The sequence below is a fragment of the Nesoenas mayeri genome (assembly GCF_963082525.1).
Source record: "Nesoenas mayeri genome assembly, chromosome: 16".
NCBI classification, from domain to species: domain Eukaryota; kingdom Metazoa; phylum Chordata; class Aves; order Columbiformes; family Columbidae; genus Nesoenas; species Nesoenas mayeri.
The window spans coordinates 5,839,570-5,959,636 of NC_137562.1; the positions used below are offsets into that span (position 1 = coordinate 5,839,570).

The 120,067-nt window shown below is 42.7% G+C and overlaps 1 protein-coding gene across 1 annotated transcript; it reads right to left on the reverse strand.

Moving 5' to 3' along the window:
- Window positions 1-53,366: 53,366 nt before the first annotated feature.
- BMP7 (bone morphogenetic protein 7) lies at window positions 53,367-94,546 on the reverse strand (the record flags this gene model as incomplete). Its single annotated transcript, XM_080354485.1, has 7 exons — window positions 53,367-53,516; window positions 54,755-54,865; window positions 55,452-55,528; window positions 56,009-56,206; window positions 59,982-60,130; window positions 70,302-70,494; window positions 94,033-94,546. The coding sequence occupies 7 exons, from the start codon at window positions 94,544-94,546 to the stop codon at window positions 53,367-53,369; spliced, it is 1,392 nt and encodes a 463-aa protein (XP_080210611.1).
- Between the last annotated feature and the right edge of the window lie 25,521 nt (window positions 94,547-120,067).

A 120,067-nucleotide genomic window follows, 5' to 3' on the forward strand; every position in this document is an offset into this window, starting at 1 on the left:
TTTCCAGTTCTAACTCCAGTGCTCTAGAAATTACCCTGGCACAATTAGAGCTTTTCTCTTTGGACTTTTCAGAGCCAAAGGCTGGGAAAAGTTGTCTCAGCTGTTGTGGGGAAGCCATAAATGACTGTAACAGTAGAATCAGATTAGATTCTCCACAGTGGATCTTTTTGCAACATCTATTCCTGAGTAAATGCTGGCTGTGATATGTCCAGACTTACTGTTTTCAACTCAGTGGATGTTTTGGCACCAATTTCAGTCAGCAGAGTTTCACTTCTATGCAATTACTTTTAATATATCTCATAGTTAGTAGATTAGATTTTATTCTGGTGGTATACTCTATAAATAGTCCTGTTAACTACCCTGCAAGTATACACAGCATACAGCTAGTCCTAGAATTCACCAGAAAATGGGTTAATTGTATCTTGAGAACTTTTAATATTTCAAGTCTTTTTCCCATGTCACATCAGAAAACCACTCATCTTTTTATTTATGTTTGGATTTTTTTTTTTTGTGTGTGTGATAAGTCAACTTATATTTGAAAATGAAAAGCTGCTTCAAATAAAGAACAATTTTTTTCAGATCTGTAAATTCCAGAGAAAGCTTCTTTGACCATTTCAAACCCATTGTTTTTAGAAGAATGATTGAAATGAAAAAAATCTACTGAAACCATCCCACCCCTCCTAACTATATCTGTTTGGGCAAAGCAGCATATTCCAGCAATAAAAAGAAACCACATTAAAAAGTATTGACCAAGTCTACTTAATATTTATTGCTCTTTGATAACTGCAGAGAATAGGAAAATCTTCCCAGCAAGGCACCATGAGAAGGATTTTCTTGGAGCACAGTTTTACTGACAAAATCATGGCTCCGTTATGACTTTCTCAGCTGAGGACCTGGCCTTATGGTCTCTCAGTAAATGAATCTCAAGGATTTTCTTGCGCTTCCTTGAAGTTCATGGTAGGGTGAGTTTATTAGTCAAGGATGTAGATAGGACACCAAACTGAAAGTTTTTTCCCCAAAATGTTTGGATTGCAGTAGGGTGCTGAGAGGGTGGCATATGTGTTTCTTGCAGTGGCATGTTGGAGCCTTCCAGTGACAGATGTTGGTAAACTGATTTATTATCAACATAAAGGATGTTCAATAACAATAAAACAATGATGGATCCTCGCTTTCTGCTGAAAGGCAGCAGCTCATGGCCTGTGGCAGGCAGATGGCTAAACTTGTAAGATGAATTCTGCAGAGTTCAGCTCAAAGAAAGTCAAAATGTTTGTCCTTTAAAAATAATAAGAGCCATCTTTAGCATGCTTCCAGTCCTCCAGAATAAAACACTCCAGAACTAATTCTATTTTCACAACAGCTCGTAGCACTGTCCTGATGACTGATAACTGGTTTATCAGCTGTGGTGCGTTTGTGAAGTATCTTTAACTGGTTGCAATAAGGGAGTCAGGACTCAGCTCTGTCCTTAGATCTCTTGTTGTCTTGCAGAAGAGTCAGGTGAGTTGGATGAACAATAGTGACCTCATTAAGGTGCTGTGAGCAGCACCTGACTAATGAATGGGGCACTGAGCTCTTTCTGCAAGGTAGCAAGTTCCCTTGAGCCAAGAAGTTTATGAAATTATACCCGTGAGCATTTGACCTATCAGACAAACCCTGTGCTGAACCAATGATAGTGTTTGGCCAACACATCATTAAGATTTTCTCATGGCTAGGAAGGAATTATATGGAATTAAATTATTTTCCTGCAGGGTGAAAGGCTCTTGGGAATGTTATTTGATTATGGAGCTTGCTGCCTCTCACTTATGGGTTCAAATCCAGCCTTATTAACTCTTACTTGAAAAGTTACCTCTCCGCGTTATACCTTGTCCCTACTGAAGGGGCTCTGCTCCAAATGTGATGTCCATAACATGACTTAAAGTCACCTTTGTTGTAAGGAGTATGGGTTGCTGCCATAGAGAACCAAGAATGAATATGAATATGCCACAGGCATCACCTAGAAGTGGAATATTTCAGAGTAAGGATGGAGTTAAACTTCAATCTCCATGTTATAATTACTGAGTGAAACAGGCTGTTTGTAATTATGATGATATTAAAACTGATAAAATTTTTGGTCTAGATTCTCTCTTTATTTACACTGGTATGAATCAGGAGGCTGTGAGAGGAGATCTTGGCCAAAGAGAGTTCTTAAGATAAACCCGAGGCTAAACAAGATTGAAATCTTCCACACCCATGATACCCCTTCAAACATCTCTTTTGTTCTTCTGTTAAAGGCCACATATATTTATGTTGAAAACCATACTAAGATTATGCCTATTAATTATGTTCTGAAGTTCTTAATCTCATCCTCCTCAGGAGCACTAAAATAATTCACATACCAAAACAATAGTGTTGAAAAAGTTTCCATCTGTTTTCCATCTTTTCCAAGAAATTTTTAGACACTGGCCTTTTTCCCAGGAGACCTTGTCCCCGAGGAAGTGTATCCTGACCAACATGCCTTTCAAACTACACTAATTGAGGTGTTTCTGTGTGAGTCATGGGGACTTTCCTCTTCTTTCTGTAAAATATGAGCGATGCTCTTTGGGGAAAAAAAAGAAAATCTGAAGAGTGTTATTAATGGGCAGGAAGCATGATAGCATATAAATTCACCTGATTTTAGCTGATACAGACAGAAACATATAAGGGCTAGCCTGTCAGATAATGTAAATAGTTTAACTCCACTGAATTGCTGATGAGCTGTCCTTATACATTCAACGTATAAAGCAAATATATGACCTTGGTAAATCTGGTACAGCAGTGTGGTTTTGGATGTAAACCATTTCAAACACTGAACAGGTTCAAAAGCAAAATGAAAAGCTATTTATGAAAAAAAAAATAGCAGAAAAAAAATCTAAATTTAAAAAAACCCACATTTATTTCCAATGCATAATTTGAGCAGTTTTATTTATAACAAAACCTCACTTCTTTTAAAGGCAAAAGCTGTTATACAATATGTTATCTCAGTGACTATCTAGCAATCATTCTTGATTTTATTTACTTAAACACTTGCAATTTTTCTCAGCACATACGAAGGGTTGAGAAAATCTTGATTGCTAAGTGTGATTTCTCTAAATTGCTGCTGTCATAACAGGAGTTCTAAAGGAAAAATGAAACTAGGAAGCTCTCCTACAGCAGGCCTCTACATTCCTAAACCTTCCTTTCAACTAAAAATAAATAATAATAATAAATTCCCACTTTTGCACATTCTGTAGACTTTGTACATGACCAGCAACATTGCAAAAATTAATAATGAAATTAGTGGTGTTAAATTCATAACAAAGGCAAAATGATGAAAAAAATGGTTTGTGCCAAAGAGAATTAAGTTTCTAAAAGTTCTTAGTTAGAAAGAAATGGAAAGAAGCTCTTTATGAAGAAGAGGGTGTACAATTTTGTGAAGAAGGCAACAGAAGTTGACATCATAGCAAGAGACAGCAGAACTGCTACATGAACTCCAACCTCCTGTGGTTTTCCAAGTTCAGAACTTGTCCATAGAGCTGTGGTGCAGGTCAAAACTGGAAAGGAACTGTCTCCAAAGCCGAACTTTGTGCCTGAGGGCCCAGAAATATCACAGGGGAAGCTGATATTGCAAAACTTTTATTATTTAGGACTACAGAAACACCCAAAAGCAGCTCATGGGACTTTGCCATTCCAACTGCAAACTCCACTGGTGGCATTTGGATGCAGCCTCCAGGTGGAAAGTCCTCGCTGTCTCATAGATACAGGCAGCAACTGTTTAGTCATTAAAATGTTTTTCTAATAAATGCTTCACCTATCATCCAGCTCCCCCAAAAAGCATCTTACTGCTTCTTATCCCTAGAGACTGTTGTTTTGAATCATTTTCTTGTCTCCCAGGCTCGGCTAAGAAGATTATTTGAATCGTGCTGTTGAGTTGGTGCATCAGGCTGATGCACCAAGGCAGTCTGGCAGACATTTCAGAAGTCCCATTTGGACCCAAGTACGAGTTCACACCAGGCATAGACCTCATGGGGAAGAGAAACAGTGTTGGGAGTGATGTGTCCCACGTGTGGGATGCTGTGTCCCATGCCCAGACCAGAGCTCCACGTGCTTCCACTCCAGCCTGGCAGGACAGAGTCATCCTCAGGCAGGTTTGTCCCTGGCAATGTGCAGTTCAGGCTTTTCAGCGCTGTCACCACAAACCGCTATCTAATTATTGGCAATTAGGAAGCAACTGCAGCTTGGGAAGCAGCACTACAGGCAGGAATAGCAGAAACAGGAGGGTCCTGTGTGTGCTTCTGATTTCAGCCAAAACAGAACTGGGTGCGACAAGGCAGGAACTGGTTCTGCTAAGCATGAGAATGGTTCGATTTTTGTCTATTCTAGTGCTGTCCAGATTTACCTCCAGTCTGTGCTAGACCAGGGCATGGTCTGAACTGCTGCTCAGGGTTAAAGAGGCAACGCATGAGCAAAGCAGCAGCCAAACCTGCAGCCAAACCCCCTGGTTCTCCTGCCACATCCCTGTCCTGGAGCCAGGAGGGCAGGTTGAAAAGCAACACTTGCCCCAAGGGGAGCCCTTGGCCAGCAACAAAATCACAGGGATGCCCCGGGAAATGGCTATTTCTCCTTCCTCCACCTGAGGAGTGACGTGACCCAGACACGGCTGAGGGCAGCGGTGGGAGGGAAAGGCCTTTGTTCCCCATCTCCCTTTGAACTGGCAATTCGTATCGTCCTTCTATTTTCACACAAAAGAGTATTTGGTAATTTTGTATTCTATAACAATGAGTCTGGTATTTCCGTAGTGATGCATATTGTTATAATCTCTCTCCGCTTTGTTTCCTCGACATATTTTTTTATTAAAAAGTCTTCCCAGCCTTAAATAAGTACAGAATAAGTGTGGTCATTCTGGGAACATGAGAGGCCTGATTATCTGACCATCAAAGCCTATGCTGTAAACAGGATACTAGTAAACAGGAACTGAACCTCATATGGAGAGTTTGTGGTTTTCTTCAGCCTCTGTTTGTTATGTCTTACATCCTGTTAATTACAGAAAAAGAGCTGGAAAGTTGGAAATAATCTTTTCTCCAGATTATTTCCAGCTTCCCCCAGATAGAAGAAAATGCGGTATAGTACTGTCTTACCTTGCTTCCTTCAGATGTAAAGCATTAAGACAATTCATTCCAAGGGGATCACTTTTCAAGAAGATTAGAAGCAATTTTTTTTTTAATTACAAAGTGAAAATTAAGATCTTACCGTCTTATTCAGGGAATACTTTCAATTCTAGCACAGCTTTTCAGTGTATTTGGAGTTTGTTTGAGAACTCTTGATAGCTTTTTAAGACCATTTGTTTGACTGCTGTAATTCACAACTGAGTAGGTGAGTTCTTAGGTTGAAGATTTTGTTGCACAAAAACAAACGATGGAATTTCTTTAAAGTCGTAGTTTTCAAGTTATCTATGTTGTTAGGAGGTCTTGCTAATAGTGTATCTTTCCTAGTAGACTGGCATTGTTTTCTTAGCTGCAGCAGATTGTCCATGCATCCAGAGAGGTTTCTCCGGAGCTGGCTTGTTCTTTACCTTGAATTTATATGAATGGTTGCCCATCTTTCCAGTGTGGTTCAGCCCAAGCTTCCAATGTTAACAAACGGATTCAGGAGCAAAATCCTGGAAAGTTTTATCTCTGAAGTTTTGCATGTTGTGGTATGTTCCTCCATTTTTGGAGTTTTGGTGCCTGATGGAGCCGCATCAGAGGAATGGTGTAAGGAGGTCATGCTTTCTTTAGATCTGCTCTTATCTGATCAGGCTTTGGCTTTGCAAAGCCGTAAGCCAAAATCTGTTTGATTCAAGGTTCCATGTTATCTGTGATGAACTCAAAGTACCAACCACTGCTTATGTTTCTTAGCCAGCCCTGAATCAGAGACCACAAATAAAACTCCTGTTATGTTATTTTTCAGCTCTCTACTCTCAACACTGTTTCTTTAAACAGCTCTCTGATGCTAACCATCTGCTCCAAATTGCTGCTTTACTCTTGAGCTCTGTAAGGCCAAGTCTCATGTGTTTTACCCCCCAGCTCCGCATCCAGGCTCAAGCCAAGTCCTCGTCCACGATGCGGAGCCTCAACTGCTGTCGGGTCCCATCCCGGCGGGGAGGAGGATGGAATACTCTTCTGCCCCATAGCCCCTGGCTCAAGGTCTTGCAGCACCTCTAGTCCTGGGGCTGCCACAAGGACAGGAAAATAATGTCAGGATTATGGGATCACCAGAAAGAATTAAAGAAATGTCAAAAGAATTGACTGCTTATGAACAGTAAGTTTTTGTTACTATAAAACTGCTCAGTTCTGGCATAACTCTGCTCCCTTTAAATTCAAGGAATAAAATTTCTAGCAACTTTAACAGCAGCAGAGTGTGGCTAGTGCTGAGAGCTTTTGAAAATCCCACTATATAGCTGCACTCACTTTATGTTTCCATTTTAATGACATGATTAATAAAATACCAATGGAGCTCCAAGCACTTCTGTGTTCGTTTTCCAAAGCAGTTTGACTCATCCATAATCATAACCAGACTTCCAATTACACTGGATTTTAATTGTTCTCCTTTAAGCATAATTACTAGTACTCTGAAAAAAATTACTATGAGTAGCTGGTGATGAGTCGGAATAGGCATCCTCGCTTCTCTCAGTCTGTTCTGTCATTTGAGTTACGAGGAATGTAATCGGATATGTGACACTCAGACAGAGAGTGGTTTCCAGGATCTGAGAGTGCTCTGTTTCAGTTAATGTGTTAATTTGGGTTCCATCTTCTCATTTGTTCTGCTTTGATCTATCATTTCATAAAGCCAAAGCACCAGATTATTAAGTGTGTGTGCTTGATTTATGTGCAAGACTGCATTTGCATACACATTAATATTTTCAAAGTTTTGGTCCAAATTTCTGCAAGCCATAGTATGGAGTAATACAAGCTGTAATTTCACACTGTGTGGCAACAACTGGTGGGAATAAAATTGTCCTGCAATTTGGCCATATTCACATACCAGAAGCTATTTTCCATTTGGAAATTTTGAATATTACCAGTTGAAAAATATCTGTAAGCAAGCTGTAAAGTGAGGCATTACATGAGCTGAAAGGCTGAATCTCATGCTCAACATATCTAGGTTTTCAAGAATTTAACATTAAAATCTCAGCAAGTGAGACTCATTTTTTTGCCTGAGAATGATCAACCAGGGACTTTTATCTCCTGACTGGGAGAACAGTTAGGACTGAATTTTCTGAAATGCTGCCTGAGAGGTTAGATTTGCAATTGTTCACAGCAGAGGGCTGGTTTTTGGCATAATTGTGTTTATACTCACCAAGTTAAAATGCCAGTGCCAGAATTTCGCTGCCATTTATTGGTGAGCATCGATTATACAAGTATAAGGAGGGTGACGTTCTGACAGACCGGGTCTTTAAAATTTTAGGTCTCTGGAAACTTAAAGATACTTCTTCTCTTCTCCGACACCAAGCCCAAAGGGGTTAGCAGAGCTGCTAAGATCCAGAAATGATTGCACTTCTGTAGTACTTTCTTTTTATAATCCTTGTAGGATCCTTTGAGACATAAAGCAATACATTAATTTAAGCACAATCATATAATCCTTTAAGTTTTATTATAATAATTATTTATATTAGATGACTATTGTTTTCATAACACTTTTTTCTTCAAAGAACTCCACAAACTCCATATTATAATTAGTTTTATCTTTAAAGGTTTCCAGTGGGAAATGCTGATCCTTAGAAATGTCCAGTTTTGCTTGTAAAATAGCTGTTTCAGTGATCCTTTCACCCACCATGGTGAAATTCATGGAAATTTCAGATAGAAAGGTCGGGACACCAACCCAAAACTCTGCCAAACAGATCTCCGTCGATATAGCTGAGGATGGAGGTCTCTGGTTCAACCTCTGCACTGCGGCCTCCAGCCGAGGAACTGGGACTTGGCACGCTCTTAAATAAATCGCCCCCCTCTACCATCAGATAAACTGGATCTCCCCTTCTCTGGTTCAAAATGTCTGACTTTATTCTTTGCTAGAATTAAAAGCTCTGCTCGAGTTAGTTTGATTTCTGGTTGACTGGTTGGCTTCGGAGATGCTGGTTTGTGTTTTCTATGAAGTATATCTGTCCCATCGCTGCTGTGGCTTTTTGTGTTACAGTGGAGAAATTAGTGGAGTTTGAAGATTATTGTGTTTCCTAGAAGTGGTCAGTGACTGGATTTGTCTTCCAATGTCTAAGATTTTATTCAGTGGAAAGGTCATCTTAAATACGAACGTCATGTCCCCTGCCCTTTGACGGTTAATGATTTGAATCTCCTGCAGATACGGTTGTCCTGTTGCTTCATTGCTCAGAGCTACCAAGCCATTATCAGATCTCCATTTCTGTCCAGAAATAGGTGGTTTTAAAGCTACCCTCTCAGCTTGGAGACTCTTTTCCCTCCATTTCGTTTCTGCTTCGTAAATGTGTAGCAAAATTTTGCGTCCTTTTAGCTTGTCAGAATAATCTAATCCAGACATTTCTGATTTAAATTATAGCTTTTTCCAACTAACAAACTTTCAGAACTGGCTTTCCTTTTAATCCCTTTTTTTATTTATTTATTTTTATACGTCTGGTTTTGACAAATTATGTTGCTTCATGTCATCTTAAACGATGTGGTGTAAAATTAAAAGAAAAGCCACTTTGTATCAAAATGTTATTTAAAAAGACACCAAAATGTTTGTCATTTATTTTGCTCACAAGTAATCCCAAGCGGCAGTGCACTGTGAGGTTTTCTGTGAATGCATTTACAATAGGAGCCAACCACACATTTCACTGAATCAACAGGCTTGTCTCGAGATATTTATGACATGAATGCTGAGACTTCTGTTCAGCCATCCATCCCCAGGGAAGACAGCGTTTTTGATAGCGCCTAAAGAAATTAGGCACATGTTGTAAAAAAGGATGCTTGAAACTCTTGAAAAATCACTGAAAACACAATTTTGATAGCTAAATCATTTAGGGTCTTACAAATACTGTGCTGATTACCTAATTTCCACTGCAAAGAGAAATGCAACAACCACCCAGCAGCTGGAACCAGCGGCAGCACAGCTGTATTCCCCATCACCAGCAACAATACTGTTTTGTCGCAGGAACCGAGAAAATACCATTAGCTCTGGATGTGCCACCTATAAAAACATCATTGTCTGTCTGCATAGCTTCATGGCCGCCTGTCTGTCCCTCCCGGGGATGACCTGCCCCTCCGTTCTCCCAGAAGGGGCTGGTCACCTCTGAACTGGGACTCTGGCTCACTGCTGGGGCACTATGGGCTGCTTAACGAGTTTCTCGTTACTCCGTGTAATGTCTGCAGTCCGAATTAACTCCAGAACAAATTGTATTTTTTTTGAGGCTCCATCCACAAGATCCCTGAGAAGCATTAGCAGCAGATCCCGTCCCCCAGGGGTGACGGGCTCATTCTGCAGCGGCTGCCGGGGGTGTGAGGGCAGAGCAGCCCCTCTGCCAGGCTGGTGCCACCCCTGGTCCCATGTCCCCAGCCACCTCCTCCCACCACAGCCCCTTTGAGTGTCATCTGAACTATTTTTCCAGCTAGAGCCAGACTACTTCATCATGTCCTCAGTATGAAAAAACTTGCAAAGGGGACAATGTTTGATCCCTAAAAGCTTTCAGAAGTGTTAATTCCATGTCTGGAATATTGTCACGAAGCGGCTGAATTCCAGCGCGTAGACGAGCACAGGCGGCACCCGGGGGGCGAATGCAGCCTGCTCAAAGCTGGGCCATGTGGAGAAGGGCATTTCTTGCTAGGCTTTGTGTTCAGGCTTTTATGATTCTTTTAATATGAGAGACTCTTATCATGGTTCATTTACTTCTATGCTTGTGGTTTTGCCACTTGGGAGCAATTACAGGATCTTCTGATTCATGCTAAAGGAAGAGTGGACATTCAGATGGTGAATTATGTGGCTATTTTTTGGTGGACTTTTGTTGCCGTTGAGCTACAAGATGTTAATGTACTTTGATCCAATTAAACTGATGATTATCTTGTGCATGGCCACACAACTTATTTTGTTAGCTGCACTCCTTGGCTGTTTGAAAAGGAAATTTTGATAGAAGTTTGAACACAAGCTGTCAATGATTTGCCTTTGCTATAATAAAAGCAGGCTCTTAATTAAGATCCATTATGTTTTTTTCCAGTGCATTATTTATTTATTATTTGCTCTGATTTTCCAGAATGTCTAACCATTGCGTTTTGTTCCTTTTTTTTTTGTCCCACCAGTACTGATGTCACTTGGAGATCTGATCATAAACATCATAAAAACAGTGCTAGGAAAAGACACAAAATATTGCATAAAGTCCAGAAAGACCGAAAGTTGAAGGATTTCTTTCAGGAGACACTTTTTTTCACTGCTGAGTAGGTGGAGCTATTTTATTTCTCCTGATTACAGTCTAGAACAACAAGAAGTTGCTGCAATTGGTATTTGGGTGTCATTTATCATCTTGCTGAAACAATTTGACAGCAGCAGTGTTTTTCCCCAGTGCTCTTGTTGTAAATTATATATGTTTCATGCTCCACGATTAATTAAAAACAGTTTTCTTCCATTTAAACAATGTAATTTCTTGAGGTGGGAAGATTATTTCTTTGACTGATGATCATTCATTAAATTGGGAGTAGACATGGTTTGCCTCTTCTGAAGTTGAATGTAAATCTGGCAAAACATTTATTGCAAAGTCTGAAATTGGGCAAAATTCTGTGGAGCCCTGAGGCTCAGAAGAAGTCTGGAGTGGTGGTCAGAAGAGCCCTAAAATAAAGCAAAGGCAGGAATTTTAAGGAGGAAAAAAACCCCATATGTGAATGTTTGTTCTTCTCTCAAACATTTGAGGGGATTAAAAATCGCACCCGAAGTGGAATGTTAAATTCAACCTCAACTATGGAGACTTTGGGCCAGAATTTGTAATCCCTTTGTAGTATCTGAGCGGTGGCAAGAGCACGGAGAAGCGCTGCAGAGCCAGCCCTCGCAGCAGCGCGGAGCAGCAAAGCTGAGGTGGTGTCCTGGCTGCAACCAGCTCTGGAGATCAGACAGTAAGAGTTGCTTTCTCTGTGCTCCCTCCTCTTTCTCAGCAATTTTTCCCGATCAAACACTGATCAGATGTAGAACAGCTTCAAAACGAGTTTTCTTTCTTCTGTCAATTATCTTTCTATGAAAAATAGACTACAGACAGCCAGTCTACTCCTCTCCAATGTAGTTACTGGTTTTGGACAAGTAGCACTCCCAGAATCATTAGTTCAATTAATTGAAAACAATATTTTCATCTGATGTATTCAGGTTTCTTAATGGAGCTCTTTGGGTTTTCAACCTTCTGCCGTCTTAACCTCTTAAAGACACAAGAGAGCTGGACAGGGAGAAATCCGTGCTCTAAAAGGTGGATAAATGACCTGCTGGACATAAGGTGACGAACAATTACATAGGCAACAGCATCCCTCTGTCACACAGTGATGGGTTTTGGACAGGACAGATTAACTCAAAATAAATTGTCCATTCTGAATGGTGTACTTATCATGACCTTACACGCTGTGTCTTACTTTGATAATATTCTTCCCCAAAATTTAGGGGAGACAGGAAAAGGAAGGATGCTTCCCATTTGGTTTTGGGTTCTCCAGAGCTGAAAAGGAGTTTGTCTCTTTTCCAAGAAATTCAGTCTTACCTTTATACCTACTCTAACTGTATACCACATTGGTTTAAATGCTGCTCCTTGAAATAGCTCTGAAGTCTTATAAATTGCAGGGAAATATATTTTTTTGCTTGCATTTTTTTAATTAGTAGAGGAGAAGACTGTTTCCAAAGCTCCGCCAGAATCGATGGGCATGGATAACTAGTTCAAGACTGAGATGGGAGAGGAGCAGAAGGCAGTGTAGTGGATGATCACGGCCATCTTAATACTACACAACTGCTAAAGGACAAAGCAGAGTCAGCCTTTGCTGCCTGACATCCTACCAGCAAAGCAGGGACATGTGATTTCCACCAAAGGAGCTCAGAATTATTAAGAGGATTTCAGTCACTGTTGGCAGGTGAGAAGCTGGACTCATACTCTGGTGTCTGGGGCAGGAAAAGGGAGGTTGGGCTCCTGGAGGGACAACATCAGGGGGACCCTCAGCTCCTCCAGGCTCTCCCACCCTTACCAGCCTCGGCTTAGTCTTTCACTGAGTTAGCTTCATCCACATATTTATGTCAGACAAGATTTAAAAGAGCAAAGCAGAAAGTCTGTTGTTTCCATTTAATACCAAACTGTTTTACCAGGTGCCATCTTTGTGCTTATCCTAAAACTGTATAAAACATCTTGTCAGTTACAGAATATATACAAATAACGTACCCTCATGGGGTTTAAAAGGATGAAATCCAGATGGAAGGTTGTTTTCTCAACAAAAAATATGGGCCAAACCCTAATGTGCTGCAGACTGGCACGGCTGCCTGAGGACAATGCCAGTTTGCTGTAGCAGAACCCAGACACATTTTCCTACACATTTTCCTATGCAGACTTGGCTGGCTGAGCTGCATCCACAGTGCACATAGCAAACATCTCCTTTACAAGTACCAGCCATGGCTGCAGCAAACTCCTGGAGACTGACTTTCGTTCACCTGAATGTGATTCTGGGAATGTGAGTTGGGGCAGCAGCATGAACATAACTTGTGTTTATCCCCTGGGCTGTGAGGCCAGCAGCTGTTCCTATTAGGATGATTTGCATATGGCCTTGGCAGAATTTTAAGTGAATCAACTGTTCTTGATGGGTGGGGACAGAAAATCTGTCTCCTTTGGACTTGCAGTCATTGCTGTAACATTAAACCTGCATTTGGGGTGCAAGAAAAAGATTTATTAAAGAAATAATGCTATTTAAAAATTAGAGTTCTTAAGGTAATTAAAACAAGAAAATAAGTGGTGTGAGAAGATGAGCAAAGAGTACCTGTGTATATTCACAGCCATTTAAACATAAACCTCTTTTATTTTTGAACGCTGATCTCTGCCTCTCCCCATCCTTCCATGTCCTCAGCCAACTGGGCAGTACAAGTCTGGAGAAGCAACACATCTGACAGTTCATTTCAATCTCATTAATTCATGTCACACAACCTGAACAGTTTATTGCTTTGCCATAAATATCTTATTTCTGTGCAGGTGTGTGTTGGTTGAGCTGGGACCAGTGCATTGCAGCATTGTGGGTGTTGGATGGCAGAGCCTTTTGAGTCAGTTCCACAAAGTTTTTGAGGTTCTTCAGTTCGGTTTCAGTGGCAGTTTGGCATCTGCACAGCAATCAGGTGTTGAAACACCGCCGTGTGTCTGGTATTTCTGTTTCAAGAAGAAAATATGGAAAAAAGATAGATATATCCAAAGCCTGGGTGGCACAGAGAAGGTGGTGAGGGGATGTCTTTTCCAAGAAAGCAGCAAGTGGGTATCAAAATGAAAGGAGTGGATGCCAGATTCAGAGTAAGGAAAAGGATATTCTCCTTAACATGCTCTACATTTAACCCATAAAATCTCTGCTAGGAGACACAGTGAACACTGAAAGTTTAGGTAGGTTCAAAATTCAGCAAGCAAAAATATATCCAGACCTATTAATAATAGTACCTGTGAGTGCCCTTGCAGCACACGTCAGGGTTGCTGAGCATCCTCGGGGGAAGCATTATCCCTGTGATCCCACCAGGTAGGGCGGCTGGGGCTCCTCTGGCCAGAGCTTCGGTCGGGATCGCTGCAGCCACCCCTAATGCTCTTCAGGAGCCTAAAAAGGTATTTCACAAGGCAGCTTTGAAACTTGATTAATGTGGACAAATCACTTTGAAATATTTGGATGAAAGGGGCTGCATAACTGCTAAGTCTAGCCCAAAAGTTGCTACGCGCGATGTGAAAACGATAACTGAATTGACAAAACTCATTAAATGCAGCACCTTTATCATAGGGTATAATCTGTAAAATGTTGCAAGACAAAATGTTGGCAAGTTACCAGCACATCATCATCCTATTTCAGTTACAGAACACTGACCCGGTGATAAGCTCCTACTTGTTCAGCATCAAGCACTCACTCCTTGGATGATGTATTGGGAAATTCCCCATCGGGTACCTCAGGTTTTACTTTTGCCTGGATAGGAGAGATGAGGAGCTGCCCCCACCAGTGACTCTGTCAGTTCATGGGGCAAAAGCTCTAACAAACAGCAACAGACGTGGGCAGCAGTTACTGAAAGCTGCTTTGAAAAACGCTGTACAGATTTCACAATTAGGACACATGTCAGTCTTTTGAGGATTAAGATGAGCCTGGCCCTTCTCATGCAGCTGATCTCCACTTGAAGGACATAAAGGTTGTTTTTCTGGTTTTGTTACAAGCGGAGATAATTAAGGTTTGGATTGTGAACATTGTATTGTTGGGGGCAAAGAAATTGAAGAGGCTTTTGGCATGGCAATAGGATTTTGGAGACACTTTGTGAGAGTCCAGATTTCTTGCTGCCGTCTGGAATAGAGAAAAACTAGCTGGGTATAATGGGGGTGTTTTCCTATATTTTCTTATAGTAAAATAAATTTTAAGTAAAATAAGTCCAGTGTTTTAGCAAAATGGTCTGCATAGTCTATTGTTGAGTTCATCGGGAAATGTAACATACAGTGTTTTGAAGTGGTTTTGTATTCCAGTGAGAATATTTCACAAGCTTGTTCTTAGCACTTATGGAACCCTTTATATTTTCAGAGCTCCTGAAGACAACGAGCTTGCTAAAAAAAATAAAATACAAGCACTATTCTTAGCACTGTAATGTCTAAAATAATAGCACATGGACAGGAACTTCACCAATTTCAACAGGATGCCACAGCGCTTGGCGGTTTACGATCCTTCTCCAGCTCCCAACTGGCTCAGCTCAGACAGACGAGCCCGGCTGACTGGGACGGAGCCTGGGTGGGCACATTATTTTGGGGGCTGCCCAACCCCTGACACCGAGCTGAAGCAATATCTTTACCCATCGCTGAAATTTAACCACCTCTGTGATAAAACCTGGCCTGTCTTGAACACCACCAGAATGTCTGCAGCTCCAGCTTCCTAGTGTGAAGCCTGAACTTGGGAGAAGTGGGGTTTCAAATGACTTCTCCCTTTTTACTGATTTTTGTCCTTCTGCTTGGTTTCCCAGTGACATCTCTCAGCCTTGATTTCTCCCATTCCTGAATCGCCTTTCCAGCATTTTACAGTAGGTAGCAAAGGCTCTTTCCAAGCACTGAGCACCACCCTTAGCACAAAGACATCTGCACCAGGAGCACTGATGTGCCATTCCCATTCTGGGGCTCTTGGAGCCAACCTCCGAGCTGCCCCTGAGCAGCGTATCCATTCTCACTGTAACCCTGTTCTTTCTCCCAAAATGTAATATGAGTCCAGGAGCAGCTTTGTTGAACTATAATCTGGGTCAACAGTGTCTGGTAGGTTGAAAGGTCACACTGAAACTCCATCTGTTTTAGCTCTCCATTGGAACCATGAAAGTACTTTAAACTTGAGATGTTCTGTAGCATTCCTAAATTATCAGTAATGTGTAGTGACACCAAGAACTGTGGTCTAGAAATGCCACATTTCTCTTTTTATTTTTTTGATCTAACTGGGTGAAGCATCAGATTTAGGAAGTAAATTCAAATCAGCTGGACATAGGTCAGTGGCTGTATGTAGAAAGGGATGGTATGGTAGGTGCCTCAGGCCCATAAAAAGACTGTCCTACTGAGATCTGGCTCCAGGGCTTATTAAATACCAGCCATTTTTGACTAGTAAAAGACCAAACAAAATGTGTTTTTTCTCCTTTGATGATTAAATTCGGCCTTGAAATGAAGGGTATCATTTGTATAAACACTTTGCTTTTATGTATGTGCTGTCCTAACAGATTAGCACATCTGTATGATTACTTTTAGGAGGTTTGTTTTGGGTTTTTTTTTTGCTTTCAGGTGATAGCATATGTAATCTATAGACTGAGGGAAGTGCCAGGGTGTCAGGAAGGGCAGGGCACATCTGCCTTTCTTCTGTTGCTTGTCATCCTGCCAGGTCTCTTCAGAATCTGCCCTGGAAGAGCTAAGCACCACTGGTTCCTGCTGCTCCTCAGCCCAGGTCCAGCGCCCTCCTGAATCATTTCCAATGCCACTAATTTCTGTGTGCACCAGGGTCACCTTTTTGGGTGCAGTTAATCCTGGAAATTAAAGGAACAAATTCACATGGGAGGAAGGTCAGGAGACACTTTTATTTCACTCTAGGGGCAAATTCGATTAGGTTTAAGTATCTCTGATCAGCTGATTGGTTTTATCCAGTGCTGAGTGATGCAGGGCTGTGCTTGGTCAGTCTGTGCTGTGAAATATTAACAGTGGAGGGGCTGAGACTGCAGCTGCAGGAATCTGCAGGAATGTTAAGATGGGGGAATTAACAAGCTTCAATTTCAGCATCATTTCATAGTTTCCTTAATGTCTCTGTTGGGCTGCATGAGGCACAACTGAACTGAGAGCAATGGTGAAACACCCCATGAGATTGACTCTGGCCGTGCTTGAGGGAGAAGAGCATGCCCCTGGCAGAGAGCACATCCTTCTAAGGATGCTGTGAGTGACCCAACCATGCCACCCAAAATCAGCCAGGTTACCTTGGAAATAAGTCTTTGCAAACTCAGCTGCGCAGGGAAGGGGTGATGTGTGGCTGGGGCAGTTACCTCCTGACGCTGGGCTTTAAAGCAAAGACCACACTGGTTTCTATTATTTATGGCTTACACAGAAACAGTGACATCCTTGGCGACCTCCTCCTGCCACCTTTAACCTTTTGGCTCTGTCTGCTGCCTCCCCGTCCTCAAGCGACACAAAGATGAGAACCAAACTCCTTGCTCTGGACTCCAGTGTGATAATTGAGCGGAGTCACGCTAACTACACAGAGACAAATCTGCAACTGATTATGAGGTTTTCTTCTCAATTAATTGTCAGAAGCAAAGGGATGTTTGATGTTTAATGTCTTTTTCTTCTTGTTAAATGCCTTCTCTTTGCCACTCATTCTCAGACACTGGGAATGGACGGAATTGTACAATGCAAAGGCTGCAGAGTTGTCAGTGTGTTCACACACGATCCACCCCATGTGTTTGTCTGCTGGTTTGATGCTACACACAGGTTTGTAGGGGACCTCAATTTTAGATCTGTTGACAGTGGCATCGACATCCTACTTGGAGGCACTGAACAAATTCTAAACCCGAGTTCAGGGAGTGAGATTTAGATGCTATGCACTATCTCTGGAGCAGAAGAGGAAGGATGCGGCTCTTCTGCGCTCCATGGGTCCAGGATCTGATTGTGAATGTTACAGTGTGCCTGGGCTGGCCTCACAGATCTGCCTTTGCATGGGGGAAGATAATTCCCTGTCTTTGAAAATCTTCTTTGGAGCTGATGCTTCTTCATGTGGTCTGAACCCAGGAACAGCCCTTTGGCTGTCAGGAGTATTTCCAAGGAATAAAAATAGGGAAACAGCAATGGAAGGAAATTAGTGAGAGTTTTAAAAGGGAGAGGAACCATGGTGTGCCCTTTGTGACTGGACAGCAGAGACTTCATTTAAAGTGAAAATCCGAGACCAAAAGACAATTAGTCTGTGAAACCTTCTGCTTTTGTGCTTAAAATAATTTATTTCTTAAAAATGGTGAATGCATCAACAGTTTGTAGACATTTTACATCTTAGGAAATGGTGAACTCCTCCAGTATTTTATGAATTAAGAGGCTTTACAAAGGTGCAGGGGGCTAGCACTTCATTTTTGCAGCACAAAGATGAAGCTCAGCATCCCGGGGAATGCCAGTGTTGCTGAAGCCATTGCAGGAGCTGGCAGAGAGCAGCACTTTTGTTTACAAAGTGAAACACCTCCAAACTAGACCTGTGTGTAAATCCTGAGCCCAGTCAGGTCAGTAGCAAAATCTGTGCTTATTCCTCTGGGGCTCAGTTGCAGTCCCAGTGTCTTCCATAAGATTGCTGGGGCTCAAAATTAAGCACGACTTGAAAGATTTGAACTAAATGCAATTCGGGGAATTACTGGCAGAGCTCTGATTAAGACTTTAAGAATTCCTGGCTCCCAGTCCCATGCTGTGACCACAGGCAGGACTGAACTGATTACAGGAAATCTTTGGGAGGCTCATTATTTTAGATCTAATATTTTGGACTTTCAGGAAGATCCAGTGTAGATGAGAAAGTAATGGATATCTCTAAAAAAACAAATGCAAAATAGCAACCAGGCTTTTGTAACTTGGAAATTGCCAGAGAAAACAAGTAAATCAATCTGCATTAGACTGTGTTTTAAGTAACCAATTGCACCAATTACTTAAGATAAATCTCTTAATTTGTTCTATTTTAGAAACACCAGAGATGCCTTATTTCACTCAAACGAAATAATAAACACCATATTTGAGGTATTATACATCCCTTTTCAGATTTTTATAGTGAATCTCATGTTATAGTAACGATGTTTTTCATTCTGCTTAACTACTTTATTACAGCTAGAGGCAAGGTTTATATACGTGTATGTTCATAAGTATATATGTGCATAAAATGAATAATTGGCAAAGTTTGGCAGTTTTTGATGTGCTGAATGAACTGATGTGCTGAATGAACTGATGTGCTGAACGGGATGGGGAACAGGACAGATTCAGAGGAAAACTCAGCCCTGCGTATGAATCTGCCTCACTGACTTTTCTAGTGTGGTTAATAATTTCCCTTGAAAGTGCTGCAGAAGCCGAGTCAACAATTATTTGTTCAGCGCAGATGCACAAGCCAGTTGTGTGCCATGCACAGGCCAGCTGGCATTTCTCCTGACTGGTCTGTGCTTTTCAGGCATAGAAGTGCAGACATCCCCGACTATTAGAGGTGAAGGTTTAACTATCACATAGCTAAACTTCAGTACCATCTGCTTTGGTGGGAGTGTTTGATTCTCCCTCATGCCTACAGAAAATATTACAACAACGTCGACTTCTGTTTTGCCTGGTTTTTTTTCCTTATAAATTAACTATATGTTTAAATGTGCTGTCAGATTTGATCTTAGTTGCAATGAAAGTTCAAGTCACTTCTTGTCTCATCCAAAACAGCGCATCCTGTCTTTACCTTACACACACACAGCCTCAGATGTGTCAGACTGAGCACCCAAACTCATAAGCAACTTCTGAAAACACTGGGCAACATGAACTCCCTGTGCCTCGTTCAGGTAATGTCTCTCTGCTGTGCTGAAATCTCTCCCTGCTTTTCAAGCTAAGAAGATGCCAGACAGCAGTAGCAAAAAGCATAGAAGCATTTCACATGAAAAGAATGGCACTTCAAGAAGTATGTAGACTTATTCCCCCCCAAATGGATGAAATTATCTGTTCTTTCAGGTTTATCAAGCAGACCTTCACTTTGCTGGATCCCAAGGGATATAAGGACAAGTCCAACTTGGGTCGCCCTTCTCAGTTTCCTTAACTGATGTGTAACTTACAGTTGGATGCATCATGTAAGTAGACACAACAACTTCATATAAAGTCCTTCCTATGAGTTCTTGTGGGCATTATAACATATATGGGAATATTGCCTCGTGTTTGCATGGCAGCCCTGGCTGCAGCAGGTGCTCCGTCCTCCTACAACATGGATCTCGCTTCTGAATACGCTACAAAAATCGGTGTGCTTGAGGCAAAGGTGACTGCAGGCATGGACAGAGGCAGTACATTGCATAAAGCACACAGAAAGGTTGTTTCTGTGATGCATCAGCTAGGCTTTGTAACTCATTATAATCAGGTTTTGAGCAGCAATGAAAAACTGTGGGGGAAGGGGAGAGTAAAAAGAGCTTTTCAGATAAAACTAGAGTCAATAGGTTTATTTTCTCACTGAAACCAGAAAGCTAGTATTTCTGTTCTTGTTGAAATTTGTTGGTTGTTTGAGGCAAGATTTTTCATGCAGAATCTTCTACAAGAAAAAAAATAACAAAAATTTAGGTCTGGTATGGGGAACCACCAACCTGCAGGTGGAGGTGCCAACATGTTCTTGTCTTCTAAGTTCAAGATAAGAGAGATGCAGGAAAGCTGCATTCAGTTCTCATCTTTGCTGTTCTGTTTTGAAACCAAATGAACCAACAAACAAAATCCCTGCACCTTAGAAATCACATCTCTCATAAGAGTATCTGTGCCTTTTCCAGGAGTCCCAACAGCTCCTGTTGGAAAACTTGCACTAAATCACATCTTTAAATGGTCACTAAATCTGATGATAGAAGGTTGGTCTGAACAACCCGTGGTGTGAAGTCTGTAGGTGATGAGGGTGGTACATGTTTTAACCACCTTCTCTGCTGCCAGGACGTGGTTCTGGGTTGGGTTTTTTATGTTTGCCCTTCGTGCTGGTCAGGTGCTGGCTGGGGACATACACAGTCCAGCTGTTCTCGCACGCACACACCGTCATTTTGACTCATGCGGGTGTAAAGGAGGCTGATGTGTGGTTTGTTGGGATAGCTGCGTTATCTCTCAGGCTGTGCAGGAAGGACTGTAGGCTAGATGCCGAGGGTCTTCCAAAGCTAAGCCTCAAATCAAACACACTAAATTAAGCTACGGCATATGCAACACATCATTTCAGTATTTATGTTTGCAGCCTCCAGCTCCGGTATCAAAAACCCTTGGAGAGGAGTGCAATAAATAGCCAGTTCACAGAGGAGTTGGCAAGATCTATTATGTTTACGATTCTGCACAAATAATGTTGACAGATTTCTTTTGATACAGAGATAGCTTCTGCACTCAAATCAGTGAGGAGAGCTACACTTGGGAGGATTTGTCCCCAGCTGACATCTATATCATTAGGTGCCTATAATTCCTTGCATGCTGTGTTTTAAACACTCCCATGTAAAGGGACTTTATACAGACAGTGATTTTATGCTGTCCTTCTGAGATGATAATCCTAGTGTTATCTCTTTGGCTGGTTTTATATCATTGCAATTAAGTGATAATCATTTTTGGCTGTCCAATAGAGTCCCTAATGTGAGTGATGTGTTGCGGTAATCGAGACATGCGGAAAACATCCCATTAAATTTACAGTCTGAGGCTTTGGTACAAGTGCCATGGAATCAATGGGAAGTTTTTCCTTGATTTCAGTAGGAGCTGGATGTTGCCCAAATAGTGCGAAGCAGCCTCCCACGCTCCAGAACAAATTCAGAGAGGCATATGGTTACTGTCAAGGGAACAGGTGGATATTCATATGGTTTGTAAAGGAGCTGGAGACAGCTTGTTGCATTTTGATAAGAAGGTTATTCCAGGCAACTGGAATAGTGCAAAAACAGAGAGAAATACAGCATGGGCAGCAGAGGCGGCAGAAGCAGGCATGGGTGAGACTGGGATATAAGGGTAAGGAGAAGCCTGACACGAAGTTATGCAGGGTTTTGGAAAAGGGGAGAAAAAGAAGTAGAGAGGAAACTCAGCATGTTTGAGAGCAAAGGGTTTTGTGATGTTTCTTGCTGGGGCTGGAGGTATTTGTGGGGGATGGAGAGAAGAGGATGGTCCACGGGTGGGTGCAGTGGGGACAGGGCAGTGAGCTCAGTGCAGAAGGCTGCACCGCAGCTGCTGCTGAGATCTGCCCCCTTTTTCTCCCCTGCCAGACGTGTGGTTACAGGGAAAAGCAGCCAGGATGGCCCCCTCACCCTGGGCACGGTGCTGAGCGGTGGCAGGGGTGGTTGGGGTTGTTACAGCCCACGGCAGCAGCCTGACACGGCCCGGGCTTCATGTCGCTGGCACCTCTGGAGAGCAATAAATTAGCGGATCAGGGGAACTGCCTTGCTCAGGCTGGGTTCGAAAACAAGATCCACTTTCAGCCCCTGCCATTCAGCACAGCAGGAAACCAAAAGCTTCTGAGAGGAGAGATGAGATATGGCTTCAGCAGGGCAGAGCTGAGCACAGAGACTTGTCCCTGTGCACTTGTCCCCACCACAAAGCTGGCATTGCCATCCTGCGAGCACAGAGCACGGTTCATACGGCTCATATGGGGCATATCCAGCTCCTTCCTCTGCCCTGGGCTTGGAATAATCTTTGTGTGTGCTGGGACGGGGTGGAGTGGGTTAGGATCAGCTCAGGCTGGGAAACGGAGATAATCTCAAGAAATGAGCAAGCGAAGACAGTTTTGTGCAGCAAACCTTGAATATGGGTTCACCCGATGTGTTGTGGTGAGATATTGCAAATGCTTAAAACAGAGCAAGGATTTATAAAGTGTTGTCACACAGCAGATCAGAGATCTGCTGGAGACTACATGAAAACTATCACAAAATGTTCCATGTAGTGAACTGCAGTGCATAACTTTATAATGGAAGCCATTGTATTTTTGCCATTTGCAAAATGAAGGCAATAAAAAGTAATTAAAAAAAATGAAGAATCCTGTGTGTATGAGAGAATTTTGTAACTGGAACTCCTTGTTTATACTTGCTCAGCAATTAAGCTCCTGTGATGCTAAAATAGGAATGTTAATAATTTGGAAATGCTAGATCAGCACCCTAGCAGTTATTCTTCTAATGGATGTGTTGGAAAGGTATTGAAAAAGATAACTGATCCTTGTTGCTATTATTTTATTATCTCGGGAGTAGTTTGTAAGAGTCCTCTTGAGCATTTATCTGATGTATCTGTCAACCCTAAGAAACTATTTTAGAGTGAACAAGGCCGTGTTTGTCCCAGAGAAAGTAGTAACTTAACCACCCTTGTTAAAATAGGTGAAGAGAAAACCAAGCAAAGAATTGTCTCATACTCGTGCTGTGGTGGCATGGAGACATGCCCATGTGGAGATATTTCTCTGTGCTCAAGGAAAGGTTTAAGCCGCTTGTCTTTGAAACTGAATTTTCGTTTTGTTTTGAAATGTGAAGGAAAGAAGAAAATATAAACACAGATCATCCCGTGGACTTTCAGCTTTCACCTTGCCGATCTGTGTGAGAACGACGGTTGTAGCAAAGCGAGATGCTGAGTCCTGTGGCCAGGAGCCCACCTGTGCAGGGTCCCTGTCACCGGGCACTGCTTGTGCCCAGTTTCTGTGGGCACACCAGAAGGGGCCCCAGGCTCCCTGAGGCCAGTCGCTCTCCCCAAAATAACAGGAATTAACAATATGGCGCATGACATGGCCTGGCACATACCTGCGGGTCTGGCATACACCCGCGTTAGGCGGATCTTTGTTTGCCCGTTGTATTTGCTCAGGCTTTTGTAGTTCCTGCGAGTCGCTGGCCAGTGCTACCCAATGGATTGCATTACTTTTATTGCAAAAACACGCGATCTGCCGGGAAGCGAGCGGCTGGGGCGCCAACAGTGCAGCGTGAGCTCCCCCTGCACGCAGCCACCCGCAAGTCCTGCCTGTCCCCAGCCCTCCCGCCCCCTCCCCCGTGTCACAAATTGTGTGCCGTTTATTTAAGCCATCAACATTTTTTTTAAAACCAAATAAACACAAAATATCACACAGAGGAGCAAGTAGGTGGATGAGCGCTGCCCTGGCAAAGTGCTCCAGCAGCAGGTTTGTCACATCCCTGGGCCACCCTGGTCTCCCCCCAGGCTCTGTACAACGGTGGGTGCTGCAGCCCCGCGGTGCAGCTGCCAAGTGCCAAAGCAAGTGCTCCCTGCCCTCCTGCTCTCTCCCTTACCAGCAACAATGCAATCAGAAAGTAAAATTGGCATCCAGAGGCTCTTGCGCAATAAGCATAGAAAAATATTTACCCAGGTACTGCTTTTCAATGAGGTGAAAGGTTTGTGGGTTCCCATTTGGAGATGAATGATGCCAGAGAGGGCAAAGCCACAGACCAGGAGTGGCTCGGGGATCTTCTCTGCTGGGAGGAGAGAAGAGGCCTGGTAGCACACTCTCAACAGAAAAATCATGTAGATATATAAACGAAAACATAAGGCAGCTGGAGTGACAAGCAGCCTAAAGGAGAGGACCTGTGGACCAGATTGGTGCCCTGAATGATGTGAGATAGTATGTGAGTTCGATGGCAAAGGTTAGGAGAAGGAATAGTGCATCCATATAAAATGTGATTAGTTAAATATATTTTTAAAAATTAAAGCAGGACCGTTTATGGTGTGGCTAGCTAAGCTGTTGGTTCCATAGCTGGTTCTGACTATCATCTATTGATGCAGGAGACCTGCTATATGCCAAATTCAATGAAGCGTTTCTGTGTGATATAACTGGCATGTTCTCAGTGTCTGCACCTTGTATCATCACAGAGTTTTGCTTTCTAAGAGCAGTGCTGATCCTGGATGGCTTGTTCATGATCTGCCACGCAGAGCTGGAATCAGCACCCACCTGTTCCTGGTCTCTTGTGAGCAGCCTCACTCGGCACCAGGCAGCGCGTGGCTTGGGGCAGCTTTCTGCTTTTAGGATGACTTACAGAAACCTGCTAGTGTGAGCAGACCCAGCTCTGATGCCAGCTAAGCAGCTGAGTGAGCACTTTCCACAGCAACCCAGCCATATTTGTTTTGTACAAAGCACTGCAGAGAGTGTGTGCGGGCGGTCAGAGCAGCCGGGAGGACAGAAGTGTCAGGCAGTGCAACAGGAGGGGTTGGTGAGGCAGGGGAACCAAGAGCTGCCTCAGTTTCTTTTTCGCACTCCTCCTGCCAAGACCTTTTCTTGCTGCCTCTTACTTTCTCCTGGTTTTCCCTGAGAGCTCTGGCTTTCCACCTGCTCCCTCAAAGCAAGAACATGGAGCCCAAGCAAAACCCTCTCGGTCCTGGTGTCTTTCTGAGCCGTGTCCCGCTTACCACGACACTCTATCTCAGTTATAGGGCGTGTTTTCGGCGGTGATGCTGTGCTGCTGCAGTTGCTTTCCCAGCCGGAGCCCTCGCTGCCGGCAGAGGTCAGCAGCCCCATCTCCATCGCTGAAGAGCCGGCTCCTTCTCCCCAGCAACCCCGGCTGGATGGAGCCGACCTGGGGAACAACCGGCTGTCCTGAGACACTGGGTTTGCTCTGTAAAGAAAAAGGAAAAGAAAGGAGAAAAAGAAAAAGGCAAAACCCACCAAACTTAAAAAAAAAAAAAAAAAGACGTTCAAAATAAATCTGAGGAAGAACTTAGGTAAATAAATCAGTGAGTCAGGAGCATTGGTAAGGATGGGGGTTTGAGGTTTTCTGCTCTTCTCAGGGAAGGAGGAGGATGCCAGGGCTTTCCTTCTGGGCTTGGGAACACTTGCTCCAGCAGAGGAGCTGATTTACCCACAGTCTTTGCACAGATGCCTGGAGATATTTGTGACAAGTGACAAAAGCTGATCAGAGGGACTGTGTGTGGGGTGGCACAGGGACAGGCCAGAGCATCCCCTAGGACCAGGCTCACTGAATTCAGAGAGCCCTAAGTGAGTGTTTCTATTGCAGCTATGCTTTTGATGGCAGCAAGCAAAATAACCAATATTCTTGCAAAACCTCACTTTGTGAATGGGGTGAAACTATTCCATTGCAGTAATATCTCCAGAAAGTAAGAACTGTTTGGTTCAATTCATTAAGGCAGTAAAAAAATAAGAGTAATAGTAAAAAAATACTTAAGCGTAATGAAATTATTTTACCTAAGCAAAACAATATCCACTGATATTACTGATAGTGAGATGGTACCTGTGTGTTGCAGAAATGACAACTTTTTGCTTCTTTCATCCACAACTATTCCTTAGTGAAGAGTAAAGTGTTCGTTCTTATGTCCCAAACATGCCATCTCTAATATTTAGTTCTAGCTCTGGCAATCAGAAGAAGCAATTTTGGTTTTGAAAAGTTGGAGGGGGCTAAAGACTTGCATCATGGGGAAGATATTTAGATCATAACAACAGGAGATCTAAACATTTATTCCTGCTTGACTTTCTAAAATAAAAGGAAGGAGGAAGACCAGTGGGAACTACATGAAGCAGTGTGATCCTCCCCTTCTTACTCAGCCCTCTGGGACACTGCTTACAAGTTATTCTGTTGGTAATAACAAATAACAGCATTACTTAATTCTCCTCCAAGAATTCTGAAGTGATTGCAGTGGGACTACACATTGTCCCTGGGTTACAAACATCCCCACATAAAAACAGGATTATGTGGTCCTCTCAGTTTAAACCATTGGGAAGGACCAGCCTGTAAGATGAAAGAGACTTTCATTCCTGGAAATCAGGATTTCCTGAGGCCAGAGCTTAGCAGCCTCTTCCACGGGGGCTGGTGTAAGCTGTTCCCACCCGGCAACCCCGGCATGGGACTCGCCATGTGGCACACGGGCTCTGCGGGGCCATCACCATGTGTACGGGGCCACCAGGGCACCCACAGCTGGTAGTCCCCATTCCCAGCCATAGGGGATGTCCACACGAGTCCTTATTCCCTCACATGCAGCACCAGGGCTTTGCACCAGCCTGCTAAACTGGATAAAGCTTGGAAAAACCCACAAAAAGCAGGGCTAGGCAAGGTATTTGCTCCCCCTGCTTCTGGTGTTGTTGGGTCTCTGGCCAGGGCTCTGCTTCACTTCTAAACACCATGAAAACCCTCCTCAGCATCAGACACACTCCTCTTTTTTTCTCCCATGAAAAGGCATCTGACACCGACTACTCATTTGAGAAGGAGGAAACTTTCCAGAGATACCCACAATTATCACTAAGCCCTGCTGTCCCCACAGTCACCCTGATTTGATTCCTGTCATACATGTGGGCCACCAGCAGCCAGAGGGGACCCTCATGCCCACCAAGGTGCTTCAGCATTTGCCACTTGGGACCATCTCAATCATCAGCCCCCTTTGCTGCTGTGTTAACCCACAGCAGCTGCAGTCTCCACAGCTGACGTCAGGGCTTTATTCAGGTTTAATTAGCTGTGATCTAGTCCTGGTCAAAGACAGCCTATGCTGTGAGCTGCTCAGAGCCATGAAAAGCCATCCCATGGTGTTAGAGATCATCTGTGGCCTTCACAGGTCATACATGGACAAGGATGTGTATGAGGTGCATAAACTTGTGTATGCTGGTGCTTGTATGGAGGTAAGGCTGATCTCTTCAGAGAAGTTAGAGCCACACTTAAAGATTAATGATTTTTTCTCTTCTCAAGTCATATGTGGTATTGCATATCTCCTGGCCCTGGGACATCAGGGAAAAATCACACTGAGGAAACACAGTGTGATAGATAAATCACAAAAGCAGAATTTAGTATCTTTTCCTGTGCCATATAACATTTACCAAGTGTTTTAATTGATGCCCATTCTCAGGGGATATAAATGAGCACTGCCCAGCTGGGCCCTGGGTAAGGTATTTGTTTCCTGGGGATCTGGTCCTGTGTCTCAGCTCCTTGGCTTCAGCATAGGGTTGCTAATCTTTTGTTGTTGTTGTTGTTGAAGGGTGTTGAAATGTGCTATTGTTATTATTGATTTAATATTGTACAATTTGCAGATTCTGCCTCAGAGGTTTTAATCTCAGGTTTGCCTATTACTTTGATGCATTTAGATAAATATTGTAACAAAGCATTCATTCTCTCATCACTTCTTCAGTTGGGAGTGCTTTTATATAATGACTGTAGAGAGATCTATGTTGTATATGAATATTTTAACTCTTCTGTGCTGAAAGAGTTGATTACAACTAAAAGCAGGGAATGTATTTCTCATCTGCAATTTGGATTGTTTTCATTGCAAGCTATCAATAAGCCACAGGATACCAAAAATAGCATGGACAAAACCAGATTGGCTACTTAAAAGACGTCATGACAGATTAGCAAAGCATACATAGACATAAACCATATGCAGACAAGAAAGAAACAAGACAAATCAAAACAGTTTTAGCAGGTAGGCACCCAGGCAGCAGCATGTGTCATATATCAAAGAGGCACAGGCTATATAACAGCATCCTGCAGTTTGCAGCAAGTAGAAAAGCTCCCAATAATAGCTTGATAGTCCTTCTTGTTTGGTTTCACAACCCATCCTGGATCATGATTGCAAAACTGAGTTGTCAGCATCAAAAGATGACTGGAGTTGTCCTAGATCATGTCTATGAGTTTCTCTGGGATCCAGGTGGCTGAGAGTTTGGCAAATGTAGGATTCCTGCTCTCTTGGAAAATCTCTCTTCACTGTGGATTCATGTGTAGACCTCATATGTACACTGTGAGAGAAAACAAGATACCACAAGGGCAATTCTGCTTTCCTCTCCACATCTGTAATATAGATGACATTCCTAATTCCCACTAAAAAATACTAAATAATATTGAAAAGTATGTTGATTGCTAACCAAATAAAATGTGAGGGGCAACACTATAAAACCTATTTTTGTGTATGTACACATGCTGTAGTAGTATAATAGGAGAGAAAAGTGCTATTATTTTTATATCTATCTTCCTTTGGTTTTGACTTGCTTTCAGGGTCTTTCACACTTTAATTTCCTGGAGTAGGTGGGCAGTAATGCTGGGAGGCAATTCCATAGAGCCAGGAGCAATATGCTGTGCACTCTTTTATGGAGATAGTCCTTGTTTGACAGGTTTCCCAAACTGAAATGGAGGCCACTGACTTCATGTGTGCAGGATGATTGCTGTTTAGGGAGTGCATGGCTTTTGTTACTATGCAAAATGTAGAGGTGCTTACAGAGGTGCTTAACCTTTTTTTCAAGGTTAAAATTTCTCTTCTGCCTCCTGTCCCCAGTACCTAGTGCCTGAAGGCAGCGTTTCTCTGTTTAGCAAAGTGGGGGAATACAGCAGGTGTCCTTCAAGGCTCCCCAGTACTCGGAGTCACTCAGCTGACCTGGGTGGAAAGACATCATGTACCTCAGGGTACATCAGTCTGAGGGGTTGGATCAGAGCCTGTATAAATTAAGATCAGTGCAGCTGGAAGTTCTGCAAAATGCTGAGTAGCTTGAGCTTACATTGCTGCCGCTCCAAGACATCCCTTAGAATCATAGAAAAATTTGGCTTGGAAGGGGCCTTCAAAGCTCACCTCGTCCAACCCCCTGCCATGAGCAGGGACATCTTCACCAGCTCAGGTTGCTCAGAGCCCCGTCCAGCCTGGCCTGGGATGTCTCCAGGGATGGGGCATCCACCACCTCTCTGGCCAACCTGGGCCAGTGTTTCACCACCATCAGTGTAAAACATTTCTTCCTTACATCTAGTCTGAATCTACCGTCTTTTACTTTAAAACCATTACCCTTTGTTCTATCACTACAGGCCCTGCTAAAATGTCTGTTCCCATTTTTCCTTGGCAAGAACAGGACCCCAAAGTACGGGCACATCTGGGCCAGCTGGGACCGCTTGGCTTGCCAAGGCAGATCCCAACCCAGCACCTCCCCGGCTGCAACAAGAACTCTTTAAATACAATTAGGACTTGGGTTACAGGCTTGTTTTGCTGTGTAATTATCAGCATTACTGCAACATTATCAGACCTGGATTTCACCGCTGATCTGGTGGATAATCCTTACAAGTGTGAAAGGAGAGGAGAGGCGGCCGCTCCGCCCCGACCTCAGCTGCCCGCTCCCACACCTGCAGCGGGCGAAGCGCAGGACTTTCCACCCCAGCTTGTGATTGCAATATCTATTGTTTGCTGAATTACCTGCTTTGGTGAATACACCATGTGAGAATGGGCCAGGGCAAAGGAGAGGCCTTTTAGTTCAGCTTTTAACCAGGGCTGAAGAATACTAGCAAAAGTTAGCCAAAAATATTTGTGTTTCCTGCCAATCCCTCTCAGTGATTTCTTTCTTCTTCCTTCTTTTTTTTCCCCTCTAAGTTTCACACAAAGCTCCCTCTTTAGGATTAGCTATCTACAGGCAACTCTTTGTATTCAGCTGAATTTAAGATTATGGCTGAGCCATAAAACAGGAGAAAGGTGACACTGGAGAGTTTCTGCAGCCGTAAATCCTGAAATATTCAGGCACATGACATCTTTTCTAGCTGGCAAATGCTGAGCAAGGCATATCTGGTCAACACTGAGGCCCAAACCTGGTTAGATTTCACAGAACATGTTGTGAGTTCTAGATTTGGGTGGCATCATATACATTTAAAGAGATCTTTCCTATCAGATACTGAAATGCTGGTTTTGTCTGCTGCCGCTTGAGGTAAAAATGCAGTTTGATGAAAATGCTCCTGTTGTTAAACCTTACAGCCTGGAGAGCTGCCAAACAGCATAGGAAACGTGGGTGGAAGCATCATGCCGACAAGGGCCAGAGGGACAAACATTGAGCTGTCGTGACATCGGTACCTGCTTATCACGCACTCGTAGGCTTCTTTTAATTCACTGTGAGGGAGTGGGAAGTGGATGTTCACACCTGTTCTCCACCCTGGGCTGGAGAAAGGTAAGAGATAGCCCTCTCTTACCCCCACTGAGGATGGGGAAGTATTTGCTTAAGTCATCTGATGCTCTGCTGTGCATCCGTGGCTCAATGCAAGGGACTTGTGTTGCGCAGGAATAAACTGATGCATCTTTCTGCTCTGGTCTGCCCCATGGACTCTTCTCTGCTGGGAGGTGAGGTATAAATGCAGCTTTCTTCTGGTGCAAAACCCACTCTTCAGTGTCTGGATGTAACTGTCAGCGTACGTGTGCAATGACGTGTTTAATTTAGGTTAACAGCACTCTCTTTAAGCATGCGAGGACCACTACTAGTATTTAGAGAAGGAGCAGAAATGTTAAGCTACATAGTGTGCAGCGTGTAGTGGTTCTCAAGGCAAACTGGCTGCAGTTGTGTGGAAGGTGATGGTTCTCCCAGAGCTGTACAACTGAAGTGGGCAGGAAAGGTCCTTTTAGGGGAGCAGGTCTGTTACCCAGAAGCAGGGCTGGAGTGAAACGTGCCTCTTCCTGGCAGTTTCTGAACTTTCGCTTCTAGGGCTTCAATGTCAAGGCCTTTCTGTGGAGACTCCTACCCACAGGGCTGCCTGAAGGGATGACTAACTTGTAGGAAAATGAACCTCTAAGATGTTTTATACTGGTCTCCAAACAGTCCTGAGCTGGTGATATGGAGCACTGGGATGTGCTTCAACTGTACATTGGTTAACTCTATCTGGAAAGGTTAATGGCTTGAAGCTCTGCAAACTCAAACAGCCTTATTCCATTTCCAATTCATCACTGGAACAGTATTAAATCAACCCCTAGCTACAGACACATGTCTTAATCACTGAGTTTGAATTCACAGACCTTGAAACAAATAGGATCTTGGGGATTATTAACCTAATGTGCTTACCACAGGCTTCCCCGCTGGAGCTCTTGTGCTAGAAATCATACTTACGCAAGTAAGACTCATACAGGCAATGAATTTTAACTCCAAATTTCATGTCTTTGGTGTTCAGAGACAGGAAGGCAGATTGAGACTTGACTTCTCTCCATATCTAATGAGTGTTATTGTAAAGAAATTTTCTACTTGATCATATGTGTTCAATGATCCTTTCAAAGGCTTTGGATGTGTTTAATAGGGTACCAGAGCTCACCACAAATGGGAAGAGGAAAAAATTTATCAAGTCTGACACCTTGTCACCATGATGACATCTATTTGAGTTTGGAAGTTGCGTTACTTTGAGCTCACAAATTTTTCTTTTCCTGTCATTAAAGTCACACCTCTTATCCTCTCAGTTAGCACCTCCTCTTCCTACCCCATTTAAAAACTAAATTTCCTTTCAGGGAAAAAATACACAAGATAAATTACCTCCATCCATTACTGTCTCCAGCAAGCTGCAGCTGGTGCAGTCCATATCTAAGTGGACCTTAAGTATAAATGCAAAGAGAAGAAAAATATTCTCTCTTCTGCTGTGCCAAGCAACTTAAACAACTATGATCAGATATGTCCAAGTGTGAGAGGTCTTTATCCATCCTTTATTAATCACAGAGCTGACCACATTCACCCCCCTTAATGACTCCACTGCATTAGGTGGAGTTCACAGCAGAGATGAAATTGACGTAGTAAGTACATCAGCGGTATTTTGGGTTTTCTTTACATAGCACGCAAAGAAGCTCTTCAAAGGTTTGTGGTACAACTTAACCTTGACTTCAACTCTAGTTTTAATGGCTACTTGGAAGATGACAAAGACCACGCTCTTTGTGAGACTGCTGTAGGGTGAGAAGCCTCAAAACCACATGGCCAAATCTAAGCCCAAGTGAAGTCTGTGCAGCCCACACAACTGCAGTGGCAGCTGTCAGACGTCTGCCAGAGAAAGCCATGCTCCTGGCTGACAACTGGAGGGCAGGGAGTCTGAAGCACCACTCAAAGGAAAGCTTTTCCTTTGATGGGTATCTAAAATTGGTGACTGCTTCCTTTCAGGATGAGCATGCTGTGCATAGGGAGATGCTGATCATCTCTCGAACAACATTGCAATCGGCATGGATTGATGGAGTAACAGGCACCATGATCCATAAGTAATGGCACTTAAAGCACTTGCTTTCGATGAATTTGGGTGTTTGTTTAACTTTGTCAGAGAGAGAAGCCAAGCTGTGGTTGATGTGTAGAGCCAGAAGTAGATTTATCCATTTGCTAATGGGTTTCTAGCTACTGAGAAGCTTATTCTTAAACAGGAGAAATTCTGTCCTAGCACCTGATTTTAGAAGGAATCTTCTCCCTTGCACTGACCAGCATCACACATCATCCCTCCACACTTCAGTCTGTGCTCACAATCAAGTTCACTCTCAGTGGCACGCCTTTTATTAAATTTGGCTCTGAGAATGTCTCCAATTATGAAGGGAAAAGCAAGAGTAAAGGTTAGAGGGGAAAGGTGAAGGTTAAATTCAGACATTCATGAGTTTATGGGGCAGTTTGTCCTCAAATCAAAGCCAGGCATTCATGTCAAGCCATGTAAACAGGAATAAAAGCTCATGTGAAACTTCCTTAAGGAGCAAAAACTCATAAGAATGTTTGCAACCAAATATGTGCTTTCTTCACCCTTTCTCTTCTCTCGGCCCCAAGGAAGGAGATTGCTCAGAGCATGTTACTATTCTGGACAATGTGATACCTCTAAAAATAAAGATAAAAACAATCCGTGCCAATAGACACACACTGATGCTCGGAAGGCTGCTGTGTGTAGGATCCCAGAGCAGAGATGTGTGTCCTGTCCTGGGCTTAGGAGGACACATCCTGGCCCTTCTTGAGGTGCCCAGTAATGTCTTTCCTCAGTATCATGCTCTGTAAAAGGTTTAATTCAAGTTAAAGTTTTGGGAAAGAATAAGAAAACTGGTGAGAAAAGTTTTTAAAAAGCAAATTAAGCTCAGATTGTCAGCTACCTTTTATTTACCAAACAGAAGTTTCCCTGTGTGATATGTTTCTTAAATTATAGGTTTCCCATTTCCTGGCATCCTAATAAAGTCTAGATGAATGATGAGAGAGTCTGCTTGGGGAATGAGTAAACATCTCCTACTGTCTGGAATGTAAGACGACTACTGTCTTATCCTTTGTTACAGGTTGTTAAGATAAAATTACCCTATATATCAACAGCACTGTCAATGAAATTAGAAAGGGCATTCTACCTCCAAGCTGCCTGGAGGGTTTGAGGAGGGAGGAGGGAAGGTAGTTGCTGCTTTGTTTATTTTGGTTTTCCATTTGCTATGAAAGAAAGAAAAGGGTTTAGTTTTGGGCTTTTTTGGCTTTGATTTGTCTTTCAATGCAAATGAAAAAGAGGAGAAAAGCCAAGGAGGATATGCAAAGCTGGTTCTGGATATTTCATCAGCAGTGGTGGTGAGTGAAAGAAATTTTGGCTTGGTGAAAATCCTGGGAAAGCCTGAACTGCAGTGGCAGCAAAGCCTGGGTGCAGAGAGAGCCTGCAGCTGCGGATGTTGCCCCCAGGTAGGGCAGAGGCTGCAAGTCCCTGAGCTAAGGGCGCTTCACCTCTCCTGAGCTTGTGTCCCCCAGCAAGTGTGTGCTCTGAGCAATCCCTGCCTGGTCCAATGTCCCCAGGGCGCTCCCCTACTGGGGATGCTGGTGGCCAGCAAGCAAGGAGCATCCTGGGCTGTTTCACCAATGGCACCTCTCTCGTTCAGATCTTAAAAATCGCTACTATCTAATGTGGTTAAACATAACCAGTGGGTCGAAAAGTTAAGAGATCTTGGGAAGACAGAGCCGTATGTGCAAGACGTATTCCCCAGAGCCTCATTCACGTAGGAAGCGAAGCTGACAAGGAACACTTTCCAGACAAGTGTCTTCTTTTCAATTATTTTCAATTCTTTTTAAATAGCAAAGGCTCCTGGGATAATGTGTGCAGGCTCTGCTCCTTCTAATGAGTATTATCTTGCACAGTAGGTCCTGCTGGTGGTGAGCCAGGGGCATGCAGGTCTGTCCTTCCCGTTGTCTGTGTGTGACTGATGGGGATGGCAAAGCAAATCATGGCATCCCTGGCCATACAACAGCCATCCTGGCTCTAGTAATGATCCCCTGGTCCCAGGGACCTTGACTAGAGAGTATGGAAGGGTGCGGATCAGCACTGAACTGAAACGATGGGAGGTGAGGGTTGGCATCCTGAGAAAAAAATTACAGTTTTAAGAAGACTTAATCTAATCTGATTGCTAATTCAACTCCGGGAAGAGCCTACACATTTGTTGTTTTCTCTAGATTTCCTCAAGACACTTCTCAACCTCAGGTTTTCTGCCGTGGTTTGCCCCATTTCTGTTTCCACTGCTCTTTATCTGCTGCTGCAGTTTTGTCAGCTACATTTGTAGGAGCACCCCCTTGCACATCCCTGTAATACACTAATGTGCGTCTGGTGTCATTTTTATCAAATCTTGATGGCAGTTTTACCGCTCTCGGAGAGAAACCACTGAAGAAGATCTACTTCTCCCAGAAAGTATTTTCTGGAAATGTGAGTATCATGAACATGCACTTGATTGTCAAAATACTAGAAAACAGTCTATGTCATCTACCTGTGCTCAGGAGAAATCCAGCGTTGACCTGTTTTCTTTTTAATTAGGCTGTATTGCCAAAGTAATTACCTGGTTTAGGCTTGTTATATTAATCATGTCCTCAGCTGTCACTGCTCTTGAATCCTACAGCCATGAGAGTGGGATCCAAAACCTAAATCCCATTCCCTCTATTCCACATCAAATTAATTCTCTACCTTCCAAACACCTCCCCCAGATGATTCCTGTGTTCCAGGAGGTGATGGGCTGTGGTGGAGCTCAAGGGTCTCTTGTGGAGGGATGGAGCTCTCACGCAAACCAAAAATACCCTCATCACTTCCATGTGCTCCCTTGTATCCGTGTCAGCTTCTGTTATAACCTCACTCCTCTGCCTTTTCTTCCTCTGCTTTAACCAAGCACTTGGTTTTGCTTCTAAAAAACAAAACAAAAAAAAAGTTTTTCCATTTTTGAAACTCAGACATTTCACACTTAGAATGTTTTTGGTTTGAAATCAGTAAAAAATGTAACTGAAAATAATACCGGAGAAAAGCTGGAAATAAAAAGCTGATCTTGGGTGAGAAATGGTCTTGGAATCACAAGGCATTCCTCAGCTTCTGCCATCTCATCTTGTAGTATGTTAGAAACTTTACATGTCACTCTCTTATTCACTTGTGTGTGCACATACATATACATATGAGAATTTTCTCTGACAAGATGTAGGACTTTGCTACAGATTTTCCACCCCTAACCATGTCAAGAAGAAAATATCTTAATGCTCTATTCACAAAATACTTCTGGCCTGTTTCCATTTGAATGTTATGCTTGTTTGCATAGGAAATTCATAGGGGAGTTCATAAAACCTCTTTTTGCCTGAATTTGTGAATGCCTGCCTACTGCATGGGCTTCAAATGAAATTACATTGGAAGGGGGACCGTTTGGGGATGCATACATTTTGCAAATATCCTTTAAATAACTCCGGTATGTTTTCAAAGGAGGGTGTTTTTCCTATGGACTGAAGGACACATTTGTACCACCTACTAGTTTCTTCAGCTCCAAAATGGCACTAAGTAAATAGTTGAGGTTTTTGTCAACTCAGTGTTTCCAGCACTTATATCTTCCCACTTAGAGAGATCCCTCGTTAAAGGACAACCTCTTGGTTTAATTCTTGCTGCTTAGCTCCAGCAGGAAACCCTTCTCCTACCTCCGCTCCCAGCTTAATACTGTTATAATGGGGACAAAACTGCTTTTTGCAGCCCTGCTGCCCAGCCACAGTGCCAATAGCAGCCAGCACCAAGCGGATGTTTTTATTAATCATAGACGCACAATCTGCAACCCGAACTGTGTACAGAAATGAATGGAAAAAGTGCAACCTGACCGCAAAAGTATTATTTTATAAATAAGGTCCTTTAGTAGTAGTTAATTGGATACACATTTTGCTAGATTCATGGAACATTAAAAACTATCATATCTGAATTGACTGACTGAGTTCATGTTACATCTCCAAATTACCAATGACCATTTTGCCTTGCAACATCAGACCTTGGGTTCAGAAATCTAGCTCGAGGGCCTTTTCTAAGTACATGGCACTTTTTTTTTTCCTAATAGAGATTGATTTAGTGTATGTTTAATGGCCCCATAAATCACTCAACATGCCCAACTCACATACAAATTCTGCCAAAAAAAAAGTTTTTAAGGAAGCGGATGCCTTGTTCTTGGAACCAATTTGCCTCGCTCTCTGCATGTGCATGAACCCACCGTTTCAAGATCCTCCTTATAAAAATGTTGTGCTCTCCCAGGTCTGAACATTGGTCATTTTCTCTGGGACCGCTTTTTTACTGTGCCAAGTTAAACTTGGGCGATTCCCCTGCTGTGCCAGTTCTGTTCTAGTGCCTTTTAGATCAGCAATAAATAAATTCATTGTGTGTCTCAACAAGAAGAAAAAGAAAAAGTCGGAGTCGCATTGTGCTTGCTCTTGTGAAGATCTATTGTGTGCAAAGTAGTGTGCTATCAAATGGCGTAGGTCATTTTTCATTACCCCACTGAGGATGCAGCTCAAAGCAGAGGATTATACAAACTCATTTCCTTTGGTTAAGGGAAAAAAAAAAAAAAGAGTTAACATTCAATAAACTCAAGGGCTATGACGCAATGTGGCCCTCAGAACCTTCCGAGCGGAGCTGTTAATAGCTTCCTTTCCCAGGACGCAGGTTTGCCCCATTCACTTATCGACTTTGATGCATTAGTAAAAGAAAATATCAGCCCCTCATAACTCTCAGAAATGATACAATACATCACTTGAAAGTAAGCTAGGATCAACACATTGTTAACTGTTTGATCTCTCTAGTCAAAATTAATGATAGGTGTTTTGCACACAAAAAAATGAATGTTAAAAGGCTATTTAAGCTAACTAAAGACATCCATACAACATCAGGGTTGAATTGGAGGTGATTTCCTGCAATGCAGCTGTTATAAGTTTATCAGTCTGCGGGTGGCAGTAACCAGTAATCATAACCAGATTGCAGAAGGGTGGGATGGAACTTATCTTTAAATAGAAGATCTAACTAGCTAACTAACTAAAGAAAGCTGGTTGAGAGCTAAGTTCAGGGTATGATTCACTAGAACACCCAAGAGTCTGGGAGAAGCTGGTTTTCTGTGTATTTTAAAGAAGCTGTTGATGAACATTTAGCTCTTTCTCTTGTGACATGGAAAGGAAAGATCTGAAATGTAGTGTGTATTTCAAGCAGAAGACCAATTGAAAAGATTCCAAGAAATCTCTCTGAAGAGCCAAAGAGAAGTGTTGCACTGCGAGACAATGCCTCTGGACAATTACAGCCTGTTAGTTTTAATGCATCTTGAATTGCTTCCGTCTGCAGCTAATCTGACCACTGGAAACAGTCACTTTTGCAATGCCCTTTAATTTTTCTGATTTGCGTGTGGGCAGTATCTGTTGGTATTAATATGACTGCTTTCCGGATTGAATTAGGGAAAACAAGGCAAGCTTTCAAAGTCACATCAACTCTCTTTGAGAAATGTGAACTCAGGAGCATGTACAAGGCAGTGGCAAACCATGTGGATGATTTAGGTCTGTCCCAGGTCACTGTCGCGGAGTGACAGAGAAGCCCCACTGGATCCTCAGATCTCCCCAGCACCACTACACAGTCTCTTTGTTCTTAATTTTGCCGAATATTCGGCCCTTTCTGGGCGCTGCTTCAGGCAGCTCCATCCCTCAGAGCAGCTGGTGGGGACACCACTCCTTCCTAACCTGCTGACCCACGCGGACCCGCTGTTTTCTATGAGTGAATGAAGGAATGGATCCCTTAAACAGTTAAGGAGTGAGTCAAAATCTTCTTCCATCCCAAAGTCAGCCGAACACACACTTTGTTTTTAAACTGACATGAGTTTAAAATAGCTGCTGTGTCCACCTTGCCCATCAACAGATCCAGCTCCTGCCATTTCCTGGCACTGGTAGGAATTGTTTTATGCCTATGCTTAAACCTGGTTTCTGGAAACCAGGAAAAGATTCTTCACACAGCTTTTCTTCAAATTTTGATGAAAGTTTATGCCTAAAATAATTCTTCCCCATGTCTGTATGTCATGTATACATTTTTATTTTTTTTTCATTTCAGAGGTGGTTTTCAGTGGATAAAAAGAAAATTATTGATAAAACTGAAAATTTGAAATATATTTCAATAAGGACACTCAGCCATTTCCAGTTTTTGTGTTTCCTGAATATTACTCAACAAAACCTCTTAATTTTTTCTCCATAACCATGGGATCAGCTCACTTCCTTCTTCTCTCTAATGGACAGATCTGCCTGCATGCCAGGCTGTGAGATGTGACACATGACAAATATCTAGAGAGGGTAAATTTTCCATTCAACAAGGTAGCAGAGAGAAAGCAATTTTGTTGCCTATGTGAGGACAGGTGGATGGTGGCTGAACACTTTCTAATTTTTGACTTGCTATGTGTTTTCCCAGTTGTTATTGCTTTGGAAGTGACCCATCCCAGGCATTCTGGTTACTGGTCTGGGACAGCTGTGCTGGGCAGAGCTTGTGGCCACTGGGTGTGACTTCTCCTCGCCAGGCTCCTTGGCACCAGCTGTGCCCTCCTGCATGCAGTGCCAGGGCTTCGCATGCCTTATAGCCCCTCTCGTCATATCGGTCCCATTAAAAATCCTGCCACATCTGCAAAATAAAAATTGTACAGACAGGGAAACTGAGGCACTGATGGCTGATGCCTCCTGCCTAACTTTATGCGGAAGATAGTGAGAAATAAAAATCACAACTCCAACTCTTTCCATATCATACCGAGTTACATCTTGTTTAAAGTTCAGAAGTGTAGCAATTATCAAAGTTCAATATAGGAGCTTCTTCTGTAGTAGGCTCTGAAAAAGTCTGTTGTGTTAATAATTTAAGATGCAGTAAAGGCTGTGTTAAGACGCTGTGTGGTTTAACACAATCCTTAGACTCACACATTCACTGTTAAAACACAGCCTTGTGAGCGTGTGGGAAGTGTTGCCTATCGATTTCAACCGGAGGAAAATCTATATGCAGAAAACAGGGGAACTGGTAAATAATCAGTTAAGTGGTCCAGCCTGCTGTCACTCTATCCCCACTGCATTGCAAAGTGCTGAACTCCTAAATGTGGAACCCAGATGCAAAAATAACAAAGACCACATTAAAGTGATGCTAATCGTACAAGCTGTGGCTCTAGAGGAAGATGCGGAAGTGCTTGGGAGGCTGAGGCAGGACCAGCGATAAGATAGCACAGCCTAAAATTGCTTTTCAGATAACGCGTGAGGGGACAAAGGTTTCTGTGCCTCTACTAAACCTCCTTGTGTGCAGCTTTGGGCACTCGAGACTGTGCACATACACCCACACGCGCGGACAGGGCTCCAGCCCTCTGCAGATGTGGGGCTGCCAACCTTCTAGACAAGCTTGGGAGAAGTCTGTCTCGGGAGCAACCCTTGTTACAAACCAGACATGGGATGTCAAAAATCTATTGGTTTTACACCAGGCTTTCCAAGGAAACAGTGATTTCACTAGAAACACCCCAGACTGCTCGACTGGCCACGTGAAGGCATCCAAGCCCCCACCTACAGGCCTGGGTCTCCTGCTTGGTTGCAAGAAACCCCAGGGAGAAGAGAGCAGGATAGAGGCAGGTTCTTCTTGGTTCCTACAATGATGTAGGGCAAAAAGTCCCTTCACAGTGGGGCCAGGCATGCAGGTGGCTTCTTGGGGCCAGCAAAGGAGTCTGTGAAGGGCTGTGTAACAACACAATACAATTAGGTGCAGGTGAACACCAGTATGCAGTTAGTAAATAGATGATTGCTTCGTTAGTGAGCTCCTTGGGGCTGGAGCCTCTGAGTAGGGCAGGTATAGGCTCCTCCATACTGAAGTTATACCACCTGGGGGAGAGGAAATGATGCCTTGTGATTGAGAAAACCTGATGGGTAAATTATCACCGAATGAGGTGAAAATCAGAAGCTCCCAGAAAGGACTGAGTTACATGACTTTGAACTAGTTGCTGAGAAGTTCAGCTGAGAGCATGGTGCTGCAGGCCTGGTTAGAGAGGGATTGTCCTGAGGACGTGGAAAGTCTTCTGGCCTCTAGTGCTTTGGTGGCTTCAGGAAGGTGTGAACTCTCCCTGAAGGACTAAGTGCTGGTGCTACCTCAGTGTTGCAGCCTGCTTCTCTTGAGAAGATTCTGTCTGGCAGAAACGAAAAAGGTGACTTCTGGTAGTGGAGAGGTAAGCTTCATCTTTTGTGGTCCTGAATAAAATGATATCGTAGATTGAATGACTGAGAAATATGGCAGTGTGGTTGTTGGAGTGGCCAGAGGCAGGGTCTGGAGGAGCCTAGTCTTGGGCAGACCTGCCACCCTGTGTGGGACGCAGCAGGTGAACAGCTTCTACCTGTACCTGTTGGCCTGCAACCAGCCTGGTTATGAGTCTGGAAGCAGAGGTGTTGATATGCTGGGTTTGATCAATGAACAGAATTAAAATGATCTGAATCCTGTGAGAGGAGTTTCTGTGCGGTGTTTTTAGAGTAATGTTATATCAATTATTATTCAAGTGTTTGATTTGCTTTGGTTTCACCTTCATTTTGGTCATGACCAGGTCTGGGGCTGGTTATGTGTGGAGGCGAGAGAGGCAGTTGCCTTGCTTGCTGTGGTTGGCAAAATCTGTCTGCTGCCTGTGTGTTTTGTGCCTTGTTCCCCTGCTGCCCTCTCTGCTTTACTTGTCTCCAGGGCCGGGTACAACACAGAGTAGAGAAGGTTCCTGCAAGCTCTTCCCACCCTGCAGATGAAATAACCCTGAACTTCTGGATTTTACCACTGTGTCCATGAGCTTGTCCTCTAAGGAAGAGTGGGTGTTTCTTTATCCATGTAGGGGACCAAAAGCATGGCTTGGGACAAGGAGTGCAGCAACAAGAGCAGGAACTGATGCTTTGCCTTTGGGAGCTGGCTTACTCTTGTCCTTGGGCCAGCAGAGCTCAGCCTGCAGTTCTGGTTGGAGCGATACTGCTGGTCTGCACTCTAGCCTTGGGCGGGACATGCTGAGCTTTATCCCGGAGCGAGTTGATTCCAGCTTTCTGAGTAATGCTGGCTTGTTGGAATAAGCCTTCCTTTGATCTTGTAGACAGAAGTCCACAACAGCTGCTCTGCAGTAGATAAGGACAGGCACTCTCCAGGCTGATCGTGTTTGGAGATTAGTCCTCAGGACGTTGTGCAATGAAGAAGCGCAGCCCGCAAAGGCAAGATGGTCCTGTTGGTGTGTGCGCCTGCCGCGAGGGCAGCAGAACTGGGGAAAGAAGCTTTCTGTGTGTTTATTGGGGCTGTAGCACACTGGGTGTGATGTAAATGGGTGAACTTCTGCTTTGTCTCGCTCTGCTGCATGTCCATAACTTTTTCCTCTTATGGAGAATGAGGTGAAATGCTATTCTCACCAGTTAAACCTGAGACATGTACACTGAATCTGGAAGTTGCCGTGATTTCTGCCCCCCCTTCCCCGGCTTTTTTATTGGAAATTACTTGATTAGAAACTCTTCTCTTAAAGTTTTTAGTAAGAAGTTATTAAAATATTATTCCACATAGGTTCACCAAAATGCCTTTGTGCATTACTTGACTTCAATGTTTCTTTGGTCTTGCAAAAGAGAATGACAACGTTCACTCAAGATGGCTGCTTTGGGCGATGTTGGTTTGGGGCTTTCTCCAGAGACCACAAAAACCTGTCAGGTGTATGTATTTTTAGCAGGAAAATAGTTTCATGTTCTTCTGAAAGCTTTTGGAGGGGATAAAAATATAGTCTGTGTGGGTGATCTCTGAGTGTGGGTCACCACGTGTCAAGCATTGGTCCTTACCAGGAATCCACTACACCTCTGGGTAAGCTGTCGAACAGAACGAAAGGCACCCTACTTAATGCCTGGAACAGGGTTGATGTGGCTCGTGTTGCCCCTTGGCCTTCACGTGTCACATCTTTCTTGGCACTTGGGGATATTTTGAGCTGAGATTCCCCTAATGGGGATGCCAGCTCTCCCTGCGAGGCCCAGGACTTGGATTTGGAGGCTGCCAGAAGTGTGGGTGAGACTGTGGAAATAACCTTAGCCTGCAGTTGAAGGTAGTCAGGAGCAGTGGTGGACATGACTTCACTGTGCCCACTGCTCAGCATGAGTAACCAGTTCCATGCATTTCCATGCCAACCATTAATTTCCAGATGCGATGACTAGCACGGTATTTTCCATTTCCAGATCTTGTTTGTACTGGCATGATTTAAAATACTTTGTAATTACAGTGGTTCCCATAGTCAAACTGCTAGAGTGATGCATGGTGCTTGGAAGTTTCTTTAGCTAGCAATTTCAGTAATGACAGTAATTCAGATAATCTATCTTCATGGCCTTGTGGCTTTCAGAAGTATAGGGCTTTTTTTGTAACTCTATCTCTATATATAGCTCAGTGGATATCTAGTATTCTACATGTGTTAAAATAAACCTGACTGAGGAATTCCAGTCCCATCACCACAAACTTTCTGATGTTGTTCTTCATGTTAATGCAATCAAGTAAATGGGGGAAGAAAATGGAGGGGGCAGAGGGATGAGCTTGGCAGGCTGCTGGGGACACCGGCTGGTTGCATTGCCAGGCTTTGGGGGTCTGGGTGTGCGCCAGCAGTGTCTCCTCCTTAAACTGTTGCGTGGTTGTGAACGTGCTGGGCTTTTCCCCTGAGCTAAGCAAATGGCATAGAGGTCAAAGAGGCCAGGGCACAGTGGGAACCCCAGGGTGTTGTCACCAAGATGTGCAGCCCTGGGTGCATGGGGTGGGCTGTCCCCAGAGGGATGTGCTGGGGATGCCTGACCTGGCTCTGCACTGCTCGTGTCTGTGAGTTCACAGTGGAAATACGGGGCATGGCACTTGGCTCCCAAAGATGAAGTGGCCTCAATGAGTACAACTTTGGCGGCTGAGCTTCAATTTGACCAACAGCTTACAGAACAATAAACAATTTTTGTAGCCACGTGTGACAATGTCCTATTGAACAGAGAAAAATCCTTCAGTTTGGGGAAGATGGCTGAATCTCAAAGCTGCTCTCATTTTCTGGTTAAATCTACTACCAACAGAGACTCTCCTAAATTACTACTGGGAGAAACTGGTCAGGCGGATCAGAGGCAGACATCTCCCTCAGTGTGCAATTACACATGCTGCTTGCTTTGAGAAGAGGCCAAAGCAAACGGGAAGCGGCGATTAAGGTAGACACCAGCAACGAAGGCCTCCAGCGAGGGCACGGCGTTTGTCGGTTGTCACTGTACAGGAAAGGTCTGTCCTTAGCTCAACTGAAGAGGGAAGAGCTGTAGCTCAATATTTGTGTGTTGATTGAGTAAACTGTTATTTTTCCCAGAAGGTTCTCATATGTAGAGGAGGGGGGGAGAGGCAGATGTTGATTAAATGTAAACTTTTCTGCAAATGTGTGTGTGACCTCTGGCAAGTTGCTTGTTCTTACCCTTCCTTCAGAGGCAGGGAAGGGAGGTGGAAAGGTTTGTCGTGCCTCTGTCTGATTAATCTGGGTATTTTCAGCTAAAGACTGACAAAACTGGGTGATCCTGAGCCTAGAAAAAGCCCTTGAGGTCACGACTGCCATACTGACAATAAATCAACCAAAATGACTTTTTTGAAGTCTTAAGCAGTAGGAGCAGTAAATACAGCCTCTCTGATGTTCTGTGACCACATAGCAGGTTGAGGGTTGCAGGAAAGAGCTGTGGAACACGTGTCATGTCCAGTGTGTGCTTGTGTCCATAGTGTGTATGGGAAGTCATGTTTTCTGTAAATCAGTAAAACCTCGTTGAAGTCTAGCTGAATTCAGAATGTGTATGTAAATAGAGATTTGGGTATCAACAGTTTTCTCTGTGGTAACCTATGCATAGGGTTGTTTCTGCTGCTTTCCAGAGACATGAAAGCTGAAGGTAAATCAAATGAAATAGTGTTGTCACCTGGCTGTAGAACCAGGGAGCCTGAACAGGCACATCAAAGCCCAGGTGGCAGCAGAACCAGTGAGGGCCAAACTGTTTCTGTTTGGGGTACCTTCACAGGTATGCAAGGAAGTGCTGTGGAAGGTGTTTTAGAGACATAACAAAAGACATGTGGGTATGTTCTACCTTTCCCCATAAGTGTGCAACTTGAGGTTACACCCATCAGCAGAAATACTCGGTTTGATCCACAGAAATCTGTTGTCTGGCAAAAGGACAATGTGCTTATTCCTCTTTATTTTTTTTTCCTCCTCTTCCCCCTTTCTCTGCTATTTTCTAGGCTTTACATGAAGCTATTATAGGATTTGAAGCCCTGTTCCAAACCTAGATGGGGGTTCAAATCCCCAGTTCTCGGGGCAGTAGTCAAGTTACCTCACTTTTCTCAATTGTATGTACACACATGTATGTATTAGAAACACGTAAACACATAAACAACTGCAAGGGTATCCAAAGCACAGCAGTGACGAGGACTTGCCAAAGCAGGCTAAGAGCTGGAAAAAATCAGGCAGTTCAGGAAGATGGCTTGAAATTAGTGCTGGAAAATAAACATCAGAAGGGTCAGAGCTAGCTCATTTGTAAGTGCTGAAAGAACTGTCTGTGCCGGCCTCTCTGGTGGCTGCTCCTCTCTGCAACCAGCCAGTACAATCAACGTCTCCCCATCAACCTGCCTGGGGTGTTTCCTTCACTGCTGGTGCCCAGTGGTGCCCGTGACACCTGAAATCCTTTCTCTTCTAAACAACATTGAAAAACTTGTTCTCTAGCAGTGTCATCCTTGATGCCATCACAGTTTAACTAAGAGCCTTAGAGTCTGGTAGCCTGTGATCAAATTTACTGCTTTCCCCACCAATGGGAGAACTATACCCAGCTGCCATCAAGAAGGGGTAGGAACAGCAAAGCTCATTAATGTTTGTTTCATTAATGAGAAATAGGAAGTATTCAGCTTCAGAGCCCTACTCGAAAAACAGTTGTCCTTGTAATAAAGGGAGGCCACTCTGTCACCAGATGCAGGGTGCTGTGCTCATGTCTTTGTCTAGTAAGTGCTCCTGCTGTAGGGACATTGGCATCCCAGCTCTCTTCTTGATAGCCTGTAGCTTACACTGTTCTTTGGTAGTTTGCACTAAAGATTTTTAATTAATCTAAGCGGACACATAGAAGACAGATGTTGTGTTTTGCTTGCAAGCGTAGTAAGAGGCTGCAGAATGTCTGTGCCATGTTCTTACCAACCAAATGTTGATCCTGTGTTTGATCAGCCAAGGACTGACCTAGATGATGACATTCTTTATGATCTGTTCCAGTTCTCCATTTGCTGAGCACCTTTCAAGAGGAGGTAGGTGAATCATGGACTTGATACTTCCTTGGTCTTCCACCTCTTTTCATAAAGGGAAGGAGGACACATCTAAGGAGACATCAGAGTATGTCTGACACATGGTCTGGAAATGAAGCAAAAGCAATGCCAGTTGTTGGCGGATATGTTTTTCTTTTCATTTTCTGAGAGGTGCTGCAGCAGAAAACCAGATCTGCTTCCTCAAAGACTGTCACTCCCATCTGGATAACATAATATTTGACCTGCAGGCTTAATTTGCTGTCAGTCTCCCACATCTCTCAGGAAGGAGTCTCCATCTATTTTAACTTGAGGCTGTTACCTCTTGCCCAAACAACAGGTTTCCCAAGCCTTGTTCTTGAGCCAGATGAGAAACATGAAATAAATGAATGCAAAATACAATCTTCTTCCTCTTTAATACCAACAAAAATGCTTTGAAGAGAGACTGCTTGGCAAGTGCTAATTAATGGCGTTGTCATTGCGATGCCATGTTGCTGCTGCAAAGTGCACTGTGTCACCACAGATGTTTGTCTTTCTCTGGTTGTGATCTTTTTTTTAATTGAGCATGTTGTTCTCAGCTGCTACTAGAAGCAGGAAATCTCTCAAAGCTGGGAAGAGCTGGTACAGTTTTGTGCCTTGAATTGATTATGTTTTTCCACCTACTCCTGTGAAGCTGGAGCTGCTGCTTCCCAGCAGAAGTGCCTCCAGCAGCTCTCGGAAGGAGCTGCTGCCGCTCCTCACCAAGCACTGAAATGGTTGTGAGATCACAGCTGAGCAACTGAGGTGGTTGGGGTGGGGGACATCTCAACCTAGAGCCTGTGCCTCATCACCACGCACATCAACCTCATGGAAGTTCTTCGCTACCTTGTCTCATCTTCCCTGGACCCAGCGTACTGTTTCTATCAAGTGTGATCTAAACATGTCCCCGCTAGTATAAAGAGCTTTGTTTTTTTCTTGCAAACCAAAAATACCAACTTTTTTAATATGTCTGTAAATAAACAGTTACATGATCCACTGAAATTCATAACAAAGGACAAATTGAATCCTTCATGCTGTGTAACAGCCATAAATAAAGGCTTTATGGCTGAGAAGTTGTAGGCAATGTTCCAGCAAAATCGGATTTATTCCCTCCCCACACCCTGCAATATAAATCTCTGGAAATGGGGGTTCCAAGGGCTGTTCTGACACAACATTAACTGCAGCTTCTTAAACCAGACTCCCTGCCAGTATTTATAGTTCGCATTCTGTGCATGGTATGTGTGTATATAACTGCACCAGCTTTTACAGTTGATTTCTCAGTAGTCATGTGAAACCAAAACAACTGATGGGCTGAACTTGGAATCATTCTTGCATTTCTCTAATTTAAAAAAAAAAAAAAGGAGAGAAAAAACAAGTTTGCCTTGCTGTTAGGAAAAATATCTTTTGATTAAAATTGCTCCAAGTCAATGGTGGCCAAACCTCTATGAGTGTCATGTTCCTTCTCCCAAGAACCATTGGACAGTTTTCCAGGGGAACCCTGCAAGATGGATTTCAATACCTGGTTGTACAGTTGCAAAGTTTTAGTAGCTTCACACTTCTCACAAATGCCTGACCCTACCTCTACTTGCTGTCCATTCCAAAATCTAGCCCTGAGATTTCAGGAAATACATCCTTGGAGTAATTACCAAGTCCTAAAATTGCAGTCCAGCCAGGTCATTCCCTGATAAGGAAGAACAAACCAATTCAGTGGATTTAAGAGCTAGATGCTAGCTTTGGGAGCCAAATATAAGTCAGTAGTGGCTGTAGATCACTGTGAGAAATAAATAAACAAATTAGAAGCAAAACTCCTCATAGTCAATTTTGGATCAGCTGCATATGTTGGTTTGTGCCCTCTTCTTGTACGCTTAGTATATAGTCAAAGACTCAAACTAAAATGAGGAATCTGTTCTCATTAAGCGATTGCCCAAATCTATTTTGGGCAACACAAAGAGGCTGACTAGTACTTCTACCCAAGGCAGACAGATGTAGAGCCATCAACTTCTCCGCTCTTGTCTACAGCTTGTTATAAATGTTGATCAAAATGGCTTAAAATGTTGGGACCTGAGAAATGATATCTTTGAGCTCTGACCCTCCATAACCAAATCCAGACACTGAACGTCTCTGCTTCCACATATTTTATATGAAGCACCTGACACAGCAGCAACAAATAACACAGGAATAAATCCAGCAGCCTGCAATGGTTTGCCTTCATTAGCCAAGCCAAAGGTCACCTTGCTGGTGTCACCATTAGTGTCTGGCAGCTACCAGGGCCATTGCCTGCTCTAGACCTTAGCAGAGACACCTCCAACCTTCATGTGCTGCTTCAGAAACTTGGCATAAACCTGAAGTCCTCGGCTTGAGCTTGCAGGCGCTGACATGCAAAAAACATACAGATCTGCTGAGGTTCTGGCATCCCCTCCTTTTTCTTAAGAGCTGCTTAAAATAAGACCATTAGCCCCAAGTTATCAGCAGCACAGAGCTGCTGGCTCAGGAGTTGTTTCAGCTGCCCGTTCAGAAAGGGTAAGTGCATGTTTTTAATTATAGGCAAGCCCATGGACCTTGCAGTGATTGCAGCCACTTGCCCCCCTCCCAATTCCAGGCACAAACGCTCCATTCCCCAAATTGCTGCTGACTGGCCTGGGATTGGGTTTTATTGCAGAATAGCATGCCAGTTCTTTGAGAGTGAGGTTAATTCAAGCAGCCCCATGTAGAGTCTTACCCTGCGAATGGCTAAATGCTTAACCATGCCTGCAAAAATTAGTCAAGTGCAAAGCCACCTTTCTTAGGGATTTGTGGGACCAGGGCTGTAACGTTCTTTTCTCCCCTAGTTTTCCCAGTAGTTTTCCCTGATTGGAAAAAAAAAAAAGGTGAAGTTGATGAATCTGACTGACTTGTCCTGTTTTCCTTTCAAATATAAAACCCAACTCAAGCTGCCTAAAAACCATGCTGTCTTTATTTATGGAATTAATTCAAGCGTCAGGATTCTATTAATTGGAGAAAACAGCAGATTTGTCCCAAAGTGGCAAACCTCGCAATACCCAAGTAACTCTTAAAACATTAAAATTAAAAAGTCTGCTCTTACTGCCTGGTCAGCAAACAGGCCCTAGGAAAACCACCCTAGGAAACAAATCATGTGTTATCCAAAACTTCTGATCTTTCTTAGCTGCTGTTTTAGGAATATAAATTCTGCTGCATTAAGCAGAACGGAATAGATATTTTTACTTAAAGCAGAGTGACTCAAAGTGGCCATAATAACCCATTTCTGTTGCTTTTGTACTTGGGTAATGAATGACTGTAGTATAAAGTGCTTCTAGTTTTTTGCCTCAAGGTCTTGTCAATCATTACCTGATAAATAAAAACTTCAAACAAGCCCCTTTTAGCTTAATTGGGCAGAATTTCTCTCTAAAGAAACAGCTGAATACAGAGAATAATGCGGTTGTGGCAGCAATGGAAGTCAACAAGCAGGGTATTTGGATGGAAACGTAGAGAGGATGCAAATTCTGCACTCAAAAGATGAGTATTTTCGGTTTTGCTGAACCAGATTCCCATCGCAGGCAGAGCTGAAAGGATTGGAAGGAGCAGCAGAGGGAATCCCAGGGGCTGAGCTGCGCCTGTGTGAGCTCTGCTCCCCCACTCCGCTTTTAGGCTTTACAGCTGACGCTTCCATAAAAACCAGAAATCTTAACATTATACTCAGGCTTACTTAAACCATTATCTTTTATTTTACGAACATTGGCAGCAACGGATGCAGTTTCCTTCATGGGGACAAAAGGATCCTATTGTCAGTACTGGAACAGCTCTAAAACTGCTCAATTAAGCAAACATAACATCCTCAAAGCTTGGCCCGAAAGGAAGTTAAAAATAACCGATCTATAAAATGTTTTAAATGTGCTTTAAAATGTCATTACTCAGATAAATCTTGCTGTTTTGAAGCTGGTTCACTAGAGTTTTATGGCCCTGCCAGTTTATGGCAGCGTACATATTCATGTCAGGAATTCCTCTTCCAGAACAGTAGATGAGACGAAGCCACAGCCGCGCTGGGGACCGAGGGGAGGCTGCAACCAGCTCAAGAACAGAGTTTTTGGCTCCCGGGCTGGGAAAGCTGCTCCGAAGCGTATCCAGCAAGTTGTGTGTGTTTGTGGCAGAGCTGGAAACCAACTGATGCTTCCTGATAGAAGGCTGGATGTGTTGAAGTTAGTGGTAAAGCTTCTGTTAGTTGCAAGACTGGCACTTAAAGGAGAATGATTTTCTATTTATTTTTTTAACTATTATTGTTTTTCCTTCCCTCACTGGAACCACCTCTGACTTACAGTGGGTCTAAATGCAGAGAATTGGGACCATTCTAAGAAACACCAGAGGATCCTCCTTCCAAATTCAGTCTAGGCATACAAAAGCTGAGCAGGCATCAGTTTAGGTCAATAAAGTTGTTTCCACTGATGCTTTGCTGGATTTCAGATCAGTGCATGAAGCAAATTTACTTACGAATTTGTAATGACTTGTGAAAGACTGTGGTTTAACTCCAAAATGCTGGTGATTTGAGCCTCTGGGTCAGCAAATACATCTACATAAACTGGCACAACTCTGTTCACAGTTAAGAGTAAACAAGAACCCAAAAATTGCTGTTATGGCCTGAAGATATAATGTTTAGCTAAAACAGGGATTCAGACCATTATTTTTTCAGCTGCCTCCATAGCAATGCAGTGTGGTATCCACAGTAGGGAATCTCATGCCAGCAGCATCTCTGAAATATGCTAAAACAATCTAAATTAGAAAATGTCAGCTTCTTGGCTAATGTGCCTTTGGAGTTTCTTTTTTCCTTTCTTGTGCCTCTATAATTTTATTGGGATGACTAAATCTCTGAACTATGTTAGCAGTAAACAGAACTAATTTACCCCCTGCTTCTTTGAAACAGCTGCTGACAGCTGCACTATAATTCAATCATGGACCTTTGCAGTGCAGTCTGCAAAACATATTCATATTTTTCTGTGTTCTTCCCTCTCTGTTGTATTTGGACTGAAGGAGCAGCACCAAATAGCGACATGTGCCAATTTTGCCTGTACACAGACACTGATCTATGTGAAAACAGAGGCTCAAGATTAAGCATTGCCCAATAAAAAAGGTACTTTGAATATAGGGGAAATAACCACACAGATACACAAAGTCGTTGGGATATCTTTTGTAAAGTTGCAATGATTTATTTTACTAGTTTGTACAAAAGGCTTCTGACAACTGCTCTATGAAAAGAACCAGAAACATGTATGCATTTTTGCCAACTGTTAATAAATATCTTCTTAAATAAGGAAACAAATGTGTTTAGGAACTGAGACTCGTTTTTCCTGGATGTGATTGAAAAGGAATTCAGAGATGGAAATAAATAATTCTTCTTCCGCTTGTGACAACTATTTACATAAAAATGTACAAACAGTGAAGCCGATGTTGAGCCTAGCAACAGAAATCCTGTTATTATGTTTTTAAAAAACCCAAAACAGAAACAATCCCCACATAATATCTAATATATGAATCCTATACAGCAAGATACCGTGGTCCGAGTTAAAAATGCAATACACCAATGCAGTGACCACCAACACTGAAACACCCGCAAGAAAAACTAATCCTTGACTACTAAATAGTGGAACTTTAGGCACGATTAGCTTTGAACTTTCTGGGCAGCACCTTAACTTCCTTTAGGAGGTTTACAGAAGCACTGGTGTATATACGTACACAATGTCAGAAGACACGTCCAATCTCTGTGATTTCAGTGCCTCAATCCAAACAAGCAATGCACTGAGGGCAGTTTGGGCTGTTTATTGTAGATGGCCTTGTCTGTAGGCTCCAGGGAGAGATGGTCCTTTGGCTTCAGCTCTTCTCCTGACGCTTGGCCGCCTGTAACTCTTTGGGCAAGCTCTCACCTCGGGGCAGTTGGACGTTTGCTGCAGTCGCGCTTGCAGAGCATCTGCATCACAGCCAGGCTGGTCCTGCAGATGTTTGAGTTGCCTGGGGTGGAAGCGGGCACAGCTGGCCATGTGGCAACTGCTCACCAAGGCCCTGGTCCAAATCCTACCAATGGCATGGACAGACTTCTACTTTCTCATAAGCCTAATCCTGCTACTGAGAAAACTGCTGGGAAAACACCAATTGACTTAAATGAGATTAGAATTAGACCATCAGAAACAAGCTTCCAATTCATTATTTCATGGACAGTAATTTTTTTTTTCTTTTTAAAGCAAGGGATGTGGTCTGGATTTGATCTGCGACTTAAAGGAAGAAGAGCAGTGCCCGACTTCCAGAATCGGGCAGTTGTGTTCATTTCCCTTTCCCTAACTCCCCTGTGAGGCAGGACATGGAGCAGTTCCCACTGCGGCTGCAGCGCCCTGTCCACTCACTGCACAGAGAGAATCATCTCCAGGGGTTTATTGTGTTCTGGGCCCATCTGAGGGAGGTTTAGGTTTTTGAATTTTGGAGATTGAGAGCTGGGTGTGCTGAGGAACTGGTGTTTTATCGGACAGAATTTATGTCAATACTACTATTACAATCACAGCGTATGCCAAAGGTTTGGATCGGTTTGTGATTGGTTACTGCTACGTTGCATTCTTATTCACAACTTTAATTGAGTTTTAATTACATAAGTGTGATGTTTGTGTAACTTGTGATTTTTAAAAGAAGGAAAAAGAAAAGCCTTGAGGGGATGCTTTCTTGCTCCTGGTTCCAGCTTGTTGCTGTGGCTCTTGAAAGGGATTTATTTGGTTTATTTTTTTGTTTTAAAGGTGAAGCCAATAACAGAGCAGGGGTTTTACTGCAAACGCTGACTCCGGGCAGTAAGGTTTCCTAGCTGGTTTCTACCTGTCTGTGTGGTGCTTACGGTGCCTCCTGCACTTGAACCTCCACGTTTCCATAAAAGCATCGAACTTGTTCTGTCAGTGAAGTCAATGGACATTTTCCAAACAGGAGCAGGATCTTTAGCTCTGTCTTTCACAACTCTGTAACTGCTTAGGATACCCCAGCTAAACCTTACGCTTAATGCCTGTTTCTTAACATTTTGCTGCTTTCCTGTTTCAAGTTCACGGCAAATTCAAATTCTTTCTGGTTGCTAAAGGAAATTTCCTTCCCTGTTGACAGAAAAAAAAAAGTATACCCAGAAAGTCTTGCTCTTTGGAATTATTTTCTTCAGTTCTTTTGCTTGCCAACTAGAGACTATTTTTTTCCTTAGACTGATCTGTCCTTTGAATTTGTGTCAATCCAGAATACAGATTTTGCTACTGGAAGTTGCATGTAATTAATCTTTGCTTTTGCTTATGAAATTGAAGCAAACAGAAGGATGGAAGCTATGATTCTCTAACAAAATACCTGTTCACTCCAGGTATATTTTGCTCACTTATTTTATTGCAAACTGTGTTACAGGAACTACACATGCTTATTAGTCACAGCACATTCTCACCTTGGACAGATTATTATTTTTCAACTCACAATCAACAGTGGTGAGTTTGCAATTTTCAGAAAGATTCATTTGCAGAAGTATGTATTGTAGGAGCCATTTTGTAGGCAGATTTGGTCTTAAATGGTTTCTCTGGCTTGTTTCAGTTTACAAGCTCATTGTCTGTAATAAACTAAAACAAAATGTGTTCAAATGCCACTTAGATCCAGAAACTGTTCCATTGTCTGAACTTTCAGAAGCCCGGTCCTAAGAACTGTTTGGGCTTTTCTTAAACCCGTTGCTGGAGCGCTAACCTTTTCCCCTCCCCCACACAGCCGCACAAAACCACTCTTTACAAATAACTTGTTTTTCATTTCCTACAAATCTAATGACAGCCACATGCTCGTACCACCATGTTCCTGTATTTTTTTAAGATAACATTGGAGCTGTCATCAAAATAGAGCACTGAGATGGCATTGAGTTGTGTAGGAGCACAGCAGGGTTTCGGCACAGTCTCTGGGTTTATAAAGTGAACCTGAGGAATGAAAGTAGAGGCATGTTAAGATTTACTTTTTCCCCCTCTCCTCCCCCATATTTTTTTTCCCCAGGCAACCTTATGTCTGTCCCATACACACACTCAGACATGTTTTGAACACCTGGCTTTGTGTACAAACATCTTGAGATGTCCCCTGCGCGCGGGGAGGCTGACGCACGCACCCAAGTCACATCTAGTTGGAAATCTTTCAGTGAAGCAGGTTTTCATTAGAAAATTCCTATTTGTCAGAGCAGCCAGCACTCTGCAGAAGAGTATCGGTTACGATAAACTCTGCAGGATGTGCGGATGAGGTTTTGTGAGAAACCCCATGGGTCCTGGGTGGGTGCCTGTCCCTGGGGATGGCAGCACCGAGACCCAGCTGGGGCCAAGGGCTCTCGGTCCCCTGCACCCCCTGCTGCAAGACCTCAGGGAGAGGGGGCAAAAATAAATAACAAACAGTCTACCAGGAGAAAAACAGATATTTCTTCCTTTGGAAATGCAGGCGCTTCTATTTTCCCTAATACTTTTTGCAACTTTGTCCTTAGACGTGCACAGGACATGAAATGTAAATGAAAAGGTGGGGTGTCCAGGCAGGTGAGCTGGGGTGCTGGGGACCAGACCGTCTCCTGGCCCATGCGGAGAGCTCTGGCATGTTGGTTTGGTGACACAGCTGGGCTGGGTGGCCTCCAGCCAGAGCACAGGCGCTGTGTCACGAGGACATGCCAGCTCGGGGCTCCCATCTGGACATCTTTGCACAATTTCATAAAACAAATACACCCACAGAGCAGCTGGGCTGTGTAATTTTGGGATTCACTGACCCCTTCCTCAGCCTACCCCCAAATCCACTTTTGGCAGCAGCACACAGAAGATCCTTACAGAGTTTTTCCAAGAGATGCTGATGGTGGGTCTCACATCCCGCTCTCGCCTTCCCATGCAGTGGGACTGTACGTCCCACCATTAACAAGTCTCTCGTAGGGCCCTTTTAAACTGCAGAGCATGTCAATGCTTGCAGCAAACACAGGGTAACTCTGCCACCAATTGACCAACTGACCAATTGACCAATAGCCAACTATTAATTTAGGCCATTTGGCTAGACATGTTTAGCAAGAAGCTGCAGGCATCTTAATCAGCTAACGCAGACCTTCCTTCTCTTGTTAGCTTAGAGATTTGTGCATAAATTTATTTCTGAGTAGCACCTATCAGAAATTACTCTACACTAGGAGCTACAATGCACCTACCAGTGTCTGTACAATGGCATGATTTGTAGCATTCATGTATGAATTCAATGGGAAAGCACATTCTCCTTCACAGTAGTACGCAGCGTAGCCCTCCGGAGCGATGATCCAGTCCTTGATTAAATTAAAGACATTAGATTGTGGAAAAAGGCAGAAATTTTGTGCAGTGAAACAGAAAGGACAACAGCACATGAATCTAACAATTTGTACATCTAAATACAATTACAGTAGCCTGCAAAATAAAAATCTGGCACACTGGCCTTTCTAATCCTGTCTTATACGCGTCTAAAAGCGGCTGCTTTTCCTGGAGGGATATCTCACTTTGCAAATGTGCCCATAGAGTGCTGAACTTCAGGGCTTAGGTTTTTTTATCCATTCAGCAGTGTCCTTCACTCATCACTGAAATACAGGTACAAGCTTTCTTTAACTAGGTCTAAAAATTGCTAGATGAAAATGTAGAGATGTCTGAGCATTCAGCACTGCCTGAGGAGATTCAGGGCCACCGTTTCTCAAAGGGACCGAAGTATGTAGAGTTTCTAGCCAGTCTCACATTAAATATTTATATACCCTTGCTTTGCAGAAGCATTTCTTAAGCATGCTAAAGGCAATATACAATTATTTCCCCCCTAGGGATTACAAAAGTATCCAGTTATCGATCTTACTGTGGCGGTGATGTGCCAAGGCACCTCCCAGCCCTTACCTGCCACCCCAGGTCCCTGAAGCTGACGTAGAGCTCGTGCTTCTTGCAGGCTTGTCGCTGGTCGCTGCTGCTGTTCTCTGCATGGGGGGAATAGGGGGGATAGTTTGTAATGCTGGGCCGCCCCAGCACCCACGGCCCTCAGCAATGCACCAACACAGAGAGGCATCGCTGCTCAGCTCTTGCACTCATGGCTTCTTTTTTTTTTTTTCCCTAAACATTTTCAGTTTTAGTCTTAAAATAATGGCCGGGTTTGGTAAATATGAAATGTCCCTCTAGCTTTTTGTGGAAAGCCAAAAAATGCCTGGGAAAGTAGACTTTCCCCCACACCCGCCTGGGCTTCCTCTGACCTCATATAGGCAATAACCAAAGAGATCTGATTTTTGCTAATTATATAAAAATAGAACCTGTGAAAGGAATGATAGGGAAAAGCATCCTTTACCTACTTTCTACATCCCTTAACTGTCTCTGAAACCCAGCAACAAACAGACTGAACGTGGGAGAAACCGTTCCCACATCATCCCCCATCAATAACACTGAAACAGCAACCTGCGCTGTACCTGCAATGTTTGACACCCGGAAAGCTTCCTGGTTCTTTGGCGTTTTGGATCGATTCTGGCTCCTCTGCTTCCCTCCCGTGGAGCGAATGCTGCGGAGATGGACCTCAGTGGCTTTGAAGAACGCGACCGTGAAGGGCTGCTTGTTCTGCGGGCCGTGCCTTCCGATCAGACCCGCCAGTTTGGGATTGATGCTTTGCCCTTAATAACAGAACAGGCTGATAAGAGGGACTGTGGTAACGTTTCATTTTCAGCAGACATGATGAGGATAATGAGAACTGCTGGCTATAAGGTGATTCCTGAGCGCATCTCTATGCGTCGATCCGCACAGGGCCTGGGCTTATTCGGCAAAGCTGACAAGAGCAGCTCAGCACAGCTAACTCCATTTTATATCTGCGTGTAAAAGTTACATAAAATAGTCCTACGTATAATTATTTTACCCTAAATCCGCTTAGCATTAACTTTTCCTGCATTCTTTAGAGGGGTTTCTTTAAGTTCACCAACCTATAATTTGAAGTGATCCTATAAAAGGAGCCGTAAAAGTCAGCCCATAGGAGCACTAAATTCCCACTGGAAGGTTATTAACTTAAAATAAAAATACCTTGTATGAAATGTTGACAGAGTTCCAGATATACTTTAGCTGAGCGAAACAAATAGTTCAGATGTTTAGAGACATTTTGCTTGTTGCTGTATCTCAGCACTACTGTATCTTATAACTTTGTTGCAAAACCATTCTGCTTCCTTTATCCTGGGCTTTTAAAATAATTTGATTTTTGGTAAAAGATGATTAGGTGGTTTCTCTGTAGAATTAAACCAATTATTACAAAAAAAAAAAAAAGCAAGAAGTGGTGGCAGTGGGAAATTTAATATTTCTCCAAAGGATGTCTGGGTGCTGTTGTGAAATGCAGGGGTGATATCCAGAATTATTCTGTTCCAAGCTATTGAGCACTGCTGCTAAGTCAAAGTTATGTTTATGGCTTTTGCGATCCTTTAGCTAATGAGAGAGCTGGGCCCTGTCAGCCACAAATCAAATACGCCGAAGGACAGAGGACACTTTCCTAGAGAAGCCCTGATAGGCAGCAATGCTGGGGGGAGCAGGCGAGGGGCTCTACAGCCCACTGACAAATATGTCCTTCACTTATTAGCTTCTGACCACCATGTGGAAAGAAGTGGGCAACCTGAGGTATTTCTAGCTAATATTATATAACTGCTGGTTTTAAGATGAGTAAATGCAGAGGTTTATAGCTATCGTCTTCGTGGAACTGTTTCCATCTTTGCTCTTGCACGTGGACAAAAGGCTGATAAATGTGACAGACCCAGAAAAAAGGGGCTGAGGTCTAAGCTCAAGAAACGGAGCGGCCTCAGCTGGAGCCCATTTTCTCTTTTTCTAAAAGTGTGCAGCCCCACAAGCGAGTCCCAGCTGCAATATATGGAATTTATGGGGAAGACTGGCTCAAGGGGTGTTTTGAGGGGAGCTTGGCAGCAGGACAACTGCCCAGCATGGCCAGGCCTTGCAAACCAGATAAAGCAAAACTGGTCTCAGGACAGGGCACCGGGAAAGCTTGGGTGAAAATAGCAAATACAAAAACTCGTGCAGGTAGATTTGTGTATGTGGAATATACATCAACAGCTTCTTCACCTTCTGCTTAAGATCAGTTAAATTGATTTCTTTTGCACAATTTCATCTGCACAGTGATAATGACACCAGAATTTTTTTAAAGTAGACTGTATTGGCTTCATGAATGCAGATCTCTGCATGTAATGACAGATACAAAAAGTTGGGTTTTTTTTTTTCCTAATTTACTTAAAGCTTTGTGGATTGCCCAAGCATATAGTCTTGCATCAAAATCTTGCTGTGTTTGCAGCATATGATTTTCATATCAAGTCCAGGCGTAAAAGCAACTTTCTTGTTAGTGTACACAGTTGGTCTAAATCCAAACTGAAACTTGGGGAGCAAGGAAGGACATGTCCTTGCCATTCAAAATAAAAAGAAAAATTCACTTGTATGGTGGAGAAATGTGAGTGCAAAGGAGTGCTGTCAGGGGACTTGGTTACAGCAGACAAGCAGACAATTGGGTCCTGTACCTCTGTATTTACTTTTTAAACGCTGCAGTTGGCTTTTCTAACTTAAATGACAGGCTGATTAAAGTATTTTGTTAATCTATTTTGAGAAAGCAGCAAGTCACTTTGTATATGATTTCGACCCTTTGCAAACCCAGCTAGATTTCTCTGGAGTGCAAAAGGAAATCAGATTCCTCATTTTCGTTGCATTTAATAACAGAGAATGCATTTATAACTGAACCTGGGAATTTCTGTCTTTGAAAGCTCTCTGTGCTAGATCTGGCTTTATGCTTTTAAGGGTCCACTTCTAATTGCTCCAGTAGAGCAGACAGTTACTGCATGTGCAAAGTTGCAGCATTTCCTTGGATGCAGGATCCTGAAAAGACTCCATTGATATCTGTAACGTATTGATAAATCAGCTTCTTCCCTCCTCAATGCTGAAAAACAGGAGTGACCTTTGCTGTAAAGTGTCTAGGTGAGGATGGGGGCACATAGAGTGATAGGAAGACTTTATTGGTAGAAGAGTGCAAGCGATACTGTAGTATCTACAGTGTTTAGAGATATTAACCCTACCTCCAGCTATTGCTTTTCTGCAGGCTCTGGGCTGTGTCTTGATAGTTTTCCTATGCATGAACCACAACCAAATGAATGTGTCGTGATTATGGACACAATTTCTGTCCTCCCAAGTATTTCATTTAGGAGGCAAACGGGAAACTAAAATCAAGTGTTTGAAAAGGGGTTAAGCTGCTCTTGGCTGTCAATATGCCTTACTGTTTTTTATAATTTGTAAATAAGGTTGAATTTGAATCCTTATACAAAGATGGCAAAAGGCATCTGTCACTGGGGTGGAGACCATGGGGAAGCTCCAGGTCTGTATCTGTGTTTGGATTTGAGTGTTCACTGATCACTCGAAGAGCAGCTTCAAACAAACCATGTGCACCACTCTGTGTGCAGGTCTCACATGAGTAAAATCACTCTTCCATATAAATGACTGTTTCAAAACTGTTTAGCACAGTCTTTACGCAAAATACTACTTACTGGAAATGCTCAGACTGTTGCATAAAACCAATAAAGAGTGATACCACAGATGTATATCTGGAGAATGAAATTCTGTCCTTAGGTCACTACATTCAGAGTATTTATAATAGTTTTGAGCTGGGTTTTTTGTAAACCTCTCCTGTGGGGCAGCCAGACAGTTCCAGGTACTGGGAACCTCCCAGAAGACCCAGGATACTTGGGTTTCTTTGCACAAGTCTCCAAGTGAGCATCAGGAATCTTAACTTTAAGACAAAGCAGTATGACTTTCTAGTTAAGACCTGGTTAGGAAAATTGCCCACCTGATTCTAAACGCATGCTTTATGGAGATGTTTCAGAGCCAGGTCTTCGCACCCATTCCCAAACCTCAAAGGTTGGTACCATAAGCACGATGCAGACCTTGGAGTCCAGACCAGGCTCGACTTCACTGGTCATTTGTACTGCCACAAAGGAAATGAGAATGGTTCCTAGCTGTTTTCTGAATTTGAAAGGACTTCTGTGCCAAATCACACCAGCCTTCTACATCACTCAGTTATGTCTTTTTGCACATAGCAAAGTTTCCTCCTCTCTCCTTGACTGGATTGCACTATCTGCAAATTAGTCAGCAGTCTATACTTACCTTGACGGGGATGTGCACATAGCTAATAGTGAAATTACTGCAGACAGGTTACCAATCCATTGAAGCATTTGAGTACACTCTTAACCCGAAATATGCCTAAGGATTATTTTGTTATTATTACTTCCATCTTAGGCAAATTCAGGAAAAGCAGGCTTAACAAATCCTATTCAAAGGAAAGAGTCCTGAATGCTGAAGGGTTCCCCTGGCTGGGAATCATGTACCTGGAACGGAGCCTGACTGATGTTGGTGTCTGACACTCACCATCGATGCCTTCCACCGAGAGCTGCAGGCCCAGGTTGTGCTGGGGATTCACCACCCAGTGATTACTGGTTGCAGTAATGTCAAACACCAGCCACCCTTCTTCTGCAGCCCAGATTGTCCGAGAGTCGAGCAGGAACAAATCTGAATCCCTGAAAAAAAACAAGTGTAATTCCCAGTTAGCCAGGGTCTCTATAGGTGTTCACATATGCACTTTAAGCAACACGCTTGGTCGGCCGTTCAGCAACAGGCAGACGATGCCAGAGCTGTGCTGGCCTGATTTCCCATCTAATCAACTTCAGACCAAGTGCTTTTCTTCCTTTCAAAAAGGGAGGATGGGTTGAAGCAGAGTTGAGGTGGTTTTGGGTTACTTTGCTGTTACATTTAACCTTAGAGCTGCTGATGCAACTTCAGAAAAAATGTTTGCCAGGCACAGATTTGCAAAATTATTGTTTGCGGATGCAAACTTGGTAATTGGGCAGACAATGCTGCTTATTATCCTTTCCACACATAATTTCCTGACTTTTATGTATAATTGTAGCATTGGTGCAAGCCAGCTGGAACACTGGTGTGCATATATTAACATATGTAATGGTTTTTTAGAATTTGTTCATCTGAGGTTACAGGTAATTGATTGAAGCAATAACCTTCCGCACCATAACAGGTCTGCATTACTTTGGGTGGCAACTTTCAATTCATTGCTTAAATTTCTAAAGGTAATTGCTGAGTTATTCTAGTTGAAGAACTAATACCAGAAAATGAGAAAGATCTGAAACTGAGAGGATTTTGTGCGTTTGAAAAAGGTGAAATCATTCTGGATTTATAAAACATTTCCTGGCAAATTTCTGTAGAATGAAAATTTGAGCAAACACTCATTCTGTAAAGGAAGGAATCTTCTCATATCAGAAATTTAAAAAGAGATAAAACTTGGATTAAAAATTTGTATAGTGGCACAGTTCCTTTACAAAAATGACTGTACAAGAAGAACAAAGAAAGATGGTAGAAGTGTCTAGACTAGTTCTATAAGAGCTGCCTTTGTACTTACAGTGCACAAATGTGGTAACTTGTGTTAATTATATCCTGTTGAAGTATCCTTGGGAAACCCTTTAACCATGTCCTCAAAGCTTAGAGGAGGACTCATCAATTTTGTCACTACTGATTTGTCAATATAAATATATATGTATTTAACTCGGTTTACACAGTGCCTCTTGTTTGCATGAAATATCAAGTGATCAAAAATGAATCTGAGAAGCACTGTGGGCATAGAGGCTTTTTTCTCATAGCTTTTAGTGATTCTTCTCCCTGTGCAACACCAAGAAATTAGAGGCTTTTGCCCCACACAGCTGACTCAGAACAGAAATGGAGTTTTATTGCAATGTTTTCACTATCTAGCTTTCCTTTCAAGCTTTGTGGGGCAGGGCGTATAAGAGATGACGGCTTTCCTCCGTGAGCTAATAGATGTCACCGCCTCTGGCTCTGTGCTGGCTTACATGAAATTAAACTTCTGAAATTAGTTCCTACAGAGCACGTGAGGACATCGAGGAGGATTCTGTCCTTTCCTCACCAATGCACAATGCTGTTTAAATATGGATACGACACTGACAGGGCTGAATATGTAGGCAGAGCCAATGCTGCTGAGGGCACAGCAAGTTCTGCACGTGGCGGCCTCAGGGAAAGCAGCGGTTTTCTGTGCCAGCTCGGTTCGGAAAGAGCAGGCAAGGTCTGGTGCTTACAAGAGACGTTTTGCAGGTAGAGGATTATAACGATTGTAATTCCTCCCTTCACCCGGCATGTCCCTGCCATGGAAGAAGGCATGGGAGAGGGAGTTTTGCTTTCATTTACAGAAAGTTTTTGTTTCGGAAGAAGGTCTACATCAGAACTGCTGGGTGCACCTAGGACAGCTGAAGATCAGTGGTACAGATAATCCCCTCCCTCCACACACACATTAGTTACAGAAATGTAAGATGCCTGAATTCTAACCAGGGGACACGTTTCCTGGGGTTCCATCCCCACCCAGCAGCGATGGCCCTGATCCTGCTGTGCATGACGCAGCCGTGCGGACACCTCCCGCCCTTCCCTGTTTACAACATGCTGAACAAAACGCATCCCAGAGGAGCCGGGGACGAGGGAGTAGTACGGATTGGCCCGTTCCAATGGCTGAGGCCAAGTTTCCAGAAGTAAAGGGTTTTTATGTTCACATACTGCATCATTTAAGCATGGCCCCTGACTGGAACTCATGATTCACACAAGGTTTAGTTAATAGGGACTTGGCTTGCTTCGTTTTATTCCCTTGTAATTTGCAGGTTGAAGATAATAGCAATAATGATAACTTTTTTGTTTTTAGCTACTGCCCAACTGCAGTATCATTACTCAGAAAAACCAGCCTTTAAGCTCCCCATGCTGACATGATGCAATCAGGATAACCAGACAACACGAGGCATCAAGTACCAGGGTGAGTCAGTCTGGGAAATTGTATAATGCATTTGTTTTCCTGTAGTTACAGCAATGTGCAAACAATAGGCCTGGAGGGGAAGCCCGAAGTGAGAGAGATCAAAGGGACCCACTAAAGGGAAATGTCCTTCCCACACACACTTGGAACATTTGGACCCAAAAAGGCCCCGTGTCAGATGCTCTGGAGAAGTTCAAGCACTCCTGAATTAGCACTTTCCACTCTGGCCCACCAGCAGCAGCCAGGGATGAGATGCAAAACCTGAGTGGTGTTGCAAGCAGAGGCTACTGAGATTGTGGCGCATGTTCTGATGAAAAGAAACCTCCTGTCCTTTTCAAAAGAACAACCTCTCTTTAAGTGAAATGCCCTGCTCTCCAAAGACTTACGGCAAACAGTGCTAAATCACTAGGTAATAGACAGCAAGCCCTTTAAACATAATTGTTGGGCAAGACAATAAATGTGGCAAAGAGATGTTATTCTGCTTAGACTTAAACAAAATTGTTCTGAGGGCTCCTATCTAATGAGTTGTCATATAAGATAGTGCTAGTTAAGTCTAACTAATGTGGCTAGTTTGGGTTTTAGCTTTGAGATAAAGATCTGAGCACAAAGGGAAAAGGTTTCTAGTGCATGTCTCGCCCTGTGGTACCTTACCTACCAACTGTATGCATTCTTGGAGCAATGTGAATAATGGCTCTACAACTAGGAGGCAGAAAAGAACATTGGTTCCTTGGCCCTGTATTCAGTTCCTTTATTTGAGAACTTCAGAGAACTACCACACCAAGAGATAGGAAAAGGCACATGATCCTCATTTTACAGAAAATTAAGCTGGGACATGGAAATGTTCATGTCTAGATTAGAGTTACATGAATGATGAAGTCTGGATCCAGACCACAAGTATGTTTTGTTGAGACCACATCAAAATAGCTCAGCATATGAAGTACTTACATCAGTGGGAGTGTCAAAGCTTTTAGCAATGATAAAACTTAGGACTTTCAGCTCAGTTTTCTCACATTGAGATGTCGATAGAGCCTAAGATAAGGACAGGAGGCTGGCACTTGCCTGCTGATCCCTTTGGTAGTGTCTGGTGGTGGAGGCTAGAAAGGAGAGGTGCCCCCTGTTACTACATGTCACATAACTGCTATGTCCCCTATGAAATTTCCTTAGAAAACCTGGTGTTCTCTGGGGTCAAGGAAGAACAACAAGTATTGCAAAGTGAGGGTGGCTGGTGAGGATGCATGTGAGATTGTGTCTGGAACGTAGCTGGAGTTATGGAGGTGGAAGGGCTGAAGCTGCCAAAGGGCCATGGAGGGCTGGTGGTAGGAGTGAGGTAAGAAAAAGGAATCACAGGTGATTAGTGGAAGAGGAAACGACCAGAAGAAGAAATAAGGGGAGACAAACTACAGAAAAAGCAAGTAAAAGTATCCTGAAAGGGAACAGTGAATTGTCATGTTGCAACGTGCTAATTCTAAGATAAGAAAAAGGATTAACAACCATGAAGCTTCATGAAAGCAGTATGTCTTTGCCTTTTGCTGGGGTCCTTTTTCAGCCTCTGTGATGCACTTTGGTTTGTAGCAATGGATGTTAGTAGCATATCCAAAAAACAGAAGTATAGCATCTCTCCTAATCACCTGCCTTGATGAGCTGGGGCATGAGGAAGAACATGGACTGGAAAGAGAGACTCAGTGAAAATATGAGAGCTGGCAATTCTGCAATAGCAAGAGAGAACAGGAGATGAAACTCTGCAACTGTATACTATAATGCTATAAGGTCTATACTGCTCTAGTGTAGCCCTGTTACCAAAGAGCACCTGCTTGTGCATCTGTTTTCTTCACTCACCTTCCCCATCCCCTTCACCAGCTCTGTTATTTTAACCTGCTGGTTGACAAGTGGCAGTAAACACCCATGAGCACTTCCAAATGGGATAAAAACAAATGGGAAGGAGGGCAGGCAGCAGAAGAGAAGGCGACTTGTGGTGACTTTCACTACCTTGCAAGGCAAATGGGTTTCTGTGCTGTGCTGGCACTCTGGGCACACCGGGAGCCCTGGGCTCACCTGGCCACGTCCAGCCCAGGGCCACCGCCCGCAGGTCCTGCTGTCCCCAATGTGGTCAGGTACTCTGCCAGCCCAAACGGAGGCTGCCCAGCAGCTGCACTGCTCTAATCCCTACCTGCCAACTTGAGGAATTGCAGATTTAGCAGTGCTTTAAACAATAACCATATTCTGGCACCTTGCAACAGACTTCAAATACAAATGTGGGTCAACTTTCCTGCTTCTGTTTTAAAGTGGGAAATGCTTAAAGTACAGATATGTTAAATGTCTTGTTGACTCGGTGTGTAAACCACAGCCACTAAGCTAGGAGTATAATCCTCTCATCCGGATGGGTATTCCAACCCTAGAGGGGCTGTTTGGGTCATGGACATGGTGCAAGATAGCGAGTTTACTAATGGGCAGCCCAAGGACAGAGCTGGCACGGGGAAAATGAGGCAACTCCCGTCCAGGTTTGAGCAGGTGCAGGGAGGAGAAGGCAGAAAGGCCACCATGGGAGGGTGAGAGGAGATCTGGGGTTAGAGGACATCTGTTTGGGTTAAAAAAGCGCAGTATCCAGACTCCAGTTTGCTTGGTGTCGTTGCTTAGAGTCAGCTGCAGCTGTCCAAAGACAACCTTAGGAAAATATTTTTCAGATTTTCCTACTTTGAGAGGGCCCCAGGATCTCCCTGGGCCTCTCCCTGGCACGTGTGCAACACCCTCTGTACACAGACCTGCTGCAGCCCTCCTCCCACACCTTCCCTTCTCCAGGACCCCCGCTCATCCCTCCCTATCCCTCCCCGCCGATAAAAACCCTCCCCAAACGCAGGCTGGGCCCCTCCGGGTGAGGGGATAGGCACAGCAGAAGGGCTTGCTGGAGGTGGTTTCCAACAAGGATTGGTCTCAAAACTGGCTGTGCTGGTAGTAAAAATTTTGTTGAACCTTAGGAGACATTTAACTTGCTTCAAAAATGTCAGCAGATTCTTAATTCTGTTTTCTGTGTCTCCAGTATGCTTGCTCCCTTTTCTATGTGATGTTTGAGAAGGGTAAGATTTGGGTGTCAAAAACAGATTACAAGTGGCAATGGCAGTTTGTTACAGAGATGCAACACGTTCCTCAAATATGAAGCCTCTTGTAAAAGCAGCGCTGAGAGAAATGAGGTTATATACACATCTTTGACACTTTACATATAGCAGTTCCTGTTCAGCATTGAATCGCTGTTCATTAATGCATCACTGAGCTGAGCAAAAGCCCACTGGGTTACGCAAAATGCCTCCTGCAGCTCCCCAAGTGCCTGTGAAGAGTTAAGCCTTGCCAAGCGAGTTCAGGATTTGTCAGAGGTTCTGCAGGCTGCAGTAGCTTTTAGGAATGGTCCAAAAGAGATAACTGGATGCAGCTCTGTTCTTGGAAAGCTACAGGGTTTCCTTGCTAAAGTTCCCTTGCTGCTGCACCCAAGAGCATATGGGGATGAGTACAGTTTCAACTGATGTGCAGATAAGAAGTCACAAAAGAAAATCAAAGCTATTGTCAGTACCCTTCTAGATGCTGTCAATACTTGCAGATCTTGTCATGGTGCTGGGGCACAATGTTAAAACAAGCTATAGCCTTCTTTGCTGCACCATCCTTAGAATGATCACACTGGTATTTAAAAAAAGCTCCAAAAAGAAGGCACATCTGCATCGCAGGCTGGGTGGGCCTAAGCCTTTCTTAGTTGCTAGAATTACATGTTTCAACCCACAACATGGAAACAGACTCCAATGAATGGGAGAAAGGGGTCTGCAGAGGGGCTCAGGTTTGATCTGGGTGCAGAAGTGGCATAATTTGAAGCACAAACTAAAGTGTTCCAGCTGCAAGTCAAACCCAGGAATGCATCGTGCAGGATCATATTTTTCTGCAGGGCTAGTAACATGAGCATTCAAATAATTCAGTGCCTTTGAAGCCTGTGAAATCCATAATGGCCACAAAGTGAACATGTAGCAACTACATTTCAATTACCAAAGGCCGGTCAAGTACCTGGCTTTATTCTCTCCAGTAACAAAACTCTCATCGACTTCAAAGGGTTTGTGATTTACTCCACAATGCAAGTGCTGGGTCCAATGAAACTGGAGACGTGACTCTGGGATGAGGTATTTTAGCTTCTGAAGGTGCAGACAGATGGGCAGGATCGAGCTCTGATGTTGAGGGGAGCTATACAGTCTGCATTTTTTCTGCAGTTTCACATTAATAAATTGAGGACAATGCCCTGACTGACAATCTGCCCCAGAACTACTTGGGTACTCTCCTCCCTGGCACTGGAATCTGTTTTGCTCTCCTGCAGCGCCCAGGATGGAGATGGAGACTCAAGCAGCACCCAGCTCTCTGATGGAACCTTTAGCTCCCACTAGCAGGGTTTGTGACCACAAACAAGGACTTGATGTCCTGCTGCTCAGTACCCTTCTCAAGCCAGTCGCTGGCTTTATAAAACTCTTTCCCAGGCTTTTGCGTGAGTGAACCATGAAGACCAAATAGAAGTTGGACATGAGTCACTGGACTTTGTTATGCGCACAAAAGCTTTGAAACATGTCATATTAGTCAAAACATCAACTGTTTTCACAGTGTTTATGATTTTAGGAACATTTTTGTTCATGAATGTACTTGTTTGCTTAATGTGAATAACTGATGCTTTGTGCCTAAAGAATGCCGCGCATACCGTTCTATAAGGGAGATGTTGCCAGTCTGAAGAGCTTGCCTTGCAATGAATTCATAGATCTGGAAAGGCCAGAAAGAATATTTGATCATTTAGTCTGGTTTCTTTTAAACACCTGTAATAATATATCCAGTCTGACAGAGATAAAATTTCTATTAGTCAAAGCCCAGAGTGGAATCTCGTCTGCCAGAAAGGACAGAGCTGGGCTTTCATTTTTACTGCCACGGTTGTTAGGTGTCTATCTGCCCACAATGGAGCAGGCAGAGGGGCAGGGTTTCACAAACAGCCTGCTGTGGGCACAGCTGTTTGTCTGGAAAGACCTATGCCTGTATTTTTCACCGACAAGAAATTGCAGACAAGAGATGCTGCTGGTTAGATACCTGCCAACCTGCCTGAACTCGTAAAGCGAGTCATTAATTGTTGAACTGCTCATACTTATGGTTTATTTGAACTGAGGGCACACCATCACACCCTCCAAACTGGAGGCTCATCTGAGGTTTAACTGAAAATCGAGCCTTCAGCATATCCAGTGGTCTCTGTACCCTCAGAGGAAAAAAATATCTAGTCAGCCTCAGCTTGGGCTTCTCAGCTGGACCCTGTGCTGGTTTTGTGCCCCTGAAAACTGTCCCAATCTCTGCTGTGCTGCTGTTATGAAGGAGAAGCGAAGCTGTAGCCGCCTCTGAGCTGCTGTGTCTTGGTGCACATCACAGAATGGCACAGCCCAGGAGAATAACTGGTGTTTCTCGTCCCAAAAGGCAATTCCAGCAATCTCCTGGGAGATCCCACTGCTCCTGTATCATTGTAAGAGCGCAGGGAGAGGGAAAACCACTTGTTTTTTTGCTGGCCATTGTACCTGCCGTGCTCCAGGAACGGGACTCTCCAAAGCCCAACGTGAGCACAGGTTTTCTTGCCCGTGCAGGGGGGAGAGTTTGGCTTTGTTTTGCTCTTGTTGCTAACAACGTCAGATGGGTCTGACTTTCCAGCCTGCTCAGGATGAGACAAACAGCCAAGGAAGCATCAAAGTGAATGGGTGTTTTTTGATCAACGTTGGAGAGAGTTTGTTTTCTTTCTCCACTTGCCCAGTGACACATGGGCTTGGATGACTGGTTTGTGACAGAGCCGGTTGGAAAATGTCAGTGGAAAAATGCAGAAAAAGAGCAAATATTTTTACAAATGTTAGTGACAATATTTTTACCTTTGGTCAATCCAAACCAACAGGAATATTTTTTCAGCACAAACTGTTCAAAACCCACCATTGCCTGTGCCAAAATGTATGCAAAGGGTGAATATACACAAACACTTATTAAAAATACAGTTCCTGTGGTGAATGTGATGCAGTCAAATTGTATCTAAACTTGTAACTGGAACATTTGTATAATTAGCAAGATTCCTCACCTCTTCCAGCCAGTGGTTCATGTATATGCCTGCCCTTTGCATACATTTTTGCTTTAGGAATAAGAATTGGAGGAGACAGTTTGTAGGAACTCTTGCTGCTCCATGCATAACTATCCCCAGTGAACTCCTTGCAGCCCTCTCTAAACATGTTTTTAGCAAACTTGTGGATGTATCATTGTAAATTTAAGGTAATAAATGTCATCCAAACTCTGTCAGTAAGATTCCTTGTGGGCACCTACCTCACTCATCAGGATCTGAAGGAGAATGTCCCTGGCATCAGATGAGGAAGGACATTTACTCCAAGAACGGGTTCCTGGCAATCCCCTAATGCCCTGGCACACTGCTGACAGCCTCTTCATCTCGTTTCTGCTCCTCCCAAGAGTGAAAAGTCATCCCTGCAGGCTTGTACCTATATAAGCTACTCCAGAAATACAGCAAAGGGAGGCTTCTGTCTCTGGGAGGGCCTAAGACGGAATAAACTTAAATGCTTGTATTAAGCAGGACAACTAACTGGTTCTACGCACATCGGTGGCTTGTTGCCTTCTCCTTTAAGAAAGCCTGGTTAAAATGTATAGTTTGAATTACCATTGTTTGATAAAAACAGATTAGTATTAGCATAGCCCCTGAACCCTGCAAATAATTGCGTCATTAGAAATGCCAAGTGAACCCTAAGTTTTGACCCATGAAATTGGAATTTCAGATGTGGAAGAAAACACACCAGTGTTTAAATACTTTTACCATATAGCAAAGCTGGTAGAAATTCTCAGCATTTAAAAATGTTGATAGGATTTGCTGTCATATTTTAATGGATCAAAAAATGAAAACTTTTTTTTTCCTGCTTTTTTATTGGCCCTTATAAAAATATAAAGCCAGAGTCCTGATTACACTATTATTTTTTACCCTTTTGGACTTTCACCTTTTTAAATCCCTAGTGTTTCTCCTCTCATAAACTGAAATTAGGGCTGTAGTATTATTACCCCATATTTAGGAGTCCTGGAGAATAACTTCTGACTAGCATGTGACTGTAAATGCTTTTCATGTAAATAAATGCAATCTCAGTTTTGGTAGCATTTGTATGAAAAGAAATATGTGCAATGAAAATAAGTGCCTTTGATAAATGGTTTGGGATTGTTGATTAATTGGAACTAAAAACAGATGAGAAAATTGAACATATGTTCTTATTCAAGTTCCCTAGAGGATTTGTCAGGGAGCTTGGCATACATTAATAATTGCTTGGAAGGGATTTAATAGCTCATCTTGTAGTTTTGCACACACAAAACAATCAGTCAATATAAAAAGCATGGTGTCGTCTGTCTTTGTTAATTAGGGATCTTGAACGCCTTTGGTAATAAAGGCTAGTAATTAAGCTACAATTGGAAAGGAAGCATTCGGATGTGGTTTTGCCACCTCAAGATCCATAAGCAGCAGGAGGGTAGGTCTTCCAGAAATCTTGAAACACTTGGAGTTCACAATCTTTTCCTGCACTAGCACAGGACCAGAGCTACCGGCTGCTCCCGGGGCCAGGGCGACAGTGCTGGGGACGCTCCCAGGGGCGCTTCGCCCCGTGTCCTCAGTGGGTGACCAGATGTGGCAGCTCCGCGGCCACCACATTAGCACTGAGATTTCACTCTACAATCCTAATGCCTAAGCCCAGCCTTTCAGACGTGTTCGCTGATGGCACCGCTATTTCGAAAAGTATCAGACAGAACTTTTGGAAGGAGCATATTGTGTTTGCACTTTCACTGGGATTTCCTTGTGGGTCACTCACCTTCCCGGGTGCTCCTGGAGTACTTGGTAGACACTAATCTGGAACGTTTCGTTATCGAAGCGTTCGCGGATGTAATCCTTATATATTCTGAACTCGGCAGCCGTCACCGCTTCCCCCTCTGGGATTCTGGAGAGATCAAACCTGAACTCTCGGTAGTGGCAGCGCTGATGGTGAAACTCTCTGTCATGCTCCACTGAAACAGAAAAACAGCCCATTAGCCACCTGCTTTGTTCCCTTTCCCTTCACCATCAAACAAGTCTGCAAGTTGCCACAACAGAAAAGGGCAAGAATATCTGATTGCTGCATCTCGCGCTGTTGTTTGGTTCATTAAAGCACGTAGGAAACGCACGACTCTATCTGGGCTATTGCAAGCATATATGTGTTTATCAGACTCTCTTTGAAACAGTTTTACAGCTGGTTGGTACAGGGTGTGGGTGACTGTTGTGTTTAATTTTTGGCAGCTTCATGTTTGACAAGTGATTCTGGACACTCGCCACCGATAACGACCGAGCTGTGGGAAGGACCTGAAACACACAGATGGGGCTTTTCAGGGGTGCTGGTTCTTGGCTTGATTCTGCTTCTGACAATTACACACACACACGTGCACACCCACACACAGACACACACGAATTCCAGCCCTTGAGGCCTTTCATGCCCGTGACCCACATTTAGTGCCAGCTGAATTCATCACAAACTCACAGCCCCGCTCCGAAGGGTCAAAGCTTTTATTTTAAGGCATCTTTAGTGATCAGGGCTGTGCAGCAAATGTTCAAAAAAAAGGACCTTCTCCCCACCCTGCCTATGAAATAACAAGACGTGCCAGAGTCCTCCCAAGACAGTGTCAGAACGGTGCATTGTCCCACCAAGTGACACGTCTGCCTGTCTTCTGATGGACCAGCCGATAGTCTCATGTAACACTGCTCGTGGGTATTGAACTGGAGGGTCAGTGATGTGAGAAACAAAGATTTCAAGACTATCCTTCAGCGAGGGGGAGGAGAGGTGTCAGTGCCCCAGCCCGGCACATGAAGTGAAGCACCCTTCTTGGAACAAATTCCAAATTAAATAGACAAGTCGGACAAAGGGAAATGGGGAAACAGAGGTATAAGAGATGAACTGACTCGCCAGAGGTCACACCACATGTCATTTTAAGAGCCGAGGTTTGAACCAGGGACTTCCCGTATATCCCAGTCCCATCGTCTGTCCACTTGACCTCCCTGCAGCTCGACTGCACAATTCAAGTAGTTAGCTCTGAGATTTTCTTGGCAAAGAATGTGTGTCTTTCTACAGGCCTCATTCTCTTCTGGCAGCAGTAAATCCATTGTGTAAATCCATTGACTTAAATGGAATTACTCCTGAAAAAGAGGAGTTTCAAGCCCAAGTCTGGAAAGTGCTATTTAAATTTACAGCATTGCACGGCACAAATGCACATCGGCACTCAGGAGGGCCCCCCCAGTGGCAGGGACAGGCTGGGGGGACCCCCGGGAACCGGCTGTGTCCAAGGGCTCACACGGAGCAGGTTCAGCGCAGCTTTGCTGGCTGGGATTCAGCAGCTTGGCCACAGGCTCTGCCTCCTCTCACACGTCGTTGTGCAAGGAGTCCAGGGCTCGGAGTTTGCCACCGTGTGATTGCTGCTCAGGGAAACACTTCAGAGCTCTTCCTAATAGCTGGGATTCATCTCAGAGGAGATTTTTAAGTGTGAAACCCCTAAACTTTCCAAGACAAAGATGATTAAGTTTTATATGTTGGGCAGTTTTAGAGTGCACTGAATGAATGAAGTTGTAGCAGCATCTTGAGCTACAACATCTTGTATGGCCTCAGGAAGATCAATCAGTGCCTCATACCCTGAAGTGGGGGAATATTGCGAATATTCACTGGTGTTTGTAAAACACTCGGCAGGCTAAAACTGCCCTATAAGTGCTAGCAACAGTACTAAACGTGCCTCAATCCCTTTCCTCCAAGGTATTCGCAGTAGAATAAGATACAGAGAGTATGATTTCAGTCTCAAAGGAATTTGTCTGCACCTAAATTACAGAGGGGAGGAAAAAAAATTTTAATATGGAATAGCTCCTTTAACCACAGCTATAGAAGAGTGAACATAATATTGTGTGGTTTCAGTTATTAATATAGTAGAGATAACATCACCAGCAGGATGTATTATAGAGAGGTCTAGCAGTAGGATGTACCAATGTGATTTTCTTCCAAGGACATGGGAAGGCTGAATTTTCAAAGGAGGGTGGGTGCACCTTCCCAGTGTATGTATGTGATGACAACTACATCAGCCAACACCAGTCTTGAGCTGCACTTCATACACAAAGTCCAACAACAAACACACAAAGACAAAACTTTTCCGGGTGCTGTTAGAGTTCATAGTGATTCCCACTGCAGAGCCCTAGAAAAAATGTGTCATATTAGTATGAAAAATTAAGGGCCAGGGTCATAAAATAAAGAGCCCCAAAGTCTGAACTTTCCCATGCTTTGCAGATGTTTGGATATAGGGTTTTGGGCTGAGCCATCTTTAGTGTTAAAGCAAACATTCCTGTGGCTATAGTCATTAAGATCATGAAAATATGTGGATATGTAACTGAAGAAAGAATCCCAAGAAACCCTTCAACTCGGTGTTTATTGGTTTTCCCCTTTTTCTTTGCACTCTGGACCTATCTGCTGACCCAGAAGTAACAAATCCTTTCAGAACTAATTTATGAGAAACACTGACCCTGAATCAACATCTGTTAGATGACTGCAGTAAATCTTATTACATAATTAAACACCAAAATCTATGTTAAAATAACGTTAAGGGTCTGACTTGAACTCATAAAAGCCAGACTCTTCATTATGAAGGCTGAAATCCTATCCTTAACGCATGCTGCTGTGCATTGGTATTTGTGAACATATGGTACAGTATATATGACCGTGCACTTTTTGTAGACCCCAGGAATACCTTAAGCACAACAGCACGAGGTAAGCAGGGGAGTGCTCAGGAACTCCGAGTTTCCTGGGTTTGATGGGTGTTAGTCAGACCTTTGACAATACTGCAGCTGCTTCATTTCCAATTAATCACCTGAGGAGTTTGAACAGAGGGGGAAGGGGAGTTATTTTTACCAAAAAAAACCCACAAAGGTTAGGGAAAAGTGGTATTTTAAGTGTCCACCGAAACAGTCAAGAGAATTGCTGCAGCTTTTTGAATACTACTGTAGTTTCTTTGTTAGATCTATAAAATCCATGATCCCTGTTGACGTAACACACCCTAATGACAACCCTTTTGGTCATTCTTGAGGGACTTAATCTCAGCTGTTTGTCAGCCATATGCGTTAAGTGCTCCCTTAAAAGTCATCAAGCAATACAAATTCTTGCTGGCTACACTTAATAGCCCATCTGCCCAAAGAACTTGAACTCATGTTTGTCCCAGGTTCATAGTTCTTACAAATCACTGCTACCCAAAGACTTTTGGTCAATGGTTTTAGCCCAGTTCCTAATTTCAAACACTGGAAATTCCAGCTCACAAACTGTCACAATTCAAACGCCTTGGCAAAGCAGCTGCTTGGAGAGGAAGCCAAATCTCTGGATGTGCAATCAAAGGTTGTAAAATATGAAAAGGAAGAACACCCTTGAAAAATAATTCTGCTATGGAACAGACTGTGTGCTTTAGCTGTGGGAAAACAGTGGATTTCCCCTCCTAAAGAAACAATGCAAAGTCGCTTACAGGTGATGTGTAAATGTGTGCTCCTCCTCATTTCTAGAAGTGGTATCACATTTTGGAGGCACAACCACTGCAGACAAATTGTGACCTAATTTAACACATGGCTCAAAATCTGCTGGTGCAAAATAACTCTTGGGCATGGTGAGTGTGGCAGTTAACCATAACTACGATAGGTGGGGATCATCAGACACTCCCTTCGGCATAGTCCTTTGGGAAAGGAAAGCTTGAGACGATGGGATTTGAAAGCTGTAGCATGGAGGCACACAAGAAATTCATGAGAAAAAAATCAAGACACCAAAAAGTACGCAGGACGACTAAGATGATCGAGCCAAAACAAGCACATATCTTAGGTTAGTGGTTATCAGCAAATTTGCCACACCTCTGTTGCAAATATGCAAGTAAGCTCAGCATCTTTGAAAGTCTGGCTTTGACTATCTGTCTGCAATCTGCATGCTGCACAGACTGCACCCATCCATCTGATACAGATAGGGCTCTGATCTCCCTGAAGTCTTTTGTCTCTCCAAACCGACTGTTGTGGCATTGTGGTGATGCAAGAGGAGGCAGGACCGCAGAGTTGTGCAATGACCGGGATGGTTAAAAGAAAACATGATGGATACATGTGCTCAGGTGTGAAGTAGCCAGCTATCAGATCCAAAAATATGGGAAAGCTGGAGATAAAATGTCAACAAATCCTTGGTGCTTGTTTTGACATGACTTGAAGCGTGCTCTTTTCAGACACAAAACTTGAAAACATTAAGATGCAGGGATGAAAACGTGTAGTTACAGCCAGAGTTCTTGAAACCAGTACCAAAAGGGCAATGTTGGACAGAAGGTCTTGTTATCCTGATTTAACACTTCAGGGTACCCAAACTTCTAAAGCAAATGAAACATCAGCATAAAGCTGGGAAACTTGAACTAATCCCATGCTGGGTTATTTTCAAAAGAAAATATGTTGACACTAGAAATAAGAGCCTTGACTGTTTTCAGCTACTTTGTAAATCACTACTGGCAAGTGCAAAGCCAACCTGAGCTAATTCTGTAAATGCTGGTGGGACCACTGTAATGTGGATTTTGTAAGTTGGTAATGTGGATTGACAGTAGGCAAGGCCTGACACATGACAGCAAAATTATGCTGAGAGGTAGCTCGCCGTAGTTATTATTTCTCTCTGTACATATCAAAGAACCCGTACCCTCCTATAGCCTTAGCCAGCGCAGTAGCACTATGTCAATCACTAACTCCATGCGTCAAGCAAAGAACCAGTGAATCACAGCAGTAATTTTCCAAGAATCACTATGTTAAAACATAAATTATTACAGAAGCGTTAAAGAGCTAATCCAAACCCCAGGGAAGTCAATAGAAATATTTCCACTAATTTAAATGGATTTCATGGGAGGCCTTAATTTTGCTAATCTACCTTCCTAAGTATTTTTACACTCTTGTTTTCTGAAGATGTAAAAAATACCTTTTTTCACTAGCAAAGTAAACACCAGATGAATAGATTCTGTGCTCAGGCTGCCAAACTCAGAAAGCTTTGGTAATTCCACACCTCTTCCTCCCTGGCACATTTGGGTGACGCACTTGGAATATCCTTTGAATATTTAAATGAGTAAAAACTTAAATTTTCCTGTTAACACTTTCACCTGATGTGCATTGTTTTTATAAGGCACTTTAAGAGCAGTTGTCTCATTTACCATAGCACTCACAGCAATTAAGAGTGCTACTTGTCTCTCATTTACAATGAAAAAAAAGCACCAAAAGGAATGTGCAGTAGGGTGTCTGTAACTTCTTTGCTCCCAAAAAAGGCCAGAAGGGATTTGTAAAGGACTTTAATCTCAAATAGATTAAAGGTCCTGAATTCCTGAGACTGAAAAGATAAGTCAAAGGAAAATAGATTCCAAAAGACAACACCCCCTCGCCTCAGCCTCTCGGCCAGGCGGCTGCAAAGCCATCAGCAGTTGCCTGCGAAGCCCCTTGGAGATTTGGATGCCCAAAAAAATCCGCCATGCTCCGCGTCAAGGTCTAACAGGTTTGCAGAGTCTACCTGTGCCTGCCTGGCCCCAGGGACTGAGGAAGTCGTGTAGGTGAGTTTAGCGGGCAGGAAAGTCTTTACATGCTTTGCCTCCGATAGCTGCAGAAAATGAGCCCTATTTTTTCAGCGACCGCTGAGGGCTGGCTGGCTTTTCCCACCAGCCCCGGGATTTTAGCCTCAGTGCTTTCATGAATGGGCAAACTACACTTTGACTTACATCATTTTCACTGAGCAGCACAAAATCTTGATAGAATTTTCCTAGAAAAATTACATTTGATCCTCTCCATCACCACCTGTAGAGATCCAAGCCAAAACTTCAGAAACTCTCTTGCATCATTTCGCTGTAGAGTACGAGATTCCTCGAAACCGGCTGCCCTGGGACCACCAGCTCTGCCTGGGGTCCACGAGCACTTTTAGCCCATGTCCATAGCTGCTTTCAAAGGGAGGTCCACTCCTATCTACTGCCTCACTTCTTTGTCTCCAAATTGGTAGATAAAACCATGTTGCTTATGAAATATAGGCCTTTTCTCCATATGTTACCGAGCTTCAAGAAGGAGGAAACCAATTAAGGAAGGACCCAGTGGTCTCTGGACCTGAAAGAGTCCACTGGGCTCAGCAGGATTCTCGACTGAGCAAGAAGTGCAAGGTCAGTCCTTATATTTTTCTGAGGAAAAGAGGGAGTACAATAAAGATTGCGATAATGTCATGCCAGGCCATGGTCTGCTAAGGCACGTGTTTCCCTTCTCATTGTGCTTGACAGCAAGAGTTACAGGGCCAGCGGCAGTAAATTTAGAATGGCAAGAATCTGGGAAAGCGAAGTTCTGTGATTGGTTTTCATTTGCTTCATCCTCTCGGCTACAAGACTTACATGGTGATATTAACAGCAGTTAAGAGAAATTATTGAAGAAATAGTTGAAGAATATAAATTGGTAGTCCTGTAAACGGAGTAGAGCAAATATTCTGGGTTGTGTGACGGGACTTTTTTTTTTTAAGGGTGATAAAACCAGTGTTTGGAGGGCTTTTTTACAGTGGATAGTTGCAGCTCTCCAACTCATCTAAAAGCTACTGCAGATTTTTGGGGAAACCTAAGGAAAAACAAATGCACCCTTGATTTTGGTCTGCGAGATAAGCTTACTAGAAAACTTGTGTTTTTTTCTATAACTCATTGATGCATCCCATTGCCAGGGAGTGGCCACTTCTGAAAACACAGTCTGTCCTTCAGCCACAGGGATGGACCCTCAGGCACTCGGGGACGTCTGGGCTCATCTGCTGAAGCCCCATCCTGATGGTCTCGTCCCTGTCTGCCCTTGGCCGCTCTGAGCCACAGCAGCGCCCAGCAGCACAGAACCTGCGCCCAACGCTCATGTGCCCGCTTTGCAGACAGGTAAAGGGAGGTGAAGGTGATATTTCTTGTGTGGTAAATTCAGTGTGTGGCAGGGCAAAGTCCTGCCTTGTCCATGGGTGGAAAGAAGGACTAAAGCATTAATTTCAGATGAGATGAAAAGCAGGCTACATAAATCCTGATCACCAACTCCAAAGGTTAAGAACAGGGGGGTTTGAAATTCTTTAGTGCTTGCTCCACAAAGTGATCTGGGAGTAAGCATTTCTGCTTAAAAATTAGAAAGAAAAAAAAAAGCAGCCCTCTGGAGTTAATATTCTTCCTTTAGCCATCACTTCATTTTTTCAGCTTTCAGCATGAAGGTGGTGTTGCCAGCAAGACCACCTAGCCACAAACCCAGCAGGGAGCTTCCAGAATTCTTCTAAACACTGACTCCTTGTTATAAATTGAAAAGTGGTAATAGCAGCGGTGCATATCACATCTGTGCCAGGCTTCAGGCCTGGGAAGGAGCACTCTCCCTACTGCTGAACACAACTTGGAAAGATCCTTTCAGTCCACACATGTATCAGCATTAGCTATTTCTTTGTCAACAAATCCCTTAATACGTACCCTTTCTATCATGTACAGATGTCCAAAAAATAATGGAATACTGTACTACAAGATTAAACACTTTAATGTCAGCATATGTGTTGCATGACTCTGAACAATGGTATCATTGTGCATGTACAAACAGCGGGTTGGGGGAAGATGGGTTTAATTATCTCCGAAGCAGCAGCAAGTTCTTCCTGACTAAGCTGAACTTCAGCTAGCAAGGACGGCTCAGGGCAGAAAATGGTTATTTCTCTAACAAAATGCCTGAGCTCTTTCTGATGTTCTTGTGGCGTTAGGGTCAGTGTCGTGCCCGCCGCAGGCAGGGCTTTGGGGAGGGATGTGGAGCCACCTGTGTGGTGGGAGCCGGGACACCACGGAACGTGGCGGGATGAGAGGATGCTGCACGTCACCACATCCTCTCAGCCCATGTGTCACCCAGGAGACTTTTTAGTTAAAATTCCTTAGGGTGGTAGATGGCAAAGGGGAAACAGAATCATCAGAAGGGAAAGGACAGAGAGAAGCATGTGTGCTGCCTTCTGCCCTTGGACACCCTGCCGGGGTTTCATCACAGGCACTTTAAGGCAATGCTGGATGGTAAAACTATTTCTCCTTAAAGACCATCCACAAAATATCTGAATGGGTTATCCACAGATAATCTATTTTCTTTTCCGAGTGTGCCCTGATCGGTACCAGCTTACGCTGTGGTTTCTCTGCTGAAATCAGAGCCAGACTAGATGAAAGGTATTGTGAAAAATTTACACGTGGGACTGTTCTGTGAACGCGGAACTCTCCTAATGGTAAACAGACCAACCGTGGTGTGAATCCTGACGGTGAGTTTGCAGTGTCTGTATGTGTATCTGGGGAAAGCAAAGTTAAGTAAGCAGGGAAGAGTTGTGTTTGTTCAGAATACCTTATTCACAGCCTCAGCACGTGCAACACGGCAGCACATGGTGCTGCAATCCAGCTGCAGCTGCTGTAACGCACGGAGGATTACTGCAGGATTCGGGGGGTGTGAGGGAATGGAGAAATGGGGCAGTGACAAGAGAAAGAAATAAATGGGACTGAAGTTTCTCCTTTAGACAGGCTCCCTCTGTTTCTACCTTAATCTTCCAGCAATTCAGCATTACAAAATCTCCCACAGGGTCTCCATCATCAGCCTCTTAAGTCTTGTTTCCCCTCTCACTGGGAAGGGGGGACCCAAGACACTGCTGACCTGGGGATTTGCCCCCCGCAGCCTTCCCTTCACCAGCACCTTGGGGATGGTGTTTTTTCTGGATAGAGAGAGAGAGACAGACAAGCTGGGGACTGTGGGGATGCTGGGGACTGTGGGGATGCTGCAAAACATGGCTCCCCCTATGTCCTCCCAACCGGCCAGCATTGTGGCCAACACAAAACATCTGAAGCTCTTGTGTGATCACTGGGAGTGGGTTAACCCAAGCTGGTATTTACCCTTGACAGATAGGAACTGTCTCTTCTCTCTGTGTATGTGAAAGGTGGGGATGCACCTGGACAGCAGCTCAGAGCCAGGGATTCCTGCAGCTCCCTAAGGCAACCTTAGCTCTTCTCTACCCCCTCCTCCAGAAACATCCCTGTAGTCAAACTGAGCAGTGAGCAAAATAACAGGCAGAAACTCACCACTGCTGTTGTGTCCTTTTCTTTGTTTGCACTGTGATGCATAGCACGGAATAACGCAGCCTAAGAGCAGAGGTGCGCTGCTGTCTAGTACATCCCTTACACCCTCTGGATGCAGCTGTGGAAGGCACGCAAAGATGCAGAAATACAATTTTCTTTTCTCTCTTTTAGCAGAGATGACTGCTGCATTACACTGCTCTCTCTCTTTTTGTCATTCAGGGGACAGCCAGGCTGCTTTCCTGGTGCTGTGAAACTGGAGTTGTATCAGGTGAGGGCAACTTCACAGGGAAGCTGTGCCAGCCTTAGGCGTGAACTCCAAGTCACACGCTTTGCCAGTGCATCCAAGGGTCAAGGAGATAGCAGCAGCCTGGGGGGGAGGAATCGCAAATTAGGGTCAGATGGTGGCAGCCACAGCACAGAACAGGGTGGCTCTGGTCTAGAGGAGAAAGCAGGGTGATGGGTATTTCAAGGGGGAGGAGGCTGCAGAGCATACAGAGGGAGAAAAGATAGCGACAGCATGGTTCACTGAGGAAAATAATCCCCCAGTCCAGCCAGCAGACAAACGGGGCTCAAGGTGCTTCCTGTAACCTGCTCTGAGGCTGGGGGCCACTCAAGAAATCACTGATGCAAAATCCAGCAGTCTGCCCTGTCTGTTTGTACACACAGCCCTCAACTAATGGGAACAAATCCCCAGGCCTGAGGAAGGAGAGACAAGTGGCTGAACAGATTTGACCAAAAATAATGTGCATTCAGCCAGTGAAGATAAAAGGCAGCATGAGCAACTACTACAGGGAAACCTAAAATGGGCTATTTGGGATGAAATGCAAAATTTGGAATGAAAAGATCCAGGTCATTCTTGAAAGATTCCAAGTGTGAAACAGTTCTTCAGCTTGGACCAAACCTCAGTCAGGTAGAAGGCAAGGAAGTTTTCCTGGAATGAAGTTTCCCTGCTCCTTTGAGGGTGTCTGCTCCTACCCCGAGGTCTGTACAACAGGAGGAAGCTGGGAGCCTGCAGCACAGGCACCTTGATCTGCAAGAAGGCCTGTGCAGAGGACATGCAAAGAATAAACAAATTGTGATATAGTAACTCTTTGACGCAATGATTTGATCATGCAAAGATGCGACACCATCAAATTATACTCTTACATTCCAGTAACTACATTGGGGCAAATTAAAAAGGCTTCAAATATATTTAATAAATTAGATACTGTTCATAATAAATAGCCTGAGTCAGTAATCCTGGGAAGGTCACTGCCCAAGCATCTCTGACGTGTTTATACAAAACAGACAGAAATGGTTAAACATACCAGTAGTGCCCTGGAGCGTGTGTTCATCTGTGCTTGCGAGGCTGGACACCTCTGCCTTCCACCGGGCCAGGGACAGAGAATATTGACTACTAACTTAGTTTCAGGTTTTTTCCAAATCTTGCTTCCAGAGCATGAAGAACTTTATAATAAAGTTGTACTCAGAAACCAATGCTTTTCGAGCTTATATGCTCCTAATTATCTTCCACTACATGATTTTTTTCAAGTTGCCACATGTTCCTTATTGCTACTCGTGTATTATTATGTAGCATAAAGTTACTTAAAACAGCAAAAGATTCAACAACATTTGTAAAACTGATATAGAAAGAAGGACTGGATTCTGGACTGGTACAGCTGGTTTAAGGTATTTTGGAAGTAAATGAAATCAAATGAGAATTTATAATCCTTCCTGAGGTCTGGATTCCATCAGACTAAACTCATTAGGCATTAAGGTGCAGGTGCAGCTAAATAAAGGATTGTTCTGCTTTCCTTAATACCATAGATTCACATCTTGAGTTCAAAATAAAAGTCTTTTAAAAACACATGTATATATTGTGCATCTACTGGCAACACTTGAAAGAGAAAGTTCAGCTGATGGAATCTTCAAATGCCTTGTTTTTGTTAAAAGAATGTGCCCGTTTCTGCACTGGCCATGCTAAGCGACACGAGTCAACAAGTGACTGCATGGTCGCCTCTGAAGGCTTATTTGTTTGCATTAGCCTTCCTTTCGCCTACTGAACAGCTGCCCAAATAAATAAGATAAATCTAACTAATCCTTCTCTAATATTGTATTGCCACAACAATACCAGTGTCCCCCCCAAATACTCCAGAATGTGGGTCTCCACCTGCACAGGAGCTTTGGGAGGAACCTGGCGGAATCACAGGCGCAGGAATCGAGCCTTTTTTGTGGTAAAAGGAAAATAAGTCAAGAACCAGTTTTCCAGGTTTTAAACCATATGACTTGCTAGATTTCTCAGTGGAAATCCCAGATCCTGGTCTTGTTGAGAAAGTAGTTTGCGGGGTATTACAAAATAACCAGTCGATATCAGACATGCGGCCACCAGATAAGAATCTCAGCCTTTGACGGTAATCAGCAAAATTTCAACTTGGAATGTCCACACTCCGAGCTGTGCCATAAACCTGCAATCAGATGGACCTTTGGGGCTTGTCTATGCAATATCAAACATCTGCACCTTTCTTGGTCAGATTAGGGGAGAGCAAACTCCTCTGGGGAAAGGTCCATCTGCCCCAGAGGGGAAATCCCTGTGAGAGCAGAGCTTGTCTTGCATCCTTACTGCTACAGCTATTGCAGGTTTTTCAGGTGTTCCATATGTGGGAGGTCCAGTGATACTAACACAGTTTATAAACCAGGATTATTAGAATGAAATACAGTGCTTGGAGAGATGGGAGGAAATATTTTGGAGAAGAATCATTAGAGAACTTGAATTGCTGCTTAAAAATATACTCCAGTGTGCCCTTCCTCATTAAAGTGGGAATTTGTGACCTGTTTCACATTTTTCCTTGAGATCATCATGTTTCCTCAGTGCTGCCAAGAGAGCTGAGATCAGGGGGCACTGAGCACAGTCCCCAGGGCTGGGGACACGGGGACGGCAGAAGAGCATCTTGCCCAGAAATGATCCTCGCTGCCCTTTTCCCTGTGATGGCTCTTGCAGCTTATATGTATGATCTTTTGCTTTCTAGGAATGTTTGCCATGCATCACATTTATTGGGAAACAGGCAGGGGACTGCTTATTTTTTTAATAACTTGGTATATGGGCCTGAGGACTGTCAATATTAAAGATTTGTAGGTTGATAATATCCACATATATTTCTGCTGGTAGATGTAAAATGCCAGTGTCTTAAAGTGACAGCAAACTTAAACTGTTCTTCCAGAAATGTCCTCAGGAAGACATATATCTGCATGTATAAAGTGTGTACATGTGTCTGTCCTCTTTATAATTTAAATGTGGGTGGCCCAGGTGTAACAGCATCTGAAGGTTAGGAGATTTCTTCCCAGTTTAATTCCCACCCACAACCTCTATGATACAAGAGGAATTTTGTTGTTGTTGTTTTGGTACAAGATAAGCCATGGGTGACACCAGCAGCCCTGTCCCCACACACCACCCTGCAGCTCGTGGACCACATGCCTGGATTCCCAACACAGAGCCTCTTGCCAGGGTTGGTCCATCCCTGAGTCAGCCCCTAACAGCAGCATTTTCTGTTCTGTTTGGGGTTTTTGCGTGTTTTCAAGCGCAATTTTGCGATCGCAGTTCTGGGGTAAAAGCTGGGCTGTTGTAATACGCCCTCGCGTCCTCACATCGGCTTGGTATGAATGGAGGGAACGCAGTTCACATCCTGTTGCGTGCAATTGTTAAAAATAGCAGTTTGTTAAAATGAGAATACGGCGTTTATGAAAGTCTCTCCCAAGGAGCAAGAACACAGATCGTTCTTCTCCAGCTCGGGCTCTTGCCTGCAAGCCACTCATCTCTTGAGGGACTACAACTCCAATATGCGGAGGAAAGACTTTGGGCACATTAGACACACTGACTTAGATTTTTCCCCTACTCTGTAACGCTTGCAGTGAAACAGCTCCCATCTCACAGCTGTGGACTAATGAGCAAAATGACAGTTACTGTTTTCTAAAAAAATAATTGGGGTTTTCTTGAACGTGTTTCTGCATCATTCTGGATTCTTCCATGTATTTCTGTATTCCCTGCGTCAGGTTGTAATGTAGCGTAACGGTCAGAGATTTCTGTGGATGTGGACACTAATATTGTTGTAATTTGATTATAATGCATGCCACTGAGTTGCAGGAATTATTATATTCAGTGGTCAAAGTTGTGTTCACACCAATAAGAGATGTTTTACACCACACATCTGATTTGTGCTCCTTTCCACCTGTCTCAGAAGACAAATGATTCATCACATAGTGCTGAAATATCTTCATCTTCTGATTTGGGCTGAGATTTAAAAGAATGGTTACTCAAAAGCTTCTTTTTGAGTTGAAAAGAAAGATCTTTTTCAGCTCTTCTGCAGTTTATTACAAGTATATTTGTGTAATTAAGGGGCCCAGTAGTGATGTTGTTAAAATATAAGTGGGCACATTTATTGTTTCCTCCAAAAGGAAACAACCAATCTCCAAGAGTTCTGGTTTTTCCCTGCCTCAACTGGACATTCACTGCTTTATGTAGCTAGCAGATTGTGAGGCTAAAGTTACTTCTTTTTTTTTCTCTATTTCTTTTTGTTAAAAAGAAAAAAAAATCCCCTCCTTTCTCTTAACAAATGCTGGATTTTTTAAGGATATGGTCAGAAAGGGGACCTTAAGCTCAGCATGATGTTTATAGTGCCACACAAGCTTCAGGAAAAGTGATGTGCAGCACTCTTTATTAACATCTAAAAAGTCCCTGTGGGATTATAATGACTGCACAGTAATAAACAAATAAAAGTAGCAAGATTAAAATGTTCAGAATATTTTTAGTGATAGAAGCAGTAAGTTTTAACCTTGAGAAGCAGCTTGCTAGCACTGAGCATGTGGGTAGAACAGATACAATTGGGAACCGAATCCCATCAGTGGTGAATTATTATCACGTGTGGCATTATAGATACTTGGCTGATGTAAGTAAATTGTTAAAGTATCGATACAAAAGTATTTGGACAGTATTAAATTGTAAGCAGTAGAATTCAGAATTTCTAAATTACAGTAACTTTTAATATTCCATTTAAGAGGAAAACCTGGACTTGCTTTCCCTTGGGGTACCGAAGGGCTCACTGAAGTCTCTGGGCATATCAGGCCCCGCCAGCCCTGCCCCTAATCCTGACTCTGTAAAGAACGGTCTCTCCGTTGGAATTTGAACTCCCAACTACGGATGCTGTATTATTTTAGGAGCATTTTTAGTAGCTCTCCCAGGGTTCTTCTGGTCTCTTTTAAGAAGTTTTACTGCCACTGTGCTGTGGGCAGAAAAACGGGCAAAACCAGCGGACCTGGGCGGCGTCACCGGTGCCACCACCACGAGGTGACTGAAGGATTTGGCCCAGTGGCTCTAATTACCAACTCAAAGCTCAACCTGATTTACAGCCCCCAAAATGTGGTCCAGACACTGCGCCAGCTCCTCCAAGGGTGTCACTTGTGGTGACTTCACCGCTAGGGTGGCCCCGTGCCAGGGCTGGGGACGCTGCCCAGTGACACCAGTGGGTTTGCGGGCCAGTGGAACTGGGACCAGCACCGTGCCGGGAGGCTGCAGCAGAATGAGAGGAAACGTTCTGCTCACTGTGCATAACAGAAAAAGCTTTTAAAAATGATGTCCTATGAGATTATCAGCCTGAGCAGCACGATGGTGTTGCCTCCTCGTAAAGAACCTAAGAAGGCACTTGCTCGTTTTAATTGTTATTTAAAGGGAAAGCGGTGCCTTCTCTCTCCCCCTCCCTTCTTTCTCTCCCTCCCTTTTTCTGTTTTTTAAAGGAAGGTAGCTTTTAAGAGCTTGCCATGAAGATCTAAGTTAAAGGATTTTCTCTACTACAAAGCCTGCATAATTTCCCAGGCCAGGTGGACCCGATAGCACTGACTGCATGCTGAAAAATCTCATCCCCACCCTTCAGGCACTTTAATTGTAAGCCTTTCCAGATACACTGGATAAACACTGTCAAAACGAACCTGAAAGGGTTGTTGGTGGTGGTTTAGCCCTTAAATAATTATGAGTTTGTCTGTCTAATTACAACATAATCTTGTTTAAACTCGGACAGCTATTTGCAGGATCTTTTAAATGAGGCAGAAGCAGAAACAGTGAAAAGCTGAAAATTACCAATTCTTCTACTTTAGGGCAAGGAAAAAAAGATTTTTTTACTCCTGTAAAACTTAATTCAAGCTGACAACAAAAGAGTCCAACTTGGAAGCCGCTGTGGTCGGATAAAGACGACAAAGAAATAGCGTGTGACCGCCGAGATGCAACAGAAACTTAATACTCTACGGATAAAATTTTTCAAACAGTTTAGAAATAGTTTAAGGTAATTTACGGGAAGCCTTGAGTGACAAAGCACATTACTTGAAGTGCCTTTCCCTCACTAGGCACTTTCTAAATTCTTTCTCTTTCATTTCTTTACTCTCAGGAGACTTTTAAATCCAGTGAACCAAAACAACACTGTGTTTGTTGGTGCAGCGCGGGGCTGGCACAGATGGCAGACACTGCACCTGTTCCAATAAAACAGGAAAACGGAGAGATAAACCATAGCACTCATTAAGAGGAATCCACTGAAACATGAACAATTTGTATTTTGAACATCTTCCAGGAATAAAAGGAGAAACACATAAACAGACCTTGTTTTCACCATCATCAGTTTAAAATAAATTCATTTAAAGGGAATTTCACGGTTTTTTCATGTACAAAGACAGTACATACCGCTAAAGAAACTCTGATTACGCTTTAATTTATTTAAGAAAGCAAATGATTTTATCTAGCTACCCCTATTCTTTTAAAGAAAAAATCTGTTGGCAGTTTTAATTGAATCAGTTAATCCCTCTATTCCTTAGTTGTGGCAGCTTCTTCTACTTTTACATTTTCTCATGCTGAGTAATAGCACATTCTTGCAATCTGTTTCATAGTGATCAGAATAGCAACATAAACAAAAGTCCTTCTGCATATCTATTAACAAATAACTAAAATTGTGCGAGGTGGGGGAACCACGGAACTGTTTGGATAGTTAGGAACAAAATTCACTGCAAACCAGTTTTTTCTGTGCAGAAGGAATATGCTATGTAATATAAATGAGAAGAAACATTAAATAACAGCTGCTCAAAGGATAAATTCTGCCCAACATTCGCCTTGATCATCAGTGGCTGTGCTGCTCAATATCCCACGTATCTCCCTCTATTTCTCTCACACATACACACACAAGCATTAATACAAAACGTCATGAAAATTCCTCAGTATCATTTAATGTTGGCGGCCCTGCACTGTAAAGTCATTTATATAAAACCGTGGTTGGCAGCTCTCACTCTTCCATGGGAACAAATTAACATTGGCATTCCAAACACAGGAAAGTAAGGAAATTAGAAACACAGTTTATATTTGGCCAGTGCTTTGAAATACTGTACCATGCTACTGATGTCAATTAATGAAAAGCAGAATTTTGCGGAGAGGGTCTGGTTTTGAAACACATTAACACACGTTAAACATGTTTGCACAGGAACTGGATTGTAAGTATCTTGGTTCCAAAACAATAAAGCAATTACACTAAAACTTGTAGTCTCAAAGTTGCCATTAATTCAATCCATTCAATCTGGATCACTAAAGGATTTTCACTGAGTTCAAGATGTAGTCGACACAAACACTTAAAAGAACGGGCAAGCGTGGTATTGTGGGGCAACCCAAGATCCTCTCACATTACCTGCTGCAAAACAGGTAAATTTATCTATAAAAAATAGAATTGTACAACATATACCCAAAAAAACGGGGTATCGTCAAAGTTTGTAGCTTTCACCAACAAAATAAGGATTTCCCAAAGACGTATTAGAATTAGAATCGGTTCAAACTTTGCTACCCGCAACCTTTTTCTTAGCAAAGATGTTTACTGAGAAAATCTTAAACGCTTCTGGTTTTCACATGTACACAAAAAAAAGGTGGATGGCAGTTTATCTCCTGGCACGAGGCCACTGACTCCAGTGGAATTACTCCAGCACGGAATTTGGCCCGGCAGCCTTTACAACACACTGTTTATTTGTACTGTGATTCAGATATTTTGATACCAGGAATCTTTCATCACTGAAGTTTCTCCGTATGAAATATGTCTTGTATTAAGAAATATCAGTTTCACATTTTTGTTAAACGTTATTTGTTAAATTCTGTTGGTTGCAAAGATGGGAATTCAGCTGTAGTTCAGCAACAGGGATTGGGCTAATAATGATAAGCAGTGACTAATAGGAGCTAGTTCGTGTTTTGATTTTTTGCAGCAAAGGAAGCCTCCCTCAAAAACAATTTCAAGATTAGGAGAGAAAACTGTTTGAAGCTCTAGCAGAAACTACTGCAGGCTCATTATTTCAACACAGGGGCATTTCTTTGGCCCAATTCTGTTCTCAATTGTGCTAGTGTAAATCAACAGGGAGTTTATGGGAATTACTTTGGACATACAGTTCGTATAAATGAGACCATAGGGGCAGCTTCAGTAGAAATTTGACAATTTACACCAATGAAGACCTAGCCAAGAATTTTCTCTCGGGTTTCCAGTTCCAAACATATGCATGTGCAGGACTTTATCCATGTGATTAGTCCTCGGGAGTGGTCCCGTTTACTTCAAACAGTTGTAGATTGAAAATCTTCATCCTGCTACTAATTTAAACGGTTCACTCATTTCTTTAGAAGTCCCTTCCCTTTCAAAAAGAAATGCATACATATAATAGCATATTTTATTTTTATATATGTTAAAATATATATATATAGTAAATTCAAGTCAGTACTTTGATGTAGGCCCCAGAGAGGAGGACTATACCACTGGAAAAGGGCTTAAAATATCGTGGTTTCTTAATTTTGTGTATCAACAGGTAGGCTCTTTATCTGGTATGCTATCAAAATTTGCTTACTGGTGTTCTTGTTCAGATGAATTCAACCATCATTGCAACTTCTCACTGGTATTCATGCAGTGAGAACAATTTAGAGGCATAAAACTAAATGGGTTATCATTTTGACCACAAATTAACAGTTTCCATATAAATATTAGCATTTCCTCACTTGGTTCAAGGATAGAAGCCATAATGGCACCAACAGTATATTTGATTTAAACTAATTAAAAACAGAGGCTCTTGCAATTTAATATATTGATTCTACCAGTGGGACTTAAATCTTTTATAATAAGTGTACACAGCTGCACCACTCACCCACCGCCACTTTTAAACCTAATCCCTGCATTCCTCCTGACAATAACATGACAGGATCCACACATCCCAGTATTAGCCTTAACCCCAGTGACACTGCCAGAATGTATTAAACTAAAACATCGCAGTGTTCTATTTAAAAGGAGCCTGTCAACAGCTCCGACCAGGCTTTTAATAGTTATAATCTTTTTTTTTTTAATTAATGTTTCCAACCACTTGGGGAACCTTCTCTCGCGCATCTTGCCCCCCACCACACAGAAATGCATTTTGAGCTTATTTACAGAGGAAAAACTAATGCCTGGTGTCACGCTGCCTGCCCAGAGGCCATTAAATCTCCTTTGCAAAAGGGGGACGGGGGACACAGCAGCCGAGCAGGGGTGGGTGCAGGTCCTGCACGCTTCACTTGTGCCCAGCTCCTGCGACGAGCATCACAAGATCTGGCCATCAAGGCTTGTTCTCCTTCAAAGCACTTCACAAGCCGCTGTGTTTTGGCTTTTAAACTACAGTTCCCGGAGGGGGCTTCACCTCCCCAGCACAGCCTGTGTGGGAACGGAGGCAACACCAAAAACCTGGTTTCTGGGAGAAACCCGCTGCCAAGGCGCGCGAGGGGACGGGGACAATTTCCGCATCCCTTTTCTCTGCCTGAGGACGTGTGTCCTCAGCCCACTGCTCTGTTGTCCGCTACCACTGCACCCGTACGGTGGGGGTAAATAGTTCCTGTTCTGTTTCTGCCATTTTGCATCTGAAAATTAGAAAACAAATGAGTTTCTGTCTAGAATAGGTCCGTACATTGAAAGAACACCTGCCGGTTACTGGCTGCACAGTCAGTGTGCTTTGTACCTTTAGTTTGCTGCAAGCCTTCTACCTTGGCTGATTCTATACCACTAAGTGTTGCATATATCCATACTGTCCCAAACAATTACAGGAGGTACCTGTTCAGGCTTGAGAGCTTCTAACAGTGCTAGGTGGAGGGGAAAAAACAAAAAAGAAGCCAAGGGCTTGGCCTAATATATGGACAAACCATGTGATTGTGACCAGGCATCCAGGGCTAACATTTAATCTGCTTTGTTTCAAGTGGGAAATATGTGAAGATCAAATAAGTTCAAATCTAGGTCAAATATCCTTGCAAATCTTTGATTTATATAAGCAGGAAAATGAGGTTTAAAAGAAGTGATTATGAAAGGGTTACTGAAAACACAGCTGTACGCGCACTCTTATATCTGAGGCTCTCCAAAGAAAAACTGTGTGACATCTATATTAACCTTTGGCTGTACACCAATGACGGCCTGTAGTGAGCTGGAATGCAAGGCAGCCCCTTCCAAATTTTAACACAAGCCAGGTTACAGCTGCAAATGCCTGCAGCCCGTGCTCACTTTATAAAGTATTCCCCGAAGGAAATTTTTTAACTGTTATAGAATCTTTTTCTAATACCCTACAGTGTTAAAGCCTGTTATTAAAGGGCAAAGAGATGGTTCTCCATGCCAAACACTTGTCAACAAAAAGGATAGCCAGATGGTATGAAATAAAAGGAAACTTGGGGGCTCTTCAGCTTCTTGATATACATTAACAAAAGCCACTTTCATGTGCTCCTTCCAAGGATGACTAATTTCCGCCCCCCCCTTATTTTTTGCCAATATTAAACAATGTTGTTCATTTTATAACCAATCACGAGACAAATTAACAAATTGCATATCACTTGTGCCGACTCCTTTAAAAATATTCTAAGCAAGTCTGTTTACCCAGGCAAGATTACCCACATAAGCACAACTCAATTATTTTTAGAAGAGAGGGTCTAAGTAATCTAGAGGATGTTTACTCCGTAGCTGCTGTTTATAAACTTGAAATTAAACTTGTGCAAAAAATGCTTTGCGTTTTTTCAGCTCCTAAAATGGATCAGTTTGTAAACTGTACTTGGACAGGATCTGAAACTAAATTCCAAATACTGAAATCATAGTAATAAATTTTATAAAATTAGCCAGTAATTAACTGACTTAGACCACTGTGGCTAAACTCTCTTTTCATTTACATGTAACTTCATTCTTGACACAAATCCATTCCCCATCCATCTCAGCACAGGTGTAAGCGAAGAGAAAATGTAGCCTGTGAATTAACTGGTTATAAATCTAAATCTAATTAATTGTCAAGATTTTACAGTAACATTACATGCTTAGTACAAAGGTCCCTGCAACATAACCCTGAAATGGTGCACCTGTATTCTGGTTCCTCCCTACCAATAGCCCGTATAAATCCCCTGGAAAAAATAAACACAGTATCTCCATAGAAATCAACTGGGGGGGGGGCTGCTGTTTGGTTTTGTTTTGTTTTTTAATATATAGCCCAGTAAATCTTGCAACGTAACTCTTTAATTTCTTTAAATAGTTTTTTACTCTGAAGTTGTACAACCAGATTCTTGAAGAATATGAGCAAAGCAAAAAAAAGTGGGTTTGTAGATTAGCATTTGGAAGCTTGGAATAGCATGTTTTATTTATTGAAATTCAAAAGAAGTATTTCTTTACTCACTTTTACTTCCTCCATTCTAAGAAGAACCTGTATTATGTGGCGACACTTCCTCATTGTGACGGCTCTAGCATAGTAATAAAAGCCTACCTGTGAAATGCAATGCTCACAGAGTATCTCTTACAAAACTAGGACACAGTTTACTCCAGTCTGCATTTAGCAATTCAGCTCTGCTTTAAAAGGGATCATTGTCAAAAGTCTCCAAAAAAATATCAGTCCACCAATAGATCTTCTAATTTTCCCTGAATGTCACAGAAAACTGTACATACCAAAGCAGGTGTTGTATTTGACTATATACGGGAGTGAGTGGCTGGTCTAATTCATTAAATGTCCATAAACAAGCCTGTCTTTGTCCTATAAAGATGAAAGACCGATGACTATAATGGGATGAAAGGTGTGCACAGTGATGAAGAAAGCTATTATAGATCTATGTCCTTTTTAAACTCGTCCTGGCATGCACTGTTGACAAGGGAACAAAACAGTACAGATAAACCTCTAAAATGTGCCCTGCTGGTAATAATTCCACCTGTCCTTCTTAAAACTATTGGATTTTGCCTGCGCTACTCACTGACCACACTGACAGCAATTAAATAAAATGATAATTAAGTATTTTGCATAAAGAACACTTGCGGATTTCTAAACCAACTACAAAACCCAGCAGGTCAAAATGAATTAATATATCCACTATAGTCATCACTAGCATTGGGATGTTGATTTCTGATTATGTAGTTTATACAGGTAAAACCTGCTCTATAAAAAGTTCTCAGGTAGAAACAGACATATCCATAACGTCATGTGTATTTCACAGTTTATGGATTGATTTCACTCCTTTGTACTCAAAATAATCAAGAACCTGAACATAATTCCTTTCATGCAAAACTCCCATGGGCTGCAAAGGTGACTTTTCCTTCCATGGGAAGCGCAGGACGGGAGCGCTGCAGCTTCACTGCTGAAAGCCACGTAGCAAACAGACCTGAGGAGCAGAGCTGCTTCCCCAGACCTAAACTCCCTCCCATTAGGTACTTACATGTTTGGTAAAGGTTCTCTCCTCTCTACTGAAATGGAAACAGAAGTGTGAATTTCACTATCATTATTTCAACATCCTTTGTCTTGTGTTCGGGACTCTCCTCACACGCTGGTTGTACACAGTGTAGGACCCAAGAACCACAGAGAACAATGTTAGCAAGATCACTCTTATCTCTAAAGCCAAATATTTGACCATCATTGGTACTTTTGGCTGCTCAAATATTTGATTTTAAATGTATCATTTGCTGATCAGCTTAAGTACCTAGCAGCGATTAGACAAACACTGTAATTGCAAATGGAAAGCACCAGCGCTCTCAAAGAGTGCAGCCCCCAGGCCAGATGTAATTCAGAGCTTCCCACTGTGAAGCTGATGGTAGTTAATAAGGAGGTGCAGCTCATGCAAACTGGAGATCTCCCACGGCGTCCCGTGTCTCCCTATCGTGCAAGAATTGTGCCGGGATGGCTACCGCGTCTAATAATTATTAACGTGTGTCACAGAGCCTTTACAGCTACTGATCTTTTTCAGTTAGTTAAAGCGCTGGGATTAGAGATGTAACGATTTAGGTGGTGATTTAAATCTTTGTTGCCTCTGAAGCTCCAGACAGTGGAAGTGTCCAGAACAGTGACATCCATAAAGGTGTTAATGGATTTATTGGCGATGGGGGTGTCTGTAATCCCTGGCCAGTTATGTGCCAGAGATGGGTTCCTCTTGCTCTTTGCATGTCCCTTTGTTTGGGACAAAGTTTGGGTTGATCTTGTTTTGGAAATACTATTCAGATTCTCTCTTGAACTTGCAGGCACCCAATGTGTACGTGTGGTGGTTTCAGAGCTGCACATGATGAGGTCTGAAAATGGATAGAGTGAACCAGGTCTATAATTATATATTTAAAATAGAACGTTCATCCCGACAATGTTTTACTCAAATCCGGCCAAGTCAGTCTGCACGGGTGTGCAGTCTACAGCAAGCAAACAGAAATCAGATTGGGCCGTGGCATCCAATTAGAGAGGCCTAGTGAGCCGCATACAAAGCATGCCAACTTTTGTATCATTTGCATAAACCCATCCACATGTGCTTCTGAAAAGAGGCAAGTAAGCTGCAGAAACTGGGGTCAACAGAAAAAGCTGCAGGGGTAAATAACGATTTACCGTGGAATCCCTCTCAAACCAAACCATTAGGAAAACGCATGAGCAGCTCGGCCCCTTCAGAATCATCCATCTCGGCAGCCCTGGTAGCTCTGCATCCTGCACGAGCACCAGCCCGGCCCGTGGTCCTGCCTGGGTTTTGTGTCTTCCTTGGCGGTGCAGGATGCAGAACAGACCTGCTAATCGTCCCGTTCAACTCCTACCTGCAAATCCAATCTCTGAGGTGCCGCAAATAAGTATCAAAGGGAAAAGATGACAAAGAACTTAGCGTGTCAGGGTGAACGCGGCAAGAGCTTGTGGCTGTCCAAATGCTGCGAAAGAAAGTCAGAGCCCTGTCCAGATTGCTGCCATTTAATTACCGTGTCGCAAAGCAGCCGCCTTTTCAAGGGCCGCTACCTGCCCTTCCTCGCCCAAGTGGGCTGCCAACCATTCGACCCGCTGCGGAAACAGCCCCATACCGGGGCCACCTGCATCACCAGTCCCTGCCCTCCCGCTGGTGGCCAGGACTCTGCTCCAGCCTCCCCCTGGCACAGTCCCCTGCCCAGTCATCCCGGCTCCAGCTCCCTGGCCTCGCCGATGGCAGGCACTCACCCAAGTTGACGAAGCTCATGACCATGTCAGCTTCGGTGAGGAAGTTGCTATCCTGCAGGCTGGCCAGGGGTGGCCCCTGGGTGCTGAAGATGGGCTTGTAGGGGTAGGAGAAGCCCTCGCCCTCCTCAGCGGCGGCCCCCGCCGCCCCCTCCTCCACGGACATGGCATTGTAAAGGTCCAGCATGAACATGGGGGCCGAATTGTGCTTGCCGTGGAGGTGGGGCCGCGGGCGGTGCGGCAGGCCGAGGATGGAGAGGATCTCCCGCTGCATCTCGCGGCGCTCGGGGCCGCGCAGCCGCCGGTGGATGAAGCTGGAGTGCACCTCGTTGTCCACCGTGAAGTCGGCGAGGACGCAGCGCAGCCAGAGGGCGGGGGCGGCGGCGCCCAGCACCAGGAGCCAGGAGGCGGGCTGCCCGCGCCCCGCCGCCGGCATCGCGGCGCGGCGGCGGCGGCTGCGGAGGGGCGGCGCGGGGGGCGCGGGGCTGCCCCGCCGCGGGACGCGCCCCAGCAGCATGCGCGGAGCGGCGCGGAGGGACGGCGCGGCCCCGCGCTCACTGCGCCGGCCGGCAGCCCCCGCGGAGGCGCCGCAGCCCGCTCATGGCCCGGCGGGGGCTGCGCGGCGGCCCCGGCCCATGGACGGAGCGCAGGCGGCGGCGGCCCGAGGCGCTGCTTCCCCCGGCGGCGGGAGCGGAGCGCTCTGCCCGCGCCCCGCACGCCGCGGCGGAGCCGTGTGAGCAGTGCTGCTCGGCGGAGAGGCAGCGGGAGGTTGTGTCTGGTGGGAGGAGCAGGCTGGAAAACCCAAGCGCTCTCGCTCGCCCGCTCCAGACCGCTTGGGAGAGAAAAATCCGTGTGAGCGCCTAGAGGAGGAACATCTGATCAGGTTGCTTTTCAGGATGTTTGTGGAGGCTGCTGGCTCGGGGGAGAGGGTGAGCCGGTCCCAAGTGCTTAAATTAACGTGGACGTAATTAAGGAGAAGACACCCCAGGAGGCAGGGTGGTTTATGTAGAAGGAAAGGGCCCAAACTCGCGGAAAGTTTATAGATGCAAGTACATCGTCTGTCTGCACAAACATGCATACACAGGCGTGCTTTTTTCCTTCCCGTCCACCCCTTTGTTGTTTTTTTTTTAAGCAGCACATCTGGGAAGAGACTCTCCAGGACAAACCCAACAGCACTACATGATTTAAAATGTGATGATCCTATATTCACGCAGGTAGACATGCACGTCTGTGTGCGCAGAGCCCCAGGTCACTTTTTCCAGCCAGCAGCGGGGAGAGTTAATGGAGAAGCATTAAAAATCCGAGGGGGGAGTTATCATAGAAGAGTCATAAAACCAGGAAAGTTTACTTGGATCAGAACCATCAACCTGTGCACACGGGTGGTTTATGCCATTACATTATCCTGCTCTCTCACCTTCCCTTTTCTTTCTGCTGTCTGGCACATGGCTTTGCAGAATACTGTCTGGAGATGGATTGTCAGCTTTTTAAAGCAGCGACTCTCTTTTATTGTTTTTTTTGAGCTCAGTGGGTGTAACATCCACAGTAATGGAGCCTCAGTCCTGATTAGTCCAGGTAGATGTCTACTGCAACAGTAAATAATAAGAGTCTTGGATAACAAATGTAAACTGCTGCTTCCCAAATCCTACTTGTAAAGCAAGGGGGAGGCAGGGTGGAAGGGTTTATCTGGGTCACTGAATCCAGCCCGAGGTAATTTCAGAAACCACATATATGTGTGTGTATATATATACATATATATATGTGCACACTAAGTTTATGCTGACATTAAGATTCATTCCTTAGGCCAAGGAGGAAGAATAGGGGCAGGGGAAAAAGAAGGTCAGCGTTGGTTTTTTTGATCGATTGTTCATCTGATGTTTTCAGACAAGCAATATCCAGTAGTAGCCAACACCAGATCCTGCATCTGTTCTGGAAAATAATATTAAGCATTTCTTCTAGCTCTTTAATATCCTTATGTGAACAGCAGGTAACTAGTAAAAAAAGCTGCATGGGAAACGTGTTGAGTGATTTAATGTGTTTGTATGCATGCATGTGCACCTCTTAATAACAGGGAAACTGAGGCATGACATTGAAATGACTCACAGAGCTATTGAAATAGTGGTGGAACCAGCATTAAACTCCTAACTCAGTCCTAACACATGTTTAAGAAAGGCTCAAGCTCTAGGAGGATGGTGAGGGGAGAGAGAGGCTGTGAAGCCACATCCACCTTAGGTAACACGAGAGCACTTGCTAAATTTGCTGCTACTAATGGGGGTGCTCAAATGCTGCCCCTGTACCTGCCTTCCTGTTGCTCCCCACTAATTGCATTTTGGATGTCCAGTTAAGATCGAACTCTCCAGCATCTTTTGCATTTACTGAGGAGCAGCACTAAACTGCTCTTAACCAGGCAGGTATTTGCCTGAATATCTTTCTTGCCAGGGGTGTGGTTTCTAGATCAATTTAAGCTGATCTAAAGCCAGGCTCCTCCTGAGAATGATGTTTTTTTCTCATCCCACCCCAGCCTGGACCTTCAGCTGTGCAAACCCACCCCTCTCCAATGCCACTACTAACACATCCACACACAGGTCAGGAAGCTGATTCTGTTTTTAAAAGCAATATTTTTTTTAACCATTGATGTATTTGTTTGTGCCGAATTCATTTTTTGCTGGATCAGCTCCTTGCTCTGACTGACTCCATATTGTGCTGGAACTAGGGAGGCCACAGGAATGCACAGCTGGGGGCAAGGAGAGGGTGGCTGGGCTGGGCTGGGCCGGGCTGGGCTGGGCTGCCTTAGGTTGGCTTAAACTGGTGGTGGAAGGGCAGACAGATGATTCAGTATCCCTCTGCTCTCCCTTTCAGCTGCAGATAGCTTGATTCCATTTTTGTTCCTTGTAGGAAGTTGTTTTTTCCCCCAGTTTTGAGTGATGGTCTTTCATTGAGGAGCTGCAGGGCAGGGAGACTTGGACAGTGAGATTGAAAAACTCAGTAAGGATGGAAGAGTGGGCTGGAGAGCAGGTGTCTCTGCTGCCTCCTGAATTGCTTAAATCCGAATTGCTTGTTGCTCACGTTTGAAAACTGACTAAATTTCAGGTAAGCGTCATGCTGTCAAGTGACATCAATTTTTGAGAGAAAGAAAAGAAAAAAGATAGTTGGGAAGTTTGGATCCTGACTCGTTAACACCTTAGGTAACGACTGTTGAAGCTGTGTAATTGATGAAACAGCGGAGGAAGAAAAGTGAACCTTGAAACCTCCTGATTTGCCAGATTTCTTGGAAAAGTGATGTTTAAATCTATTTTCCTCTTATTTGTTTGTTTAAGTTGTCTGGGTTTGGTCAAGTTTAAATACATGCTGATTTAATGCAGGATATGGTCTTTAAAGAGGGGGCAATGCTGCAACTGTATCCTATTCGTAGGAACAGCTGAGGGAGTTTAATCTTTTGTAGTAACATTGCCTATGATCTAAGTGCACCAGGTACAGCATTAAATAAATGTGTGATAGTTTGCAGTGGCGGTACTGCTTGCATATACTCCTAAAACAGCCTAACAAAACCACTGTGGGAGTGTGCTATGGGAAAGGGAATCTGTTAAAGGATAATCTTTGAAGGTGAGGTGCTCAGCTCTTGACTTCGGCTCGCTTTGGGACACAACAAAGAGCAGCATTTATTCTGCTGCATACAACAAAGGATGATGCAGCTCAAACCACAGTGGTCCAGTCCTCAGATCCCAGCTTGGATTTCAAATACCTTTCAATCAGGAAAGGTACAAACTGGATTGCCTTTCTCATGGACAACATCTTTCTCTTCCCTCCTTTCTTGCCTGCCATGTGAAGCCCGTTCTGCTTCCTGTGGGATCAGTTCCACGCAGGCTGCTGAAATATGGGCACCCTCATGTCATTGTATTTTTCCTCCTCCTTCCTGGATCAATTAAGAAACCAGTTTTTCCTCTTGCTCTCCTCTGCTTCTCTTGTCTGCCCTCCTCTTCTTGAGAAGGAAAACTAAATGCTTATGATGAAGTAATCCTTCTTTGTTGGCACTTGCTGCCTCAGATAATTTCTGTAAAAACAAACTCCCAATGTTTCTGGGGTTCTGCGCAAGCCACATTGCCAATTGAGTAACTTTCTGATCTCTTTGAGCTTTGCGTGTACGCGCCTATCTGATTTTTGTACCAACTACTGCCATTGTTTTTGTTTGTGTGGCAGTCGGTGTAGTTGGAAATGTGTATTTAGGAGATAAAGGGTCTCGTTTTAAAGCATGAAATAGACAAAAATGTGCAGGTTTGTGCTTGATGAATTTGTACGTGCTGCTGTCATCGTTGTGTACCCGTCTTAGGCATGTGCCACTGGCAGAATTTGGCCATTTGCATTCAGTTTTACCAAATGGGCAATAAAAAGTGTGGGTTCTGTTCACAAACTCATTTCATGCCTTTTTGAAAGTCAGACACAAAGCATTTTTCCCTCTTTTCTGCTGAATCAGTTTCAAGCTCCTTGCCTTCCTACTTTGATGTCCGCTTTTTAACTTTAACCATGTTTCTTTTCCATTCTGTTTTGCATCTTCTCTCATTTGTCTTGCACAAAATGCAAGTCCTAAATTATAGCAAACTTTTTTCTTCTTTTCTTCTTCCAAATATTCCCACTAAAATAGCATGTGTTTGGGGAATTTTGAGCTGTTCCTCTGGGCCCTGTGCATGCAAAACCCTTATATAACAAAAATAATAGTGTTATTATTTGTATAGCAATGCATAATTAGCTTGCATTATTAATTACGCTATATTGGATCATTCTTATCAAGAGTTTCTATTCATCTCTTCAGCATTATTACTGAGAACATATTCACCAACATGAAAGTAATCGCATTATGGCTAAGCCACAGTATTAGCTCTAATCCAGGAATTGGAACTGATCTGGATTGAACTGTGCTGGGTTGGACTAGACTGATTCTGTTACAAAAATTAAGTATTGATTCTCATCGCTACGATCAGAGGAGAGTCAGAAATGAAATCTCTGTTTTGGGGTGTTAAAGGGCACTATTACTTCTGGAGATGCTATTGGTAACTAAAATAGAATGTGATATTTGGAATTATGAAATGGGACTATAGTGCTGAATCGAATGTTCATCAACTAAGGTGGACAAAGTTCGGTCCTTCACAGTTCCCCACTTGTCCGTGAGAATTATTTTGTCATTATTTACTCCAGAACTTTAGAAATCAGTTCATATCATTGAAACATTTGTAGTATTCTATTTATCCTACATCTATATACAGCTTGAATATAGGCCTATGATATATTTTATATGTATGTTTATATGTCATTGTTTGTATACTGGTATGACCATGTGTATGTGTGCATACACTGGTATAGTTCAATAATGTCTTTGAGTAATTAGTATATTTCTGTAGCACAGATATGTACATATGAATATTGTTTAACATAGGCCGGCTTTTTGATCCATACATTGCCAAAGCAGTCCAAACAAAACTGAATTTAATTTTGTACTGTTAAATTATTCTGTGCACACTTGATTTGGTTGAAGCTTTTGGCATAAACCCAGGCATTTCCTTCCATGGTTACACTGTAATGGGAACATCTGAAATTTTAAGCTTATATTTGTGAAAAATGGTGCTGAGGACACAGTGTTAGGAGCAGACTGAAGCCACACCGCAGCACCTTGGAAATGGGCCTCTGAAAGTCTGCTTAGTTGTAACATTTTCTTATAATAAATGGTGAACTTTCCCCCTACACAGTCCCTCATCAGATATTTAGGATTCTTCTAATTAACATGTATTTATGTCTTCTCAAGTATTTTTTCATTTTCTGCTGTTTGTATTCACAAAAGGTAGAGATGTTTGGTACTTTAAACACTCAGCTGTGTCCAAAAGCATATAAAACCTATTCATTGTTTTCAAAGGGAACAACAATAACTGATTCTGACCTGTAAAATGCAATGGGAAAAAATTTGGATGGCTTTACTTTTTCTCTCCAGGCAGGTGCAGAGTAATACCTCAAAAGAACCATTATTTTGTGCCTTTATTCCAATGTGTACATAAATGCTTGCGTAACCCTTGCACAGCTGCTGTACAAACTACTCATGCCACAAGTATTAGTAATCCTAACAGGGGAGGTTGCATGGAAAATTGGGGTGTGTATGCTAAACCATATGTACCATGCCCCTGAATCATAAAACTTCAGTTGCTGGAGCAGAGAGATCTTTGGAGACTGTGGGTTTTACAGGTCTGTAGGAAGCAGGATTATATACAACAGCTGCAGCCCACAGTTTCTCTCCTGTTGAGGCTTATCTTGCGCGTTTAAATAAGCGGGAAACAATTTTGTCCAACATTATCTTAATATGGTCTCAGCTTCTACTTTTATTTATGTTTCATTTCCATAGGAACAATTCTTTTAGCAGTTTATTTTGAATACATATTAGGGCCAATTGGGAGCTGCGTGGGGCGGCAGAGATACAATGCGCATTTTTTTTTTTGCCTCTAAAATAACTTTTCTTTATATCTGTAATGATTTATAGCAGCGTTTTTTGCACTGGTCTGAAACAAGATGGAAGTTGGAGATTCCTTTGGTTCTCTGAAGCCCTGGCCACAAAAATCCCCAGTTGCGCAGTGTAGCACGGTTTGGCCCCGATTCTCCATGGTTTGGCCCCGATTCTCCACGGTCTGAGGAACGTTCCAGCTCCGCTCTGACCCAGGGAGGGGATTTGCCACATCGCAAGTGGCTGCGTGGAGCGACCTCCCAGAGCTTCAGCAGCCGAAAATCATTAATCAGAAGTTTATGCTGGAGGATTTTTAAAATCATACGAAGGGACCGTTTCCTCTGCTGGTGTAAATTGGCATAGCACCGCGTGGGGAAGTGGAGGTTTGCTGATTTACACCCACCAAGGAACTGACCTGACCGTACGTGGAGTGGTTGGTGTTACTGCTCTTTTTATGGAGGATATTTTAATTGTAAGCGCAACTTTATCTTCCCGAGACTGGGACTTCTAAGTTTTCAGGCGGAAGTTTTTTGCTTCCTAAATAATGCTTAGCGTGCACTCAATTTGCTTTGTAAAGTGCATCTTTTCAGCGTTCATCCAAAGCCTTTTCTGCAGTTGCCTGAGCCCCATAGGCAAATATATACTGTGAGACTATTAAGATAATTTTTCAGTTAAGACATCGTCAAACTGCAAGCGGGACAATAGAAACAAAACCCCTTTTGTTCTGACTAAACTGTTCCTAATGACCCCCTCTATAAACAGTGGCACCAGCGAAGGGCTCAACAAGGCTCTTCATTGAGCCCCTTTCAAAAGGCCAAGCGGAGCAGAACATGGGGCAGAAACTCTGAGTTACTGCACTTCACTCCACTTTGGTGGTCTGACCACAAGAGAGAATCTGTCAGGTTTGTTGTTCAAGGCACCCAAAAAGGATAATTTAAAAGCATGAATTTCCACAATTAGCATCCTATAAAGAGTTCTAAATATTTGGATAGTCGGGGAAAGAGCGGGAGGAAGCAGTTTGTTTGTTTGTTTTTGTTTATTTAAATCAAGGGGCTATAAAATAGACTTATGAGTTGCATGTAAAAGCCTTTTTTTGAGAGAGAGAGTTGCTATGTAGTTATTGCATGTATATTGTATATGTATATTGTATGTATATTATGTTATGTAGCTCACATGAAAATAAAGATGTAAAGAAGTTAAGATTTTTACATTCCAGTAAGACCCTTGCATTTGTTTTGGAGGTAAAAATCATCTCTGTGAATGTTGATCATGAACAGGGAAAAGCTTTCAGTTGTTTAGTTTCTGGAAAAACTGGAGATACAGTGACAGACTGAAACCACTATGGACCAAACTCTTGTTCCTCCAGATGAGTAACTGTAGGATGTTCTGTACAGATCCGTGTAGCACGGACTGTCTGTCTTCACACACTGGAGGGCTATGGAGATTATGAATCACTTCCTGATTATTTCTGCCCTTTTTTCTGTGTCCTGAATACATCAGAAGAACAGCACAAAAGACCTTCCACTTAAACAAAAACCTATTTAGAGAGCGTCTTCATTGTATGTAATTGGGAAGCGATGAGAGGTCAGGCAGCAAAAGTCCATAATTTGGATGATTTGGGAATTACGCCGACTACATTTGCAAATAGGAACACCAGTTTCTTCTGAGAGAAGCTGGAGTTTGTCTTAGCAGCTGATTCACTATGGGTATTTCTAACTTAAGGCATGTGCTACCGCTTCATTTGGAAAGAGGTAGGAAGAGATCATGGAAGAAGAAGAGAGAAGAGCAGCCATTATGGCAGGAACCACATATTCCGAGTAAAGGTTAAATCATGAGGAAAACTAACTCCTAAAAGATTCCAAACACCTTGAAGTCTCTGCTATGTGCTGGGGGTCTGAGGGCACTCTGCCAGTTGTGGGAAGTGCCCAGCAGTTCATAGCTTACGGTTTGGTTTGGTTTGGTTTGGATTGGTTTGGTTTGGATTAGTTTGATTTGGTTTGGTTTGGTTTGGTTCGGTTTGGTTCGGTTTGGTTTTTTTAATGGATAATATCCACACTCTTCCCTTGTAGAAAAGTGCGATGGAAGGTTTCGGTGTGTCTTGGAAAAAGGAAGGATTTGGGTAAGGGCAGGATGGTGTAGTGCCCTGTGACAGGATACTGAGGGAAAGAGAAATGTCAAAGAAATCTTTAAGAGAATTCCAGTAGAAACAAAAGAATCTTTGTGAAAGATACTGTTAGCAAGTCTGATGGAAGGAATGGGGATGTAAAATGAATCGAGAGGATTTACAAGTTGTTTCTAAGCCTCGAGGCAAGAACAAAATGCTGAGCATTTGCTATATTTGGTATGTATGGAAGAGCAGTTTGGACATCAAGGGAGCTAATAAAATGCAAAACCTAATTCGTCTCTTTACTGCGAGCTGTGTTGTTGCGCTAGGGAGAGAAAAATGCTTCTGTTAAAGGACAGTTCTGAGGAAGAGCAGCTGAGGCTTGACCTGGCCTTTGTGAAAACGGTTGTTTTCCCGGCAGCACAGCCGAGCTCCATCAGCACACACCAATGTTTTCTTATTTGCGTGCATGTGAGCGTCGTACAGAGTGCTGTAGATCTAGTTTTTAGCATTAAACATGGTAACTGTGTAATGTGATAGCATGAAGGTACAGTATTCATTTTGTCACACCGTTCCTCAAAAATCCACATTTGAGGCTTGTTTTTACTGAAAATTTCTGGAAAAAAAGACGAAATGTGTGACCAAAATTTGCTGCCTCAGAGACTTTCTGATTGAGGAGTCCAGGTAGACAGGCTGAAAAAAAACCATCTCATTTGCTGAATCTATTTGCAGACATTTATGGGAATTAATTTATCAGAATAAATGAACAAATGGATTTCTAACTGTGTTTAACGCCATGTGAACTGAATTTTATTTGATGTTTTGACTAGAAATTCTTCTGCTTAGGGGTCATATTAGAGATGTGTTAACTGTTAATCATGAAGAACAACAGTGTCAAAGAGGATAATTTTTTTCTAGGTTTCATATGATTACATTATTATAAATATAAAGAAAAAGTAACAACATGAACTTTATATTAGCTTTGACTGATGTAAAATGGCTTTCTCTTGAAACTGGTGAATCTGATTATACATGAATCTCCTGAGCCAAATTATTCTTACTGTATTTCAAACAATCTTGTGATTCTCTTAGATTTTAATAATGTTAGTAGTTATTTGTCCTTGTGCAAGTAAAAGCGTATTGCAAGCTTTCAACCCATGCTAACAACAGTAGGACACAGATATATTGATATAAAGGAATGATCTTTAAAATTTTCTGATTTCCAGACTTTGGCAACAGCCAATTCTTTATGACATATCAAAGCAATCTGTCTTATTTACCTTTTCGGGTCACTGTAAAAGCAGCTTGTGGGCCCCAAATGCTTGTGAAGCACCCTTTAAAAACCAGTGGTATAGGACAACACAATGCATGAATCTGATTTTCCTTATGCAAGAGCTGAATGTCTTACTCTTCTAAAGGCTAGCAACTTGGATCAAGTCATAAGAGGAAAAAATCAATTGAAGAGTTAAGGGTGGTGCGCTGAGAGTTGTCCAGAAAAAAACAAACAAACAAACTAGTATGTAAAAAAATTAACGGTTTTGACATTTGTTTTCGATTTGTCACAGAATGATTTAAAAAACAAAACATGAATAGAAAGAATGAGACATCCCAGAATAACCAACATCCAGTGACTAGGGTATTTACTTGGGCCGTGTCCAAGTAGTGCTTTATGGGGTTTGGAGCAGACATCTGACATAATGTTTTCAACATTATTTTGGTCAGATTCAAGTTTGGGCTCTGGAGTGGGTTGAAAAAGAGCTTGCCTGGAGTCCTGTACTTCATAGGTGGGACTCCGTCACCAGGCTGTTTCATCACTCAATCTCTCTTTGTTCTAGAGAATTATATTTATTCTTTTTTAAACAGAGTAAATTAGCTGTATAGAGAACAGCCAGACAATTATGCTGTTGCTTTTGGTAGGGTGCTATCATATATTTGGGTATTTTTCTGACTTTGGGAGTGAATAAAGTCCACATCCACATTTCTGCTTCATTCTTATTCAGAACAGATTTTTCTCATGGAAATATCTGAACCTGCCTAACTATACTTCCATGGAATCCAATATATTACCTTTTAAAATGTTATTTTTGGCAAGTTGGCATTTTCTGATAGCAAAAAATACTTTGGCAAAAAATACTTTGTCCGAAAATTGCCAACCATCTCCTCTGAGCTGAGACCTACCTCTGTATTGTACAAATGTGAGGCATTTACCTTCAGCATTTTTGTAGGTTTAAGAAGAGATCACAAGTGAAGTGTGGTCTGGGATGATAGAATCTGTGTGTGTAAATTTGGGGGAACTTCGTAAGGAATATGTAGAGTAAAATATAAAAAGCTCTTGATAATGTCTCCCAGCTCATACAGAAATTAAGTTAAATTCAGTATGTAGGAGAGAAAAATCAGAAAATGTATTGGGTTGAAATTTAAATTCTTCTCCTTTGCTTTGCAAACATGAGTCTTTCAATCCTTTCATCCTTGTTCCCAGTCTCACTCTGAATCTCATCAAGCTCCACTGGACGCACACGTTCAGCGTCTCTTTCTGGTTTAGCCTGTGCTCCTGCCAGCCTCCCACTATTTTAAATTCCCTCCTCCCTGCTCTGTCTTACACCTGGCTGAGCACCCTTGGGTGTCATTGACTAAGAACTGAGACTTGCAAGTGTCCCGGGGGAATCTAAAGGTGCGTGTAGAGGTGCAGAGCACACAGCAGCTCTCTCCTTGCCTCAGCACTCTCAGGTCATTAATCAGAATGGTTAATTTTAAACACACTTACCATTTCTGCAACTGGTTATGGGAAAACTGATTACTGGGTTAATGGCCCTACTTGAAAACAGTTATCCCATTACTGTAGATTAAATCAATCCAGTGCAGCATGCCTTATAATAAAGCGTTATTACAGAACATGTATACAGTCAATGCCTTGTTTTCCTAGAAGAATAAAATGGAAATATATTTTGCATCAGACATTAAATGGGGCTTGTCCAGTTCCTCAAGCAGTTAAATGACATTGAGCAATATTGGGGGTAGCTTTGTTTGATGTTTGATGCCTCTCAGCTCCATTCCCTTTATAGGTTCAGTATCCATAATTTTTCACTTTTAACGTTCATTTCTGAAGAATTGAAATGTCTAGGAAATGAATGCCATGCAGGGACAGCAAAACTAGCTAAGTCATCTCCAGCCCAGGATTTGGTATAGCTGTGCTAATTCACCTACTGAGAATTAAAATAGGCTAATTACCTACTGAGAAGCAGAATTTATTAGCTCTGGTGCTAGTTTCTCGTTCTGCTCCTAGAACCTGGTCTGGCTTGTTTTGAGCTAACGCAGGTTGTCTGAGCAGGTGCTGTTCACACTTCCTGTAATTTAGGAAGCGCTGGGTGATGCTCTATTTTAGATGAAATACATAAACAAGATTCGACTGACTTCTGGTCAGTGGAGATCTTATCACACCTCATAGTCTGGTTCCCTAGGGAAATTACTTACACAATCTTATTATTTGTCTGACCCAGTTTTCAATATGCTGACACATTTGTTCACAAGTTGCATAAATGTTTCAGAGATACTATGTCCTTACCAGTTTTGCAAGAATTAGCACCTACATAGAGGAAGGAATCCTTTTTAGTGCACCCACTGAGGAAGAAGGGAGAATCCAGCAATTATTCATTGTGTTTGACAACAGTGAGCCATTCGACTGATTTGCACATTGTTCTGATGATATTCTTTGGCAAAAGCACTGCTTTATTTGCCTTCCAAATTAAAAGAAAAAAAGTCAAGAGATGGCTAGGGAAAAGAGGCCAAGGCATGCTAGGGTACTCCCCAGAAAATAAGACTGTGTGTTTTGGGGAGGCTGGAGGGGCAAAGGAGGCTGGAGGCATCGCAGTGGGATGTGGTAGAGGACAGCTGGGCTTATTCCAGCAGGGAGGTGTAAGAGGTGTGACATAAATCCATAAAGAATCAAGCTTCATTTGTTCCACATTTCAGGGAATAATTTGTTAGGAAAATACTGAGGCCTTAATTTTGCTATTTTGGATCTATTTACATGCTGGTTGAATCCTTCTGCTATTCCGTGTATCAGTTGTAGCTGCTGCACCGCCTTGCTGTTACACAGCAGGCATCTGCTGTTATGTGACCTCAAAAGATCATTATACTGGCTTTATTTGCTGTGCATTTAATAAAGTTGTAGCTGTTGTGACTATAACTCATGACTCCCATGTCATTCCGCAGTGGCATAACCAGTGGTTCAGCATTCCAGGAACAGCAGTTCAAAGGGACGGACGAGGACTCCAACCTATGCCAGAACATTGTGACTTTTATTACTCCTCCCGCACTCCTCTGGTAGGAAGATCCATTCTCTAGCTGGGGAGCTGAGAAGTACAAAGCATCCTTAGACCTTGTAGTGCAAAATGTAAGAAGCGATGTTATCTGCAGAAAGTGGACTTTAGATTCTATCGGCGCACATTTAGCATAAAGCATTTCCTATGGTAATGCCTCTCACTTTCCCAGACTTTTAAAGGCTCCAAGTGGCACAGAGGCTGCAGACCTCTTTGTAATGTTAATGAATCATCTTAATGGACTGTTTTAGCAGACACATTCATCACCTTTTGTACCACGATGATTTTTTTTGTTATACTTAAATGGTTAAGTAGGCAATAAATGCCTATCAGACCAACCACTATGGTCTAGTAATCCACCTCGTCATAAATCACCAGTGGATTATTATTGTCCCGTTTAATTAACACTCCTAAGGGATTCTGTCGTTGGATAGACTTTCACCTTGCACTAAGCAGGCATTAACATTTGAAATAAGAAAAAGTGTGTTTATGTGAAAAGTGTTAATCAGTGTGACCTGGAGCTGGTAGTGGTGGGTTGGGTGAAATATGTGCCTCTGTATATGGTGGCGGTTCCTTACATCAGTTTTCAATGGAAGCTAAAATCGGAGCTATGGAATACTTATCTAAGTCATAGCAAATGATAGTTTCAGTATCATTTGTATTGGGTCTTACAGATATTTGGTTGGATTTGGTTGTAAATAGCAGCTTTAAATATTTTTACTGCAGGAGTTAGGAAGGTGGCGTTTTTGTGAGTGTATGTTTTGTGTGTAATATGTATTGTTTTGTGGTCCAGTTCAGTCTGAAGTGTTTTTAGAGGACTAGATCAAACCCCTTTCTTTTTCTGCAACAAAAGGTGAGAGGGGAAGTCTGATCCTGTTGCTCCTCTGTGAACTCTTTTCAGACTTCACAGCCAGAAAGAGTAAGCGAAGCAGCAAGAGTTCCTGGGAAAGGCAGGGGGTCCGTAGGCTCCGATGCTCTTTGCAGAACAATCCCTGCAGTTCTTTTGCAAATGGAATTCCCACAGTGGGACACAAGCTTGATACAGGATCACTCTCAACATACAAACATTTTTGTACATAGTACAGCTCAATGCTGTTTTTCTCCTCTTGGCAGCGTATAAAGATGGCAGCTCTTTTTTTTTGCCCTTTTTTTTTTTTTTCCCCTCTCTCCTGTAATCCAATTTACTGCATTTACTAGTAATTTCCTCATCTTTTGTCAGGAGAGAAAGACGTTTGAAAAAGGCTCTTGTTAAGGCAGTGTTTCCCATCCATGAAATCTTATCCCGCTTTCTTTGATTTTGTTACATTCATAATACTAGTAGCGCACTTACCAACTGCACATTCTGTGGATACCAACACTAACAGCAGTTATGTGAGATAACAAAGTGCTCAATTTCCATTTTACAGACAGAGGAACTAACATATAAATCTGCCGAGATTTTCTGAGGTCTTTGAGTCACAAGCAGTAGCATAGCTCAAGAGACCCTGTTTCTTGTCTGCACACAAACCTGGCAGGCACATCCCTTTCCTCTTGGCATTTTTGTTAAATTATTTCCTAGTGTGGACTCCTGGAAATTAAGGAACAAATAAAACTGTTAAGTGGAACGCAAACACACTAAATCTTTTCAATTAAGAGGCTGAATCTCTTAGTATAAATTCATTTCCTGAAACAAAACTCCAATTATGTAAGACTAATTCTTTCCTCTAAGATTGCATGGATTTATTGACTAACAAAATCTTCTGTTGCATAAATGGAAAAGTGCTGTTTAATGTAGTCTACTGACCAGAGGCTAAACCATAGCATTAGCATTTTCACTGGGTATTTTTGTTTCAGTTGCACACTAATCTGTCAGTTTTTATTCTATTTGTAACAAAAAAGGTGTGAAAGGCCTCACAGCTGAACATGCAGAAAACAGCACAAAACACTAGAGGAGTTTGAACAAGACGAGGAATTAAACTAAACTTTTAAAGTGTTTGTTGTTATTGCACGAAGAACTGCAGTGACAAAGTCAGAATATGTTATGTGTGGGACAGGATTGTGGGGAGGTATGTGTGCATTGATCTTACAATAGATTTTTCAGATCATTTAACAGAGATGCACAAAACCCACACAGTTTCAAGCGTAGGCATGTCCTGAGAAGAATCTCCTTCATTCCCTCCAGACACACCCTGCTAATTAAATCCATCATTGCCTAGCAGTAAGCCCCAGGGTTCAATCTTTTCTAGAGCACTGTTTCTATCCAACATTTTAGCTCATAGATCGGGCAGCCAAGATTTCATGTCTCTGCATATAGTAGGACTCGTGGCCAATATTTCCTACAGTTTCCTCCTCTCCATCCCAATCTGGATACATAATGGTTTGGGGTTTTGGTTTTTTTTTTTGGTAGGTAAAACTTAAATGTTCCTTTAGGATTACTTTCTTTTATCCTAACGCAATAACGTCTATGAGGGTGGCAAGTTAAAGTAATAAAATCAGAAATCTGTACTCCATGTAGCTCGCTGGCCATGAGAAACTGCAGCAAGGATGGATATTGGATGACTTCTATAGTCCAGCCAGGTTTTATCAGAACAGGTCATCAACCTGTAGGCCGCCCAAACCTGTTCCACTGCTTCCCCATTGATTAAATATCTGGAGGCATTTACACGTATATCAAATTCTCCATAATCTATTTTATCTTAATCACACCCAAGTTCTTTTTCAAGCTAGCACAAAAAAGTTCCCTCCAGTGATGAGAAAAGATGGTATATCTACTTAATGTACTGCTGTACATTGAATTTCCTTGGAACCAAACTATGACTTCAGATTCCCATGGGCTGAAATATCAGTGGAACTGCAGGAAATGTAAGGGAGGTAAAACCTGCCTATGTATTGCCAAAGGTTAAGGAATTTGGGAAGGGAAGGGAAGGGAAGGGAAGGGAAGGGAAGGGAAGGGAAGGGAAGGGAAGGGAAGGGAAGGGAAGGGAAGAGAAGGGATGTAGACAGAGGGTCTTACTGGAATTGTTACCTGTTCCTGTCACTTAGGGATTTCCACTCACCTTCCTGTATGTTTGTTCCCAGCCTATTTTCCTGCTCTTACTTTCTGCCCCAGGTATCATCCTGCAAACACCCTGAGCACTGTGTTCCCTTCTTGGTTCTGGCTCTTAGGTGGTTCTTTCTTTGCTTTTTCCCATTTTTGTCTGCACCTCCTTTTTTTTGGGGGGAAGCAGTATCGGAATATGTTAAAAATCTGAAACAAATCAAACAAAGCAACTGAGTGGCATGGGAAAGCTGGACACAGGCTGACTGTTCACTGTCTTGTTCAACACAGTAAAGGGCATCATACCTAAGTAGCAGGTAGCAGGTTCAAGGACATGCATCCTTAAGACTGAGTAGTTAATCTGTGGAGCTCCCTATCATGGGACATTTTGTATGTTAAAAATGTACAAATCCAGGGAAGAAAATTCAATTAATACAAAGACGCAGTCTCTGGTTCCAGGAGTCCTTGAGTCATAAACAGGAGACCAGGAGAGTGTGCTAGGAAAGCATCGCTAGATGCTTTTCTTGTACTCTTCTCATGATGTCCAGTACTGCTTGCTGTCAGAAGCAGAATATTAGGCTAGGCGGACTTTGGATTAACAAGTATAATATGCCTTATGCTTTTTATTAAGAAGACAAGGCAGGGGGCAATTTAGCCCTTAGTTGTCAAACAGGACTACAAAGTGTTCTGCTGTTTGTTCTCCTCCTGCTTTTCCATCTCTTAAACCAATCCAGGGAAACATGTTAGATGTTTCTTATATTTTGTTGCCAGCTGCTCTAAAAAGTTCATACAAAAGCTCCTCTCATCCAGAAAATTTATGTGGTGATTCATGAGTCCTTTCAGCAGTATGTTGAAGCACAGAGATATTACTAAATCAGATTCAAACCGATGAATCCAGTACAATGGGGGTGAACTCTCAGGGATGACTTTCAAAAAGAAAAAGTTTCGAACACTAGTTGATCTGATAAAACATAAATCAATATTTATGTAACTCCAGTCATTATCTTTACCCCTGCCAATTTTCTATAGCAACAGCAATCAAATGGTCAGAAAGCCTTGGTTTGCCTGTGAGTCCAAGCTTCAAGTTTTAATGTTGTAGAGGTAATTATGTCACACACATTGTAAACATTTTCTGTTTCTCAAATAGGGAGTCTGTATTGAAAATATTAACCACTGGCCTGTGGAAGCTGAAGGGATGCAAAGGGAAGGAAACAAGTTTTCTCACTGGGTGCTGAGTAGTTGGAATTCAGTTTGGGAAGCACTAAAATTAGTAGAAGCCATCTGAAAAGTGCCAGTAGATTTAAGATCCTAAGGGAAAGGAGAAAACTTGCTGGTGTCACGAAGTGCTGTAAATAGTGTATCTGCAGTTTAAATGATCAAAATTAACCCCTTTACTGTAGCACACATGTTCCAGTGTGGTGTTCTAACCAGATGATCAGATAAATATCACAGCTGATGTAATAAATACCTGAATGTGCCTGTAATAAATACAAGAAATAACCTGTCTTCATTATTCAAGTAGCTGCTCCTAGTTAATTGGCATGCTCACATTGTTTGGGCCAATGGATTTTTGCAGTTTTCTTTCAATAGTTTTTATTTTCTTTTCTTTCCAACTCTTTTCTTTATCCCGTCGGACAAAGTGATGCAATGGTGCCCAAACAATTCATTGAATTCATTACAAAAAGCTAGTTTTTGATTCAAGGAGATGATAGTCAATATTACATTGCAAATTAAGTGCTTCTGGTTTTCACTTGTACAAAAACAACTCATTACTCACCAAAAAATGGCATTCTGACAGCTACTAATTGCATACAAAGAATTTTAAACAAAAATGTAGCACAGAGGTAACATGTGTAACGTATGTGTGATAAAATATGTGTCATATTGAAGGTAGGAGACATCTGAAACAGTAACAAGTCAGAGGATGATTTTAAATTTTATATTCAGTTTCTCAATTGTAGTCATACTGGGGTGTTGGTTTTGTAGTTGTTGAGGGGGTTTTTTTTGTTGTTTTTCAAAGAATGCCTGAAAAATGAGTAACATTTTTTCCTAATTTTTAACTGAACCTCCCACACTGTAATTTATGGCCATTGCTCCTTGTGCTGTCATATGACACTACCTACCAAGAAGAGCTTGGCTGTCATCTCTGTGACTGCCAGCCAGGCAGAGATCAGTCCTTGGCCTTGGCAAGCCCAGCGCCTTCAGCCTCTCCATTGAGGTCATGAGCATCTCAGTAACCCTCTACTGAACCTCTTGGAGGTTCTACACACCGCTCTGGAATTGGGGGAGCCAAAACTGGGTGCAGTATAACCAGCCCCATCTATTTGAATGTGTCCAACTGTTGCTCCACCACTGCTGGCTGCCCTTTTCCTACCCAAGTTGTGCTGGTGCACACAGAGGTCTGGGAGCGCATTGTCCCTGGGCAAATCAGTGCAAAAAAGGGTTTAAGAACTTCAGCTTTTTCCTCAACGTTGTCTTTAGGTCACCTTCCCAAAGCCAGATTTCCCATTATACTTTGATCCAGAGAAGCTGACCTCTGTGCAGGATACTACAGTGACAGAAACTCCTTCTCTCTGTTACCACAGGGGTATGACTAGAAAAAAAGGACAGTATGACAGGTTTTTCCATGGGTGAATAACTTCTCCATCTGTGCCCTGGGGAGTGTGTATAGCTGGTATAAATCATTGCAAATCTGCGATTACTAACCTTGCTAGTAATGATGTGAGAATGGATGGAGTACAAAGAGGAACGTTGCCTATCATTAGTACCAATCTACCTCACTGCATTTGTACGCAAGGCTCTTACCTAGGAAGTCAGTTGGCAAAATTCATGGTTTTTTTCATTTTAAAATAATGATAAAAATACACATTTGTGCTGCACAGAAATGTTTCTCAAATATCAAGTCCCCTTGGGGATTTTACAATTATGAAAACTTGAAAACAGTTGTTGCTAATCATTTCTCAAACACTCAGCAGAAAGTATTTTTATTACAGTGTTTTAGCATGACTGACCTCAGTGTATCATTTAATTATTTATTACAAGTGTCACACAAACCACTGAAAAATATCATTTCAAAGTAAAAGTTTGCTTTCAGTTTAACTTTGCATCAGAAGACACAGGAAAAAAATCGAGACTGTTATCGTTACCCAATAGTAGTAGAAAATTAGTATAAATGAGGATGATGACTATATATACTGCACTGACTTATCTTGTAAAACAGGCATTAATTCATTTATGAAATGAGAGTTTTTCCACTAGGATGAGGCATCAGTTTGAATATGTATAAATATTGGCTTTTGCATCATGTAAATAGTTGATTTTTTTTTTCTTCTAAATTTTACAGTATCAGTGATTAAACCCATCTGGTATGAGTGCAGTGACCTCTTTGGTTTGTGTTGTGTTGTTTTTCTCTCCACACAAGGAGAATAAGTACAAAATGAATGTGAAGTAAGTTCTCGAGAGATGCACAGTACTGAAATCAAAAGATGGGCACTGTATGTAATGAAAACCTTTTGGTCAGTCATCTTTCAGACCTCCAGTCTCTGAGTTTGAAAGCTCTGCTCTAGTTTTTCAAAAGACATTCCAATACAAAATATATATATATAATATGTTCTTCCATAATTTCACCTGTTTGCTAAATGAATTCTCATTTCCTTGTCCTGCTTCTTTCAGTTCTAGCCTGAGAGATGTTTAGTTTGGCTTTTCAACTTCGATTTATCATTTTCTTCCTCCTAGCCACTCTTTTGGTTCTTCCCAGTGAAAGAGTGGCATGAAAGGGTTTAGGTAATAATCTTGTAATGGATTGCTGTGCTGGAATGAAACCTCATTTCTTTTTTTTGCAAGGACTCCCTGGGAATCCTTTTGCCACAGCCTTTTTTCTCCCCAAGAAGATTACACAAAAGTGTTCTTGTGGCCATTCATTGTGTCAGTCTGAGTGGACAACCTGATTCCTATCAGTTCCCATGGCTGGAGCCGTGATTCCCAGAAAACACACCATCAGCACAGCGCTTCTTAGAACCGCTAGAATTAATTCCAAATGCTGAGCCAGAGGTGCCTATGTTTCAGTAGTGTGTCAGTAATCCCAATACATACACAAATCTGTAGAGATTTGGATCATTCCAGATGACTGATGTCATGTAATTGTCTTCTTCCTATTAATTATTCCAATTGTAATTTTATTGTTAATATGTTTGTGTGAATCTGAGTATTTATTTCCCTGTGGCAACTGGTTTTTTGTAGGAAAAAATGCCTTTATATAAAATTTTACCTTTCTCTTTTAGATTATGTAATATATATCTGAATATATGTCTAAACAGTTATTTTAAATTGTAAATCTTTATAATCAAGAGTCCTTGAAAAACTATAGAAAGTAAAAAATATTTTTAAAGTACCAAAGAGGCAACATTTTGTTTTTCTTATTGCTCTCCTTACATATCATGATATAATTTGTTTAGCAAATCCAGTTTTCTGGAAGTAAATCTACATTTCAGCAAATCTAATCTCTATAGAATAAGCATGTTCTACAGGAATTAACTAATTTTAATTGAATACTTTTAAAAATTATTTTAAGTAAAAATGAAGGGGTTTTATGTATTGGCCATCATAATACGGCTGAAATATCTAGAAAACAAACTTACTTAAAACTTAAAGAAATAGCTCTCTCCTGCTTGAATCTTTAAGAGAGAAGAACCACATAGTGTAATAGCAGCTGTTCAGCAACACCTATTATTTACTTACATTACATCACTAATATGAGGCACTCTGTCGTTAAAATGAGAGTTAGGAATTGGCTCTCCTGACTTGCTTCTTAGCATTCTGTAATTTTGCTGAGGATATGATCTCATCCAGCTCTCCACACCAAATAAGAATCTGGAGTGGTTGATGAGCACGTTAGTTTTCCTTCTGATATAGTATCCAACTTTATTAAATGGCTGAAAGAAAACCTTCAGCTTAATTTACAGAGAAAGCTTTAAATATTGTTTTCTTAGAACTAATGGATGGATGATAGTATCTTCAGCAATGCCATTTCTACACCAGTTAGTTTTTTATTTTGTCTCTTTGGCATGTTAGGGTCCCGATCTTGCATTCCTGGCATTCAGAGCTCCTCATAAGTGGATCCAAACAGGGAAGCATTCCAGTGCAATACATGAGAGACCCTTTAACTTCATAGAGGACATGCAGAAAAATATTAAAATGATAAATTAACACTACATCAGGTTATAGAAAGGAGCTCTCTCTCTGGTAAGTAGTGCTAGACCCACCTGTCAGCAAGGCGAAACCAGGAATTCTTAACCTAGAAAAGGTACTGCTGACAGCAAGTGGCTATGCATTGTTTATTTATTGTTTATTAAAATTAATGTGCTAACACCAAAAAAGCTTGGCTTTTGCAAAGGCGTGGAACTGTTGTATATTTCTTTCTAACAGTATGTACGATATTATCAGAAGGCTGATGACTGAAATGTAAGATCCGTCAATCAGAGACTACAGCAAGTAATTTCATTGATATTTTTGTACTGACTTAATTAGATATAGGGTTTTTAAGTGATTTAGTTAAGCTGATGCAACATCCTGTAATGGACATCGCCTTGCAGATGGAGGGATGTTCTTAGCATGTAAGTAATCATAGTAAATTATAATAATATATCTTATATTAGTATATTAAATAAAGGCTCTTAATCAATTGCATCACAATCTGATTGGAAGTTCTCCTTCTACTTATCTGTGCAGGAAAAGTGGATATTCTAGTCTGGAAATGTCATGGGTCAGGCAGTAAGTCGTTGCAGAATAGCTTGTTCTGCAATAGCAATTCCAGTCAATTTTCCAGTGTAGAAAAGCCCTTAGTCCACATCTCCAAACTCTTGTTTATGCCAGAAGATTTTGTCTTTAGAGAATAGTATAAATTTGTTCTGTTCAATTCTTTAAGGCCCAAATTGAGCACAGAACTCCCTTTGGGATCAAAGGAGCATCTTTCTTATGAGGAGAGACTGAGAGGGCTGGGTCTGTTTCACCTGGAAAACCTGAGAGGCGATCTTATAAATATTAAAAAATATCTCAAGAGGATGGACCAGACTCCTTTCAGTGATATCCAGTGATAGGATGAGGGACAACGGGCACAGAGTGAAGCACAGGAGGTACCATCTGAATATGAGGAGAAACTTCTTCACTTCGAGGGTGCCAGAGCCTGGAACAGGCTGCCCAGAGAGGTTGTGGAGTCTCCTTCTCTGGAGACATTTAAACCCGCCTGGACACCTTCCTGTGCAATCTATTCCACATGTACCTGCTTCAGTAGGTGGGCTGGACTAGATGATCTCCAGAGGTCCCTTCTGACCCCAACCATTCTGTGATCAATACATGAGATCACCCAGGGCGAGCTTGTATTATAGAAGTTTGTATTCATAGTTTTATTAACCAAGCATTTAATTAACACCTTGTAGCTGTGAGCTGTGTACATTCTTGCCTGTGGGACATCTTTGTGATTCTTCTAGGCCCGTACCTTCTAGAGCCCAATCCTAAACCAGCAGATAGAAAGTTGCCTGGGAGAAGACCCATCAAACCAAACTCAGGATAGTCCGTCACTCTCATCGCCAACAACCCTGCAACAAGGCAAATCAGAGCAAAGTCTCGCACCTTCTTTCATGGCCAAATACAGAAGATGGATTCCAGCAGTGAGATCCAGCTGAGACATTGAAGTTTGCTCTGAGTACAGAGAAATGAGCACTCTATAAATATACAGAAAGACTTTGAAAAATGTTTGAATGGGCTAAAAACATGTCCTGGAAAGGCAGCGCAAAGAAGTCTTCACAGAAGGCGAATTAACAATCTCTCTGCATCCAGAACTATTTATACAGCGATTGAGTAAGACATGTTTTGGGCTGGATCCATGTTTATGTTTGAATCATGATTTTTCTCTTCTCCAGTAAAAAAAAATGAACAAACCAAGATAAGACATCTATGCTATTTCTTCTTTATTTGATTTATTTATTTCCACTGAGCCTTAGGACCCTCAAAAGCAAAGGTTGCCATTTATCCTGCATCAAAATTACATTACAGTGCCCCTGGCATTTTTGTGGTGTGGACCAACAAGCATGAGCAGCTTAATTAAAATCACCAAGTGCATTTTAAAGCATGACATAAAGTTGATTTTAATCTAGCCTTCCAAAAATGAAGCAGAAGCCTTTTAATCAACTGCCCCACCTTCTTCATTATTTATATGGCCCACAGTACTCAGTGTCAGAATAGACTCCTACGTCATCCTCTTGCATCATTTTCCCCAGGCATTATTAAATAGTTAATAACAAAGGTCTAAAGTCCATCACGAGTTTACCTGTTGGCATAAATCTGGGCCCCTGACAGCACTGGTGTATCGTTCATGTAAATGAAAGAACAGATTTTGGCTCAAGTATTTTTAATGTAGAGCAGCTGGCATTTTTGGGTTTGAAGAGCAAAATCACACCTGAGTTTTCATGCTTTCTAGGATTTTGTGAACAAAAGGTAAACAGAAAATAAACAGGACATTTTGCCTTTTGAAAGCCAGAAGAAATGGTGCAGCTGTTTCCAAGACCGCTGTGCTCAAGCGGTCACATGAACATGGAATAGGAGACATTCTTGCTTTCCAGTTATGTTTTAGCGCAAATGCCTTCCATTTGTTTGTTTCAACATATTTTCCCTTTAGCACATTTTTTAAAACAGAATTTTTCCTAATAGCTTGTTTATTCACTGTTCACTTAAAACCAGATTTGGATTTTTCCAGGCATATGGCTGTTTACAAATCAATTCATTAGGTATTATTACTGCTTCTATGGAATGACATGCAGCTACCTGGGAACTTGCCACTGCTGACAAGTTGGTTTGGTCAGATTCCTCCCGGACAGACCATAAGAGCAGCTGTTTTCTGAGAGTTCCCAGAGAGAGTGGAGGGAACTGGCTGTGATGCACCCATAGTCTTCTATTAAATAGCCTTCTTATTTATTTAGCTGCTACATAAGACTTCAGCCAAGATTTTAATTTGATTCCCATTCCTAGCAAGGAAAAATGGAGCAAAATCTTTTCATAAGGTATGCAGTGAAGAAAGGGAAAAAGCATACATATGCTTTTACGTATTTCATGTATTATGTATCATTTATTCTACTGATTCAGTTATTGATATATGAGAAACCCATAACAAGCAGTTTAAAGTCTTGGCACTAAGATAAATGCACGTTTTTGTTCTGTATAGCTCTTCAGTTGTGTAGTATAGTGATAGCAACAGTTTTTGATCCAGACAGGTTCTTCTTCAGCAGCTACAGACAGACTTTGAAATTGGGATCAGACAGCTCAAACAGACCATTTCATAGCACTGCTTCCTCCAAAAGTACACTGATAAGACCATGTGTTTATAATAGGAAACGATCCTAAGGGAACTCTTTGGTAACATGCTATCTTTTAAAATAAACAAAATCTGAAAGTGTTTCATTACCTATCATACTTGTTTTATCAAGGATAAGCGAAATCATAGTGCTAAATTCAACAGCTTCAAAGTAGTCATCTTCTTTTCCCTGCTATCTGTGGTGCCCTCTACTGCACATCTTTGTAGAAGCAAGACAAACATTGAGATAACTGCATTGGTTACACTGCTTTTTTTCACATTTTTTTCTATCTTAACATTGAATAATGGTTCATTATTTGTTTTATCAATAATTTTCCTTCTAATGCATATAAAAATCCAGGCACTATTTGCAATTGAAATTTGTTTGGTTTTGTGTTTGTTTTGGTTTGCAAGTAGAGTTTAGAAAGGGGAATTGAAAGAAAGAGGGCTGTAGGAAATGAATCTGCTAGTTCATTTACTGTTGGTAGTTCATTCGCTAGTCATATTCGAGGTACTAATTTATGTGGTTATACATATGCATATGTGTACATATATGTGTCCAATATTAAAGTTGAAGCATGGAAATTGTTGTTATTGTTGCTTGTTTTTTAACCTGTGTTTTGTTAACTTGGGTATAAGCATGGAGTATTTTGGTTGTGCTTTTTTATAGTTGCTGTTTGCTGCTATGAAGAAGAGACAGGTCATTAAATGAGCTTCTCACAAGCTGATGTATGTAGTTTTGTTTGCGATCTGTTGCTAGGGGCATGATATAATTTTGTCAGTTCCATATCAAACAAAAATCTTTTGATTTTGATGTTGAATTGTTGGAAAGAGCTACAGAGATTTTACATAAATATTTCCGGAGTGATCTCAAGGTACCCAAAGGCCAAAGACTTAAGATGAAAGATCTGAACATTTCAATTTATTAATTCCCCTTTCTTTTGCTTGCCTCTGTTAACTGAAACACCTTGTTTTTATATCATCATAGCCTGAGGTTTTTTCCTTGAATAAATCAATGCATGAAATTTTTAATTACTTTCCCAACCTGGATTTGGACTACTTAGTCTTACAGGTACCGAAGAAGAAAGGTTCAGGGGTAGTAGCTAATGGAACAGCAGGAGAAATCATCTGCCTCCAACACTTTAAACACTACGTCACCTAATTCCCTAACAAGTCTAAACATCGCAACATTTGAATTGCTGTTGGTAGCGAGCTAGATACAGGACAGCTTCCAATATTACTGACTGCTGCGTATAAAAGATGATGTTATCAATCGTGGGCTTTAAAAAATTTTCTCTAAAAAGGACAAGCCTTTAAGATATTTATCTCCTAAGCAACTGCTAACACTCTCAGAATGACCACTATCAGGCAGTCAACTACGATGACATAGTTAGGAGGTGAAGATACATTTTGACATATTGTAACTGCAAAGGTAAGAACAGTTTAAATTCCTAGGATTTGGGGTTTTTTCACCATCGAGCTGCCAGTGAAGGAGCCCTGATCTCTGCACTCAACACCCACTGAGGAAACCAAGCGTGTGGTTCTGCTCCGGGAGCACCCCGGGCTGTTTGGGCAGTGACAGGGACACTGGTGCATTCTTCTGGCCTTCACAAGGTCTCCCAGAAGTACCGCATTTTCCTTTTAAAAATACAAAATATTCAACTTTCTGAAGTGAGAGGACGATTTTGAATCATAAAAGTCTTGGTTCAGCCATAAGTCTTGCAAAATTCAGCATTTTTCTTCTTAAATCTTCGCTTCCTTGGAAGCTGGCGATTCATGA